The 144,179-nt window shown below is 48.4% G+C and overlaps 1 pseudogene; it reads right to left on the bottom strand.

The window, feature by feature from the left end:
• Window positions 1-44,593: 44,593 nt before the first annotated feature.
• LOC138473381 (zinc finger protein 271-like) lies at window positions 44,594-101,395 on the bottom strand (annotated as a pseudogene).
• Window positions 101,396-144,179: the final 42,784 nt, after the last annotated feature.

Genomic DNA, 144,179 nt, shown 5'->3' with positions numbered 1-144,179 from the left:
CGAAAGCACACTCTGAGCGAGGGAAAAGTGCACGAGGAAGTAGCAGTTTGAAGTAATGGGGTACTCAGGCTCACACACTATGCTGGAGTCAGGAGGTAAGTTATATGTTTATGCCTAACTGTGAGCACAGGTAAGTTATCTAATAGAAATACTGGGACATCCACCCCAGCCAGCACAGCAACTCCAACTGTCACTGTAGGAACCCATAGAACCCAGCCACACCAACACTGCCGGTTCTATGTGACATCACAATCCTGCATCCACACACAGATGCCCATTACAACACAGTTCCAAGATGGCGATTTAACACAATGAGAAGGATTGTGAGACCGGAGAGGGTTACAAGGAGGAAGTGCCCTTGACCTCGAGAAACCGTTACTTTCATGAGCCTTGGAGATGGGGAAGACTAAGACTGGGAACTGATACTGATCTTTCCTACACTGTGTTTCAAAGGTATCAGGGGCACTCCCGTCTGGATAACCCAGGCCAGGAGGAGCGAATGCCATGGTGGTACTGTCCTTGGCTGCTGCAAGAAAGCTACATGAGTAAAAGCAGCACAGCACAGCACTGTCGGAGAAACTGATACAAAATCAACGTGTACTTTAACCAAGGTTGCAAGCGGCAACATTGTATGAAGAATTACACAAAGAACGTGTTTCAAGTGCATGTGATGAGAGGCGTGAACAAGTGGAAACTAAAGGAGTGAATGTACTTTGAAGATACTGGGCCTCATTACACGGATGGCGGAGAACCATGGCGCTATTAGCGCCATTGTTCATGCCGGTAAAATACCAGCACCGCCTTGGCGGAAAGGGGAATTACCGCCCCATTCCAAGGTTGGCGGGGCGGTAATTCCCCCTTCCACCATTGCCCTTCCCATTCCCATTTTTGGCCGATAGGGCTCAATGGGAATGGGGAAGGCACTAATTACGGTACCGCAAATTGTGGTACCGTAATTAGCTCCCTGGGTCCCTTTGCGGGTTGGTTTTTAACGCCTGCAAAAAGCAGGCGTTAAATCCCCCAACCCACAAAGAGACCTCGTAGTAAGGCGGTAAGGATTTACCGGTACCGGTATTTTACCGGTACCGGTAAATCCTTACCGCCATCCGTGTAATGAGGCCCACTGTCTACAGATATTAGAATTGTAAGAAGGAAATAACTTTCTAGTTTTTTTGTTTTTTACATCAGGCCTTCTGAATCAAGAGACTTTGATGAGGAATGAGATTAGGGCACGGAAGCCCCTGATGCTGGAATTGGAACGGTATCCATGTGTCGAGTAAGCCAGAGTGTGTGCTTGGCTTGAGTGAACCGCTGAAATGCTGAAAACATGGGGAAGGGAGGCCAACGGGTCAAACATCCCGACTTATCATTTTGTGAACACTTCTTTCTTACTCATGAATGAAGAGAGGGTCTCAGCAATGCCCCTCCTATCCCCCATGAACATGAAAGGACAGAGGGCCAGGAATGCTCGAAGACACCCATCTTATTTTGGACAAACCCCAAGTGTACCACTGGCAGACTCATACACAGAGGGGTACCCCCTCGGTCAGACATTCAGACCGAATCCAGGGCATATCTTTACAGGTATAGGGGACGCAACGGAGATCGTGGATGGGCTGAAGTCATTAGTGACACCACAACATAGCAGCGTTAGTCATGAAGCACACTCGCAGCCCTGCACCGTATTACACAAACACACATTTGCATACATGAAGAACATGCTTACACAGTTCTATAGCTAGAGGACGGATACATATACATTCTGTCAAAGCTTTCATTATTTTTCTCATTAGCCAAATGCAGTAACCCTGAAATGCAACACTATTTGTAATTTAGTGGTAAGGATTGGCATTATTTTCTAAATTGTTTTAGTATAAGCTCTTTTATTTTGACGAGACTTCACTAGGGCTGCATTATTTTAATTTTGGTGGTCGTAACTTGCTCCCATCTTAGATTTAGCTTTAGATAGGCATTTTTCACCCCCATGTGAAAGTTCAATAAACGCCATTGACCTGTGGTCACTTGTGTCTGTCTTACCTCGATACCATGCCTTCCTCACATATGGTGTCAGGGTGGGATATGACTAAATTGAAACAAATTGGGGAAACCTCCATTTCAGAAGCTTAGTCATAGAGCCTCCACGAAAAGAATCAATAGGCTTTGATATCTGTAGCAGTAGAGTGGCTACTATCCCTCCTGGGAAAAGAGGAATGATTCCCACAGACTTGGTTATAAAAACCCCTCCTGGGTGTTACATAATATTGGCCCCAAAATATGGCCTGGCTTGGAAGTTTGGTATAGACGTAATAGCAGACGTCATCGATCCTGACTTCTGGGGAGACATAGGGCCTCATTAGAAGTTTGCCGATCCAGAAACAAGGTTGCTGGTAAGCGCACCGGCACTCTTCTTTCCGGACAGGCAAACTATGACTTTACCTGCTGGGGCCGCTGCGTCCATCAGGTCTGACCCTGCCGGGTGCAGCGGCCACGGTAGTCAGACTCTTCATGGAAGTGCTGCCGTCATTAGCAACGGTGCCAGCGCTTCCAAGTCCTCACCCCCATAGAGTCCTATGGGACTCTATGGGAATGGGGACTAACATTTTACCAGTGCCTGACTTCCCAGGCCGCTAGGCGTGTAATGTTCCAGTAGCACCGGGAAGTCAGGCACCAGTAAAATGTTACGAGTCCGGCGGCAACCCGCCGGTAGCAACGGCAGGGTTATCACAGGACTCGTAATGAGGCCCATAAAGGTTCTCTTACAGTATCATGGTGAAATCCCATTTGAAGTACATCATGGAGACCAAATTGCCCAAGGAATTCTGGAAAAGGCTCTATTTACTCATTTTAAGAAAGTGAACCAGCCAAAACAGAAATAGGTAGCTTAGGCTTTGGGGAAGCTGATGCACCTCCTAACATCAAAGGGAGAAGAGCCTACAATCTATCCCGACCTAGCCTTCACCCAGCAAAATGATCCAGCCCTTGCTGAAGCTTTTTTACAAGCTATTTCAGAAGAAGAAGGTATAGAAAAGGGGAGCCCTTTTTTCCTCTTAAAGCAGGGGTTGCTGTTTAGAAAAGAAACATCTATAGAAGGCTTAAGTAAAACACAACTAGTAATCCCCAAAACCCACTGACAAATTGTGCTAGAGATTGCACATTCTAATCTGACGGGGGGGCACTTAGAACATTCTAAAACACAGGCACATATCAGTGTGAAGTTCTACTGACCAGTTATCCATGCTGATATAAAAGCCTTTATTCAGACGTGTGAAATATGTCAGAAAACCAGCACTCACATCAGATTGCCTGCCCCTCTGAATCCTCTACCAATCATAGAAGTTCCTTTTTCAAGAATAGGGATGGACATCATTGGACCTCTAGAAACATCTAGACTGGGCAACAAATAAGTTGTCGTGATTGTTGGCTATGCAACCAGATACCCTAAGGCACTGCCTATGCAGAACAATACAATACAGCAAATTCTAAAGCACCACCCTCCGTATTTTTCTAGGGTTTGCATTCCAGGGAAATCCGGATGGATCAAGGTTCAAATTTTATGAGCAAGCTCATGGCTGAAGTCATAGAGCTACTCCATACCACCTTACAAACATATTTGTACCATCTCCAAACAGATGGTTTGGTAGAGAGATTCAATAAAACGCATAAAATGATCCAGGATTGGGAATTAATGCTTCCCTGGGAACTATTTGCAGTTAGGGAAAACCCTAAGGCATCTACTGGAGTCTCTCCTTTTGAACTACTCAGTGGTAGAGAACATAGAGATGTCCTGGACATGCTCCGGAAGACCTGGGAAGAATGAAAAGTGGCACCCATTCCCCTATTGCAAACCGCTATCAGATTGCGAGAGCATATGAGACTTGTTCGAGATCTAGTCTGTAACCATATGGAAAAAGCCCAAATCCAACAAAAATCCACTTACGACAAAAAGGTGAGCTTAAGATCGTTTTCCATAGGTCAAAAAGTACTAATCGTCTTACCCACCTCAGAAAACAAACTTGTCTCTAAGTGGCATGGGCCATATGAAATACTGGAATGAACAGGAACCTATACTTATAAGGTATCTACCTGACAGGAAACAGAAGATCCATCTAAATTATGTAAATCTCTTAAAAGAGTGGAAGGAATACCCATCGGCCACACATGCCATGACACAATCGTGTTTGGTGCCAGAAGAAATAGACAACTCTGAATTCCTCCAGAGCTATCTATTCAACAACAAGAAGATTTAAAAGATGTGGTCACCTTGTTTCCCGATGTATTCTCGGAGAAACCAGGAAGAGTAAAAGGCACTTACACCTAAGGAAAAAGTGGTTAATCTAAAGCCTTATAGACTCCCAGAATCCCGTAAACAGATAGTGGTTGAGGAAGTGAATAAGATGTTAAGAGTAGGGTGTACCGAACTTAGGCTTCAAGTAAGTATTCGGCCGAATTCCAGCTGAAACAAAGCTATTCAGCTCTGGCCGAATAGTTACTTGCTATTCGGCTCTTGCCGAATACTTTGACATTCTCATTTGAATACAATGCAACATGAACTCAGAAATGCAAATATAGACTTCAGTTTGCAAAACTGATTAGAATTAGACCAGACACTTAGGGCCTCATCACGACGTGGGCGGTAACAGTAACGCTATTAGCGCAGGCGGTATTAGCCCTACCGCCGAACTCCCCGGCGCTAATAGCGCGGATCACGAGTCCCCATTACCCACTGAGCCCATACGGGAATGCCCCATTCCCCATTGGGCTCAATGGGGAATCTTCACGCTAATACCGCCGCCGGATTTCCCGCCGGTGGTAATAGCGCAAATTTTCGGCGGATTTCCCCCCCAGCTCAGAGCTGGGGCGAAATCCATCGAAGCCCTGATTCGGCGGACCCTTAAATCCGGTGGTAATAGCGCTACCGCCGGATTTAAGGGTTACCGCCGAAGTCGTGATGAGGCCCCTAGTCACAAGACCAGACAAATAGCTATCACACAGCTGAAAAATATCTTATATTGTAATCTGCTCTTTAGGGCATGTTTTGTTACAGATTCTCAAACATAACAGGTGCTCATCTTTTATACTTAGCCTGCAACAATACAGGAACATCTTTTCTTTTGGCAAATGTTTATATGCAATGTGCACTTTTTTCAGTTGGAAAAGACAAACTGAAAGAAATGTGCATAGATCCTTTCAGTTCCTGTCATGTCACTTCCCATTGCGTCATAGCCCCCCCCCTATTCTTTTTTTAAGGACTTGAGTCCTGAGTTTAATATTATCTGATATTTTATCAGGAATGATAAATTGCATATGTTTGTGTATTGGCGATGAGTGGCTAGGATAAGTGAAAAGTGAGCAGCATTTGTTTGGGTGGGGTGAATAGTTGTGAGATGGAGTTTGCGCATATCAGATTTCCTCTTTACTTGTGTCCTGCATGAGCCGACATGAACCATCATATACATTTCTATGTGAGCTGCAAACAAGTTTAGAAACTCGACCGCATCGACTTTGCAGCTGGATAGAGAATGCAATACATCTGATTCATAAAGGCAGTCCTTTTGCATTTGTGAAGCCTCCTACTTTAACTGGCACTGAATATGCAACAATCTTCTGTACATTTGGTCCCATCATTTTGGTTAAATCTGTTTATTTGTAGCTTTTATGCTTTAAATAAAGATGCTACATTAAGTACAATGAAGAGAAATAAAAGTACACAATGCATTTAAAATGGTGCTTTATTTGTTTTTTTAATAAGTGTGTTTTTTTAAAAGTTTGGAACATGATTTCTTAAATAAAGCAACTATTCGGCTTCATATTCGGCTGAATAGTTGAAAAACTATTCGGTATTCGGTCGAATACTAAATATGCTATTCAGTACAGCCCTAGTTAAGAGAAAATATCATCAAACCCTCCTCAAGCCCATGGTCCTTCCCTATCATACTGGTCACCAAACCAGACCATTCCTGGAGGTTATGCATAGATTTCCGCCAAGTTAACACCATTTCTGCATCGATGACCTATTTGGAAACTGCACTTTTCTAGCCACCCTAGATGTACGGAAAGGGTACTGGCAGGTCCCAGCATATGGGCCTGATAAAGAAAAGACAACGTTCTCAATGCCCCTAGAACTATTTCAGTTAAAAGTCCTCCCTTTTGGGTAACACAGTGCTCCAGCCACTTTCCAACGACTTATGGTCTAAACATAACAGCCCTACTGCGATTTCTGTTGAGCTTATGTTGACGATATCATTTATAGTAAAACTTGGGAGGACCACCTTTCCCACCTTTTTACTATTATGAGAGCCCATGGAGTGGCCAGCCTAACTGCCAATCCATCCAAATGCAGACTGGCCCAGTGAGCCGTGAAATACCTCGGCTTCTTTGTAGGGAATGGTAGTGTGCAACCTCAACGCGAGAAAGTGAAAGCAGTCTTAGATAACCCTTCACTTAAAACTAAAAGAGATCTCAGAGCATTTCTAGGGTTAATCTGTTATTAACGTAGTTTTAACCCAAACGTCTCGGACACAACAGCTAGGCTGACAGACAAACTAAAGAACGCCGAACCCTAGGAAATTCATTGGACTGATGAGGATGATATATGTCACAACAACGAAAAATAAATCCTGTGCCAGAACCCGAACCAAAGGGTAGTAGATTTCTCAACAGACACCTCTCTTAGGAGACGTTTTATCACAAGTCTGCGATGGATTAGAACATCCTATCTTGTTTACGAGTCATAAAATTTCCCCACGTGAAAAAAATTACTCTGTGCTGGAATTAGAGGCCCTTGCCATCAAGTGGGCCATTATCCACTTTAGATACTACCCCCTAGGAAAAAGTTCACACTCGTCATGGACCATTCCCCACTAGTTTGGATTAGCCAACAAAAGGACTCCAACCCTCGAGTCATACGATGGTTCTTAAGCCTGCATCCCTTCTGTTTCACTATGGAGCACCAAAAAGGTAAAGACGAAGGGAATGTAGATTTCCTCTCCCGGTTCCCCAGTGAAACAGATGCGTCTACATCGTATAGGAGAAGGGTATGAGAGAAACCAGAAGGTGTCTCACCCGCTGTTAGGCAGAATTATATGCAGTACACTTTGGGAACACCACACACAATTAAGACTACAAGTGACAGTACAATTTCACCTTTGATACAAGCCTGTACTACACAGTTAAAGTGGTAGCAGTGGCTGAGCAGCCAGAATTATCTCAAGAGTAAGTGAGCAGAATCAAATAGTTACACAAAGAACAGCAATTACTATGATTCAGGCAAACACTGACTCAAGGTTTTCAAGTAAAAGAATATACATTTATTTTACTCTTTAGTTGTATAACATTACACTATTATAAGCAGCCTAAAAATCACACTCTTAATACACCACACCACTTCCCTTAAATTCCAGACAAGTTAAGCTCACAAAATGAAGTGGGAGCAAAATGGCACTCCAGCAATTTAAAAGGGAGGGGAAAGACAGTAGTTAACAGAAATGAAATCACACCAACAGGTAAGTACTCAGGGCAATTGAACAAGAGAGACTACATTGATAAAATCAGATAGAAAAGGCTTAGCGCCAAAGTCAATGGTTCAAAGGTCTTTTGCTCAAGATAATACAGTTCAGTGTAGTTCGCAGTAAAGTTCATGCAACGGATTCCGGATGAGGTTGGTTGGTAGAAAAGTTAGTTCAAAGAGAAGGACAAGCCCTCGGATTGGAGAAAGATTTCACACACTTTCACCGCAACTGAACAAAACGAACAACCGGATTTGCACAGTACCTTAAAATGGAGAGGGAGCTGTAGCTCAGGCAGACGTTTCTGATAGTTCCTGCAGGCTCACGGTTCCTGAAGAGACTGTCGGACTGATCAGAAGTAGGAAGACTGGAGGGTCCTGCACTACCCAGGGAAGAAACCAGCAGCAAAGCAAAGCAACGAATAAAAGGTGCGCTCCTTAAAACCCAAGCAGGGTCCGACCTTCCTGGCTATCCGGCCCATTGTAGCTCTGTACAGCGAATTTGACCAGAGGAGGGCACCTGGCTTGGTCCCATTGCACCTGTCAAGGATGGCACTCTGTCAAGAGTGGCACAGGGCCCCTAGGTAGGGTGTGGGTGGCTGTGTTGATGTAAGGTGACAGATAAGTACTCACACAGCAGGACACTCATCAAGAAAGAAAAGTAGGCAACTGTAGTTGTGAACAGAAAGGGGCAGGAAATACAAAGATACAAACAAACTGGATTCCCTCTTGGGGTTTATGCAGATATGGAAAAAGAGTGTTCCACAGACCTTTGGAAACTCCAGCCTTCTGCACGGATTACTATTACAGAGGCCCAATCTGTCTGCTCATGGCTGGGAACAACAGCTGTGGGTGTCTGTTAAACAGAAAACGCGACAAGGGAAGGGGCAGAGGTGGCCTGCCGGAAACCAACAGTCAAGCTCTGTACAAAGGATCAACATAAGACACAAGAGAGACAAGAACAGAAATAACCAGGGACAAGGAAGTCTAAGAGAAATCTAGCAGAAGGGAATGAAGGAAGAAACAGTACAATAGAAATGGGTAAACTAAAGGGGAGGACAGAGGAGTCAAGGAAGAGAAGGACAGGGATCAAGAACAAGGGGTTGCAACAAGGAAGAGAGCAAGGGAGCAGCAGCCAGGAAAGAGGGGGGCTGCAAACAAGGAAGCAGGGCTGCAGTACCAAATGGTACAAGGTACAGAAAAACTGTAGTGGATTGCAGAGGACTGTAGTAGGCTGCTAGGCAGAGAGTCCAGAGGAGCAGGACTGAGAGCTGTAGTAGGCGGCAGACAGAGAGCCCAGAGGAGTAGGGCAGCAAGGAGCGAACCCAAAGGAACAGGGCGTAGAGGCAGAGAGACCCGAGGGTCAGGGCTGAAAGCAGAAGAGAGTAGCAGGCTGCAAGGCAGGGAGCCCAGCGGAGCAGAGCAGCAAGGAGCTAGCTCAGAGGAGCAGAGCAGGGGGCAGGGAGCCGGGAAGGCTATGGTTGTAGGCAGCGGAGTGTAGCAGGCTGCAAGGCAGGAAGCCCAGAGGAGCAGGGCTGTGAGGCAGGGAGCCCAAAAGGCTAGGGCTGTAGGCAGCAGGGTGTAGCAGGCTGCATAGCAGGAAGCCCAGCGGAGCAGGGCTGTGAGGCAGGGAGCCCAAAAGGCTAGGGCTGTAGGCAGCAGGGTGTAGCAGGCTGCAAGGCAGGAAGCCCAGCGGAGCAGGGCTGTGAGGCAGGGAGCCCAAAAGGCTAGGGCTGTAGGCAGCAGGGTGTAGCAGGCTGCAAGGCAGGAAGCCCAGCGGAGCAGGGCTGTGAGGCAGGGAGCCCAAAAGGCTAGGGCTGTAGGCAGCAGGGTGTAGCAGGCTACAAGGCAGGAAGTCCAGAAAGAGCACTGGAACAAAAGCAGGAAAATGCAGCAGCAGGAACAGCATACAAATTCGAGACAAAAGGCAAAAAGGGGCTGGGAGGACTCTGGATGCAAGAGACTGAGCTCCTGCAGGCAGCTGCTTAAATACCGCCCTGTCCTGTACTGAGGCAGGCTAACACACCTGAAAACAATCTGCCTCCTCCCTCTCTGGTCCTGAGATGGTGGAAGCAACACTGATCCCTAGAGCTTCTGGGGATTGTGGTTCCAATGCTGACGAATGGGAATGGCCAGGAATTGATAGCTGTAGCAAGGTGCATTGTGGTACATGTAGTTAGTTGAGTTATATAAGAAGGCACCAAAGTCACGCAAATGGGAATTAAGTACCAAAGTGTGAATAGGGGTTGTTCCAAGAGTATTCTGAAGATAAATGAATTACAAATAGTCCATGATGGTTGCCAATGTGTGCGCCCATGGCGCAGGCATGACAGCACCACACCGGACACAGTCACGGTATGGGAGGCAGCCATGGAGCTAATTGCTCCATGGCTACCACCATACTCGTAATGACCCCCTATGCTTCGCTTACCCGACAATCTCGCTCTCTACCCCCTACAGACGCGAACCCCCACCCCAGAGGGCAGCCACTCTCCTGCAGAGGGAAATCCAAGGAAACTAGAGGCCATCTGAGAGACACTCCAGAAGACAGCTGGGCCCCACGGCACAGCCCCGACCCCCCACTGCTCCCTGCCAGGATGGAAACAACAACTTAGCTTAAACTTGCCACTTGCTACGAGCACGGCCTCAAAGCACATTGGGACTTTAGTATGGATAAGGGTGCAGTAGTGACTAGCCGTGCATGGCCACCCAAGAATAAACTTAGCTGGTAGTCTAGAGGGCAGGTGAGAGGGTGGGCAGGCGATGAGGCGTGGATGCAGGCAGACGGACGGACCTCTCCGAAACTTGAGCTGCGGCTGGCGTGGCAAATCTGAAATGCCTTTCCGGCAGCAAGCCACGCCAGCCTCAGTGCTGGCTCTCTATTTGTGGAGTACACGCACTAGGTGACTCGTCGTAAGAGGCACGTAGTGAATGCCCTGCACCAATACAGGGTCCGTATTTGTCCTGACCTGGCAAGTCAAACAAAGACTTTCCTAATCGAGGGCGGCCGTTGCAGCTTGCGGGGCTCCTTTCATTAGGAAAGTCTGTGATCCTGGTGGGCCACGAAAAACAACATGGCGGGCTGCACTTGGCCCGCGGGCCATATGTTGTGCACCCGTGCTCTAGGTCCTCCAGTCCAAAAAAGACCCCGGATGCCTAAAGAGATTGTGAGTATGTATGAACCTAAGTTGGATGTTTTAGATTGGCTTGCTATGTTTGAATACAATCATGTGCTCCAGGATATCACAGGGAATCAGCTGATCCTCTGGTTATTCTCTAGGCTCCCCCCTGTTGCATCTGATGTGGTAATGGAGTTGAGGGAGGTGGATAGAATGGATTATGAATGTGTGAAACTAGCTTTAATAGCTACATTTGGGTAGACCCCTTCCCAGTACCTTAAGAAGTTTAGGACCTTCAAAAAGCATGATAGTACCCCTTGGGCTACTTGGGTGAATGAGTGTTTGAAAAACTTAGAGGGATGGATTAAGGGTTACAGAGTGAACACTTATGAAGGAATGAGAAATCTTGTAATGCTGGAGTCTATCTATGATGCCTGCTCTCCTGAGCTCAGACAGCACTTAGCTGATTCAAAAGAACTAGATTCTAAGAAGCTAGCTAAGGCTGCTGACTTGTGGGTTGCCAACAATACTACTCACAATGATTCAGGGGTCACTCAGGAAAAGGATGAGGGAAAGCAGCCTTAGAAAGACAACAAAGACAATTCACATAATTCCAATTCCAAAGAGGGCCACAAACAAAATTCTAAGGGTAAGCCACAAGGGAAACCAAATCAGGCTAGTGTACCTTCTGGTCCCAGACCAGAAGGAGGTCAGAGCAAGCCACCATTCATAAAGACATTTGGAAAATGTTATGTTTGTGGCTCAACTGACCATGTGAAAGGGGATCCCAGGTGTAAGGGTAAACCTTCAGGGATCCACACGATCCTTAGCCTTCACTCCAGATGAGGAAGTACCAATGACCAGTGGAAACTTTCAACTACTTGCTGAAGACCCCATCCGCGTCTCAGCTAGTCTATCTTTAGTATCCTTGGGGTTGTGGGAACAACAGAATTTAGATGTGTATAATTCTATCCCAAATAATACTTAAGAGTACTATAAGGAACATGCCCCAGTGAATGGTCAGGAGACCCCTGCCATTAGAGACACTGGGTCCAGCATAACTGAGGTGGATGAATCTTTTTTCAAGGTAGAGGATGTTGCTAAGGCACCCAAATGCCTCACCAAGTTAGCTGGAGGGCCTGTGCAGATCCTTCCCCAGTTACCAGCTCTTATCCAATGCAATGACATGACTGGCAGAATACCTGTTAGTATCCAATCTGAAGTACCTGGAAGGGTGTTGTTCGGCAATGATCTCAAAGATCTTGGACTAGTGTCAAGTACTCCCAGACCCCCGAGTAAGAGATTACAGGAGCTTACCAGACCTGCAAGGGAGAGAACATTGAGAGGCTCTCCTGAGGAGATGATAGAAAAAGAAATCACTCCTACTCCACTGGCGTTACAAACTGCAATTTCAAAGCACACAGAAGCAAAGGGGAAACCCAAGACCTCCAAAAATAAACCAGCTGAAGCACATCAGTGCTTCCAACCAGGAGATCTCCTATGTTGTCAAACATCACTCCTGTGATTCCTCCTCCAGCTGAGGCTGAGAGGGAGGTACCACCCTGTGTGGTTGAACTAGAGCCTTAGGATTCAGATCTAGTAGAAGGCCAGGATCTTATTGGAGATCTGGACCCTTTGGACCATCCTGAGCTGCAGTCTTTACTGGCAGACGGTGGCCACAACAGGGCAGACTTCAGTAGGGGACAAAGAGAATGTCTAACTCTGGAAGGTCTTCGCCATCAGGCGGCTTCTCAGCTTGAATGGCAAGAGCATGGGAAGTATAGGTTATACTGGGAAGATGGCCTCTTCTATAGTGAACCGACTGAGTCCACCCCTGGAGACTACAAAAGACTTGTAGTGCCCCAAAAGAACAGAATCCAATTCTTGCAACTAGCCCATGAGATACCTTTGGCTGGTCACTTGAGTTTCAAGAAGACCAAGGAAAGGCTCTCTCTCTACTTTTATTGGTCTAAAATGGGGGCTGAGATAGCTAAGTATTGCAAGAATTGCCATACCTGCCAAACTTCTGGTAAGAGTGGTTCCAAGAACGTGGCACTTTTAGTGCCTCTCCCTGTGGTGGGAGTACCATTTGAGAGGGTGGGAATCGACATTGTCCATTGTCGCTCGCCTTTTTTGCCGTTTTAATCCATACGCAGCATTTGTGATTAGGTGCATGCAAGTTCCCTCCCAGACTGTTCCAGTCCTGTGACACCTACGGCAAGTTGGTAAAGTACTACTCATTCTACCGTATTTTGTTTCTCATAAACTGTTTATCAAATTATGAAATACACCAGCTTGGAGGAACCTAACACTGTCCTGATGAATGTGGTTTTATCAAAGTTATGCCACTGAAACCGGTTGACGGTGTTTGCTACACTTAAAAAAGGTGCCAATTAGCCTATTGTTGAGAGTTTGAGCAAACCTTTTTACATTGTCCTACTTCCCCCCCCAGTTAACAACAGCTCTAGATGGGAAGTAGTGATTGTTTTGTCTTTGTGTTCTAGGAATAGGAACATTCCTTGCTCCTTGTATATGTGTCTTTTTAACCTGAGCAATCCAGGGTCAGTGTGACAATCTATGGGTCATTAAATGTTTGTTATCCCAGTAGATGCCCCACGAGTGTTTAGAAAGGAAAAATATCCTTTCTATCTTCCCTGGTGCACTTTTTCTTTCACTTTAGTCTCCTCCTTTTTATATATTTTTGGAAGAGAGTGGTATGAGACTTACAAGGCTGAATGTGTTACATACTAGAGAAGTTGGTAATTTCACTCTTATTCTGTCACTATTAGACAGGCGTTGTAACACCGCAACCTAGTTGAGAGTGCACTTTAGGCAGGGATAGTATATTTTTTGCTCTATCCTTCTGTCTTCTTTCACAGCCTTGACTCTACTTTGGCCATAACCATCTTCCATTTGTAGTCCATACCACAGGTTTTTTGGCTTTGCCAACTGGACCAATCCTGGGTTCCACTTGGCTGCTAACAGTTTTCAATACAGATGTGTTTTGCCAATCTATTGTGTGAATGTGGTCCTCTTGACCCTCCAACTTCTTCAGTCAACAGGTTTATCCTTGTTGTAGAAGACCATGCTACTAGTTACCCTGAAGCAATTCCTATGAGGACTGTTACAGCTCAGGCTGTGGCTAAGGCCCTCCTTGGGATTTTTACCAGGGTTGGGTTTCCTAAGGAGGTAATATCCGACAGGGGGTCTCATTTTATGTCCCACTACATGAAGGCCATGTGGAAAAACTGTGGAGTTACCTACAAGTTCTCAACAGCATACCACCCTCAGACAAATGGGTTGGTAGAAAGGTTTAACAGAACCGTGAAGAGCATGATAGGAGCTTTAGAGGACCCCCTTAGGAAAAAGTGGGATCTTCTACTGCCATGCCTTCTATTTGCATATAGAGAAGTCCCTCAGGAGGGAGTGGTTTACAGTCCCTTCGAACCTCTCTATGGCCACCCGGTCAGAGGTCCATTAGCCCTGATCAAGGAGGGGTTGGAGAGTTCTCCTTCCCCCAAGCCAGTCAGAGTGACTGACTATGTGATAGGACTCCGGAGTAGAATGTCACACATGATGGCTGAGGCAAGTGATAACCTGAAAGCAGGTCAAGCTCTGGTTAAGCATTGGCACGACCAGAAGACCAACTTGGTTGAGTTCGCTCAAGACCAGCTAGTCCTTGTTATGGTGCCAACAAGGCAGAGGGCCTTGCAGGACAAATGGATAGGACCCTTCAAGATAGTGGGAAAACCTGGAGAGGTGAACTATCTGGTGGACTTAGGCAATCCTAAGGAGGCTCCCAGAGTCTTTCACACCAACCGTCTAAAAGCTTATGTCTCGTTACCAGAACTGGGAGCTTTGCTTCTAGCTTCAGCTCAAGAGGAAGAGGAGAGTGAACCTCTGCCTGACCTTCTCAGAAGCAAACCTTTAGATGAGCAAATAGAAGGAGTCAATCTCTCTTCTAACCTGACTTCTGAACAACAGGAGGAGTGCAAAGTTTTGTTAAATCTATTTGCCCCCTTGTTTTCACTTTCACCAGGCTTGACCCATTGTGGCCAGCATGACATAAACACTGGTGACTGTTTACCTATCAAAAGCAGGGGTTACAGAATGTCAGTACATGTCAGAACCCACATCAATGGAGAGGTCAACAAGATGTTTGATCTCGGGGTAATAGAACCCTTTACTAGTCCATGGTCTAGCCCAGTTGTGTTAGTACCAAAGGCAGGATCCAAGGAGTTGAGATTCTGCGTGGACTATAGAGCTCTAAATGCAGTCACTAAGACTGATGCCCATCCTTTACCTAGGACAGATGAGCTGGTGGATAGACTTGGTTCAGCTAAGTTTCTCAGCACATTTGATCTCACGTCAGGCTATTGGCAAATAGCCCTGACAGACCATGCCAAGGAGAAAACTGCATTCTCCACCCGAGATGGCTTATACCAGTTTAAGGTTATGCCTTTTGGCTTAAAGAATGCACCAGCAACATTCCAAAGGATGGTTAACCAGGTTCTGAATGGGATGGAGGACTTCTGCATGGCATACTTGGATGACATTGCAGTGTTCAGCCCTACTTGGAAAGAACATGTTGACCACTTAGGATATGTATAGCAGGTTCTTGAGCAGGCCCAGCTGACCATAAAGGCAAGCAAATGTCAAATTGGTCAGAGCAAAGTGGTCTACCTTGGTCATGAGGTAGGAGGTGGTGAAATCAGGCCTTTCCTCAGTAAGGCAAGCTAGAAGCTGTGCAAAATTGGACAACACCTACTACTCAAACCCAGGTGAGAGCCTTCTTAGGTCTCACTGGGTATTACAGGAATTTCATTGAGAACTATGGGACCCTAGCTTGTCCACTGAGTGTAATCTCTTCTCCTAAATTCCCTAGAAAGGTCAAATGGAATGAGGAGTGCAATCAGGCCTTTGGAAGCCTAATACGAGCACTTTGTCAAACTCCAGTCCTAAGAGCTCCTGGCTACCACCAACGTTTCATTGTGCAAACAGATGCTTCCAATACAGGTATAGATACAGTCCTTAGTCAACTGGATGAGAAAGGTAGGGAACACCCCATTTGCTTCATCAGTAGGAAACTGAAGGAACCTGAGGCAAGGTGGGCAACTATTGAGAGAGAATGTTTTGCCATTGTGTGGTCTCTGAAGAAGTTTAGGCTAAACTTGTATGGTTCTACTTTCACCATTCAGACTGACCACTAACCCTTGAGATGGTTGATGCAAATGAAAGGGGAAAACCCAAAACTATTAAGATGTTCAATCTGCCTCCAAGGGTTTGATTTTACCATTGAGCACAGGTCAGGATGTCGCTACCAAAATGCTGATGGTCTCTCTAGGATGTTTTTAACCAACTAGATGTAAGAGACTCATCCAGGAGTGGATTAGATCCTCCTGTCCCTTAGTCTGGGGGACGGGCGATTGTTAGGGAGATTTCTATTCTAAGGCTAATTTCCCTTACCTATAGAGTCCCCCAGCAGCTTTGCTGGATTTGAAGTGTTTATTTTTTCCTCCTGCTAAGAGTGAGACCCTTCTTTCCCACTCTTAGACAGATTGCTAGTGTGTGTTTTAGGCTATCTTGTGTGCTTCTGGTCTATGTGTTTTCTCGCCCTCATAGGAATCATCCTTTTAACATGTGTGGTACACAGCACCCTCTGATCCGTACCACAGGGGTGTCGTAGCGACCCCCAGACATAGACTCCATACCCTTGGACTGACTACTGTCTCCCAGGGCATGTAAAGTCCCATTGACTTTACTAGTCAATTCTTATGAACTAAAACAATACAACCCATCTTACTATGAAAGTACTGGGAAGGGTTAATTATTTCATTTTCGAGGGGGTACCGTACAGTCCCTCTCTCAAAAGTTTCTGGATGGTGTTAGTGGTTACTACCAGAAATATTTGACCGCAAATATTTCTCTATGGGATTTTCCCATTCTTCGAGGCTACCACTTTTACTGACAGCCTCTAACATACTGCCGGTTTATTTAGATATTAACTTTACCCCGGTAGGTTTTTATTGCCAGAACTTTGATAATATTTCTTTCTCGTGTCTTTCTCTATAATCCTAACCCAGGTCAGGGATCCTTTGTTCGTCATTTTGGTGGGCTTCTGCACAGAAGCCCTCCTCTCGGCGCCACTGAGTCTGGGGTAGACAGGATGTGTGGGAGGGGGAATAGGCACCCTGGACAGGGTTGCCTATGCAATCCAACTCGCACTCTGCCCTGATAGGCTGGGGGGGTCTTGCTGCATAAAAGCAGGGTCCTGAGGAAAGGAGGGCAAGACGTCACCACTGGAACTAAGAAACCGAAGAGGAGAGAAGCTGAAGACATCTGCAACGACTGAACCACTGGTGAAGCCCTGCTGCAGATCCTCACCACTTTTCTCCAACGACTTGAGAAGATTTTCCTCGGAAAGAGTCTTCTTCCCTTAAGCTGGTGGGGCCAACCAGTTCGCCAATCGCCTTCCCGGACCTGCCTTGGTCGAATCGCCAGTGCCAAGCACTAGGAGACCGGATAGCCAGGTACCCGTCCACCCGGACCGTGATTTAAAGGAGCGTACCTTTTATTTGTTTGGCAGCACCGCAGCTGGTTTCATCCCTGGGCAGTGCAGTAACTTGAACCTTCCTCCATGATGAGAGCCTCTCCTCCTCTGCTGGATCTCCCAAACTGCAGGAACTGCAAGGAACTACCGCCACCGCAGGAGCCTCTTCTACTTTAAAGGTGCATTGTTCCGCCAGGCCTCCCTTTTCGTTGGGTTTCGCTAAAGGTGTTTTAAATCCTTTATTTACCTACTGGGTTGGCCACCCCTCTTGTCTAACATTGTCTTTCACCCTCTGCAACCACCTTTTCAAATCGTTAAACAAAGACTTGACTGCAGCTACTAGAACATTTTGATCCTGGGCACATTGCCTTGTACCATTGACACTGGCACAGGCCTATTGACTCTGGATAAATCTGTTACAACTGCCTTCCCTAGACTGATTCTCACCTAGAAATGTGTTGGTGCACCTAACTCTTTTAACCACCTTTTCCTTGCCTCTTTTTAAACTTGTGAAGTGCCATTTTGCTCGGTTTTCACCTCAGTATTGCATATGCTAAAGTACTGCCTTGCCTAACTTGTTCACAATCTACTTGGGAAGATGTGTTAAAGAGTCTAAACCTGTATAACTTGTCCTTTCCCTTCCTTTTGAGAAATTGTTAGAGTGCCAATTCTGCTTGGTTTTCACTGTGCCGCTTTGCTCAGTTTTCACCCTTGCTCATACCTGTCTACAATTTAAATAGGGAGTTGTGTATACTTTTCTTGACTGATTTAACTTGCTTTAATAATAGTGATTTGTGTGTGAACATCAGAGTGTGTAAAATAAATGTGTATATTATTTTTGATATCAAGCTTTGGTCAGTGTTAACTTGTACCATAGTTCTGTAGTCCTATTGTGTAAACCCTGAATACTGCTCATCTCCCTCTTGAGATAAGTCTGACTGCTTAGCAACAGCTACCAACTAAATCTTTGTGGTACAGGCTGATACCAAAGGGGATTTTATTGCATATACCTGTAGTCTTAATCTTCTGTAGTGCTCCCTAAGGGAACTGCACAGGATTCTGCCTAACATAGTTTTTCTCACTCCATAGGTATCATCCTTTTACATGTGTGCTACACAGCACCCTCAGTGCAGTAATACAGGGGTGTCATAGTGACCTCCAAACAAAGACTCCATACCCTGGGACTGACTACTGTCTCCCCGGGCATGCAAAGGTACCATTAACTTTGCTAGTCAATAGTTATGAACAAAACCAGTGCAAACCATCTTACTATGGAAGTACTGGGAAGGGTTAATAGTTTTTCCCTGGTGTTCATTTTCGAGAGGGTACTGTCCAGTCCCTTTCTCCAAAGTTTCTGGCTGGTGGCAGTGGTTACTACCATTAATATTCTACCACAAATATTTTCCTATGGGATTTTCCCATTGTTCAAGACTACCACTTTTTAGGATAGCCTTTTACATACCTCCGGGTCACATTAATAATAACTTTACTCCAGTGTTTTTTTTTTAGCAGATCTTTGATAATATTTCTTTCTCGTGTCGCTCTCTGTAATCCAAACCAAGGTTGGGGCCCTTTGTTCGTCCTTTTGGCGGGTTTCTGGACAGAAACCCTCCTTCAGGCGCCCGTGAGTCTGGGGTACACAGGATGTGTGGGAGGGGGAGTAGGCACCCTGGACAGGGTTGCCTAAACGAAACCCAAGTCGCACTCTGCCCTGATAGGCTGGGGGGGTTCTCCCGCCACGACAACCACCCCGCTCCGTGAGTGACAGCTAGGCTGTTTGAATGGGGGGTTTTCTGCATAAAAGCAGGGACCTGCGGACTGGAAGATAAGACGCCACCACTGGACCTGAGAAATCCGATGAGGAGAGAAGCCAAAGCCATCTGCAACAAGTACACCGCCGGTGAAGCCCTGCTGCAGACCTTCACCACTTCTTCCCAATGACGAGAGAAGATCTTCACTACAAGAGCCTTCTTCCTTTGAACTGGTGGGGACAACCAGTTCGCAAATCGCCTTCCAGGACTTGCCGTGGTCGAATCACCAGTGGCAAGCACTAGGAGACCGGATAGCCAGGCACCCATACACCACGTCCGCGATTTAAAGGAGAGTACCTTTTATTTCATTTAGGCATCACTGCGGCCGGCTTCATCCCTTGGCAGTGCAGTAACTCGAACCTTCCCCCACGACTAGAGCCTCTCTTCCTCTGCTGGATCTCCCGAACTGCAGGAACTGCCAGGAACTACCGCCACCACCGGAGCCTCTTCCACTTTTAAGGTACATTGTTCCGCCAGGCCTCCCGTTTCGTTGGGTACAGCTAAAGGTGTTTTAAATCCTTTACTTACCTGCTGGGCTGGCCGTCCCTATCGTCTAACATTGTCTTTTTACCTTCGGAACCCTCCTTTTCAACCGTTAAACAAAGACTTGACTGCAGCTACTAGAACCGTTTGAACCTAGGCACTTTTCCTCGTGTCACTGACTCTGGCACAGGCCTGTTGACTCTGGCTAATTCTCTTACAACTGCCTTCTCTAGATTGCTTTTCATCAAGAAATGTGTTGGTGCACCTAAACTCTTATAACCACCTTTCATTCCCCTTTATATATTGTTGAAGTGCCATTTTACTCGGTTATCACCTAAGTATTGCTTGTGCTAAAGTGCTGCCTTGCCTAACTTGTTCACAATCCAATTGGGAAGTGTTGCTGGTGTGTTTAGGAGTCGAACCCTGTATAACCTGACCTTTCCCTCCCACTGAAGAAATTGTTAGAGTGCCATTTCTGCTAGGTTTACACTGGACCATTTAGCTCAGTTTTCACTCTTGCTCAATCTTGTCTACAATTTAAATAGGGAGTTGTGTATACTTTTCTTGGCTGTTTTAACATGCTTTAGTAATAGTGATTTGTGTGTAGAGTTAAGAGTGTGTAAAATAAATGTATATTCTTTTTGATACAAAGCTTTGATCAGTGTTTCCTTGTCCCACAGTACTGCGGTCCTATTGTGTAAACCCAGAATATTGCTCATCTCCCTCTTGAGATAAGTCTGACTGCTCAGGTACAGCTACCAACTAAATCTGTGTTGTACAGACTGATACCAAAGGGGATTTATTGCATATACCTGTAGTCCTAATCTTCTGTAGTGCTCCCTAAGGGAACTGCATAGGATTCTGCCTAACAGTGATCTGGACTGTGGAGGGTGATCCCTGCAGCCTGTGCTCTGCGTGATCACAGCATTGGAGGCCTAGTCGGGTGATCCCGACTGCTGTTGTGGGCCGCCCTGGTGACCGGAAGCAGGCCACTACATTGGCGACAAAGGTGCAGGGCTGCTAGTGTGTGTGCCGCATCGGCTGCTGGGGACTGCACAGGGCCCGTGCCGTGGACTGGCACAGGCTGCCATGGTGCCCAAGTGGCCAAGGACGGAGGAAACATCAACGGCGGCTGAGGCCGTGAAGAAATCAGCAGCGGTGCCAGCCGCATGTGTGGAGGCAGCACGGGATCACAGAGGGAGCATGGACAAATAGCGAGGCCCGGGGCAGCGACGGTGAAGGCTGCAGCATTGGCCGCGTGGTGAGGGAGCCGCTGCGGTTGCCAAACAAAGAAAGTGGGCGGGCCTGCAGTGGAAAAGGCGCAGAGGACTTCAGCTGTTCCTCGCATGCCGCAACTTCATCAAAGGACACCGGTGAGGGGTCCACAGAGGAGGCGAGCCCATAGTCACACGGGTCCGTGGTGAAAAAAACAAAAAATGGGCCTGGACTGTGAGATGGCTTGTAGCGCCCGAAAGGAGGGAGCGTGGCCTCCAGATCACTGAGGCCCCGCGGCTGCCCCAACTGATAATGGACAAAGGAGGGGCCATGGCATATACCACCGGGGCGCAGCGGTGAATGGAAGGGACCAGCTCAGTCCGCACGAAGCAGCGTGGGTGTGGCACAGCCCGTGGCAGAAAAAAAAGAAAGAAAGATCTACGTTCTAAAGTGGCTCTGGAACAACAACAGTGAGCCTGCAACGAAGCAAAACAAGGAAGGGAGGTCCATAGACAGTCGGGCAACCCCTGGAGGAGGATGCACTCCACAGGTTAGCCAGCATACTTATTCAGAGGTGCTGAGGGACCCTGAACCTTGGCAAGGTGATGGCAAGAAGAAAGAAAAGGCACAATGACTCTTCGTGCAAGTTTTACCACCAACACGGGTAGCGGCTCCTCATGGAGTGCTTGTGCACCCTTGAGGGAGGGTTTCAACTCGTTTGAGACATTCCCATCAACGACCGGACCCCTTGAAGGGTAGCAGCCCCCCACTGAGTGCTTGAGCACCCTTCGTAACGTCCAACAGTGCGCAGCTCACTCAGGAGCCCATTACCTGTGAGTACAAGTGGCGCCACATCCAGTGACCATCATGGGAGATGAGGAGAATGAGGTGGTGTGTAGACAAGGTGGGCATCTGGCGCCCCTATATCGACATGGTGGGTGCACCTGCCAGTCTAGGACCCTAGTGGATGGTGTGGGTAGAAAACCTGGAATTATACTCTCAGGCAGTGGAAGTCAAGGGAAGGGCGAGATGTCCAACCCTCTTGTAGTCAGCCGGCCCGGCTGTCCAGAGGTCGTTTAGGACCCTTCGGCCCAGAGACCAGTCATATGGCACAGCCATTGCAGCACGGACAGAGTACTTCAGGCCCGTGGTCAACAGGGACTATGAGCAGTTCAGGATGAGGTGCGCGAGGCAAGAGGAAGGGGAGAGCCTCGATGCATTTCATGGAAAGCTGTGCAGCATTTCATTATCCTGTGCGCTTGGTAACTTTGAGGAGGACGAGAGCAGGGTGCAGATCATCTATAGCTGTAGCTCATCTAAGCTGCGTAAACAAGTCCTGAGGGACCCAGCGCTAACCCTCGAACGTATACTAGAACTCGGTCTCGCCCAAGAGTTGGTGGAGATGCGTGCCTCGGCCATGGATTTATCCAGGCAACAACTCAAGCTGGAAGTCCCCATGCAACGGGTCAAGTTGGAGGAAGTGCCGGCCATCGGAAAGTAGCAAGGAGGTAGGACAACGAGGACAGGGGATTGGCCACAAAGAGACCCCGGTGCCAGCATATGCCGTCAGTGTGGGTGGGATCTCCCGCCTTCGCAGGATTGCCTGGCCAAAGGACACATCTGGTGCAAGTGCAGAAATGTGGATCACTTTGCACGGGTGTGCCTCTCCCCAATGCCGGCCAGCATCATGGGGCCACCGGCAGGGAGTGGGTCAAAGGAGAACGCGGGGAAGAAACCCCCCAGAGTGGCAGCGGCCCAGGTGGATGAAGAGCAGAGGAGGGGACTGTATGACTTCACCAAGGAAGAAGATGAGGAAAATGTGTTCTTCTTGTCCTGCAGCAGCACAAGCGGACAGTTTGATCTGGGCATCTTCTGATTCCTAGCGCCCCCCATCGGGCCCCATGGGGTGTGAGGCCTGGAACACACCCGTCTGTTTGCAGTGTTTGACCAGTTTGTCAGTCAGTGCTCGGACTGGAATGCACCCCTGTTTGCAGTGATTGTGTAGTATAGTTTGGGTGCGCTGACTAGAATGCACCATATGTTGGCTGTGTGTTGTGATTTTTCTTTTGTTACAATAAAGGAGGGATGTTGTTTGTGGCCCAGTTATGTGTGGGTTTGGTGAAAGCATCATGCCGTCGTCATGACGATCCTCCAATAAAAGGGGTACTGCTGGCATGCAAAGATCAGTGCAACAGAGCCCCAGGAAGCGCAAACTCATGTCTGTGTATTATTTCGTGAGACTGTCACGCCGTGTGATCACGGCCTTGGGTATCCGCCTCCACTGGGTGCCCCCAGCGTGAAAGCGGCCACGTGTTGGGTGCCCACAGCAGCTGTCTTCCTGTCCAATGATCCGGACTGTGCAGGGTGATCCCTGTGCCTGTGCGCTGATTGATCGCAGCACCGGAGGCCTAGTCGGGTGACCCCGACACCTGGTGTGGCCCACCCTGGTGAACAGAGGTGGCCCACTACATAAGTGACCTCCTGTGTCCCACCCATGTTCCCGCTTTGCACTTAACACATCATGCACAAGTGCATTTGATGTGTGTTCACGGCACGGATGGGATTTTTGAACTTGGTTGGTGTACTGTTTCCCAGCGCTCCAAAAAAGGCTTTTAAGCGACAGTATTTTACTCCCTATTGTTTTAGGTTGAGGGTAAACTGATTTTTCAAGGGAATAATAAAGTAATTCCCAATTCCAATGGGAGTATTTGTTTAGTTTGATACAAATATATTACTATATTGTGAGTGTAGAAAAGATATCTTTGTGTAATCCATACCTCTTTGCACCGAGTGATTCATGACAATTAAAATATGCCTCTTTACGTGAAAGCCCCTCTACAGATCAGCAAGTCATGATATGAGTGCTTCTTCCTGTGGCACTGGTCTGCTGGTACCACTGATCGGAACATGTGCCTCGAGCCCTGGGAGGGGGGGCGGGGGACGGGTTCAGGAAACTATGTGCCCACGCTTTCCTGTTGTTGCTTTATTTTTAGTCCCTTTTTTGTTTGGGGTATTTGCCTGTGTTTAGGGATGAAAAATGGCTTGGACTCCACTTATCTGTAAAACTGACTGTTGCTCTTAGTCAGCGCAAAGTATTACTAGAAGCAACAGAATTCAAACTTCTCTGCTAAATTTAATGTAAACATACTTTCCTCTCAATGGATTTTTCCGGGGAGAATCTTTTTGTTTTTAATTCAGAAAGAGGCTACCATCGTGAATGTCTAATGATCAGTTAATTCCCTGTATCTTTACCTGTGCCTGTAAGTGCTAATGTTTGTGTGCTATAAACAGTATTATAACGATATTCTGTATTTTTATGGGGTACAAAATAATTTGATTATTGTTCTGCATAGACCTAATGATTTCTCAAGTCATTAACAGACCTTGAACCGTCACCTGGTGGTGGCGCATTCTTTCTTTATCAAGGATGGACCTATCTATCTGGCTTTCATGGATCTGAGCACGGTTCTATGTTCATTCATCATCAGTCATTTTTGCGACTGCCTTGTAAACGAGTGGAAAATTACGAAAAAGGTCATCCAATTCCTTTTTTTGGTGGGTAGGGTTCCCCCTCAACCCCCCCCCCCACATATTTTGAACAATTATTCACTTCCAACCCCTTATCTGCCCTTTCCCACCCCCCTAAATCATTTCAATAATCTTTTTCATAATTTTATACTCGTTTGGAAGGCAGCCGTAAATATGACTGCAATGAAACAACGTTATACCCCGAGCACTGCGTTTGACAAGGTCTATAGTGGCAGGCGATGGAGCATGCTGAGATCCATGAATTGCCCCGGTGCCATGGTGGATCTTTTAGAAGGATTACATCACACGATGGTGGCCTGAGTGAGGAGTGGACATGCTCGACATTGCACCCTTTTGTTTTAAGTCGAATGAGGAGTACATCAAGGCTGTGTTTTGGCCCATTTGCTTTTTTGTCTTCATATAAATGGCCTCTATGACCATTTACTTAAATCTAATTGTGGCATTCTCGGCCTGGGCTAAAAGTATCCGCCCTTACTTGCCTATGCAGACGACACAGTTTTATTCGCTCGCACCCCTAGGTCTCTTCAGTGCCTCGTTGATGATTATGCCCAATTCACGGATACCCTTGGTCTAAAGATAAATGCCCAGAAGTCAGCTGTGATGGATTCCCACAGGAGGAAACACCCTCCGAGGTTTTCAGATATTTTTTGTAAAAGAGAGCTAGTCCCAAGAGTGGCTCACTTTGATTAGCTGGGGGTGAGGTTCTCATCGAATTGCGGGGCAGAGGCACATGTGGCGAAGCAGACCCTGAGATTTAAGCAGGCAATTGGGGTAACCAGAGCTTTAGGGTCACTTAAAATAAAACTGATTGAGCTAGTACTCAAAGTATTTCAGGGCCAAGCATCTTCGGTGGCAAGATATGGCACGGAACTCTGGAGATTTGGCAACAATGATCCTATCCAGGAGGTTGAGAACACGTTTTTCAAGAGCACTTTGGGCTACCTGAGTTTGACCCCAATTTCGCAGTTCATTAAGAACTGGGCTGCTGCTTTCTTACTGATCTGATTGCATCTATGCCTGCCCGTCATTGGCTAAGAATTTGGGGCAACGCCAAAGCTACCTTGACCCAGGAACTGGTTAGTCACCCTGTGTGCATGCATCCCCTTTTGAGGACCACATGGTTGAGATATGTGAAAACCGTGCTGTTTGAGGCGGGTGTGGTTCACTACTTTTCCACTGCAGCCCTTTTTTCTAAACTCTACAAAAACAGTGTACTCTGGTCTCTTCAGACCAAGGGAGAGTCTTTGGAGATCATGAGACCTGCCAATAGAAACTATTGCATTATTTCGTCTACTGGCATGCACAAGTATTTGAGCTGCGCACAGCACCCGTTTCAATGGATCCTTATTTCTAGGGCGTGTTTTAACTGTATTAATTTAAGAGCTGTGGTGCCAGCTAGGCTCAAGCAGACTGCGGACCAATCGTGTTTGCTTTGTGGGGCGCCTAAGGAGGACTTGGCACACTTTCTCATGTTTGGCCTAGCTTTTTCAGTTATTAGAGAGCATACTCTGAAACCTGTATTGGTGGGTTTGGGCTTTCGTTGTTACGAGCCTTCATTCTACTACTTGCTGCGGGTGGATTCTGTACAAGCGGGTTGGGCTGCGTTGACTTTTTTTAAATGTGCTCTATTTTGGAGAGAATTTCTGTTCAGATCAGTTACATCTTGAGTGTTGTAGTTTTATTTTTTTAAGTCTTTTTATGGTTGTTGGGCCTAATGTAGGTATTTTAATTTAGTGTAATATTGTTAATTGTTAATCTTTCTGTCATGTTGTTATGCTGTTGTAGAGGAGGTCCCAGACATGACCTGCACCCCTGCCCCCCATTTCGAGGTACCAGAAACATACTCGCCAAGGTATGTGACGTATGAGGAGCATATGAACTCTGCCCAGTGTACATCAGAAGAGCCATACCTGTTGAAGAACCCATAACCAGACAACCATAGGCTGCACGGTACCCTCTTAGACAACCATACCAGCAGCTGACACGAAATGAAGAATACCTACAGACTGTCCACGAAGAGACCCAAAGAGCCCTAATGATGGCAAGTGGTAATGACACACGGGCCCGGACAGACTCACGGATGAATGAAAACGACAACCAAAGATAACACGCCAGTGCGAGTAGCTATGAAAACGGATGTAATGGACGCAGAAGAGGAGACGATGTTGAAACGAAAGGGAACATCGCTGTAAAACAAAATGGAAGTATCCAACCAGCTAACACATGTAAATAGGCTTGGAACACAAGAAGCTAAGAAAACGGTACTGCTTTCAATGCTTAGTAGAAGAATAGAGCGGCAAGCGCCAACCATATATCAACCTCAATAAAGCACGCTATACAAGTGTGACTCCATTTTGTAAGCAGAAGTAGGCCCAGGCGGCCAGAGGCCTACCAGGCCAGGTTTCATATTCCTGCTAAAGCCAGAAGGAAGAGCGAAATCGAAACTCAGCAAAGAAGCAGCTCACGCCTGAGAATTCGAGGTCAACCTAAGGAAGGGAGAAGAGCAGCAACTCTGAAGAATCGAAACTTCAGAGCATACCAGCCTGCCCCGTGAAGGTCAAGATAAGGGGGGCCCAGGCAGGTGGCGAGACCGAAGGAGAATCAAATACTCGAAAAGAAGGGAATTGAAGCAGATTCACAGTGAACTGACACCTGACTCGCAAAGCGCGAAGAGTTACCAGCGTCTGATGTCACCCAGGACCAAGGATGCCATAACTTCTCCAGATAAGAGGCTACAGTTTCGAGGCCATACCCAGCCAACTAATTGACACATAGCCCTAAAGCACTGATTGATGGAAAGGAGGCAGAGTGAATCTTGGGGCAGTAGGCACCTGGGTGTCCATTCTGCATGCTGCTAATTAAAATGGAGATTTATGTCTAGGGGTGTAACCTACCCAATCGCAATGGACCAAGTAATCTAGGGTCCTATAGATAGTAGAACCAATAGGACGTTGTACTTGTAGTGACGTCTATCACGTGTGATGTAGAGGGATGGGCGTAGACGCCCACCCGATAAGAGTTATCCAATCTGCATGCTCTGTTACCATATACAGATATAGCACCTATACTTAAGTTACCTTTTCCAACCAATTATATTGCATTACGAACTTTTAGAGTTAGACGTCAATGGTGACGAGTTTTGAGTATAAATGTTACTGTTTGCATGAAGTTCGAGGAAGTTGAAGCGAGACTGGCGATCGCAACACTGCTTATTCATATTTGTTTCCCCGTTTTTTGTACTTGTCATTAAACTGACTTCCCTTTGCCAAACTATTGAGTTGTCCTTATTGAATTGTGTCGGATTAAGTGAATTCTGCACCCCTATGTCTCACTTGGTGCAGCTATCTTGTCTTACAGGTACTAGAGGGTGAGTTCTGATCTATGGGCCCGTCAGAGGACGCTCCGCCTCTCTTGTTCACTGTGCTTTGTTTTACCGAAATAAACAATGGAAATGAGGTTCTTCTGTCTATTCATTTGAAAGGTGTCTCTTTGTGTTACGGGTAATTAATGAAGACATATTGGTCTGAGCTACATTAAGCAATCTTCTGACAGCCATCAAAGACGGTGCCAAGGACGTCTTATTCTAATGTGACATGGGTGTAGTTGCAGAGCTGGGTTGCGACGGGCAAGTGGCCCTCAGTCCAACCGCGCTTGCACATCCCAGTGAGTGTGTCACAACCAACAATCTTAGGCATTTGTACCCTTAAGTAACAAGGATGGAGAGCTGTGTCTATATACTCCTTATTTCAGTCAGTGAAATGTAAAAAAATAGAAATGCTCATGCTGTGCATAAGAGATTCCATTATGGACACTGCTGCACAAGCAGCGATTGAAAAATACCCCATTCTGCTCTGCTCATACCCTCGGGGCCTGGATTCTGCAGAAGGAGTGTATCTCGGAGCTCCTGCTTTTGTCAATCGGAGATGTGCTCCACTGTGTGCTGGTAACAACATCAGCTAGGCTTATAAAAGCACATGTTATGCTCGCCCTGAACGGCATGCGCAAATTCATTTCCACATGCAGAGATTAACGCTTGTAATTCAGGATGGACATAAGATGCATTTATTTCTTGGCTTACGCAAACTAAGCAAAAATGTCTTTGGGCCTCATTACGACCCTGGCGGTACGGAGTGAACGGTGCCGTAAAATGTTCTGGCGCCGTTCACTCCCTACCGCCGCATCAAGAGTTCCCCTCGCGGGACATGGTAAGCACGCCTGGGAAAACCAGGCGTGCTTACCGGGTCCCGCGAGGGGAAGAGGGAGCAAACAACAGGCCATCTCGGAATGGCCCGTTGTTTGCTCTCTCTCCCATTCCCATTCAGCCCTCTGGGGGCTGAAATGGGACTGGGGAAGGACCGTGTCCGGGTCCTTGGAGGGAGGAATTACTGGGCCTTCCGGACTCGGAATGGCCCGGTAAGTCCTCATTCCGAGGACCCGGACTCCGACGCGATTTCGGCGGCAGCCATGCCACCAATAGCAGCATGGTTACCACCGAACTCGTAATGAGGGCCATTGAATCAGGCCTCATGTACATTCTTTTCAAAATCAACTTAGTTGTGTATTTTGGTGTCAGGGCCCGTTTTCAGAGGTTTCCTTCTCAATTTGCCTAATTATTGTCATTTAAATGTTGTTGTTTTTTTTAAAATCAGCTGACAACAGAAAAATAAAGGTAAGTTTTACGGGACTAGACCTGAGAAGGTTAATTTTACTGAAAGACGAATGGATGGTTTTGAGATTACTGGGACTGGCCCTTGTGTGTGTAGATGTTGTGTATGTTTGGATGCTTCAGGAATAGGAAACACTGTGCTCGGGAGGGTAGCTCAGGGGCAACGCGCAAGTCTTGGAAGCAAAACAACACGGAGCAGCACAGGTTCAATCCCCGTCCTGCACGTATTAAACTCTGGGTATTAAGCGTGTTAGAAATAACCAATTATAAAATATAAGAAAGCGCTCCTGGAAAAGACCAAATAGGGAAAATATGGAACTAGCAGCTAATCTTCAGCCTGCCACTGCAGTGTGCCACTGCACACGTATCGACCATGGACAGGCTGGTGAAGTAGATGGGGTGCAAGTACTGCTGCCCCTTATTTTAAGTTAACTGATGCACCGGTGTGTTCTCTGAAGGCGCCCTTCGAACATCAGAGAGGTGGACCTAGTAGTACAATTCCTTGACTTTAACAGCGAGGGGAGTACAAAACACCTCCTCGTAAGTTCCTTCGAACCAAGGGTTATTCCACCTGCATATAAAATTGCGGCTATAAATGGTGTCCCCAGGCAGCAGTGGTTGTGTGGTCATATGCTCCGGATCTGTCACCGTAGTAGTCTCAGCATCATCACAATCTAGTGTCTCTGTCGCTACAATCCTGGGAGGAGCAATCAGTCGGGAGACTTATTTAATAGCCTTAGTGTAGTGAAATACTCCTTGAACTCATCGCCTAGCACCGCTGCCGCACCATGTACGTCTGAAGCCCTTCTTACAGGGGATATGGGAGTATGCATATGCCGGCCAGTGACCACTTCAGGAGGTGACAAATGGTGGTCTTTACTTGGCTGCGTGGGTAAACTGAAGAGAGCCAGGGGCAAACAGTGCACCCAGTTTCCTTTCAACGTGGTACACAGTTTGGATGACTTACTTTTAAGGAGCCTATTTATCCTCTCCACAATGCTATTGGCCTGTGGGTGGTAAATCAAACACATCTGGTGCTTGATGCCAAGTAGTGCTGTAACGTGCTGAAATAATTCATTGATAAAATGTGTGCCATTGTCTGACCTTAAAACTTCACACACACCCCATATCTGGAAGACTTCCCGTGCTAAACACCTAGAAGCACACTTGACATCCAGGTGTGCACACTACAATGAGGTACCTAGACCCATTACAACGCTCACCCATATCAGCGTAGTCTATGTGTAATTCGGAGAACGGCCCAGTAGGGCGGTGCAGGGTGCCCCGTAACATCTGTAGTGTCATCCCTGTACTAAAACGTTGACATGGGTTGCAATGTATGACCATTTTTGTGATACTTTCCTTAATATTTGGAATAAACCAGTACTCCTGTATATCTGCTGCTATGTGCTGTTTCAAACTGTGAGATGGGTAGTGTAATTGTTCAAAGGCTCCAGCTTGCAGCTCCTGGTGCATTACAGTCTTCCCAGAGCTCTCCTGCCTCCATAACGGATCTGTCGGAGATTGCTCACAACCTCTCTATAACCACAACCATTTCTCCATTTTAGGTGCCCTTCCTTGTAGTTCGATAATCTTGGAGATGGGCAATGCTTTGTAAGGTAATGGATGCTCGCTTGCCGGTGGGGCAGTCACAACATACTCAGTGGGTATTTAATTTGGCAGATACACAGCCATTTTGGTTGCCGCACCTGCGGCTCCTTTCCCCATTGATATTTCATCAGTCCTGTTAGTGTGGGTGGTGCACTTGACGACCGCCACAACAGATGGCTGTGATAACGCTTCTATCCGTATTTCCAACAGTGGCGCATTCTGCACTGGGGATCCATACGCCCTCCGAAATCCCCTCCTCTTCCAGTGAGATAAACTGGCATGCACCGTTGTTGTTACGTATGCCAAGTCAAAATATATTGTGACATGGCACCCTTGAGACGCTCTCAGTGCTTCGATGAGCGCCACGAGTTCTGGCCCATAGTGATTTTCTTCGTCAACACTGCTGTCATAAGCGGACCATCCAAATGTGAAAACAAATCAAATTCCTGCGTTTAATCTGGGGTGGCCAGAACTGGCGCCAAACAAATGACTTTTTTCAGTCACCATATCGTCCACTATTACCTATGGTCCTTTGTCTTTTGTGCTTCCCCAAGGGCCTGTAAAAGTGGCCTTGTGGATGCCTCGTAATCTAGAATCCAGGCCTTACAGTAATACACAGACCCAAGAATGTCTGCATTTCCTTAACTGAGGCGGGTCTGGGGGTGGTGCGTACTTGAGCTGCCCTGTCTGGTAGTATTCTTTTACCATTCCCGGACATGAACTGCCCCAAATAGAGCACTTCCTGTTGGCAATATTGCAATTTGCCCTGTCAACCTTGTACCCATTACAGGCCAGTAACTGTTGGAGTCCAATGGATTCCCTTCGGCAGTGCTGTTCATCGTCACTACACACTAGCAGATTGTCCACATACTGATTAACTGTGCTAGGCACCTGAATATTTCAAAGATCAGCATGCAGTATTCTGTTAAAAATGCTCGGGCTCTTGCAATACCCCTGAGGTAACCTAATGTGTTTGAACCACACCTGGCCCTTTGTTAATGCCATAAGGTACCTCGATGAAGGATGGAGTGGAATTGAGACAAATGCATTTTTTAAATCCACTACAGTAAAATACGTGGTTTCTTTGCGGATGCTACTTGAACCTGTTGCAGGATTTAGAACAACTGGAAATTCTTTCTGTACCACATCATTCAGGGGTAAAAGACCTGAATCATTCTCCAATCGCCCCCTGTTGATTATTTGACAGGGTATATCGTCGTGTTACACGGGGACATAGATGGTACAATAATCCCCTGGTCCAGTAAGGCCTGCATTGTCTTTCTAATACCCTCCTCTGCTTCCCTCTATAATGGATATTGTCTTACCCTGGGCAGCACCGTACCTGGCTTTAGAGTTATACGCACAGGGTTCACCCTAAGTCATGTGGATTTGTAGTCCACAACTGTGAGGGGACAATGTAAAATAAGAGAGGAGTTAACACTGGCATCAGGGGGCACTGCACTCTCCGGTACTGTATCATCGCATCACAGGGGATACTTATCTCTAGGATTATTTCCCCATTTTTGTCATCATCTTCAAACAATTTGTCATTTGTCACTTCCTTTAGTTGTACCGTTGGATCTACACAGAGCACTCACATCCGTCCCTGTCAACTCCTAACAGGACAACCCTCTTGTCTGAAGCCAACAACCCTTGCAGATCCACCAACAATATCGTTCCCGCCACCACCTCAGGTGACATGCTGGACGAAAGATAAAACCAGTGGACACTCGGCAACACTGTTTGGCAATCTGGGGCACCGCCTACACGAGCACAGTAATATCATAAATAAACATGTCCGGGTCTACGGGAATCCCGCGAACCACAACCTCCCTTGTCATTGCATGTATTATCATCCTTGCCCCTACAGCGCACATCCCAGGAGTGGCATAGACTACTCCATGATCCGTAAAGGATATAGTCATATTTAACCTGGTGAGCAGGTTCCTGCCCAGTAAATTAACAGGGGAACTTTTGGAATTGTGAAAAACCAAAGGATAGCTCACTGCTCACTCCCTTTGGAACTGTCATCCAGGTGGCCAGGGCACGGCCATAACCTTTGAATCTAGTTCTTGGGGGTGGGCCAGTGCGGGAGGATCACCTGGATGAGGGGCACCCGGAGGAGAGACCCGGTATCCCCTTTCCCATTTCCCTATAAACCCTCCAGTTTCCATGTACTATCTAGGAACTTTACCCCCCCCCTTCCTACACACACTCTGCTGCATGTTCAAAGCCCTTCAGGGAAAGACAGACTCACACACAGCCAGTCAGTTGACATGTCCCAAAATTAGGGTCAGGCAGAGTCAGGCACTTGATCCTGACAACTCACACCTGAATCATGTTACCTTTCCCCACTGGGATAAAAGGCAGAGCATGAGAGCACCCAGAGAGCAAGGTGAGAAGGGCAGTCGAAGCAAGCAAGTCCAGCAGAAGGGAAGAGCAGGAAATCCCAGGAAGGGGATGCGACCATGGCATGGAAGCAGAACAGATGGGACCAGGAACCGAATGAAAGACAGTGGTCCTGCCAGCTGTGGGGTGACGGTCGCTGCAGAATCCCAAAGGGGCAACTCCCTGCTACTGCAGTAGGTCACGGTGGTACCTCCTGCATGTGTAGTGTGAGGACTTTAAAGGAGGCGAGCCGCGCTGGGCCAAAAGCCTGGACTAAACGGAAGATCTTGATAAACTGTATCAGCTGCAGCATGAAATGGGAGACCGACTTGTGTTGATAAATGAAAAGGACATTAACATTTGAAGTGTTTGTTGGGTTGTCGGGTAACCATGAGCAGAAGCACAACAGGTAAGCAGTGTGGGCAGTGCAGGGGTCGATAGCGACAATGCGTAAAAGAAGTCCTCATGAGAGGTGGCCGGTATAAACCTTTGAACTGTATCCAGTATTGTGGGCTGCGCATAGGCTGGCAGCCGTGAGAAAGAGAAGCCTGAAAGTAAACACACTTGCTACAATATAACTGAGTGATCCAGAGAGATGCTTTTGCCTATCATAAGTCTCTGTATTGAACTGACAAGTACTTTGAAGTGAAAGTGCGAAAGATTGCAAAGTAACAGTTGTGATGCTAGTGGTTTGAAAGCTTGCACCCGATCGACCTTGCAGTTAACAATCACTAGAGCACCAAAAGCGGGAGTGTTCACAGCCTATTGCCCACCAATCTTCCGAAGTATAAAGCTAACCTAAGGATTTATTAGCCCTGTGATGCTAACTAAGAACTGCAGATACCAGAAGGTGTCAAGGATTTGGTCGCTCAGGCTTTGCTTATCGGTTCCTGGGTGCAAGGTTCCCTTCCCTTTCTTCTTGGAGGCACCGGCCTGCAGAGTTTCCAGGATGGATCGAGGTCTGTGCAGGCTGGAGACCCAGCCTCTTCCAGTCCAGACGGATAAGGACCTGGACAAGGTCAAAGAGCAGTTCCCCAATACCACAGGCTGAGCTACTCCCTGGTTTCATGTGGTGCGAAGGTAGCAAGACCGCAGAGGCCCCACTGGGCCGGGGAGCGCAGCAGGTCATACAATCCGATAGAGGAGCCACCCTCTGACGGGTCAATGAGGAAAGAGATGAAAGATGAAAACCAGGGCAGAGAAATAGTAAAGGCAGGACTGGTGATGCAGATGCAGGGGAGAGACCAAGGTACTGCAAAGGAGGCACGGCAGAAGCATAGGACCATGGAGAGGCAAGAGAAGAGAACCTAATGCATGGGAGCATTAATACGCACTGAGGGGAGGAAACGCAAGCCTTTTATCTGGAACGCAGCGTTCCTTCTGTGTCAGTGGTTTCCATGGAACCTGGACACCACTGCCCAGAACGTAACTATGTGAACCGAGCCAAGCAATACATGCCATAATGAAGGCATGGCTCAATCCTGAAACCATAATCATCCCGCGCACCACGGGCCATCCCGGACTCTGCTGCCAGTGCCTTCCAGCACCCACACACTCCCCAGGGCTCGCATATGATGATGTGACCAGTCGCATCAATGGGAATATAGGCACCAGGAACCAACAGGTAAGTGGTGGGGGCGGGACAGGGGTTGATAGTGACAATGCGTAACAGAGAACTCGGGACAGGAGGCCGGTATAAACCGTTGATTTGTATCCAGTATTTTGGGTTGCAAATAGGATGGCAGCCGAGAGAAAGAGAATCCTGATTGTTGAAAATAAACGCACTTGCTAAAATATAATAGCGTGACCCGGCAAGACGCAATCACCTATCAGAAGTCTCTGTATTGAACTGAATGCGTGAAAGATTGCAAAGTAACAAGTGTGATGCTAGTGGTTTGAAAGCTTGCACCCGATCGACCTTGCAGTTAACAATCACTAGAGCACCAAAAGCGGGAGTGTTCACAGCCTATTGCCCACCAATCTTCCGAAGTATAAAGCTAACCTAAGGATTTATTAGCCCTGTGATGCTAACTAAGAACTGCAGATACCAGAAGGTGTCAAGGATTTGGTCGCTCAGGCTTTGCTTATCGGTTCCTGGGTGCAAGGTTCCCTTCCCTTTCTTCTTGGAGGCACCGGCCTGCAGAGTTTCCAGGATGGATCGAGGTCTGTGCAGGCTGGAGACCCAGCCTCTTCCAGTCCAGACGGATAAGGACCTGGACAAGGTCAAAGAGCAGTTCCCCAATACCACAGGCTGAGCTACTCCCTGGTTTCATGTGGTGCGAAGGTAGCAAGACCGCAGAGGCCCCACTGGGCCGGGGAGCGCAGCAGGTCATACAATCCGATAGAGGAGCCACCCTCTGACGGGTCAATGAGGAAAGAGATGAAAGATGAAAACCAGGGCAGAGAAATAGTAAAGGCAGGACTGGTGATGCAGATGCAGGGGAGAGACCAAGGTACTGCAAAGGAGGCACGGCAGAAGCATAGGACCATGGAGAGGCAAGAGAAGAGAACCTAATGCATGGGAGCATTAATACGCACTGAGGGGAGGAAACGCAAGCCTTTTATCTGGAACGCAGCGTTCCTTCTGTGTCAGTGGTTTCCATGGAACCTGGACACCACTGCCCAGAACGTAACTATGTGAACCGAGCCAAGCAATACATGCCATAATGAAGGCATGGCTCAATCCTGAAACCATAATCATCCCGCGCACCACGGGCCATCCCGGACTCTGCTGCCAGTGCCTTCCAGCACCCACACACTCCCCAGGGCTCGCATATGATGATGTGACCAGTCGCATCAATGGGAATATAGGCACCAGGAACCAACAGGTAAGTGGTGGGGGCGGGACAGGGGTTGATAGTGACAATGCGTAACAGAGAACTCGGGACAGGAGGCCGGTATAAACCGTTGATTTGTATCCAGTATTTTGGGTTGCAAATAGGATGGCAGCAGAGAGAAAGAGAATCCTGATTGTTGAAAATAAACGCACTTGCTAAAATATAATAGCGTGACCCGGCAAGACGCAATCACCTATCAGAAGTCTCTGTATTGAACTGAATGCGTGAAAGATTGCAAAGTAACAAGTGTGATGCTAGCGGTTAGAAGGCGTGCGCCCGATCGAGGGAAGCCAGAACTGCCTACAGAGGAAGGTCTGAACCCTGAGGGGAGGGGGACCTGAGTGAATTTGTGAAAGTGTACCAAATATTTGTTTAAAAATACATTAAGAGCTTCTGAGTGTTATAAGCTATGAGAACTGGTTAAGTTAACTGAACTGTGATTTGAAGGCAACAGTTAACCCGGTGGAGGGATGCCAAGTGAAAGCAAGGGAAAGTGAATCCCGCATTTTGATAGAGTGACTGAACAGTGGTGTAAAGATGAAGGTAAACCAAACGAATGGGTATAACGAGAAAGTCGGGGAAGAGGGGAATACTGCATGGTGAGAGCTTGGGAAAGTCTTGTGATGCCAAGCAAAAGACATTGATTCGAGGGAGCCTGTCTTTCTGAGGAAACTGCTTCCTGATGCCTGTAGACTCAAGGGCTGCTCACAGTCATGCCACTGCTCCGTCTTGTCCCGTGATGTAACGTGGGGAAGGGAGTGCACTAGTTCAGCAGTCCTGAACTACCGAAACACTTTTGGACATTTCAGTTTGCACTACACTCTTTTGTTATACATATCATTGCCCTACACACTTTTGTTATATAGAGTAAGGATTTGGCAATAGGTTTATTAGTATAGGCCATTTCTTTCTGACACGACACCACTAGGACAACATTTTCTTTAATTTGATGGTCGTAGCTTGCTCCCATCTTAAATTTAGATGGTTTGTATTCCTCGTCTGTATTGTACTTCTGATAACAATGCCTTCCTTACAGAATATAGTAAGGGTGCCCGTACTACCTTCCCTCCCACCTTTACATCCAGCTCCTCAGTGTATGAAAACTTGGAAATAGCCCCAGAGAATCCCTGCACGTCAAGATATTTTCCTGATAAGGGAACATTTCCTTCCATGATACATGATTTAGTTGCACCTTAGTCCACCATGAATATGAACTGCCCGTTTCCTATCTCCTACCCACCAAAGGTTCCTCTTCAGGGTGGATGAACGTCGACAAGACCGGACACGCAAGTGTTCTCGGTGGGCTGTCCTAATCAGGGTATGTGTTCGTTCCAGGAAATGAGAAGGAGTTGCCTCCTAATACTGCTGCGTCTCCAAAGGGAGCGTTAGGCCCACTCGATACCCTACTCACCGGGGCAGCACAGCCCTGCTGCTGCTGTGACGGATGCTGCACTTGCATGTCAGATGCTCGAGGCTGTTGGTTATATGTTTGGTGTTGCCCCTGGGAATACCCTTGACTCTGATATCCTTGACCCTGTTGCAAATACGCTAATCCTTGGGGTCCTTGGCCCTGGTGTTGCAGCCCATAATGATGCCCCACTACAGACCTGCTCCTGCATTCCCTTGCAAAATTCTCCCACCTCAAACAATTCCAACATTGGGATGGTCCTAGCCCACCACCCCGCAGGTCCAAAACCTCCTCCTCTTGCCCCTCGAAATCCCACTCTTCCTCGCTGCAGCCCTCCTTGTTGCCACTATGGGTGGGATACTGTTGACCCCCCACCCCACTGTCCTTGTCCTCCTTGAGCCCAGAGCGCATCAAAAGTGGTGCTCACAACTTGTTGGGTACTTGTTAGGCAGAAACCTGTGCAGTTCCCTTAGGGAACACTGCAAATGATTTAAGACTACAGGTATAGCAGTAAACCCACTTGGTAGCAGTCTGTACCACCCAGATTTACTGGTAGCTGTGGCTGAGCAGTCAGACTTCCCTCAAGAAGAGTTAGGCAGTATGCAAAGTATACACAATAGGTACTCAAACACAATAGTACAAGCAAACACTGACCAGAGCTTGGTTTCAAAAGTATATAGTTATTTATTTTTAAGAACACATAAGTTGAAAACACTCTAGCAATATATAGTAAAACACTTCAAACACAGTTATATGGAAAGCAGTCCCAACCCTTATTCCTAACTAGACAACTCTTGGTTAACACCACATAATTCAAACAGAGGTGAGTGCTTAACTGTAGATGACACTCTAGTAGGTTTAAAGAAGGGAGGGAAAAAAGAGCAGAATCAGGATAAACACACCACTCTAAGGTTAAGAACACTCAGTAAGTTCAAAGAAGCACAAAGTCACAGGTGAGCAAAAGTCACTAGGCAGGGCCCACTCTTAGAGCAGACAGAGCGAAAATGTGCCCAAGATCACACAGTTATTAGGGATTCCGAGTCTTGCGAAAGAGTTCAGAAAGAGTTTAGATAGGCATAGAAAGTTTAGCCAGGGTGTCCCAGGCAATCCCAGGTTCGAAAGCCGGGGGCTAAAACTACCCCATACAGTCAGTGGCAAGGGAAGCCAGGCGGAACACGGTACCTTAAACGGGAAGGATCCTCCCGCGGTGGCAGTTGTTCCAGGCAGTGGCAGCAAGGCTCGACGTCGGTCAAGGGAGAAGAAGATCTCGCTGAAGAGCAGAAGAAGAAGGTTGTTGCACTGCCCGGGAAGAAACAAGCCGCGGAGTCCTCCGGTTAAAGGGTTGTACCGACTTTCGCGGTAGTGGTAAAAGTGTGGTATTCCGGTTGCCGGGGTGCTTGGCACTGGCAAGGCGGCCACGAGATACCTCGAAGAAGCGGAAAGAAGGTGAAAACTGGTTGTCCCCACCAGTCAAGGGAAGGAGACACTCCATTAAGAGCTCTCCTCGGTCGTTGGGAAAAGTGGTGAGACGGTTCAGCAGGGCTCCACCGGTGGTGTCGTCGTAGCAGGCCGGCTCAGCTCTTCCCTCGTCGGATTCTTAGGTCATGTGGCGACTTCTAAAGTTCCAGTCCCCAAAGCCCTGCTTTTATGCAGCAAACCCCCATTCACCCAGCCTAGCTGTCACTCAAACATGCTAAGTGGTGAGCCGGCCGGCTCACCACTTGGGCCAATCAGGTCGGAGTGCGACTTGAGTTACCAAGGTAACTCAGTCCAGGGTGCCTAAATCCCCCTCCAGCCCTCCTAAGTACCCCAGACAGAGTGGCACCACTTTGGAGGGCTTCTGTGGAGAAGCCCGCCAAAAGTGGAACAAAGGGCTCCACTTTGGGTCAGAGTTACAGAGGCGAACGCCAACGCCATTTTAGCATCAAGTTTTGGCAAAAAATCCCAACCGGAGTTATAATAATAAATATATAAACCGGCGGTATGTTTGAGGCTACCGTAAATAAATAATTAAATGTGTTAGCCTAAAACAATGGGAAATCCCATAGGAAAATATTCGCGGTTGAATATAAAGAGTAGTTTCCACTGCCACCAGCCAAAACTCGATCAGGGGGGACGGAGACGTGCCCCCTCGACTAACAGACCCTGGGGCAATCGAATTGCCCCAGCCAGTACGTCCACAATATGATGGTTTGTACTGGTTCTGTTCAGGATTTAAGACTAGTAAAGTCTTTGGTGACTTTACATGCCCTGGGAGACAGTAGTCAGTCCCAGGGTATGGAGTCTATGTTGGGGAGTCCCTAGGACACCCCTGGGTTACTACACAGAGGGTGCTGTGTAACCCACATCACAAAAATACATGAGGCCCTATGGAGTAAAAGACCCCATAGCCCATTCAACACAAGGTTAACCCAAGAAACACACTTCAAACATGCCCAAGAGTGAGGGTAAAAGAGTCTCACTCTTGGCAGGAGAAAAAAAAGAAACCCCAGAAATCCAGCAAAGCTGCTGGGGGACTCACTAGGTAGGGAAATTCAGCCTAAACAGAGAATTCTCCCTAACACTCGCCCCCCCCCAGACTAAGGGACAGGAGGATTTAATCCACTCCTGGATGAACCTTATACCTCTAGCCGATGATATACATCCTAGAGAGTCCATCAGCATTTTGATGGTGGCACCCTGACCTGTGCTCAATGGTGAAATCAAACCCTTGCAGGCAGATTGACCATCTCAATAGTTTTGGATTTTCCCCTTTCATTTGCATTAACCATCTCAAGGGTTGGTGGTCAGTCTGAATCACAAAAGTAGAACCATACAAGTATGGTCTAAACTTCTTCAGTGCCCACACAATAGCAAAGCATTCTCTTTCGATTGTTGCCCACCTTGTCTCAGGATCCTTCAGTTTTCTACTGATGAAGCAAATGGGGTGCTCCCTACCCTTCTCATCCAGTTGGCTTAGAACTGCACCTATACCTACATTGGAAGCATCAGTTTGTACAATGAAAGTTTGGTGGTAGTCAGGAGCTCTTAATACTGGAGCTTGGCAAAGAGCTCTCTTCAGTTTTTCAAAGGCCTGATTGCACTCCTCATTCCATTTTACCTTTTTAGGGAACTTAGGAGAGGAGATTACATTCAGTGGAGAAGCTATGGTCCCATAGTTCTCAATGAAATTCCTGTAATACCCTGTGAGGCCTAAGAAGGCTCTCACTTGGGTTTGAGTAGTTGGTGTTGTCAAATTTTGCACAGCTTCAATCTTGCTGAGCAAAGGCCTTATTTCTCCACCTCCTACCTCATGCCCAAGGTAGACCACCTTACTTTGACCAATCTGGCACTTACTGGCTTTGATTGTCAAATGGGCCTGTTCAAGAGCCTGCAACACATGTCCTAGGTGGTTCACATGTTCCTCCCAGGAGTGGCTGAAGACTGCAATGTCATCCAAGTATGCCATGCAGAAATCTTCCATCCATACACCCATTAGGACACATAAGATGGAGCCCAGGCAATACTCAGCGTAACCGTGTCACAAGCCGTAGACTTCATGACGTAGATTCAGTTGAGTCCCTCTACGCTTTCCGTGACTGACACTCAGAATATGGGGGACAGAAACACACACCGTTTACTGGCGTCCAGAGGGGTTTCCGTGACTACATAGAAAACCCACCAGGGAGCGTGCGAGAGTCGCGGCTCCCTATCATTAGAGCACGCACATCACTGCCACAGCGCGATCGTAGGAAACGGTGAACTCCGGACGCTGCATCATCCAGCAAAGGCATCCAGCTGCATAGGTAAGAACAGGGGAGATGTGGACATAGACTCAGAAAATGAGATTGTTCATTAAACAGTATGAGATTTAGTGACCATGCACTGGTAAAACATTTCTTTTTAGACTGCACCTGTACACATGGGCTGTGCCAGCACTCAAGACGGGAAAACAACATAAAGACTAGTAATAAGAAGGGCGTTTTAGCGCAGTGGAATTTTTTTCAACTCTCCCAATTGAAACAGAGGTGAGCCCATGTTCTATAATTATCACTAAATTGCCTGAAGGTCTTGACGCACCTCATAGTGCATCTCGATGAATTATATGCGTAAGGAGACATGGTAAGCTACATCATTATTATTTCCAACAGATCACGGACGCACTGCATCTGTTGCCACTAGGGAGACCTAGGAACTGAGATGAAGGCCATAGCCATAAGCAGCCTTGAAGAAAGGCATTCCTGGAAATAGAACATTGCACATTTTTGGAACCGGTGAGACCTTTTTCGTTAATCCCAGATGCAGGAAGGATCACTATATACAATAGCTTCCTTTTTTACATACTCAATGTTGTTTCACCCATAGGGTGTTCCGTCTTCCAAGACAGGATAGTTGTCCAGTCTGACGAGCATAGCACCTAGAATACAAGATTTAAATACTCCCACCAGAGGTTTGTTAGGGAGAATTTCATTCTATCGCTAATTTCCCTTACCTATAGAGTCCCCCACCAGCTTTACTTGATTTGAGGGGTTTATTTTTTTTCTCCTGCTAAGGGTGAGACTCTTTTTCCCACTCTTAGACATATTGCTGATGTGTGTTCTAGGCTATTTTTGGGTTTAATGTCTATGGGGTTTTTCTCACACTCATAGTAACCATCTTTATCCATGTGTGCTACACAGCACCCTCAGTGCAGTAGCACAGGGGTTGTCATAGTGACCTCCAAACATAGACTCCAACCCTGGAACTGACTACTGTCTCCCAAGGCATGTAAAGTCCCCATTGACTTTACTAGTCAATAGTTATGAACTAAACTAGTACAAACCATCCTACTACGGAAGTACTGGGAAGGGTTAATAATTTTTCCCTTATGTTCATTTTCGAGAGGGTACCGTACAGTCCCTCTCTCAAATGTTTCTGGCTGGTGGCAGTGGTTACTACTGTAAATATTCGACCGCAGATATTTTCCTATGGGATTTTCCCATTGTTCGAGGCTACCACTTTTAATGACAGCTTCTAACGAACTGCCGGTTTATCTTTTTATTAACTTTAATCCGGTACGTTTTTTTTGCCAGAATTTTAATAATATTTCTTTCTCGTGTCTTTCTTTGAAATCCTAACCCAGGTCGGAGATCCTTTGTTCGTCCTTCTGCCGGGCTTCCACATGGAAGCCCTCCTCTCAGCGCCACTGAATCTGGGGTTGACACATTGTGGGGGAGGAGGAGTAGGCACCCTGGACAGGGTTGCCTAAGCAACCCAAGTCGCACTTTGCCCTGATAGGCTGGAGGGTCTCCCACCAGGATGACCACTCCACTGTGTGAGTGACAGCTAGGCTGTATGAATGGGGGATTTTCTGCATAAAAGCAGGGACCTGTGGACTGGAAGAGCAAGATGTCACCACTGGAACTAAGAAGCCGAAGAGGAGATAAGCTGAAGACATCTGCAACGACTGAACCACTGGTGAAGCCCTGCAGCAGATCCTCACCACTTTTCTCCAACGACTGGAGAAGATCTTCACCTGCAAGAGTCTTCTTCCCTTGAGCTGGTGGGGCCAACCAGTTCGCCAATCGCCCACGAGGACCTGCCTTGGTCGAATCGCCAGTGCCATGCACTCGGAGACCAGATAGCCAGGCACCCGTCCACCACGACCGCGATTTAAAGGAGCGTAACTTTTAATCCGTTTTGGCATCATCGTGGCTGGCTTCTTCCCTGGGCAGTGTAGTAACTCGAACCTTCCTTCCTCTGCTGGACAACATGAACTGCAGGAACTGCCAGGAACAACCGCCACCGCAGGAGCCGCTTCCACTTTTTCAGGTACATTGTTCCGCCAGGCCTCCTGTTTCGAGGGGTACTGCTAAAGGTGTTTGAAATCCTTTACCTACCTACTGGGTTGGCCGCCCCTATCGACTAACATTATGTTTTATCATTCTGCACCCTCCTTTTGAATCGTTAACCAAAGACTTGACTGCAGCTACTAGAACAGTTTGACCCTGGGAAAATTGCCCTGTACCACTAACGCTGGCACAGGCCTATTGACTTTGGCTAAATCTGTTACAACTGCCTTCACTAGATTGCTTTTCATCCCCAACTGTGTTGGTGCACCAAAGAACTCTTATAACCACCCTTCCTTCCCTCTTAAGTATTGTTGAAGTGCCGTTCTGCTCGGTTTTCACCTATGTATTGCTATTACTAAAGTGCTACCTTGCCTAACTTGTTCACAATCCACTTGGGAAGTGTTGCTAGTGTGTTTAAGAGGTTAGTTCTGTATAACTTGTCCTTTCCATCCCTTTTAAGGAATTACTAGAGTGCCATTTTTGCCTGGTTGACTCTGTGCCATTTTGCTCAGTTTTCACTCTGGCTCAAACTTGTCTATAATTTAAATAGGGAGCTGTGTATACTTTTATTGACTGTTTTAACTTGCTATTGTGATGTGATGTGATGAACTAGAAGTGTATAAAATAAATATATATATTCTTTTTGATACAAAGCTTTGGTCAGTGTTTCCTTGTGCCATAGGAATGTAGTCCTAATGTGCAAAGCCTGAATACTGCTCATCTCCCTCTTGAGATAAGTCTGACTGCTTAGCCACAGCTACCACCTGATCTGTGTGGTACAGACTGATAGCAAAGGGTATGTCTTGCTCATACCTGTAGTCTTAATCTGCTGTAGTGCTCCCCAAAGGAAATGCAGTGGATTCTGCCTAACAAGGTTTCACAGGCACTCACATTAAGGTATGCCTTAATCATAATGAAATGTTTTAGCATGGCTGTTTAGACATAGGGTAACAGCATAACACTGAGACAAGTGGAATTAGAATCTGAGTACTGAGATAACAGTACCTCCAAGGGGAGTACACTTACCCACATTAGATGTACATAGACTAGACAGATGGTCTCCCGCATAATCAAGCATTCTTGATGCTATAATAATCACGATGCTACATAATACTTAAAACCATTGCACCCCTCCCATCGATCCCATGTAATATTTGTGTCAAATATGCTACACTTCCTTGAATGTATTTCACCTGTATCGCCAGAGACTTGATTGTGCCTCTGAAGGAAATAGTTGATTATTTACTGATGGTTAGGCAAAATGCGTATAGACTTTTTCTCTATATTGTCACCTTACAGTTCAACTTTGGCTCAAGAAGAAGAGTTGATAAACTCGAAACGCGTCAGCCGTATAACTTGAACTTTACACATACAATGTTGGAATTGCTCACACAAGCCGTTTATTTGGGACTTTGTATCTGCACTACAAAGGAGAACAGGACACGGGAGGGAAAGCCCAGAATAGGAACAGGACTACGGGCTGGTCAAGACTATAAACAAGAAAGGGGGTCCTGCCTATGTAATTTCAAATCTATTGCTCTTTATTCTAATGCAGTTATTTCTTGTAAGGCTTCCTGTCAGCATATCATTAGTTGATAAGCAATGCCTCAATGTGTGCAGAAAATACACTGGAAAACTCAAAAAAGAATAATGGTGTTCAGTTTATTACTGATGTCCGACCCATTTTTTAAAAAATATATTCAGGTTTTAAAATATATGCACTTAATAACATATGTGAAAAGCGCACAACCTAAAAATCACAGAGTGCAGTACATATCATCTCCTGGATTTAAACATTTTACAAATGATATATAAAGTAGGGCTAATGAACATCAGACATTTACGTCATGCTAATCTTCAGAGCAAGACTCAACATAGGCGAGGCATTGCTTCATGCCTTTGCAACTTCTCATGAAATTTGAAAACCATACAGATGTCAATTGCAGTTACAGCAGCGTTTGTTATTTACACAGGTGAACATGGAGTTCCTAACCAAAACCAAAAGCATTACTTTGTGTGGCTTTGACATGTGGAAGTTCCAAATAGAGAAATGTTCTAGTGTCTTTTCATAGATGAAAATCTATTCAATGTATTTCATCTAGGTGGTGTAACCTTCACGAGGTATACTTTGCACCAAAAGTAAATTTTAATTTTTCAGCCAGGCTAGAGGGTGACCTTAAAAAGTCAGTTACAAAGGAGAACACCTTTTGTTTACATTAAACTATCACCCTTTATGAAATGAATCATAAATGTTGTGTTTGACATTGACAATTGTTGAAATTTGAAATAGATACCATTGTTTGAAGTATAAAAGTATTGATAACCATCTGATGACGTTATAACAATAGTGTGCAGGGGACGGGAGGGTTCCCATTTGGATCCTCTTTTCTTGTTTGCTTATATGTACTAGTGGGCTTGTGCCAGGTCCACTTTTCCTCCCCTGCACCTTAAACTGGTAATCAAAGATAGAAGCGAAGACTGAAAACGTTTACACATAAACCTTGGAGTGCTCGAGCAATCTCTTTTCACAACTCCACAGTCAGTGTCCCATGGAGCGGATTTGACTGGTTTTATCCAGACCGTTTCCCTTCTATTTGCTAGGAATGATTTAATCCGGAGTAAGGCTAAGTCTGTTATTCTTATTTCTTCTATTCTCTTGATGAGGATGTCATGGTTGACTGTGTCAAAAGCTGGGAAGAGGTCTTGTAGAATAAGGGCGGAGTGTGTGCCAGTGTCTGCATTTGTCTTTAGGTCATCCCAGATGGATAGGAGCGCTGGTCTTGCTCCCTTCGTGGGTCTAAAGCCAACTTGCGGCTGGTTCAGCAGCTGGTGTTTTTCTGTGTTCTTGTGTTAGTTTCTAGACGTAGGTGTCTAGTCGTTTTGCTGGGTAGGAAATGTTTGAAATCGGTCTGTAGTTGGAGAGGTATTCCACGTTTCCTCCCGTGTCCTTGAGTAGTGGTTTGATGGGCACCAATTTGAATCATTGCGGTACTTTCCCTGTTGCGAGTGATGGGTTAAAAAGTATTTAATAGTAATAGTATTTTGCACAATGTAATATATCCCCCCCCCCCGCCCCGAGTATACCCGTGAAGTGTGAAACCTATGCACATGTAGGCTTGCTTCTGTTTTAGTCTTTCATCAATCATGAATGGTTTGTAATAACTGACAGTTTCATCTTACAGTGAGATAATATGCTCTGCTTAAAACACATTTTGAGAAATCACTTCATTTCGCGGGTCATCAAGTATTCATGAATCCAAATAACAAGACACTTTCCTTTAATTCTATGCATGAATCATACTTCACAAACTGCCTGTCTGATAATATGGTATAGTAACTTTACTTTCCAAAAACAGCAGGGCTCAGGAGACTTTGTAAGTAGTGGATGTTTTGGGCATCCGAGTAGTCCATGTCAACACCTTTTATGAATTTCCAATGTCGCCACAGGTCACGGATTTCCTTGAACATCTTCATGTAGAACATGTATGTGCCCCGTGTGATTTCTTGTGATGTAGGAATAGGTCAGGCTTTGCTACAAACCCATAGTGTAATTTCTCTGATGTATCAAAGGTTTCTCATTACGCTTGTAAGCTTCATCACAGTGAGAACATGTAAGCGTGATTTCTCTGGTGCAGCCCTAGTTTCCCTTATTGCTTGAAAGACATTGCATTCAGAACATGTTTATGGTTTGTCATCAGTGTGATTTCTATGATGTATCACAAAGTGATTATTTTGCTTGAAAGCCTTATCACATTCAGAACATGTATGGTTTCACCCCAGTGTGAATTCTCCGATGACTCAATAGTTCACTCTTTTGCTTGAAAGACTTATCACATTCAGGGCACGCATATGGTTTCACCCCTGTGTGAATTCTTTGATGTGTCAATAGATGACCCCTTTGCCTGAAAGCCTTATTACATTCAGAGCATGTGTATGGTTTTTCCCCAGTGTGATTTCTCTGGTGAATCAATAGTTCACTCTTTTGCTTGAAAGACTTATCACATTCAGAGCACGCATATGGTTTAACCCCTGTGTGATTTCTCTGGTGTTTCAATAGGGCACTCTTTCTCTTGAAAGCCTTATCACATTCAGAACATGTATATGGTTTCTCCCCAGTGTGATTTCTCTGATGAATCAATAGTTCACTCTTTTGCTTGAAAGCCTTAGCACATTCAGAGCATGTGTATGGTTTTACCCCAGTGTGATTTCTCTGATGAATCAATAGTTCACTCTTTTGCTTGAAAGACTTATCACATTCAGAACATGCATATGGTTTCTCCCCAGTGTGATTTCTCTGATGAATCAATAGTTCACTCTTTTGCTTGAAAGACTTATCACATTCAGAACACGCATATGGTTTCACCCCTGTGTGATTTCTCTGATGTGTCAATAGATGACTCCTTTGCTTGAAAGCCTTATCACATTCAGGACATGCATATGGTTTCACCCCTGTGTGATTTCTCTGGTGTCTCAATAGACTACTCTTGCCTGTGAAAGCCTTATCACATTCAGGACATGCATATGGTTTCTCCCCAGTGTGAATTCTCTGGTGTGACAATAGATTACCTCTTTGCCTGAAAGCCTTATCACATTCAGAGCATGTGTATGGTTTTTCCCCAGTGTGATTTCTGTGGTGAATCAATAGTTCACTCTTTCGCTTGAAAGACTTATCACATTCAGAGCACGCATATGGTTTCCCCGCAGTGTGAATTCTCTGGTGTGACAATAGATGACCCCTTTGCCTGAAAGCCTTATTACATTCAGAGCATGTGTATGGTTTTTCCCCAGTGTGATTTCTCTGATGAATCAATAGTTCACTCTTTTGCTTGAAAGCCTTAGCACATTCAGAGCATGTGTATGGTTTTACCCCAGTGTGATTTCTCTGATGAATCAATAGTTCACTCTTTTGCCTGAAAGACTTATCACATTCAGAACATGTATATGGTTTCATCCCAGTGTGATTTCTCTGGTGTCTCAATAGGTCACTCCTTTGCTTGAAAGCCTTACCACATTCAGAGCACGCATATGGTTTCACCCCTGTGTGATTTCTCTGATGTGTCAATAGATGACCCCTTTGCCTGAAAGCCTTATTACATTCAGAACATGCATATGGTTTCATCCCAGTGTGAATTCTCTGGTGATTCAATAGATTATTTGTTTCTGTAAAAGCCTTGCAGCTTTCAAAACATGTATGTTCTTTCGCTTCAGTGAGAAATCTCTGATGTTGCCATAAATAACCAGTTTCATTGAAAGTTGCTTCACATTCAGAAAATTCAAAGGGTAACTCCATTGTGAGGGTGTTCATTTTTAAATAGTGATTTCTGTGTAAGGAGTTCCTTGTCCAATTCAAAATAGTTTAACAATGATCTTAATCTCTCGGGTGGTCTCACCAAGTCAGGTGCATTTTTGTACGCATGAATGTCAAGAAAGAACCTCAATCTTCAGCCAGAACAGGCAAGTCTGGAAATAGAAAGTGTGTGCTTGCAACCTTTCCATGTCCAGAGCAGTTTGTAGACTTGTGGTTTTCATGCTTTTGGGCTTTGATCCTAGCAGCTGCCACTGGACCACCAGCACCACAGCAGCATCAAGTCCAAAGCAGGTGTTGAGCACTTTTTTTATGACTGAATGGGGTTCAATGCATGAACATGCCCAGCCATTCTTATTAGCCTCTCATCAGTGTAGTGGACACAGACGACCTCGCTATTGATTGACTGACTGGACATAGGAACTAGATAATTCCTCCAAAATCATTAATAATTGCATCTTTTTCTTGTTGCAAAATCTCTTCTCTCTGTAAAATATTTTTCCCACATTAAGAGACTCGAGGATGGTAGTGACTGTCGTGAGCAAGAATAGGTTTCCAAGACCCAGCTATCAGAGGAAACCTTTTTTAACAAACACTTTTAAAATCATTTCACCGATTTTCATGCTTCCTGCTGTGTTGCCCTGTTTGAAAGAAAAAGAAAATCAGGATTAGTGTTGCATAAGAGATAAATACATATTTATGGTTTTAAATAGAAAATGTGAACAAGCAAAAAGGCACTTTTCAGCTCATGAAATCCTGCACTTCTACTGAATGTCTTATGGACACTGAGTTAAATGAATAGAGTAAGGTGCCCTCAACATCATGGAAAGGGTTAACACAGAAATCAAGAACCAAGAGACACATTGACCATTCCCACATCACATGGCACATAAATTAATAACGATGTGCACCACTAGCCCACAGGCAGGATGAACACAATGTGGTGACGTGTGGTCACTGAAGCGACATGTCAGTCGGTCATGGCTGGTTTTGTCATGTCTAAAGAAGATAGGAACACTGCGCTACCCAATTTATTCATTAAATCGTCGATCCATGGCATGGGGTAGGCGTCAAAAGCAGACATTGTGTTAACCTGTCAGAAGTCGATACAAAACCGCCAGGAGTGGTTGGGTTTTGGTACCAAAACGATCAGTGAGGGCCAGGGACTAGAAGAAGGCTCTATAATGTTGGCTCATTTACATAGTTTCCATTTCAATTACTATCTTTTTCCTAGATTCTGGGAGTCAATAGGGTTTTAGATGGGACTACCTTTCCCTTTGGGGTGGCATGAGCCTTGAACTCTACCTGGCTTTTTTGCAAAATACATCTGGGAAAGAACTAACAAGATCGTCCGTGTCTCGCTGTTTCCCCTTTAGGAGATTCTGTGGAATAAGGTCTGTGTTACTTCCTCCGGAACCAAACAGGCTAGTATGGGGGATGTTGGATTTTCCTTCCATTCCTTTAGCAGGATAATGTGATAGAGATGAGTCTTTTGTCTGGTTGGGCTACTCTATAAGTACATGCACCTGTGCGTGCTATTATCTCATAGGGTCCGTGCCACTGAGACTAGTTTATTCTCAGAGTTGGGTAAGAGGACAAACACTGTCTGACCCATGGAGAAAGCGCGGAGATTCACCTTTTTATCATAGTCTTGTTCGGTCGGGGCTTTCTCCATATGTGCTTGTGCCAAGGTTCTAACTAGGGCCATATGATCTCTTAGTCAGGTGGCAGCCTGGGACAGAGGTATTAGTGCTTCTTCTCTTTCTTCCCAGGATTCTATGAGCATATCTAATACATCTCAGGCTCCCTACAGTAGAGTAATTCAAACTGAGAGAATCCGGTAGATGCTTGAGGCGTTTCTTACTGCAAATAGGGCCCAGGGTATCATGTGACCTCAGTCCTTCCCATCAATTCCTTAGGATTGTCTTAAGTGTTTTATTAAATCTCTCCACTTATCGGTCTGTCTGGGGGTGGTAAATTGAGGTTCTCAGAGTGGCGATATGTAATATTTATTTTATCTCTGTGATCAGTTTGCTCATAAAGTTCTTTCCCTAGTTTGTTTGAATATCCCTGGGAAAGCCTACTCGAGACAAGAACGGCACAGATGTTTTAAAATCTTTTGGGTAGTGCTGTTTCTCATGGGGACGGCTCCGGGGTATCTGGCGGATTAATGTATTCCGCAATTATGAGGTGTCTAAGGGACCTACGATGTCCATGACTATTTGGGAAAAGGGGACTTCGTTTATGGGTAGTGGGTTCAAGACTGCCATTTAAGTAATATGTGAGCTGGTTTCTGACATATTACACTTTTGGATAATGTTCTTTATATCCACAGGTAAACAGGGCCAACACAACTTGCCACTAATGTGGGCTTGAGTCTTAGACTGCCCCAAGTGTGTCCTCCCCCCCCTCCGGTCAAATGGGAGTGTGCAATTTCCAGCACTATCTTCCTGTGTGTCTTGGGTATCACCAGCTGAGTTTCAGTCAAACCTTCCAGTTTCTCTCCAATTAAGGAGACCTTGTTTCAAAAAGAAAAAAGGGGCTGCCTTGTCTTAGGCCTTCACCCTCACCCTCAGTTGTTACCTGTAAGAAGGCCTCAGCCAGTATGGGATTTAGTTTTCGCTGGGAAAATGCTAAATCAGGGAGGATAGTTGCCTCATCATTCAGGGGGGACTGATGTCTGTTTCCTTATCGGCCTCTCCAACACGCTGATCACCTCTCTCCGTTTCCTTAACTTTCCTCTCCTCTTCAAAGTGGGGAAACAAAGCCATTTCAAGAATTCACTGGGATATTGCATCTCCGGGTCTTATTTTTTCCATGGTTTAAAAAAAAAACGTTTATATCTCCTCCAAAGTCCAGGTCTATGACTCCTGCACAAATGTCTAAGGAACAAGTTACTTTCCTGTAAGTGTTGTTCTCCAGCATGAGTCTGGCATGGATTCACATGCTCATGAATATTCACCGTCGTCAGGCTGGGAATCCTCAGTAAAGAAATAAAAAGGTTTCAGTTTCATTTCTGAACTGCCTTTCTCCTAACAACCAATCACTAAGCTCTGGGTCATACTGCCCTAGCCAAAGCCTGCCCTCTACCTACGCCCCTCCTCTGGCAGCCATCTTCAGATTTGGTAGCACGTAAAGTGGCAGTAGGACCAAGAGAAGAGCCGAAGAGGGGTAGGCGGGAGGGTTCGCATGTGAATCCATGCCAGACCCATGCTGGAGAACAACATTGTGAAGACTTCCGGAAACACTTTGTGCGGCCCACATAAAACTTCAGCGATCTAGCCACATCCAGCGAGTGCAAAGTCCTTTCAGCCAGTGACAAAGGCGTCGGAAAAAAACACAGGTAACACCAACGGTTTGTTTAGATGAAATTCTGACAGAACATTGGGCATGAAGGAGTGGTGCTTCCGCAGCACCACGCTTGTGTCGTGAAAAGTCAGGTAAGGCCGCTTGCATTACAGAGCCTGGATCTCACCTACACGTCTTGCAGAGGTAATGGGCATGAGGAAAGCAGTCTTCCACGACAGAAACTTGAGTGGAGCTGAATGCATAGGTTCGAATGGAGGCATCATGAGCCTAGACAACACCACATTGAGATCCCACGCTGGGCTGGGGCCGGAGCCTTCCCCGGTGGGAATGAGCGCAACAGTCCTTTGATGAACTCCTTAACAAGACGGTGTGAACACAGAGAAGACTGTCCCAGAGATCTGGTATAGCAGGAGATAGCCGCTAGATGTACCTTAATGAAGGTCTGAGCCAGTCCCGATTCAGCCAACAACAGTAAATACAGGAGTACTTGAGGGGCTGTACCCAGCAGAGTGTTGATCTTCTGTGAAAGGCACCAAATTGCAAAGCGCTTCCACTTTTGTCTGTAGCATTTTAAAGTAGATGACGGCCTGGCCTTGACGAGAATTTCTTTGCAATCCGCAGGAAGATTGTAGCCACCGAATTCTAACGCTGCAGGAGCCAGGCCTTCAGGTTCAGCGATCCGGGGTCGTGGTGATGAATGGCGCTGCCTTCCCTGGCGAGAAGATCTGCGACCACTGGCAGCTTGACTGGTGGGGAAGCGGACATGCTGAGAAGGTCTGGGTACCAGATCTGCTTCAGCCACGCTGGCGCGACAAGGATTAATCATCTTACAATCGTACCATCTGAGTTGATTGATGACTCGAAGAAGCAACGGAAGGAATGCATACAGAAACAGGCCTTCCCAAGGGAATGAGAATGCAACCCCCATGCTCCCCTGCTATCTGCTGGCGAACCTCCGGCACTTGGTGTTCATTGCCGTCGCAAACAGGTCGATCTAGGGACAGCCCCATCTGAGGAAAAGGTTCTCCACTAGGTCCTGCCAAAGTTCCCACTCATGGCATGATCGAAGCTCCCTGCTGAGGGAGTCGGCGACCCTGTTCTTTACTCCTGCCAGATGAAACGGAATGAGGAACAACCCTTGGGTGACAGCCCAGCACCACAAGTCCTGTGCCTCTTTGGAGATCTGGTTCCCCCCTGCTTCAAGATGTAAAACATTGTGGTGGTATTGTCTGTGAAGACCCTCACCACCTTGCCCCTGAGGGACGGCAGGAACGACTTGATGGCCCAAAACTCTGCCCGTAGCTCTAGGACGTTGATGTGTAACATCTCTTCCTCCGATAGCCATAGGCCTCTGGTGTGAAGACATCCTGTGTGGGCTCCCCATCCTTCCAAGGAAGCAATCCTTTGTAACAGTCGCGTGGTACGGAGGCTCTGGAAATATGTGCCTCCGGCCAGATTGGAGCACACACCCCAACACCTCGTCAAGCGCGATCCTGTCCTGGAAGCCTCTGGACACCGGGACCCAACAGATGTCAAGGAACTCCTGTAGAGGGTGCATCCACAACCTGCTGAGTCGAATCAGATATATGCATGATGACATCATCCCGAGAAGAGACTTGATGGCCCTTACCATAGCGATCTTCAGTGCCAAAAGCCATTGCACCTTGCCCAAGATGGCAGCTATCCTCTCCTCCGACGGAGACACCAGGCATGACACTGTGTCGAGTCTGGATCCCAGGAACAGCACGCTCTGCAATGGAGTCAAGCCGGACTTTGCATAATTCACAGAAAACCCCAGATCCATCAGGAGACAGACAGGCCTCGCTGTGTGGTCAACAGCAACCTCCCTTGACTTGGCTCGGATGAGCCAGTCATCCAGGTAAGGGTAAACGTGGGTCCCTTGTAGTCGTAGGTGGGCTTGAATTAGAGTACAAACGTTTTATTGCTCAATCTGAACGAAACCAAGAGCTAGAGTTGAGAAGAATTAATGCCCAAGCTGAGCAGAAGCAAGCAGAGTTGAAACTCAGAGAAATAGAGCTTAATCATGCACTAGAAATGAAAAAAAGTTAAAAATTTGTCTGTGGAAAATGCTTTTCTCTCCTCTGGTTCCTCTAGGAGTTCCAGTCCCAAAAGACCCCGGATGCCTAAGCAATTAGTGGGTATATATGAACCTAAGTTGGATGTGTTGGATTAGTTGAAATTGTTTGAGTATAATCATGGGCTCCAGGACATCACAGGGAATGAGTTACTTCCTTGGTTGTTCTCTAGGCTCCCCCCTGTTGCAACTGATGTGGTAATGGAGTTGGGGGAGGTGGATAAGAAGGATTATGAATGTGCGAAACTAGCTTTAATAGCTAGATTCGGGAAGACCCCTTCCCAGTACCTTAAGAGGTTTAGGACCCTCAAAAAGCATGATGGTACCCCTTGGGCTACCTGGGTGAGTGAAAGTTTGAAAAACTTAGAGGGATGGATTAAGGGTTACAGGGTTAACACTTATGAGGGAATGAAGAATGTTGTAATGTTGGAGTCAATTTATGACGCCTGCTCTTCTGAGCTCAGACAGCACTTGGCTGATTCAAAGGAATTGGATTCCAGGAAGTTAGCTAAGGCTGCTGACTTGTGGGTTGCCAACAGGGCCACTCACAAGGATTCTGGGGCTACTCAGAAAAAGGATGAGGGAAAACAGCCTAAAAAGGACTCCAAAGAGAATTCTAATAATTCCAATTCCAAAGAGTGCCCCAAACAAAACCATAAGGGTAAGCCACAAGGGAAACCGAATCAGGCTAGTGTACTTTTAGGGATAATTCTCTCTTTAGGCTGAATTTCCTAACCTAGTGAGTCACCCAGCAGCTTTGCTGGATTTCTGTGGTTTGTTTTTTCTCCTGCCAAGAGTGAGACTCTTTTTCTCCCACTCTTGGACATGATTTATGGTATTCCTTAGACTGGTAATGTGTTTTATGGGCTATGGGGTCCTTTACTGCATAGGGTCTCGTGTGTTTTTCCTATGTGTGTTACACAGCACCCTCCGTGCGACACCCCACCATAGACTCCATACCCTGGGACTGACTACATGCCCTGGGAGACAGTAAAGTCACCATTGGCTTTACTAGTCCAAAATTATTAACAGAAACCAGTACAAACCATCATATTGTGGACGTACTGGTCGGGGCAATTCGATTGCCCCAGGGTCTGTTAGTGGAGGGGGCACGTCTCCGTCACCCCTGATCGAGTTTTGGCTGGTGGCAGTGGAAACTACTTTTTATATTCGACCGCAAATATTTTCCTATGGGATTTTCCCATTGTTCGAGGCTACCAACTTTAATTATTTAATTCTCATAGCCTCGAACATACTGCCGGTTTATTTAAATAATATTAATTCTCCAGTTGGTATTTTTTGCCAAGACTCGATTCTAAAATGGCGTTTGTGTTCTCTTCTGTGACTCCAACCCAAGTCGAGCCCTTTGTTCCACTTTTTGGCAGGCTTCTCCACAGAAGCCTCCAAAAGTGGTGCCACTCTGTCTGGATACCACAGGGGGTGTGGGAGGGGGTTTAGGCACCCTGGACCGAGTTACCTTAGTAACTCAGGTCACACTCTTGTGCGATTGGCCCAAGTGGTGAGCCTAGCATGTTTGAGTGACAGCTAGGCTGAGTGAATGGGGGTTTTCTGCATAAAAGCAGGGGTTTGGGGACTGGAACTTCAGAGGTCGCCACAGGACCTGAGAATCCGACGAGGGAGAGGTTGAGCCGACCTACCACGACGACACCACCGGTGGAGCCCTGCAGAACTGACTCACCACTTCCCGACGACAGAGAAGATCTCCCAGCTGGAGAGGCTTCTTCCCCTGACTGGTGGGCACAACCAGTTTACCTTTCTTTCTTCGCACCCCAGCCCAGTTTGTGGTCGAACTGCCCGTGCCAAGCACCCCGGCAGCCGGATAGCCACTCACCACTGAACCGCGAATCACCGGACCGCTCCTTGTACCCGAGTTACTCCGCGGCTGGTTTCTTCCCTGGCAGTGCAACGGACTCCTGTCTTACTCCACGACGAGATCCTCTCTTCCCCCGGACAAAGCACCGACTTGCACCCGCCGCCAGGAACAACTGCCCCTGCTGGAGCGTTCTCACCATTTTAAGGTACTGTGTCCGCCTGGCCGCCCTTTCTATAGATTGCTACAAGGTGGCAGTAAATCCTTAACCTTCTGGATTGGGCTGGCCTCTTGACCATCTAACTGGTCCCTTTCTTTTGGGACAACTCTTTCTGAACCTTTTTTGAGACTTTTGTGCACTTTTCAACCGTGTGACCTTGGACACATTTCGCGCTGATCCTCTTAAAGTGGATGCGGGGTACTGAACTTTAACTTCACAGTTTTATCCTGCCTTCTTCTCTTACTGTGTTCTTCTGAACGTGTTGGGATCTGTTTCTATCGATGCTTTGCCTTTCTCTCCCTTTTTAACCGAATTATTAGAGTGCCATCTGCGTTAAGCGCTCACTGCTGTCTGAAAATAAGTGGTGCTTTACTTTAGACTTGTCTAATATTCTTTTAAGGGAGTGTATATACTTTAGGGACCGTGTTTTTGAACTGCTTGATATTAGTGCCAGTGTGTTTAACTAGATGGGTTTTTAAATAAATAATTGTATCTCTTTTACACCAAACTCTGGTCAGTGTTTGCTTGTTCTACTGTACTCTTTGCCCTATTGTGTATGCTCTGTATACTGCCTAACTCTTCTTGAGAGAAGTCTGACTGCTCAGCCACAGCTACCAGGTAAATCTGGGTGGTACAGACTGCTACCAATTGGGTTTACTGCCAAACACCTGTAGTCTTAAATCTTTTGCAGTGGTCCCTAAGGGAACTGCACAGGTTTCTGCCTAACAGTGACCATTCTGAATTTCTGGGACTTTATGTATTTGTTCTGTCGTCGGAGGTCGAGAATGGGCCTCCATCCACTAGGTCTTCTTTCGTCCGAGGAAGTACCTTGAGTAAACGCCAGAGCCGCTTCATAACTAGCTCTATCGCCACTTTTTTTTAACATGGGACAAACCTCCAGCAGCAGCTGAGGGATGTGGTTTTCCTGCCGGGCCACCGGTGGTATACCGAGACACCATTGTTGCAACTCGAGTGTGTCCGTGGGTGAGAGTGTCCAAGCACCCAACGGTCGGTGGAGATGGTTGTCTACCCGCTGATGAAGTTCGCCAGCTGGCCTCTCACCGGGGTGCACGGGAGGGGGCCCAACGTCCTGGCTGATTCAATCTTGCTTGGAGGTCGAAGGACAGCCTTGCGGTCCCTGACAACGTCCGCCTCCAAAGGCCTTGGAGAAGCCCCTGTTGGTTTCTTGGGCCGAGGAGCCAAAGGGTTAGCGGTAAGAGGAAGAGCCTCCACCAAAGCCCCTCGAAGACAGGTTAGACTTCCCTCCTGAAGAACAAAAGGACAGCTGTCATTGCTGTAGCGTTCCCAGGGCACGTGTCATCTCTGTGTCCGTTTCGATGGCCTGGAGGGATTCATCCACAGCCTTACCAAACAGGTTGTCTCCGTCAAAGGGCATATCCAAAACCCTTGTCTGGACCTCCTGTCTAAAGTTGGTAGCCTTGAGCCAGCCACGGCGGCAAAGGCAGACGCTGTTTCCCATCTGGCAGAATCCCGCCTCCTCAATGTCCATGGCTACCATGATGGCGTGGTCCGACGCCATCTCGCCTTCTTGAAGGATCTCCAAAGCATCTGCCCACTTATCGGGGAGGACGTCCAGGATTGGAGTTAGCTTGAAGCACGGCGCCTGGTCGTATCTGGCCACGATAGTGAGGGCATTGGCAGCCTTGACTGTCGTAGCCACCAAGTAGATAACCTTTATACCCATCAAATCCAATTTCTTCCCCTTGCTGTCCGAAGGGGTAGCCGACACAGATGACGTTGAACTCAACGATTTCTTCTTGGCAGCCGCCAAGACCACCGAGTCTGGTGATGGTTGGGACCGCAAGCACTTGGGCGCATTGTCTGGATCCCTGTACTTCTTTTCCAGCCAGTCTCTCTTTGCTGGGACTGTAGAGGGGTGCTTCATCAGAGCCAGCCCTTCATCCAAAACATCGTCCAGGAGCGGGACCGAAAGGATCGTCTTCCTTTTCGCTTCCCGGCGCTGGTATAAGAAGCCCTCTTTTCCTCTGGCATGAGCTGGAAAAGCTCTGATGCACAAGCGATCATTGCATCGAACGATCCTATCTTGTCCGGAGGCGGGCTCTGCAGGGAGGGAGGTCCCCCACCCTGCAGTCGTCACCCATGCTTGTTGTCGCCGTGTTCGTTTCCATGTCCCTTGGGGGGGGGGGAGGGAGATGAGGAGAAGGTGGTGAAGGGTGGCATGGTGGCAACGGGTGCCTTTTCCTCTTCTTGGCCGGAGGTTTCCCGCGTCGACGGGGCGACCAGCACTGGCGTCGCGGGAGGAGCGGGCGGCAGGGTTGCCGGGATCCTCCTCTGTATCTCAGACACCAGCGTGTGGAGGGTCAACAGGATGTTCAACTAAATGTCTCTAGGCGGCAGCTGGGGCAGAGGGGTAGGGCCTGGACCCTCATCCCTAGGGCTCGTCGTCCTGGGGGGGCCCCCCCAATCATCGCCTTCCCCAACGGTATCACCGTCATCGTGGGGCGAGTCTCCCTAGTAGTCATAGCCTTCATGGACGGTGTGGATGGAAACAAGCTCATCGTCATCCTCCGAAGAGATGTCCGCTCCCTGAAGGACTTACGTCCCCCCCACCCACTTCTTCAGGTCCAGGGGGTTCGGCCTCAGGGAGAGGGCCAGCATCCCCTTTTCTGGGATCTTCTCTCAACTGACTTGTTCAAAGCCTCCCTCCTGGGAGGGAGGGTCACTCTTGCTGTCCCTGGGGCACCATGCAGGTCCGGCCCTACGGCCTTTAAAAGCCAAGCCAACACCACCTCGAGGAAGGGTGTAGGCTTCGGCTGGTGCACCTGGGCCTTCACAGCAAGGCTGGGCCCCTTGTCTAGCCTAGCCTAGCCTAGCCTAGCCTAGCCTAGCCTAGCCTAGCCTAGCCTAGCCTAGCCTAGCCTAGCCTAGCCTAGCCTAGCCTACTCCTTCTCCTTCTGGGCCAAATCTCCCTTGGCCTTCTCCGACACATGTAGGCCGGACACCGTATCCTGCTTGGTCTACACCGGCCTGGTCTTCTCCGGGTTCTCCTTCAGTTTACCCGGATGATCCAACTTTCTCTTGGATGAAGAACCAGAGCGTTGACTGGAGATCGATGCAGATGGAGGATGACCAATGCGCCCTGTCTGTTGCGGGAGCCGCAGCAGCGACCCCAACGGACGAGGACTCGCAGTGCTTTGCTTTCTGTTGGAACCCCACCAGTGTGGCGCCCTCAAAGGACTTAGAAGCCCGCTCAGGTTTCCCGGATCCGGGAGAGCCATGCCCCTGGGTCCCTCCCCGTGCAGATGCCTTGGCCTGCAGCCAAAATTCCAGCCGTTGGTGCCGATCGTTCAACGTGCGCTTCGAGAAGTCACGGCAAAACACACAATCTTCCTCCTTATGTGTCGGGTGTAGGCAGTACAGACACTGGGAATGCTTGTCGTCCATATACACATTCCGCAGACCGCAGTTGGAACAAAGCTTGAAGAGAGGAGGGCGGGGTAGGCCTGAAGAATTTTCTGGAAGCCTCCAAGAAGAACACTCAACGAAAATAGCCCTTGAGGGGTGCTGAAAAATCCAAAAAACGGGTCCCCGTTAGTCGGAAGGATAATCGATAGAGCACACAAGCTTGATTTACCGAAAAATAGAGTTTGGCCCCCATTACGAGTTTGGAGGTAGCCATGGTGCTATTATTAAGGGCATGGCTACCTCCAAAGTCGTAATGAGGCCCAGTGTGTGCTGGGTCTATGAATTTAAAAAGACTAGCAAAGTCAATTTAACTTTACATGTTCTGGGAGACAGTAGTCAGTCCCAGAGAAGGTATTTAAACCTTGGGAAGTCTGAAAGACATCCCTGTACAACTGCACTGAAGGTGCTGTGTGACACACAAGAAAAAGATGATGCCTATGGAGTTGTCTAAAACTCCATATACAAAAAACACAAGTAAAACACACATCAACGTACAAGAAAGAGTGGGGAAAAAAAAGGCTCCCACTTTCCAGGTGAAAATTAAAATTCTAGAAATCCAGCAAAGTTACTGGGGGTCTCAAAAGGTAAGGGAAATTAGCACATTTATGAGAATTCTCCCCAACAGTAATACAATGCTATGTGAATGGAAGTGGGTTAGGGTGCCAAACACTGTGGATTATGGTAACTGGAACATGTTTGCATGCATCGCTGTATTATGGTGCAGCGGTTGGGTAGAAGTTCCGCAGCCTATGTTGCGTTAGTGGATTCTGGTACCCGGCTACATGTTCGCCTGCATGGCTTTGTTATGTTGTGGTGGGTGCATGTACAAAGGCCATAGGCCATAGGCAATGCACCCAACAGTCTAGGCCTTCACCACAGCCACCACAACACAATGCAGCCATGAGGTTTTAACTCTGCAGGTCTTCGAAGGTGATGACCTTCACACATTGGTTGTGGAGGACATTTTAGACTTTGTAGAACAGCAGAAGTGAGCTGCTATGCGTACATTAGCCTATGGTGTAGGCCATTGCATGTGTTGCACATGTACCATCTGACAGCGAGAGAGTACACGTCCCTATACAAGAAAAGGGAGCCATGCAATGTAACATCTGAGAGTATACAAGTCCCTTTAAAAGAAAAAAAAGGAAAGGGAGCGGCTAAACCCTGAAAACTACCATCTGATGTCGAGAGAGTATACAAGTTCCTATACAAGAAAAGGGAGAGCGGCTGAACCATGCAATGTACCATCTGATAGCGAGAGAGCATACAAGCCCCTATACAAGAAAAGGGAGAGAGGCTGAACCATGCAATGTACCATCTGATAGCAAGAGAGCATACAAGCCCCTGTACAAGAAAAGGGAGAGCGGCTGAACCATACAATGTACCATCTGATAGCGAGGAAAAATACAAGTCCCTATTTATTTATTTATGTATTACATTTGTTTTACGGCCAGACCCGGAGGTATCACAGCGTAGTTACAGACAGTGGCTGAATACACCTTTAAGATAAAACATAGTGCCTCATTACGACCATGGCGGAACGGGGTTAACGGCACCGTAAAGGGTGCCGGAGCCGTTAACCCTGTTCCGCCCGATTACGAGTTCCCCTCGCGGGACCCGTTCTGAACGTCTGGTTTTACCAGACGTGCAGAGCGGGTCCCGCGAGGGGAAGAGGGTGCAAACAACGGGTCATCTCGTAATGGCCCGTTGTTTGCACCCTCTCCCATTTCCATTCAGCCCTATGGGGGCTGAAATGGGAATGGGGAAGGACCGGGTCCGGGTTCTCAGAGGGAGGAATTACCGGGCCTTCCGAACTCGGAATGGCCCGGTAAGACCTCATTCTGAGGACCCGGACCCGATTTCGGCAGCAGCCAGGCCGCTACCGCCGAACTCGTAATGAGGCCTATAGGCATAAAAAACAGTGGTATAAGTAATCGCAGAGTGTACACAGGTGGATTCCATGACTTATGTTGGTCTAGTCGATGCAGGTGGGGGTCTAGGATGGCCTAATATTGGTTGAATAAGTGATTTTTTTTGAATTGTGGAAAGGAGGATTCAGTCATTACGAGGTTGGAGGTAGCCACCTCCATGACGCTATTAGCGCCATGGCTACCCCATTACCGCTTACTGAGTCCGGGTTCCCTGAATGGGGAATTACGGGGCCATTCCAACCTTGGAGGACCTGGTATTTCCCCATACGGCTCAATGGGAATGGGGACCATGCTAACAACGGGCCCGTTGTTAGCATGCTTGTCCCCATGTGGCTCCCACTAAGTGCGCCTGGTAAAACCAGCCACCCTTAGCGGGACCCGCTAAAGGACCTCGTAATGCGGCGGTAAGGGGTTAACGGCACCGGCACCTTTACTGGCACCATTAACCCCTTACCTCCAACCTCGTAATGACCCCCTTGATGATGGTGAGTAGTGAGTTCCAGTGTCTAGGCGCAAGGACTTTGAAGCTGCTGCCTCCCGCTTTCTCTCTTTTGTACCGTGGGATATCGAGGTAAGTGTTATTGTTGGATCTGAGGAGTCTGGTTTGGGCTTTCTTATTGACTGTGTTAATGAGGTATTTGGGCGCTTTGTTGGCAATGCATTTATGCGTAATGCTTAAGGTTTTGAATAGTATCCTAGCTTGTATTGGGAGCCAGTGATTATCTCTCCTGATATTGGAAATGTGTTCGGATTTTTTTTATGCCTAGGGCAGCTCGGGGGGCTTTGTTCTGCAATAGCTGAAGTTTGGCTATGTTAGTTTTGGAAGTGCCAAGGAGGAGGATGTTACAGTAGTTGAGCTTAGATAGTATAAGTGCTCTGGCTAATAGGTGAGAGAAATGTGTGGCTTAGGGAGAGGAGTTTGGATGTATAGGCGGTGGAGGAAGATGGGGGGGGGGGGGGGTCATTCCGAGTTGGGCGGTAAGGTTTTACCGGCACCGTTAAGGATGGCAGTGCCGGTAAAGCCTTACCACCCTATTCAAGAGGTTCTCTAGCGGGACCCGCTGAAAACGTCTGGTCAGACCAGACATCCTTAGTGGGTCCCGTTAGGGGACCAGGGCGCAAATAACAGGGCCGATATTTGCGGGCCCGTTATTAGGCTTCCTCATTCCCATTGAGCCCTATGGTGGCTCAAATGGGAATGGGGAATGGTATTCGGGATGGGGAATTACCGGGTCGTCCAAGGTCGGAATGACCCGGTAAGTCCCCATTCCGCCTACCCGGACCCGGGTTTGCAGGCAGCCATGGTGCTAATTGCACCTTGGCTACCTCCAAACTCGGAATTACCCCCAGTGTGTTTACTTGATTTGACATAGGGCCTCATTCCGAGTCGGGCAGTAGGGGATACCGGTCACCGGTAAGGAGACCGGTGCCGGTAATCCCCTACCACCCGATTCCGAGGTCCCCTAACGGGACCCGTTAGGGGACCAGGGCGCAAATAAAAAGGTTTGCCATTCGCGAGCCCGTTATTTGCGCCCTCCCCATTGCCATATGGGGGCTCAAATGGGAATGGGGAATGGTTTGGTCAATGGGGACTTACCGGTCCCTCCAGGGTCGGAATGGACCGGTAAGTCCCCATTGAACCAAACCGGAGTCAGTACCGGTATGGGAGGCAGCCATGGAGCGAATTGCTCCATGGCTACCACCATACTCAGAATGAGGGCCATAGTTAAGGAGGTGTATAGATAGACACCCAGGGCCTCATTACACGGAAGGCGGTGAGCCATGGCGCTATTAGCGCCATGGCTCATGCCGGTAAAATACCGGCACCGCCTTGGTGGAAAGGGGATTTACCGCCCCATTCCAAGGTTGGAGGGGCGGTAAATCCCCCTTCCACCATTGCCCTTCCCCATTCCCATTTCTGCCCCATAGGGCTCTATGGGAATGGGGAAGGCGCTAATTACGGCACCACAATTTTGCGGTGCCGTAATTAGCTCCGAGGTCCCTTTGCGGGTTGGATTTTAACGCCTGCAAAAAGCAGGCGTTAAATCCCCCAACCCGCAAAGGGACCTCGTAGTAAGACGGTAAGGATTTACCGGTACCGGTATTTTACCGGTACCGGTAAATCCTTACCGCCATCCGTGTAATGAGGCCCCCAGTGCCTTGACTTGTTTGAGAACTGGGATTGGGGTGCCATAGACGCTGAATGATTTGTAGCTAGGTTTTAGTGAGTCCATTTTAGAGAGTGAGCCTAATATGAGTAGCTCCTTGAGGCAAAGGTTATTATTCGCCATCCAGTTTTGTATGAGTGAATAGATTTGATTGATAAGACGAGATTCTTGCTTGTGATTGCCTGTTAGTGGAATAAGGATCTGGGTGTCATCTGCGAAGTTGGTGTAGATGACACCCATGGAGTCCAGAGCTGCAAAAAGAATCCAAGGGTAGAGCGGTGGAACAATGCAAACTACCATCTGATAGCGAGAGAGTATACAAGTCTGTAAACAAGAAAAGGGAGAGCGTCAGAACCCTGCAATGTACCATCTGATAGCGAGAGAGTATACAAGGCCCTATACAAAAAAAAGGGAGAGTGGCTGAACCCTGCAAACTACCATTTGATAGCAAGAGAGTATACAAGTCCCTATACAAGAAAAGGGAGAGTGGCTCAACCCTGCAAACTACCATCTCATAGCAAGAGAGTATACAAGTCTGTAAACAAGAAAAGGGAGAGCGTCAGAACCCTGCAATGTACCATCTGATAGCGAGAGAGTATACAAGGCCCTATACAAAAAAAAAGGGAGAGTGGCTGAACCCTGCAAACTACCATTTGATAGCAAGAGAGTATACAAGTCCCTATACAAGAAAAGGGAGAGTGGCTCAACCCTGCAAACTACCATCTCATAGCAAGAGAGTATACAAGTCTGTAAACAAGAAAAGGGAGAGCGTCAGAACCCTGCAATGTACCATCTGATAGCGAGAGAGTATACAAGGCCCTATACAAAAAAAAGGGAGAGTGGCTGAACCCTGCAAACTACCATTTGATAGCAAGAGAGTATACAAGTCCCTATACAAGAAAAGGGAGAGTGGCTCAACCCTGCAAACTACCACCATCTGATAGCATGATAGTATACAAGCCTCTACACTTTTTAAAAAAAAATTAGTAATCTGGTTTATTACAAACCTTTTACTATAACAATTCAATTAATAGATTATCCAATACATCAAATATATAATGTTCCAGAATCAAAGATTCTTCACAGTGGTTACGTTCAAACAACATTGGAGTAGCCTTGGAAATGGAGGGCCTCTTGCTCATCCCCTGACAAACTGGCCTGTCGCCTGCTCCAAATGCAATATCGCTTCTCTGTACGAACCAAGAAGCGAGTCCACATTCAAGCCCGTGTCTCTGCAGCCTCTAACAACTCGGCTGAACTCTTTAAAATCTGCAAGGAGCTGGCCAACCCTGCCGCAGTATCCACCTCTCCTCTCGCCTCTCAGGCCCTTTGCAATGACCTTGCCTCACACTTCATCTGTAAAACCAAGGACATCCTGTCCACACTCTCCTCCTCTCCTACCCCCCTCCCATTCCCTCCTCTGCCTGCTGATCCTCCCTCTGATTCCCCTCCCCCTCTTTCTCCTCCTTTCCTCTTTTCTCCCCAGATGAGGTTGCCAGACAAGTCTGATCAATGAAAGCCTCACCAAAACAGGCTCATCCCTGTTCCTCTAAAACCATTTAGGACCATATTGACACCCTTGCACCTGCCCTTGCAGACTTCTGCAACCTCTCCTTTGCCTCTGGCTCTTTCCCCATCTCTCTGAAACACTCCACTGTGCATCCTCTACTCAAGAAACCCTCAGCTAATCCCTCCCGTCCAGCTAACTATCACCCCATTTCCATCACCCCCTTTCTGGGTAAGCTCCTGGAAAAGCGTGCAATCCCTCATCTCAACCTTCTTTCTGACTTGTCGGTTCACTCCATGACCACCAATCTGGCTTCAGAGCTTCCAGGAGCACGGAAACTGCTCTCCTGAACATCCGTGAAGATCTGCCATCCAACCTAGACTCTAACACTCCCTCTGTCCTTATCTTACTTGATCTCTCCTCCGCCTTCGATTCGGTCAACCACACTATCCTGTTCAACCGTCTCCGTGACAACCTTGGCATCACTGATCGTGCTGTGGCTTGGCTTACCTCCTTTCTCTCTGATCGACCCTCCCAGGTACAACTTGGATCCTTCCTCTCCTCCATCTCCCTCTCTACCTGTGGTGTTCCCCAGGGGTCTAACCTCTCGCCCTGGCTCTTCAACCAATACTTGGCAACCCTTGCCTACTGCATCTCCATCTTCTGCTCCAACTTCCAATGCTATGCTGACGACACACAACTCATTTTCAGGCTTCCCTCTGCCACTTCCTCTCCCTCCCTCATCTCTGACTGTCTAACCGCCATTCAAAACTGGTGTGCTGCCAACGATCTCTGTTTAAATGCAAATAACACTGAGATCCTCCTCATCGGCACGCCCTCTCCTTCCTTCCCCCTTACTCTCTGGCCGGCCTCCCTCGGCCCTCCTCCCGCACCTACCTGCGAAGCAAAGAACCTCGTGGTCATCTTTGATTCCACACTATCCTTCTCTTCACACATCTCTGAAATCTCAAAAAAATATAACTTCTTACTACACCTGCTCAGAGGTACCTTTCCCTTCCTCTCCTTCCCACAGAAACTCACTGTCTCCCAAGCTCTTATTCTCCCTAAACTGGACTACTGCAACAGCCTCTTTCTGAAGCTACCTGCCTCCACCCTCCGACCACTACAGCTAATCCAGAACAGAACTGCGAGACTTGTCCTTGGCCTCAAGCCCCGGGATCGTATCTCTCCAGCACTGAAATCCCTCCATTGGCTCCCAGTGGATGCAAGGATTAAATTTAAAACCCTTTGCATTGTCCACAAGGCTTTCTGGGGCCTGGATCCAAAATACCTTCAACTTTCCCTCCGTAAATACCTCCCTTCTGGAGCCCTTCGCTCCTCTACTTCTAACTCCCTCAGGGTCAGCCGCTTCTCTAAGAAACGCGCAGGTGGCAGATCTCGGTCCTCGGCCGGAGCCTCTCTTTGGAACGGCCTCCCTGCCACCCTGAAACTGGAGGAAAACCATCTAAGATTCCAGAAGCTCCTTAAAACCTTCCTCTTCGCATCTGCCTTTGCCACTCTCCTCCCCTGTTGATCTGCCTTCTCTTCTCAGCACTGCCTCACCTGCCAACGGGGCCCCCCTGACTCAGCTACCTGCCCTCCCGGGCATCCTCTGGCACTGCCTCTTGGCCACCCTTGCACTGGGACCTGTTATCTGTACCCTTACAGGTCCCCCCACTCCTCTATCAGATGTTATCCTATCTGACTTGCCCTGCACTTCTCCCCTCACTGGCTGCACCTATCACTGCTCTTATCACCTTATTTATTCACTTATCTTATCCACTAACTTATAATTTTCCTATGCCTTGCATTTCCTTGCCCCCCCTCCCTTTTTCCTTTGCACTTTCCCCCTTTCCCTTCCCATGCACTTGCGCAGTCTCAATGTCACTGGGCCTAATAAGATCGTTTCTGGTTTTGTTTTGCTCCCCTGCTCCCCCTCCCTTTGCCTGGTCGCGCTCTGAAACACCTGTGTATAGGCGCCATATAAATAAAATATCATATCATACCCTGAATATAAGCAATGTGTGCTTGTCTAGTAGCAAAGAGGACCAGCGATCGTCTTTGGACATCGGTGTCACTTCTGTTTGCAATATGTTCCGATATTGCTTTCTCGTTTCAGCCAGCGCATCACAGTTCATAAGAATATGTTGCATGGTCTCTGCTTGGTTAAGACAGAAATGACAGTAATTCAGATCTGCTTTTAGTTGTTTTTGGTGTTAATACTTCTCTTGTCGGAAGAAGGTTCAGCCTCAAATGCAAGAACACGTCTCCAAATTTTGGGCATGGAAATTTGAGTAGATATGGAGGCAGCTGGTTTATTGCACAACAGTCAATAGCACCGTTTATGGAGAGTTTGTATGTTGCTTTGCTTTCTTGCGTCTCCATCCAGTCCATCCATTGAATATTTTTTGTGATCCTGCAAGGATTCATTTTTAGGACTTCTGATGAGTAGAATGCACTTAGCCATTTAGAGCAACTGGCTTTCCATTGGTTCAGTATTTCAGTTTGCTGTGTACTTTTACTTGATCTCACGATCTCGATAGAAAGAATGGCATCATCGACCAGAGTTTTTTGATAGAGATCAAGTGACTTGCAGCGCACTATCGAATGAATTGATTGTGTCGCAATTTCAAACCTTAACCGTACAATCGGAAAGGACTTTGGGAGTGACAGAAACTTTCTCCAGAAAGTACCTTCTAGCTGGTCCCAAATTTTCCACAATAAATTGAGAGCAGCGTCTGCACCGAAGGATAGACTTGCAATCACCTTCTGACTGTAAAATGTTAATACCGGACTTGCAGAGAATTTCCCATATTTTCGATGTCGTACGTAGGCTTGACGCGCCAGAGAGCGCACTTCAGTGCAAAGGGCATTTCCCCAATCATGTTCATTTAAAGCAGCATTGATCCATACCCCTAGATATTTGATCTTTTGTACTTGTGTCAACTTGGTTAGGCCCAAGTAGAGGGAACAATTCTCTTTACGCTGCCCTTACCGGTTAGAGAAAGACATTGGGGGTCATTACGAGTTTGGAGGCAGCCATGGTGCCTCCAAACTCGGTTCCGGGTCCGGGTTCTTTGAATGGGGACTTACCGGGTGTTAGGGTGTTAGGGAGAATTCTCACTTATGGCTAATTTCCCTTACCTATAGAGTCCCCCAGCAGCTTTGCTGGATCTGAAGGGTTTATTTCTTTTTTACCTGCTAAGAGTGAGACTCTTTTTCCCACTCTTAGGCATCTTTGCTATGTGTGTTCTAGGCTATTTTTGTGTTTAATGCCTATGGGATCTTGTCTCTCACCCATAGGAACCATCTTTATGCACATGTGTTACACAGCACCCTCCGTGCAGTGACACAGGGGTGTCCTTAGTGACCCCCAAACATAGACTCCATACCCTGGGACTGACTACGGTCTCCCAGGGCATGTAAAGTCCCCATTGACTTTACTAGTCAATCTCTATGAACTAAACCAGTACAACCCATATTAATATGGAAGTACTGGAAGGGGTTAATAGTTTTTCCCCTATGTTAATTTTCGAGAGGGTACCTTAAAGTCCCCCTCTACAAAGTTTCTGGCTGGTGGCAGTGGTTACTACCTTTTATATTCGACCGCGAATATTCCCCTATGGGATTTTCCCATTGTTCGAGGCTACCACTTTTACTGACAGCCTCTAACATACTGCCGGTTTATTTGATTATTAACTTTACTCCGGTAGGTTTTATTGCCAGAACTTTGATATAAATTCTTTCTTGTGTCTTACTCTAAAGTCCTAACCCAGGTCGGGGATCCTTTGTTTACTCTTTTGGCGGGCTTCGGCCAAGAAGCCCTCCTTTCGGAGCCTCTGAGTCTGGGGCGGGTCTGTTGTTTGGGAGGGGGAGTAGAACACCTGGACAGAGTTGCCGCAGCAACTCAGGTCGCACTCTAACCCGATAGGCTGGAGGGTCTCCCGCCAAGAAGACCACTCCACTGTGTGAGTGACAGCTAGGCTGTATGAATGGTCTCTTTCTGCATAAAAGCAGGGTCCTGAGGACTGGAAAAGCAAGACGTTGTCACTGGAACTACGGAACCAAAGGGGAGAGAAGCCACAGACATCTTCAGCATCTACACCACTGGTGAAGCCCTGCCGGATCGACTCACCACTTTTGTTCCACACGACGAGAGGAGATCTTCAGCGAAAGAGCCTCCTTCCCTTGAACTCGTGGGGTCAACCAATTCACCCATCGCTTCCTCGGACCTGCCTTGGTCGAATCGACAGTGCCCGGCGCTTGGAGACCGGATAGCCAGGCAGCTATCGACCCGGACCGTGATTAAAAGGAACGTACCTTTTAAACTCCGTTTGGCAGCACCGCGGCTGGTTTCATCCCTGGGAAGTGCAGCGACTCGAACCTTCCCCCACGACGAGTGCCTCATTTCCTCTGTGGGACCCCTCGACCTGCAAGAACTACCAGGAACAACCGCCACCGCAGGAGCCACTTCTTCACATTTAAGGTACATTGTTCCGCCAGGCCGCCCTTTCTCCGTGGTAGCCCTAAAGGTGTTTTAAATCCTTTATCTACCTGTTGGGTTGGCCACCCTCTCTTAATATTGTCTTTCGTCTCGCATCTACCTCTTCAATATTTTTCTACTAAAGACTTGACTGCAGCTACAAGAACATTTTTGCTCCAAAGCTCTTGGTCCTGTACCACTGACTCTGGCTCAGGCCTATTGACTCTGCTCTCAGTAGATTGGTTTACAAAGAGAAATGTGTTGATGCACCTAAATCTTCTAAACCCCTCTGCCTTCCTACTGTTTTAACTTGTGGAGTGCCATTTTGGTCAGTTTTCATTCACTTATCTTTTGGCTAAAGTGTTACTGCGCATTACTTGTTCACAAAACTTCAGGGAAGTGTTGCTAGGGGGTGTCTGAAGATATTTCGGTTTAACTTGTGCTTTCTCTCCCTTTCGAAATTGTTAGAGTGCCATTTGTAGTTGATTTTCGCTGTGCCGTTTTGCTCAGTTTTCACTCTACCGCAAACTTGTCTACAATTGAATAGGGAGTTGTATTTACTTTTCCTTGACTGAATTTTTACTTACTTTACCAATTGTGATTATGGGCCTCATCACGAGTTGGGCGGTAACGCCGGTGATTAGCCCTACCGCCAAACCCCCCCGGTGCTATTAGCGCCAGATCACGGGTTTGGCGGAACGGTTAGTGCCCATTCCCCATTGGGCCCATTCGGGAATTCCTCATTCCCCATTGGGCCCAATGGGGAAAATTTGCGCTATTATAATAGCGCTGAAAATCAGCAAATTTGCTGCAGATTTCCCCCCAGCTCAGAGCTGGGGGGAAATCCGCCAAGGCCATGATCTGGCAGACCCTTAAATGCGGCGGTAATAGCACTACCACCGCATTTAAGGGTTACCACCAGACTCGTGATGAGGCCCCATGTGTTGACTTAGAAGTGTATAAAATAAATATATATTCTCTTTTTGATACAAAGCTTTGGTCAGTGTTTCCTTGCTCCATAGTGCTGTACTACCTAATGTGTAAACCCTGAATACTGCTCATCTCCCTCTTGAGATAAGTCTGACTGCTCAGCCACAGCTACCAACTAAATCTTTGTGGTACAGGCTGACACCAAAGGGGATTTATTGCTCTCACCTGTAGTCCTAATCCGGTGTAGTGCTCCCTAAGGGAACTGCACTGGATTCTGCCTAACACCGGGTCATTCCAACCTTGGAGGACCCGGTAGGTCCCCATTCAAAATACCCATCCCCATTCGAGCCCCCATAGGGCTCAATGGGAATGGATCTAATAACGGGCCCATTATTAGCTCCCTCGTCCCTTAGCGGCTCCCGCTAAGGACGGCTGGTTTTACCAGCCGGCCTTAGTGGGACCCGCTAAGGGACCTCGTAATGTGGCGGTAAGGGGTTAACGGCACCGGCATCCTTACCGGTGCCATTAACCCCTTACCGCCAGCCTCATAATGAGGCTCCTTGTTTTGGTTTTTGTGGAGTTGATGGTTAGCCCATTGATGCCCAGGTAGTTGACAAGTGCATTTAGACTATGTTGAAGGCCAATCAGTGTTTTGTCTAACAACACAAGGTCATCTGCATATATCATCCAGGGTATAGCGGTACCATTTAGGATTGATGGAAACATTCATACTTCATGTTGGGATGTATTCAGATCAGAGATATGCAAGTTGAACAGAAATGCAGCAAGTGGGCACCCTGTTTTAGTTCGTTCCATGGGTCGATTTTCTTGGATAATACACCTTGGTTAGATAGCCTGACCTGAATTGACGTGGCAGAGTACAGCTCTTGAATGGCAGATATCAGGTCCGGTGGACAAGTCCACATCCGTAGCTTCAGCCACAATCTCTGACGCTCGACACTGTCGAACGCTTGTTTTAAATCTATGAAAACAGCATTTTCGTTCCCATCATTTCCAAATGTTAGGAGATTTATTAGCAGACGATTGATGATAGTTCCTGCGCCTTTAACAAATCCAAGCTGCCTGGGATCCGTTCTATTGGCTTGCTTTGCCCATTGTGTTAATTGCCTGTAAGGAACCCGGTCTGCCTAGAATCCATTCTATTGGCTTGCTTTGCCCAGTGTGTTAATTGCCTGTAAGGAACCCGGTCTGCCTAGGATCCATTCTATTGGCTTGCTTTGCCCATTGTTAATTGCCTGTAAGGAACCCGGTCTGCCTGGGATCCATTCTATTGGCTTGCTTTGCCCATTATGTTAATTGCCTGTAAGGAACCCGGTCTGCCCAGGATCCATTCTATTGGCTTGCTTTGCCCATTGTGTTAATTGCCTGTAAGGAACCCGGTCTGCCTGGGATCCATTCTATTGGCTTGCTTTGCCCATTGTTAATTGCCTGTAAGGAACCCGGTCTGCCTGGGATCCATTCTATTGGCTTGTTTGGCCCATTGTGATAATTGAATATAGGAATCAACATTGCAGTTTTCCATGAAGATGGAATCGCGTTTGTGTTCATTATCGTGGAGAACAAGGAAGCACAGAAATCGGCCCATGCTTCTGTTAGGCAGAAACCTGTGCAGTTCCCTTGGGGAACACTGCAAAAGATTTAAGACTACAGGTATAGCAGTAAACCCACTTGGTAGCAGTCTGTACCACCCAGATTTACCTGGTAGCTGTGCCTGAGCAGTCAGACTTCCCTCAAGAAGAGTTAGGCAGTATGTAAAGTATACACAATAGGTACTCAAATACAATAGCACAAGCAAACACTGACCAGAGCTTGGTTTCAAAAGTATATAGTTATTTATTTTAAAAACACATAAGTTGAAAAACACTCTAGCAGAATATAGTAAAAACACTTCAAACACAGTTATAAGGCAAGCAGTCCCAACCCTTATTCCTATCTAGACAACTCTAGGTTAACACCACATAATTCAAACAGCGGTGAGTGCTTAACGTTAGATGACACTCTAGTAGGTTCAAGGAAGGAATAGAAAAAGCAGAAATAGGTTAAACACACCACTCTAAGGTCCAGAACACTTGCAATAGGCTCAAAGAAGTACAAAGTCACAGGTGAGCAAAAGTCACTAGGCAGGGCCCACTCTTAGAGCAGACGGAGCGAAAATGTGCCCAAGATCACACAGTTATTAGGGATTCAGAATCTTGCAAAGAGTTCAGAAAGAGTTTTAGAGGGCTTAGAAAGTTTAGCCAGAGTGTCCCAGGCACTCCCAGGTTCGAAAGCCGGGGGCTAAAACTACCCCGTACAGTCGGTGGCAAGGGAAGCCAGGCGGAACACGGTACCTTAAGCGGAAAGGATCATCCAGCGGTGGCAGTTGTTCCAGGCAGTGGCAGCAAGGCTCGACGTCGGTCAGGGGAGAAGAAAATCTCGCTGAAGAGCAGAAGAGGATGGTCGTTGCACTGCCCGGGAAGAAACCAACCGCGGAGTCCTCCGGTTAAAGGGTTGTACCGACTTTCGCGGTTTGGGGTAAAAGTGTGGTATTCCGGTTGCCGGGGTGCTTGGCACGGGCAAGGCGGCCACGAGATACCTCGAAGAAGCGGAAAGAAGGTGAAAACTGGTTGTCCCCACCAGTCAAGGGAAGGAGCCACTCCGTTAAGAGTTCTCCTCGGTCGTTGGGAAAAGTGGTGAGACGGTTCAGCAGGGCTCCACCGGGTGGTGTCGTCGAAGCAGGTCGGCTCAGCTCTTCCCTCGTCGGATTCTTGGTCCTGTGGCGACTTCTAAAGTTCCAGTCCCCAAAGCTCTGCTTTTATGCAGCAAACCCCCATTCACCCAGCCTAGCTGTCACTCAAACATGCTAAGTGGTGAGCCGGCCGGCTCACCACTTGGGCCAATCAGGACGGAGTGCGACTTGAGTTACCAAGGTAACTCAGTCCAGGGTGCCTAAATCCCCCTCCACCCCTCCTAAGTACCCCAGACAGAGTGGCACCACTTTGGAGGGCTTCTGTGGAGAAGCCCGCCAAAAGTGGAACAAAGGGCTCCACTTTGGGTCAGAGTTACAGAGGCGAACGCCAACGCCATTTTAGGATCAAGTTTTGGCAAAAAATCCCAACCGGAGTTATAATAATAAATATATAAACCGGCGGTATGTTTAAGGCTACCGTAAATAAATAATTAAATGCGTTAGCCTAAAACAATGGGAAATCCCATAGGAAAATATTCGCGGTTGAATATAAAAAGTAGTTTCCACTGCCACCAGCCAAAACTCGATCAGGGGGGACGGAGACGTGCCCCCTCGACTAACAGACCCTGGGGCAATCGAATTGCCCCAGCCAGTACGTCCACAATATGATGGTTTGTACTGGTTCTGTTCAGGATTTAAGACTAGTAAAGTCTTTGGTGACTTTACATGCCCTGGGAGACAGTAGTCCGTCCCAGGGAGACAGTAGTCCGTCCCAGGGTATGGAGTCTATGTGGGGGAGTCCCTAGGACACCCCTGGGTTACTGCACAGAGGGTGCTGTGTAACCCACATCACAAAAATACACGAGGCCCTAGGGGGTAAAAGACCCCATAGCCCATTCAACACAAGGTTTGACCAAGAGAACACATTTCAACATGTCCAAGAGTGAGGGTAAAAGAGTCTCACTCTTGGCAGGAGAAAAAAAGAAAACCCCAGAAATCCAGCAAAGCTGCTGGGGGACTCACTAGGTAGGGAAATTCAGCCTAAACAGAGAATTCTCCCTAACACTCGCCCCCCCCCAGACTAAGGGACAGGAGGATTTAATCCACTCCTGGATGAACCTCATACCTCTAGTCGATGATATACATCCTAGAGAGTCCATCAGCATTTTGATGGTGACACCCTGACCTGTGCTCAATGGTGAAATCAAACCCTTGCAGGCAGATTGACCATCTCAATAGTTTTGGATTTTCCCCTTTCATTTGCATTAACCATTTCAAGGGTTGGTGGTCAGTCTGAATAACAAAAGTAGAACCATACAAGTATGGCCTAAACTTCTTCAGTGCCCACACAATAGCAAAGCATTCTCTTTCAATTGTTGCCCACCTTGTCTCAGGATCCTTCAGTTTTCTACTGATGAAGCAAATGGGGTGCTCCCTACCCTTCTCATCCAGTTGGCTTAGAACTGCACCTATACCTACATTGGAAGCATCAGTTTGTACAATGAAAGTTTGGTGGTAATCAGGAGCTCTCAATACTGGAGCTTGGCAAAGAGCTCTCTTCAGTTTTTCAAAGGCCTGATTGCACTCCTCATTCCATTTTACCTTTTTAGGGAATTTAGGAGAGGAGATTACATTCAGTGGAGAAGCTATGGTCCCATAGTTCTCAATGAAATTCCTGTAATACCCAGTGAGGCCCAGGAAGGCTCTCACTTGGGTTTGAGTAGTTGGTGTTGTCCAATTTTGCACAGCTTCAATCTTGCTGAGCAAAGGCCTTATTTCTCCACCTCCTACCTCATGTCCAAGGTAGACCACTTTACTTTGACCAATCTGGCACTTACTGGCTTTGATTGTCAAATGGGCCTGTTCAAGGGCCTTCAACACATGTCCTAGGTGGTTCACATGTTCCTCCCAGGAGTGGCTGAAGACTGCAATGTCATCCAAGTATGCCATGCAGAAATCTTCCATCCCAGCTAGAACTTGGTTCACCATCCTTTGGAATGTGGCAGGTGCATTTTTTAATCCAAAAGGCATGACCTTAAACTGGTACAAGCCAACTGGGGTTGAAAATGCAGTTTTCTCCTTGGCATGGTCTGTCAGGGCTATTTGCCAATAGCCCGACGTAAGGTCAAATGTGCTGAGGTACTTGGCTGCACCAAGTTTATCCACCAACTCATCTGTCCTGGGCAAAGGGTGGGCATCAGTCTTGGTGACTGCATTTAGAGCTCTATAGTCCACACAGAATCTCAAGTCTTTGGATCCTGCCTTTGGTACTAACACAACTGGGCTAGACCATGGACTAGTAGAGGGCTCTATTACCCCGAGATCAAGCATCTTCTTGACCTCTCCTTTGATGTGGGTTCTGATGTGTTCTGACATTCTGTACCCTCTGCTTTTGACTGGCAGACAGTCACCAATGAGTATATCATGCTGGCCCCAAGGGGTCAAGCCTGGTGATAGTGAGAACAGGGAGGCAAACTGATTTAACATAGATTTTCACTCCTCTTGTTGCTCAGGTGTCAGGTCTGAAGAGAGATTGACTCCTTCGACTTTTTCATCTAAAGGCACACCTCTGAGGAGATCAGGGAGAGATTCACTCTCTTCTTCCTCTGCAGCTGAAGCTAGAAGCAAGGCTCCTACGTCAGGTCTGGAGATGTATGCTTTTAGTCTGTTGGTGTGGAAGACTCTAGGAGCTTCCCTGGGTCTGCCCAGATCCACCAGATAGTTGACCTCTCCAAGTTTTCCCACAATCTTGAAGGGTCCCATCCACTTGTCTTGCAAGGCCCTCTGCCTTGTTGGGAGCATAACTAGAACTAGCTGGTCTTGAGTAAACTCAACCATGTTAGCCTTCTGGTCATGCCAATGTTTGACCAGAGCTTGACCAGCTTTCAAGTTGTCACTTGCTTCTGCCATCATGTGTGACATTCTCCTCCGGAGACCTATCACATAGTCAGTCACTCTGACTGGCTTGAGGGGAGGAGCACCTTCCAATCCCTCTTTAATCAGGGCCAATGGACCTCTGACCGGATGGCCATAGAGAAGCTCAAAGGGAGAATAACCTACTCCCTCCTGAGGGACTTCTCTATAAGCAAAGAGAAGGCATGGCAGTAGAAGGTCCCACTTCTTTTTAAGGGGTTCCTCTAAAGCACCTATCATGCTCTTCATGGTTCTGTTAAACCTTTCAACCAACCCGTTTGTCTGAGGGTGGTATGCTGTTGAGAACTTGTAAGTAACTCCACAGGTTTTCCACATGGCTTTCATGTAGTGGGACATAAAGTTTGACCCCCTGTCAGAGATTACTTCCTTAGGAAACCCAACCCTGGTAAAAATACCAAGGAGGGCCTTAGCCACAGCCGGAGCTGTAACAGTCCTCATAGGAATTGCCTCAGGGTACCTAGTAGCATGGTCTACTACAACAAGTATAAACCTGTTGCCTGAGGAGGTTGGAGGATCAAGGGGACCAACAATGTCAATCCCTACCCTCTCAAATGGGACTCCCACAACTGGGAGAGGCACTAAAGGTGCCACATTCTTGGAACCAACCTTACCAGAAGTCTGGCAGGTATGGCAGCTCTTACAATGTCTATCTACTTCAGCCCCCATCTTTGGCCAATAAAAGTAGAGTGAGAGCCTTTCCTTGGTCTTCTTGAAACTCAAGTGACCAGCCAAAGGTATCTCATGGGCTAGTTGTAAGAACTGTTGTCTGTTTTCTTGGGGGACTACAAGGCGCTTGTAGTCTCCAGGTTCAGACTCCGTTGGTTCACTATAGAAGAGGCCATCTTCCCAGTGTAACCTATACTTCCCAGGCTCTTGCCCATCAGCCTGAGAAGCTGCCTGGTGGCGGAGGTCTTCCAGAGTTGGACATTCTCTTTGTCCCTTACGAAAAGCTGCCCTGCTAGGCCCACCTTCTGCCAGTAACGACTGCAGCTCAGGATGGTCCTCAGGGTCCAAATCTCCAATAAGGTTTGGGCCTCCCTCTAACTCTTCCTCAGAGTCTAGCTCAACCACACAGGGTTGTACCTCCCTCTCAGGCTCAGCTGGAGGTGGAGTTACAGGTGTAACTTTGGACAACCTAGGGGAAGTCCTTGTTGGAAGCCCTGGAGTGCTTGCTGCTGGCTTTTTCCTAGGAGTCTTGGGTTGCCCCTTTGCTCCTGATCTGGTTGTTACTGCACTAAGTTGCTCCAGTGGGAGAGGAGTGATTTCTGTCATCATCTCCTGAGATAACCCTCTCAGGGTTTTCTCTCTTGCAGGTTTTGTGAGCTCCTGTAACCTTTTGCTAGGGGGTCTGGGGGTATGAGATACAACTCCAAGAGCTTTGAGGTCAATACCCAACAGAACCCTACCTGGCACTTCACATTGTACACTGACAGGTATTTTTACAGCCATATCATTACATTGGATGCGAACTGGTAACTGGGGACACATCTGCACAGGCCCACCAGCTAACTTGGTGAGGCATTTGGGTGCCTTAGCAACATCCTCTGCCTTGAAAAATGATTCATCCACCACAGTTATGCTGGCTCCAGTGTCCCTAATGGCAGGAGTCTCCTGACCATTCACCTGGACACTGTCCTTATAATACTCTTTAGTATTATCTGGGATAGAGTTATAGACATCTAAATTTTGTTGTTCCCACAACCCCAGAGAGACTAAAGAAACACTAGCTGAGACTCCAGTGGGTTCATCAGCCAGTAATAGAAAGTTTCCACTTGCCATATGTACTTCCTCTTCTGGAGCGAAGGCTAAGGAGGCAAGCTGGACCCCTGAAGGTTTACCCTTACATCTGGGATCTCCTTTCACATGGTCAGTAGCCTTACAAACAAAGCATGAGCCAAAGGCTCGCTGGAATGGAGGCTTGTTCTGACCTCCTTCTGGTCTGGGACCAGAAGGTACACTAGCCTGATTCGGTTTCCCTTGTGGCTTACCCTTATAGTTTTGTTTGGGGCCCTCTTTGGAATTTGTAGTATTAGAATTCTCTTTGGAGTCCTTTTTAGGCTGTTTCTCCCCATCCTTTTTCTGAGTTACCCCAGAATCCTTGTGAGTGGCCCTGTTGGCAACCCACAAGTCAGCAGCCTTAGCTAGTTTCCGGGAATCTAATTCCTTGGAATCAGCCAAGTGTTGTCTGAGCTCAGGAGAGCAGGCATCATAAATAGTCTCCAACATAAACAAATTCTTCATACCTGCATAAGTGTTCACCTTGTAACCCTTAATCCATCCCTCTAAGTTTTTCAACCCTTCACTCACCCAGGTAGCCCAAGGGGTACCATCATGCTTTTTGAGGCTCCTAAACCTCTTAAGATACTGGGAAGGGGTCTTCCCAAACCTAGCTATCAAAGCTAGTTTCACACATTCATAGTCCTTCTTATCCTCCTCCCCCATCTCCATTACCACATCAGTTGCAACAGGGGGAAGCCTAGAGAACAACCAGGTGAGTAAGTCATTTCCTGTGATGTTCTGGAGCCCATGATTATATTCAAACAGAGACAACCAATCCAACACATCCAACTTAGGCTCATACATACCAACCAATTCTTTAGGCATCCGGGGTCTTTTAGGACTGGAACTTCTAGAGGAGCCAGAGAGAGAAGCATTCTCAACAGATAATTTCTTCATTTCTAGCTCATACTTGAGCTCCATTTCCCTTAGCCTTAGTTCTTTGTCAGTTTGAGCATTAAGTTTCTTATACTCCAATTCTAGTTTCATTTTCTCCAGTTCAAAGTACTGAGGGCTAAATGTGGGACCTGGTAAAGGCCCAGTAGGTACAGCAGGTAGAGCAGGCAGAGGCCTAGGGGGGACAGTCACAACAGCCTCACCCTCCTCTTCTGACTCTTCCTCAGAATCATCAACATTTTGCTCCATGTTAATTTCTATACTGTTATCTACAGTTGCTGGAGTGGTAGGTTCCTCTGAACCATCACCCAGACTTTGGTTAGCTAACAATCTTTCAATCAGCTCCATTTTCTTGCCCTTAGTCATGAGATCCTTATGTTTACAGAGCACTCTTAAACAATCAGCAGTTTTTGCTGCCAGGGACTCTTGACTATAGCTTTCTATAACTGACATGTTAGAGGTTTACTTTTATAGTGCTAAGCTTTGTGGTTAGTTGCACTAAGGTATCTAAAGCACACCAAAATGTATACTTAATACAAATCCCACCGCTGTACACCAGTGTTAGGCAGAAACCTGTGCAGTTCCCTTGGGGAACACTGCAAAAGATTTAAGACTACAGGTATAGCAGTAAACCCACTTGGTAGCAGTCTGTACCACCCAGATTTACCTGGTAGCTGTGGCTGAGCAGTCAGACTTCCCTCAAGAAGAGTTAGGCAGTATGTAAAGTATACACAATAGGTACTCAAATACAATAGCACAAGCAAACACTGACCAGAGCTTGGTTTCAAAAGTATATAGTTATTTATTTTAAAAACACATAAGTTGAAAAACACTCTAGCAGAATATAGTAAAAACACTTCAAACACAGTTATAAGGCAAGCAGTCCCAACCCTTATTCCTATCTAGACAACTCTAGGTTAACACCACATAATTCAAACAGCGGTGAGTGCTTAACGTTAGATGACACTCTAGTAGGTTCAAGGAAGGGATAGAAAAAGCAGAAATAGGTTAAACACACCACTCTAAGGTCCAGAACACTTGCAATAGGCTCAAAGAAGTACAAAGTCACAGGTGAGCAAAAGTCACTAGGCAGGGCCCACTCTTAGAGCAGACGGAGCGAAAATGTGCCCAAGATCACACCGTTATTAGGGATTCAGAGTCTTGCAAAGAGTTCAGAAAGAGTTTTAGAGGGCTTAGAAAGTTTAGCCAGAGTGTCCCAGGCACTCCCAGGTTCGAAAGCCGGGGGCTAAAACTACCCCGTACAGTCGGTGGCAAGGGAAGCCAGGCGGAACACGGTACCTTAAGCGGAAAGGATCCTCCAGCGGTGGCAGTTGTTCCAGGCAGTGGCAGCAAGGCTCGACGTCGGTCAGGGGAGAAGAAAATCTCGCTGAAGAGCAGAAGAGGATGGTCGTTGCACTGCCCGGGAAGAAACCAACCGCGGAGTCCTCCGGTTAAAGGGTTGTACCGACTTTCGCGGTTTGGGGTAAAAGTGTGGTATTCCGGTTGCCGGGGTGCTTGGCACGGGCAAGGCGGCCACGAGATACCTCGAAGAAGCGGAAAGAAGGTGAAAACTGGTTGTCCCCACCAGTCAAGGGAAGGAGCCACTCCGTTAAGAGTTCTCCTCGGTCGTTGGGAAAAGTGGTGAGACGGTTCAGCAGGGCTCCACCGGGTGGTGTCGTCGAAGCAGGTCGGCTCAGCTCTTCCCTCGTCGGATTCTTGGTCCTGTGGCGACTTCTAAAGTTCCAGTCCCCAAAGCCCTGCTTTTATGCAGCAAACCCCCATTCACCCAGCCTAGCTGTCACTCAAACATGCTAAGTGGTGAGCCGGCCGGCTCACCACTTGGGCCAATCAGGACGGAGTGCGACTTGAGTTACCAAGGTAACTCAGTCCAGGGTGTCTAAATCCCCCTCCACCCCTCCTAAGTACCCCAGACAGAGTGGCACCACTTTGGAGGGCTTCTGTGGAGAAGCCAGCCAAAAGTGGAACAAAGGGCTCCACTTTGGGTCAGAGTTACAGAGGCGAACGCCAACGCCATTTTAGGATCAAGTTTTGGCAAAAAATCCCAACCGGAGTTATAATAATAAATATATAAACCGGCGGTATGTTTAAGGCTACCGTAAATAAATAATTAAATGTGTTAGCCTAAAACAATGGGAAATCCCATAGGAAAATATTCGCGGTTGAATATAAAAAGTAGTTTCCACTGCCACCAGCCAAAACTCGATTAGGGGGGACGGAGACGTGCCCCCTCGACTAACAGACCCTGGGGCAATCGAATTGCCCCAGCCAGTACGTCCACAATATGATGGTTTGTACTGGTTCTGTTCAGGATTTAAGACTAGTAAAGTCTTTGGTGACTTTACATGCCCTGGGAGACAGTAGTCCGTCCCAGGGTATGGAGTCTATGTGGGGGAGTCCCTAGGACACCCCTGGGTTACTGCACAGAGGGTGCTGTGTAACCCACATCACAAAAATACACGAGGCCCTATGGGGTAAAAGACCCCATAGCCCATTCAACACAAGGTTTGACCAAGAGAACACATTTCAACATGTCCAAGAGTGAGGGTAAAAGAGTCTCACTCTTGGCAGGAGAAAAAAAAAAGAAAACCCCAGAAATCCAGCAAAGCTGCTGGGGGACTCACTAGGTAGGGAAATCAGCCTAAACAGAGAATTCTCCCTAACAGCTTCCGGATTTAGCTTCAAGGTATTTGTATTTATTTGGCTTATATAGTGCTTTATACTTTATATATTGTTTGACAGCCCATCTGGCCCAGGTGCTCGTGAGGAATTAAGTTGTTTGATTTGCATCAGGATATCATCCTTATCCCATTCGATGTTCCATTTTGAAATTGTATTATTTTTCTGTAAGGGTTCCCAGTATGGGTGCTTGGAAAACAGGGTGACAAAAAGTCCCTAAACAAGAAAAGGGAGAGCGGCTGAACAAAGCAACCTACCATCTGATAGCGAGAGAGTATACAAACCCCTATACAAGAAAAGGAAGAAGTTACTTTCCTGTAACTGTTGATCTCCAGCATGGGTCTGGCATGGATTCACATGCTCATGAATATTCCCCGTCGTCAGGCTGGGAATCCTCGGTAAAAGAAAAAACAGTTTCACTTTCATTTATAAACTGTCTTTCTCTGATAAACCAATCACTGAGCTCTGGGTCATACGACCCCCAGCCAATAACTGTCCTCTCCCCAAACCCCTCCTCTGGCAGCCATATTCAGATTTGGTAGCATGTAAAGTGGCAGTATGACCAAGAAGAGCCGCAGAGGGGCAGGAGGGAGGGTTTGAATGCTGGAGAACAACAGTTACAGTTCAGTAACTTGTTCCTTCTCCAGCATGGGGTCTGGCATGGATTCACATGCTCATGAATAAAGAATACATAGCAGTACACACATGCACAACCACGGGAGGCGGCAAGGCTCAACAGAAGCAATCACACTTTTCTCCTCACCAGCTCACCTTCAAGCAAATAGGTTGCAAAGCACTGCTTGGCTGACGCTGGACTCCGCCCTGGAATGCCTGTCAACGCAGTAGAATTTCACGAAGGTGTGTAGACCTCCATGTAGCAGCCCTGCAGATGTCCAGCAGAGCAACACCAGACAGGAAGGCTGTCATTGCAGCGATCGCTCTGGTAGAATGGGCTCTTGGACGGCCAGACAACGGTCGGTTTGCCAACCGGTGACAACGAGTGATGCAGCCGGAGAGCCACCTGGAGATGGAAGCCTTGGACAAGGCCATCCCATGGTTCATAGGACCAAAGTTCACAAAAAGCCGAGAAGTCTTCCGGAAACTCTTTGGGCCTCATTACGACCCTGCGGTAAGGAATTACCAGCACCGGTAACAGCACTGGTGCCGGTAATCCCTTACCTCCTAATTACGAGGTCCCTTTGCGTGACCCGACCTTAACGGCTGGTAAAACCAGCCGTTAAGTACGAGACCCGCAAAGGGACCTTGGCAATAATTACGGTACCGCTAATAGCGGTACCGTAATTATCGCCTTCCCCATTCCCATTGAGCCCTATGGGGCAAAAATGGGAATGGGCCAATGGTGAATGGGGAATGGGGAATTACCGCCCCGCCAACCTTGGAATGGGGCGGTAATTCCGCCATTCACCATGGCGGAATCCGGCATGGACCATGGTGCTAATGGCACCATGGTCCTCCACCTGGGTCGTAATGAGGCCCTTTGTGCGGCCCACATAAAACTTCGGCACTCGAGCCACATCCAGCGAGTGCGAAGTCCTTTCAGCCAGTGACAAAGTTGTCAGAAAAAACACAGACAACACCAAGGGATTGTTGAGCTAAAATTCCGACTGAACCTAGGGCATGAGGGAGGGGTGCGGCCGATGCACCACTCTCGTCTCGTGGAAAGTCAAGTAAGGTTGCTTGCAGGACAGGGCTTGGATCTCACCTACTCTCCTGGCAGAGGTGTCTTTCAAGACAGGAACTTAAGCGGTGCTTGCTGCAATTGGCTCGAATGGGGCCCCCATCAGCCTAGTCAGCACCACTTTGAGTTCCCACGCCGGGACAGGAGCCTTCACCGGCAGGAACAAACAAAACAGTCCTTTGATGTACTCCTTCACTAGACGGTGTGACCAAAGAGAAGTCCTTCCCGGAGACCTGGTGTAGCAGGAGAAAGCTGCCAGATTTACCTTGATGGAGGCATGAGCCAGCCCCGACTTAGCCAACGACAACAAGTACGGAAAGACTTGTGGGGCTGTGACCCTCAGAGGGTTAATTTTCTGCTACCGGCACCAAGTCGTGAAACGCTTCCATTTGTGCCCGTGACACTTCAGAGTTGACTAGGCCCTGGCCTTGGCGAGGACCTCCCTGCAGTCTGCAGGCAGCTCGTAACTACCAAACTAACGCTGCAGGAGCCAGGCCTTCAGGTTCAGTGAACCTGGGTTGTGGTGCAGGATTGCACCTCGATCCCTGGCGAGAAAATCCCCAACCACTGGTAGTTTGACTGGAGGGTACGCAGACATGCTGAGAAGGTCCGGGTACCATATTTGCCTCGGCAACGCTGGCACGACGAGAATCACCCTGCACCAGCACCGTCTGAGTTGACTGATGACTCATAGTAGCAGCGGCAACAGATGGAACACGTACAGGAACAGGCCTTCCCAAGGGAAGGAGAATGCGTCCCCCATGCTCCCCGACTGGGGGAATCTGCTGGCAAACCTCTGGCACTTGGTGTTCGTTGCCGTCACAAACAGATCAATCTGGGGACTGCCCCATCTGAGGAAGAGATTGTCCACTTGATCCTGCCGAAGTTCCCTGTCCTGGCAAGAGTGCAGCTCCCTGCTGAGGGAGTCGGCAACTGTGCTTTGGATTCCCACCAGGTAAAAAGGAATGAGGAACATCCCTGGGCGATGGCCCAGTGCCACAATGCATGCGCCACTCTGGAGAGTGCAGGGAAGCGGGGGGAATCTGGTGCCCCCTTGCTTCTGGCTGTAAAACATTGTGGTGGTATGGTCCATGAAGATCCTCACCACTTTGCCCACGAGTGACAGAAGGAAAGACTTGAGGGCTCAAAACACAGCCTGTAGTTCCAGGACACTGATGTGCAGCGCCTTCTCCGGCAGCCACAGGGCTCTGGCATGGAGACGACCGGTGGGTGCTCCCCAACCCTCCAGGGAAGCATCCGTCATGACAGTCTCCTGGTATAGGGGACTGGGAAGTGTGTGTGCCCCCGGCGAAGTTAGAGCGCACCCCCACCACCTCATCGCTCGACAGAACTCCTCGTCGAGCATGATCCTGTCCTGGAAGCTTCCGGACACCTGGATCTAACAGGAGTCCAAGAATTCCTGGAGCGGTCACATCCGCAACTTGCAGATGTGAATCAGGAAGATACATGATGACATTGATGGTCTTGATGGTCCTCACCTTGGCGATCTTCAATGCTAACAGCTGTTGCACCTTTGCAAAAATGGCCGCTAGCCTCTCCTCCGAGGGAGACGCGAGGCAGGATACCGTGTTGAGCCTAGACCCCAGGAACAGCACGTTCTGCGATGGAGTCAAGTATGATTTTGCATAGTTCACCGAGAACCCCAGATTCGTCAGCAGCCGGACGGTCCTCTCCGTGTCATCGACAGTGGTATCCCTTTACTTGGCCCAGATGAGCCAGTTGTTGAGGTATGGGTACACATCAATACCCTGTAGTCGAAGATGGGTCGCCACCGTAGTCAGGCACTTCGTAATAGACTCTGGGAGCCGATCAGTCCGAAGAGGAGAGCCTTGAACTGGTAGTGCTGCCCTTGTACGATGAAGCGCAGGAACTTGCAAGGTTTTTCGAGAATGGGGACGTGGAAGTACGCATCCTCTAGATCCAACGACGACAGAAAGTCTCCCTCCTCCAGGTGGCCGAGCACATGCTGCAACGTGACCTTCCTGAATTTCTGGGACTTGATGTACTTGTTGAGTCGTTGTGTATCGAGAATGGTGCTCCAGCCCCCGGTCTTCTTTCTTACCAGAAAGTATCTTGAGTAAACTCTGAAGCCCCAGAGTCGCTTCGGAACAAGCTCTAGCGCCCCTTTTCTTAACATGGCCTGAACTGCCAGCAGCAGCTGTGGGATGTGTTGTTTCTGCCGGGCCACCGGTGGTATTTGCAGACACTCTTGCTGAAACTCCAAAGTGTGTCCGTGGATGAGAGCCTCCAGCACCCATCGATCAGTGGAGAGGTTCTCCCACACGCTGATGAAGGTCGCCAGCAGGCCCCACACCAGGGTGCAGAGGTGGGATCCCGACGTCCTGGCCGGTTCAGTCTTGCTTGGAGGCCGGTGCAACGCCTTGGGAGCCTTGATGATGATGGCGGCCACCTCCGAAGGCCTTGGAATGACCCCTGTAGGCTTCCTGGGTCGTGGAACGAGAGGGTTGGTGGTAAGAGGATGATCCACCACCGAAACTCTTGGAAGATCTACCCGACTTCCCTCCCGTGGTTAGCAAAAGGACGGTGCTGTTGCAGAGTGCCAAGGGCACGGGCCGTCTCTGTGTCGGTCTTGATGGCCTTTAGAGATTAATCGACGGCCTTGCCGAAAAGGTCCTCGTCAGGACCTCTTGTCTGAAGTTGCTGGCCATCAGCCAGCCACGACGACAGAGGCAAACCCTTTTTCCCATCTCGCGGAACCCTGTGTCCGCAAAGTCCAGGGCCACAGTGATGGAGTGGTCGGACACCACCTCGCCTTCCTGAAGTATCTCCATTGCCTCAACCCGCTTGTCCTCGGGGAGGAAACCAGGATCAGAGCCATCTTGTACCATAGCTCCCGGTCGTATCTGGCCAGGATCGCTAAGGCGTTGACCGTCTTGACTGCTGTTGCCACTGAGTAAATGACCTTCCGACCCACTGCGTCCAATTCTTCCCCTCGCCGTCCGGGGAGGCAGAGGTGGATGATGACTGGTTGGACGACTTATTCGTAGCCACAGCCGAGACCACAGAGTCCGGCGATGGTTGTGACCGCAGACATTTGGGTGCAGATTCCGGCACCCGGTATTTCTTTTCTAGCCAGTCCCTCTTCACCAGGGAGGAGGCAGGGTTCTTCAGCAGCGCCAGCCCCTCATCCCAGACGGTGTCCAGGAGTGGTACCAACAGAATGGTCTTCCTTTTTGCCTCCCAGTGCTGATACAGGAAGCTCTCCTTCATCTCTTCCGGGGTGAACTAGAAGAGTTCCGAAGCCCCGGCGTTCATGGAGTGGCAGGATATGACTTCGTCCGGCGGAGAAGCCCTCGGAGATGGAGAGATTCTGTTGTTGCCCTGTCCATCCCTGTATCCCTGTGGGGGGCTGGGAGGGCAGTGACAGTTGGCGTGGAGGCATAGGTGGTCTCCTTTTCTTCGGCTGTGGTGGTCCCAGTGTCAATGGGGTCGTCACTGGTGGTGTCGTCAGCACCCTCTTCTGAATCTCCAATACCAGTGTGTGGAGGGTCAAGAGAATATCACGTGACAGACCTCTGGGTGGTGCCTGGGGGAACAGGGTCGCTGGGCCCAGCACCTATGGTGTCGCCTCCGGCAGGCATCTCCTCCACGTTCTCGTCGTTATCACCACCCTCCTCCGGAATGGTGTGGACGGAAACTATGTCTTCCTCGTCGGACGAATAAATGCCCTGGAGCTCTTCTACACACCCAACCCCTCCTTTGGGTGCTGAGGGGCCGGCGTCGGGCTAAGGTCCAGCACCCTCTTCTCCAGAGTCTTCTCCACTGGTTTGGCTGAAGCCTCCCGCCTGGGAGGAAGAGCCACTCTGACCACCAGCGGGGTACCCTGGACCAGGCCAGCCCCTTCCGCCTTTTGAGAGGGCGGCAGCAACCATCTTGATAGAGGAGGAGGATTTGGCCTGGATCACCTGGGCCTGAACTGGCAGGTCGGACACCTTGTCCTGCTTGGTCTTCTCTGGTTTCTCACGCAGCTTCCCCGGGGTAGATGACTTTCTCTTCGACGAAGAGCTGGAGCGATGCCTGGAGATGGAGGCTGAAGCCAAACATCGCGGGACCCAATTGCGCGGCGACCCCGACAGAAGTGATCTTGCAGCGCTTGGCCTTGTCCTGGGCCCCGATGGATGGAACACCCTCAAAGGACTAAGGGCCTCATTACACGGATGGCGGTAAGGATTTACCGGTAAAATACCAGTAAATCCTTACCACCTTACTACGAGGTCCCTTTGCGGGTTGGGGGATTTAACACCTGCTTTTTGCAGGCGTTAAAAACCAACCCGCAAAGGGACCCAGGGTGCTAATTACGGTACCGCAATTTGCGGTACCGTAATTAGCGCCTTCACCATTCCCATTGAGCCCTATGGGGCAAAAATGGGAATGGGGAAGGGCAATGGAAGGGGGAATTACCGCCCCGCCAACCTTGGAATGGGGCGGTAATTCCCTTTTCCGCCAAGGCGGTGCCGGTATTTTACTGGCATGAACCATGGCGCTAATAGCGCCATGGTTCTCCGCCATCCGTGTAATGAGGCCCTAAGAAACCCACTCTGGCCAGCTGGATACGGAGGAGGCATGCCCCTGTGGACCACACGGTGTAGAGGCCCTGGCTTTGAGCCACGCCGCCAGTCGGTCATGCCGATCCTTCATCGTGCACTGGAAAAGCCAACGCATATCTCGCAATCTTCCTCCTTGTGCGTCGGGTGACGACAATAAAGTCACTGGGAATGCTTGTCGTCTGAGAAAACATTCTGCAAACCGCACCTGGTGCAGAGCTTCAAAAGGGAAGCCCCATCCTTTTCCTCCAACATAATCTGGCGCGGTGAAGGCCTGATGGCCTTTTGGAAACTTCCAAGAAGAAAACTCGATGATTTTGAGGGGCGATGAGAGATGCCAAAAAAAAAAAAAAAAAAAAACGGGTCATCGTTAATCGGATGAACACACGATGGAGGACACATGCTTGATTGAACAAAAATAGGGTTTTTTCCTAACAAAAAGCGCAAAAAAGCAGAAAGCTCTAAGAGCGAAACAAGACGACTCCCAACACTTGAACGTGCAGTAAAAATCTGAAGATGCCTGCAGAGGAGGGGCTTGGGGAGGCAGTATGAATCCAGAGCTCAGTGATTGGTTTATAGGAGAAAGACAGTTTATAAACAAAAGTGAAACCCTTTTCTTTTACGGAGTATTCCCAGCCTGACGACGGGGAATATTCAAGAGCATGTGAATCCATGCCAGACCCCATGCTGGAGAAGGGAAGAGCGGTTCAACCCTGCAAACTACCATCTCATAGCAAGAGAGTATACAAGTCTGTAAACAAGAAAAGGGAGAGCGGCTCAACCCTGCAAACTACCATCTCATAGCAAGAGAGTATACAAGTCTGTAAACAAGAAAACGGAGAGCAGCTGAACCCTGCAAACTACCATCTCATAGCAAGAGAGTATACAAGTCCCTATACAAAAAAAGGGAGAGCGGCTGAACCCTGCAATGTACCATCTCATAGCAAGAGAGTATACAAGTCCCTATACAAGAAAAGGGAGAGCGGCTCAACCCTGCAAACAACCATCTCATAGCAAGAGAGTATACAAGTCTGTAAACAAGAAAAGGGAGAGCAGCTGAACCCTGCAAACTACCATTTGATAGCGAGAGAGTACACAAGACCCCATACAGGAAAAGGGAGAGCAGCTGAATCCTGCAAACTACCATCTGATAGTGAGAGAGTATACAAGTCCCTATACAAGACAAGGGAGAGCAGCTGAACCATGCAATGTACAATTTGATTGATAGAGGGGATACAAGTTCCTATACAAGAAAAGGGAGAGCGGCTGATCCCTGCAAACTACCATCTCATAGCGAGAGATTATACAAGTCCCTATACAAGAAAAGGGAGAGCGGCTGAACCCTGCAAACTACCATCTCATAGCAAGAGAGTATACAAGTCTGTAAACAAGAAAAGGGAGAGCAACTGAACCCTGCAAATTATCATGCGATAGTGAGAGCGTATACAAGTCCCTATACAAGAAAAGGGGGAACAGCTGAACCCTGCAATCTGCCATCTGACATTGAGAGAGTATACAAATTGTTAGGGAGAAATATAATTTCTGTGCTAATTCCTTTCAACCTTAGAGACACCACCAGCTCTTTTGCTGGACTTTAGGACTTTTTATCCTGAGTGAGTGAGACCTTTTTCTCACCCTCTAATCTATTTTGATCTGATTTGCATTCTGTATTTCCTTTGTTTTTGGAGTCTGACAAACTCCATGGGCATGTACTTTTTGTATGGTGACAGCACCTTCAGTGAAGTGTCAGAGTTTTAAATACCTTCCCTTGGGTGAACTACTGTTCCCAAGAGTAGTAAAGTGAAATTGACTTTACTTACCTTTTTCTCTCTGTTAATGCAGCACACCCCATCTTATGTAGAGTGTTGGGGGGTTACTTAGTAGCCCCTTTTTCTACTTACTCATGTAACATTTGTTATGTTACCCTGGCTACTTTTAATGGCTGGTGGCAGTGGTTTAATTTTCCTACTATTGTGTTTTTCTCCCGCAGGCTGAATCCTCAGCTGCATTATAGCACCCATGGGTGACCATTGTATCAAAAAGGCCACAGTCTTCTTTTTTCACCATTTCTTGTTAGTGAGGTCTTTCTTGGGTTTTACTCTGCACGCCAAACCAGGTTTAACCCTTTTGTTAGTTTTGCCTTTGGCGGGCTTCAGTGCTGAAACCCGCCTCTGGCTCCAGTGTATCTGGCAGGTCAGGAAGCAAGGGGGGTGCCCGAAACTCCCTTTCCTTAGTTTCCTGAATGCACCCAGTGCTGATTGGGTGACTGGCCTTGCAGGACAGCCACCCTGCTGTGTGAGTGACAGCTAGGCTGTGCATGAATGGGAGAAACCTGCATAAAAGGCAAGGCTTCTTGAACCGAAGACAGAGTTGACCACTGGACGAAACATCCGACAAAGGAATCGTAAAGAGAAGTTTGCTGCATCCTCCTGGACCGCTGAACTGTCCGGTGAAGCCCTGCGGCTGTGCTGAAGCCGATTTTCTAAATCGGCTAGAGAAGCTCCAGAGAGGATGACTTCTTCTCTTGGGTTGGTGGGACCAACTAACCCAAAGACTAGCTTTGCTGGAAGACCTTCCCCAACTGTGTGTACTTCTTTGCTGCTGCTGGAACCGAGTGCCAGGGGTCGGGAAATCCGTAGTCGAGTGCAACGTATTTAAGCCAGACCGAAGCTCGAGGAAGATCCTGAGGACCCTCCCGAAGCAGGATGACCCAAGCCCAAGTCACCTCACCAGAGTGCTGGACTCAAGGAGCGAAGAAAGTCCATCTAGTGTCCAAGATCCACGGTGGTGCTATTTGCCAGTAGCTGAAATTGCGAAGGGCTGCTGAACTGAAAAGACCCTGTAGCAGCTGCCGACCTTCGAACTACAGTGCAGGCGTCCTCCAGACATCCTCCCTTGTATCCACGATTGAGGCCTAGGAACCCAGGATCTGCAACCAGAACAGAAGCCAGCTGGAGCCTCTTCTAACCTACGGTATGTGCTAAGCGGCTTCTGTCTGTAGCTTGCATTACATGGCTTGAGACTTGCAGTAGCTGCTTTTTGAAGAGTTGATCTCGGCTCTGACTTTCACCAGCTTAACAGCTTGGCCCAACAGTGATTTTCTACAAACTCTCTAAACTTTGTGCAAGACTTCTGTGGTATCCAAGAAGTGTCTGCGTTCCATAGACATTGTTGAAATTGACTTTGGCTGTCCTACCTCCCTGCAGACTCTTCTGACCCATGGGGCCTCATTACGAGGTTGGAGGTAACCATGGAGCTAATAGCTCCATGGATGCCTCCAAACCCATACCCACTCCGCCTTGGTGAATGGAGCAATTACCGTCCCATTCCAAGGTTGGCAGAGGCGGTAATTCCCCATTCACCAATGCCCTTCCCCATTTGAGCCCCCATAGGGCTCAATGGGAATGGGGAAGGCGGTAATTATGGTACCGCAAATTGTGGTATCGTTATTACCTCCGAAGTCCCTTTGCGGGCCCTGTCCTTAACGCCTGGTAAAACGAGGCATTAAGGGAGGACCTGCAAAGGATCTCGGAATAGGGCGTAAGGGATTACCGGCACCGGTGCCCTTATGGTACCGGTAATCCCTTACCGCCCACCTTGTAATGAGGCCCATTGACTTTGATTCTAACTGTCTCCCATAGGTGGTACATTGGTTTAACTAAGTATTGCTGTGAAAGGTTCTATCTAGACTTCATTGGGAGATTGAAACATGCTCTGAGAACCTGGTAACCGTTATTCCTTCCCTAACCTTTCCTTTTCCACCTCAGAATTTTACCAACTGCAAAAAGTGATATATAAATTCCAATACCGTCCTAGTAATTGAAGTTACCTCAGGGTGGAGGAAGTGTGTAAGACGCATCTCTGACGAGTATCTACTTGCTCATCTTGATTCTGAGAAAGTGTTATGAAGTGTATTTGCATTGTTGCACGTTGCCCTTTTTAAAGAATGCTTATTTAAAACTGACTAGAAAAGCTTGAGTGTGTTATTTGGATACGTGTATGTGTGGATTTCGATGCTACAGCTCACATTGACCCCTCTTGAGATAAGTGTGGCTGCTCAGTCACTCTACCAACTTGTGTAGTACAGACCTATACCAACAGGTGGTTTACCCAATACCAAGAAGACAACACTGGTGTAGTCTCCCACAGGGTTACTGCATACAATCCTGCCTAACACAAGTCCCTATACAAGAAAAGGGAGAGCGGCTAAACAAAGCAAACTACCATCTAATAGCGAGAGAGTATACAAGTCCCTATACAGGAAAAGGGAGAGCGGCTGAACCATGCAATGTACCATCTGATAGCGAGAGAGTATACAAGTACCTATACAAGAAAAGGGAGAGCGGCTGAACCATGCAATGTACCATCTGATAGCGAGAGAGTATACAAGTACCTATACAAGAAAAGGGAGAGCGGCTGAACCATGCAATGTACCATCTGATAGCAAGAGAGTATACAAGTCCCTATACAAGAAAAGGGAGAGCGGCTGAACCATGCAATGTACCATCTGATAGCGAGAGAGTATACAAGCCCCTATACAAGAAAAGGGAGAGCGGCTCAACCCTGCAAACTACCATCTGATGTCGAGAGAGTATACAAGTCCCTATACAAGAAAAGGGAGAGCAGCTGGACCATGCAATGCACCATCTAATAGCGAGAGAGCATACAAGCCCCTATACAAGAAAAGGGAGAGCAGCTGGACCATGCAATGCACCATCTGATAGCGAGAGAGTATACATGTCCCTATACAAGAAAAGGGAGAGTGGCTGAACCATGTAATGTAACATCTGATAGCGAGAGAGTATACAAGTCCCCATACAAGAAAAGGGAGAGCGGCAGACCCGTGCAATTTAACACCTGAAAGCACTTTTGGACATTACCAGCAAGATTATTGCATATATTTTAATTGCTAAATTAAATCAGGAGGAAAGAGAATAAGTACTGCTCCAGTGTCAGATTGAAGTAAAAAATAAAAATAAAAAAAAATAAAAAAAAGGACCATCAATGGGCCTATTGGCAGCCTTAAAAATAGACTCTCCCGGTAAACTATCGACATGGAACTCTTCCTGTGCTGGATTACAGTTGCTAAAATATGGCTGGACACAATCTTCCAATTCGATGGCTATCATCAATGTCTATTGTAATTCAAAAGACATAATAGACAGATTTGATGACTAAAATTAGGGATCTTTTTGAAGAAATAGACTCAGATCCTTCAATTACCCAAATATTGCTTGTTGGGGATCTTAATATGCAGTGCATACAGGTGGGCTCAAAAAAAGCTATCTGCTAGAGCGAGGGGCTTGGATAAAATACATGAAACATCGTAACAGGACGATGTTAAATGGTTGCATCAAAGGTGATGTCCCACCTCATTACACCTGGAAGAGAGAATCAATGCAAAGCATTATTGATTACACCTTCATATCTAGCAAATCTCTTGACATAACAAATGTTACGGTTGTCCTACTAACCTAAGTGACCATAACATATTAGTTATAACAGTAAAAATGTGTAAGCAACCTTCTAGTACTTACAATAGACAGTAGTCCAGGTCTAAATCGCATTAAATGGAAGGAGAATAAACGTAATAAGTAGTTAACTGAGTTGCAACATAACCCTAATAAACATTACGTTGAAGTATTGCACTGTTTTAAATCAACAAACAAAAATAATGGACGATTAAGAGAGAAAATGACTTATAGCTATGATAAGATTATCCTAGATGAAAAAATGCCTAAAGCCACAAATAATATTCAGGTTTGCCAAACCTGCTGATTATACAGCTGCTGTACGAAGGATAAAAAAAAAACAAACACACACATTTTGTTACACAACATATACGGCACAAAAACAAGAACAAAATGAAAATATGATACGATCCTTAGCGACCAAATCCAGTGCTCGTATTTGGGATTTGTTGCACGAGTGTGAAGGGATGACGACATCGTCTCATTCGATTAACCCTACTGACGAGCAGACATGGACAAAATACTTTTCCGATTTTCTCTATAATGAGCTAGAATCATATGGCCAATCAATTGTGCCTATAAAAGATCAATCTTATTTTGTATTAAAGATGAATTCGAAGACATCATTAAGAAATTGAGCAATTCCAGAGCCCCAGGCCCTGATGGCATTGCTAATGGCACCATCAAAAGGAATGTGGGCAAGTGGTCTGGAATTCTACAACACATACTACAGAATAGGGAAGACTGGCATGATACCCGACTCTTGGAAAGAGTCAATTATTCTGCCAGTTTTCAAAAAAGGCAATCGTCTCAATCCTCAAAACGATCGTCCACTGACCTTGATGGACTCAGCCGGGAAGATCTATGCTAGAATATTACTCTCATAATTGAATAAATGGCACAGAATGAACAACGTATTAGATACTAAACAAGCAGGTTTTATAGCAGCTATAGGCACACTACCGAGGCTTCACATCCTACAAGCCTTAAAGCATCAAGCGCTAGCTCATAAAAAAAACCTTATATATGCTATTTGTGGACTATAAGCAAGCATTTGATTGGTTTGCCTTGTGGGATAAGTTAAGAACAGTGATGTCCAGCTTTATTACTAAACAGAATTCAACAGTTTTATACAGGAACATCTTTAAGAGTCAAATTGAACAGGGAGGGCCTGCTAACAGCTCCAATAAAAACGAATGTAGGCCTTAGACAGGGATGTTTGCTGGCTTCAACACTTTTTAATGTTTATATTCGGGACATACCAGACTATTTTGAAAAGGTCAGGGATTTCCCACCGCGATTAAATCAAATAGTGGTTCAATATTTACTCTATGCTAATGACTTACTAATAATAGACCAGACGCCCATAGGTCTGGCGAGATTATTAGATGGTCTAAAATGTCATGCTAAGTATAACAACATGGGGGGAAGAAGAGCAGGTGCGGCCAGAGGAGGGGGGGGGAGAGCAGGAGCAGCCAGAGGGCGGGGGGGGGGGGGGGGGAGAGCAGGAGCAGCCAGAGGGCGGGGGGAGCAGGAGCAGCCAGTGGGGGGAAAGAGAGCAGGAGTAGCCAGAAGGCGGGGGGCGGGGGGGAGCAGGAGCAGCCAGAGGGCGGGGGGGGGGGGGGGAGAGCAGCCAGAGGGCGGGGGGAGCAGGTACGGCCAGAGGGCGGGGGGGAGCAGGAGCGGCCAGAGGGCGGGGGGGGGGAGCAGGAGCGGCCAGAGGGCGGGGGGGGGGGAGCAGGAGCGGTCTGCAGGAGGGGGGGGAGCAGGAGTAGCCAGAAGGTGGGGGAAAGAAGAGCAGGTGCGGCCAGAGGGTGTGGGGAGGGGGGGGAGAAGAGCAGGTGTGGCCAGGTGGTGGGCAGGCGGGGGGGAGGGGGGGGAAGAGCAGGAGGGGGTAGAGAGCAGGAGGGTCTGCAGGAGGGGGGGAGCAGGAGTAGCCAGAGGGCAGGGGAGAGAGCAGGAGTGGTCTGCAGGGGAGGGGGGGCAGGAGCAGCCAGTGGGGGGGAGCAGGAGTAGCCAGAGGGCAGGGGAGAGAGCAGGAGCGGTCTGCAGGAGGGGGGGAGCAGGAGTAGCCAGAGGGCGGGAGAGAGAGCAGGAGCGGTCTGCAGGAGGGGAGAGCAGGAGTGGCCAGAGGGCAGGAGAGAGAGCAGGAGCGGTCTGCAGGAGGGGGGAGCAGGTGCAGGCAGTGGGGGGGGGAGAGAGCAGGAGTACCCAGAGGGCGGGGGAGAGAGCAGGAGCAGTCTGCAAGAGGGGGGAGCAGGAGCAGCCAGAGGGGGGGGGGAAGAGAGCAGGAGCAGCCAGAGGGGTGGGGGGGAGAGAGCAGGAGTAGCCAGAGGGCAGGCAGGGGGGAGGGGGGAGAAAGAGCAGGTGTCCCGCCAGAGGGTGGGCGGGCAGGGGCAGAGAAGGAGCGGCCAGAGGGTGGGCAAGCAGAGCAGGAGCGGCCAGGTGGTGGGGTGGGGGGAAGAGAGAAGGAGCAGCCTGCAAGGAGTGGCCTGCAAGGAGAGGTGGGCCAAGAGAGCATGAGCGGCCAGAGGGGGGAAAGAGAGCAGGAGCGGTCAGAGCGGGGGAGCAGGAGCGGTTAGTGGGGGAGCAGGAGTAAACAGAGGAAAGGGGGAGCGGCCAGGGGAAAGCTGGAGCGGCCAGGGGGGGGGGCAGAAGTGGGTGGGGGAGAGCAGGAGTGGCTGGGGTTCAGGAGCGGCTAGGGAAGGTCAGGAGTGGCTAGGGGGAAGAGTGGCTGGGGTGGTCAGGAGTGGCTAGGAAAGAGCAGAAGTGGCTGGGGTGATCAGGAGTGGCTAGGGAAGGGCAGGAGTGGCTGGGGAAGGGCAGGAGTGGCTGGGGAAGGGCAGGAGTGGCTAGGGGGGGCATTCTTCTTCTTAATTATCGGAAACATGGGCGGACCCACGCAGGCGCTTCCCCATCCTATAGGATGATGTGCACCGTACCCACTAATTGTTTGACTCTATTTAAGCTCACAACTCCTACCACCTCCCCGTCTGCCTCACAAAATCCAACATCACACTACTCCTCCTCCTGCCTCCCTCCCCATCACCTCCCAGTATAATCTTCTCACTCAGCTCAGCCACTCCCAGTGCATTCAATCGAACCCTCATCAATTCTCTCTCCATAACATGTCTTTCACACCTAATCAAAAAATGTCCCACTGTTTCAGGTACCCCACACACTGCACAGTCCCTTGATTCACGCTTCCCTATTCGAAATAGACAGTCATTCAGCCCCACATGACCTATCTTCAACCGATTCAGCATCACCTCCTCCCCCGCCTCCATTCTGAACTCCCTGCATCCACCTTCACCGACACTTTCCCACAAACACCGAACATCCACCTGCCCTTCACCCCACTCACCCACCTCTCCTGCCACTCATCCAGGACCCGTCTCTTCATCACAGCCTTCACCTCATCCACACTCAAAGGCAACCTCACCTCAATCGCTTCCCTCCTCATACCCTCACCCGCCGCCAGATCCACCAACTCATTTCCCAAAATGCCACTGTGACAGGGAACCCACGCCAACTCCAACTCCATACCTCCGCGCACACACCGATCAATCTTCATCCTAATGTCCAAAATCACATCCTTCCTATCACCATCCCCTGCCACAATCGCCTGTAACCCACTCAATGAATCTGAGAACACCACCACTTTCTCATACCCCAACTCATACACCCTGTCAATCACCAAAGCAATCGCCACCAACTCAGCCGTACAAATAGACACATCATTCGTCAATCGTCCTATTTTATACTCCCCAATGCTTTCTAGATAATACGCCATTCCCACTCTCCCAGACGTAGGATCCTTTGAACCATCCGTAAACACCTTATATCCTTCCTTTCCTGCCACATACTCCTGACCCAAAGCTTTAATCTCACCGCGCATACCTCTCTTCTTCGATACCACATTCGCCAACTCCAAACACACCTTTGGAGCTCTCAACATCCATCTCGGCCTTCTCTCCAAATCCGTATCTGTCACAATCATCAAATCACCCACACCCCACTGCACTCCCTTCTCCCACATGTGAAACCCAAAAGTGCCCCCCTTCCTCCTCCACCGATCTCTGTAATAGTCAAACCTCCAGTTATACTTCAAACATTCACGCACCGGATGAGCCACACTCTTCGCACTACACTTCACCCACCATCTCATATTTAACACATCCCTCCTCAACCCCAATGGCATCTCTCCCACAAGCACCTGTACCGCATTCACTGGAGAGGACCTCATCACACCCGAACACACTCTCAATGCTCTCGCCTGTACTCTGTCTAACCGCAACTTCTGACTCGACGTATAACCCACTGACACCTGACACCCAAAATCCATCACACTCAAAATCAATCCTTTATACAACATTCTTAAACACTTCAGTTGCGCACCCCATTCTTTCCCAGTCACCGCCCTCAACAAATTCAGCCTGCGTTTACATTTATCCACCACACCATCCACTTGCACATTCCAATTCAACTTTCTATCCAGAATCACCCCCAAGTACCGAAACTCTTCCACACTCTTCACCCTCACACCTTTCAAAACCAAATTCAACTCCTGCTGTACTCTTTTCCTTGAGAACACCATACTCACACTCTTTTCCACAGATACCGAGAAACCCCATTTCCCACACCATTCCTCCATGCGTACAATTGCAGCTTGTAACCGTCTCTGTACCAACAACAAACACCGCCCTCTGACCCAGACCACACCATCATCCGCGAAGAAATCCACCTGGCACCCAATTCCTGCCAAAGCTCGAATCAACCCATCCACCATCGCATTAAACAGCATCGCACTAATCACACTCCCCTGAGGTGTCCCATTCTCCATCTTCCAAACTTCAGACAACACCCCCCTCACTCTCACCTGAAATGTTCTATCTGCCAAAAATGCCTTGATCCACCGAAACATTCTTCCCTTCACACCCATCTCCAACAGTCTCACTAACAACCCTCCCTTCCATACCATATCATACGCCTTCTCCAAATCCAAAAAGAACGCTCCCACTAACTCTCCATCACATAATGCCTCCTCCACCCCAGTCACTAATCTCACCAATGGATCAGCCACCGACCGATTCCTCCTGAACCCACTCTGAAAGTCACTCAAACATCCATTCGATTCTAGATAAAACCCCAATCGCTCAACCACCATCCGTTCCATAATCTTACACAACACAACAGTCAATGCAATCGGTCTATATGACTTACACTCTGTAGGAACCTTACCACCCTTCAAAATCGCCACTACAATCGCTCTTTTCCACATCTTCGGCAAAACTCCATTCTTCCAGATCTCATTGAACAACGCTAATACCTCCAACTTACATTCCTCAGGCAACTTCTCCAAAAATACATACATAATTCCATCCACCCCAGGGCTAGACCACTTCCCCTTCCGAATCACTCCATTCAACTCTACCATTGAAAATGAAACCTCATATTGCTCCTCCCAAGACCCAACATTCGCCACCACCTCTCGCATTTCCTCCTCTACCGCACTCATTCGTATCCTCACCTCTTCAGGGAAGTTCCTTGAACTGTGAACCCCCGCAAAGTATTCCCCCAACAAATTCGCCTTATCCCCATCCTCACTAATCACCTCTTCTCCTTTCAACAATACAGACATACCACCCTGCGACCTCATTAATCCAGACATCCGCTTGAACTGTTTCCAAACCTTACTCACACCAGATTCACTCCCCAGGGTCCCACAATAACCTCTCCAATATCCTCTCTTTCTTTCCCTAATCACCCTCTGCACCACCGCCTTAGCCTTCTTATATGCCACCAAATCCAGTAACATTCCCGTTCTCACCGCTCTTGCCCTAGCCTTCTTTTGTGCCGCCACTGCTCTTGAACATTCCACTGACCACCAAGGAACCTCTATCTTCCCACCCTTCCCCTTCTCAACCTCTGGAATTGCTGCCACAGACGCTGCTTTCATTCCTTGCACCAAATGCTCATTCCATTCATCCAATCCCCCCTCTCTTCCCCTTGGACCAATCAAATCTCGACACACTCCTTTGTACACCTCCCAATCAGCCTTCTTAAAATTTAACCGACTTCCAGTCATACGTGACCTGATCCCTACCTCACCCCTCACAGTTACCAAAATAGCAGAATGATCACTCCCCATGTCTCCATCCTCACGCACCTTCCAATCACATTCTCCTGCAATTGCAGCAGTCACCCAGGTCAAATCCAAGCACGACAGCTTCCCAGTCCTCACATCCAACCTCGTACCCGACCCATCATTCAGCAATACCAGACTCAATTCATCCGCCATGTCTTCCAACAATTCTTCATTCGTATCTGTCCTATCACTACCCCACAACGTGTTGGCACTGTTAAAATCACCACATAAAACACACGGTCCCACATGTCCTCTTATCACTCCAGTCAACACACCCACTTCCACTACCTCACACGGATTATAATAATTCAACACCAATACTTCCGATCCTCCTACCCGAATCCCTACCCCAATCGCGTCTACTGCTCCATCCACCACAATTTCACTTGCAATCAACCCCTTTCGAACTGCTAAAGCCACACCTCCCCCTCTCCCCTCCAACTTATCCTTACGAAACAGCTCGAAACCTGGTATCACAAATCTCAAATCACCCCTCAACCACGCCTCCTGAATACAAACTACATCAACATTCAACTCCTCACACAATACGGCTTTCAACTCCTGTCCATTCCTCAACAAACTCCTCGCATTCCACTGCAAAATCCTCATGCCGGCACCCCACTCAGCTTCCGCACTTTAGCAACCTTCTTAAACACATCTTCTTCTGATACATCTACAACATTTAAAAACCTTCTTGCGGCTTCCACTACTCCTTTCGTAGGATCTGATGAACTGATGGACGCACTCCCCTGAACCAGATCCAGTACATTCACTATAAAACACAAAAATTCTGTTTTCGGAGCAACCACCATTTCTACACCTTTCACTTCACCCAGCACTTTCTTTTTTCCCACAACCTCATCTACCACCAACTCTTTCTCACTCACCTCACTCACTACACGTACTGGTTTCACCTTTGCAACAGCTTGCGCATAAGACAGACCTTCCGCCGCCCTCACCTGAACCACTTCTCTCGCTACCCTGTAACTCTCACATCCCCTAAATGCGGAAGAATGCTCCCCCCCCACAATTCACACATTTCTCCGGAGTCCCCTCCTTACATTCCTTTATATCATGCTCTCCACCACACCTCCCACAATGTCTCTCATTCCTGCATGCTCTCGCCACATGTCCAAATCGTTGACATTTATAACACCTTAATGGCATTGCCACATATGCTTTCACACGATACCTCTGATAAGCCATCTCCACCACCTCCGGACACTCCGTTCTCTCAAATCTCACTGCCACAGTTGTAGACACCACATCCCCATGCGCATCCCTCCTCCCCAACCTCCATGCCTCCACCACCCCCACTCCCGATAGTTGCTCCTCTACCTCAGACATACTCATAACCACTGGCACTCCATACAACACTCCCTTACAAGACACTCCACTTTGATCAAACACTCTTACCGCATGCCTACCCAGACAATGTATCTCCAGGATCTTTGCTTTGCTAACAGCATCCAACCCCTCCACCAACAATCGACCCCCTGCCACCACTTGAACCCGGGAAACATCTCCCACTGCTGCCTTCAACCATCTAGCAATCTCTGTTGGATTTACCCCCAGAAACGTCTTATCACGATTTTCAGGTTTTAACACTACCTTCCACACTCTATCAGTCTGCATATTTTCTTCAGATATACTGTTCACTGAGGCTTCCAGCCCCTCCAAAACGCATTTTTCTGAAGCCCCCAACCCTGAAATGTCCCGGACCAGCCCCCCTTCATCATCCCTCTGAGGGGATCTGCTGCGATGCCGTCCCTCATTTCCCCCCTTCCCCCCCTCCACAGGTGTACATTTCACAGAAGATGCCTTCCCCCTCTTTATCTCCTCCTCCTCCTCCACCCCCCCTTTCCCTTACACATTCTTACCGCCTCCTCTGAGCACTCTCACTCCTTGCATCCAACTCCAGAGACCGCTCCTCCTCCTGGAACCCAGCACCCTCCACCCAGTCACCACTCGCCCTGCCTGGGTCCGCCTTCTCCAAAAGTCTCCTCTTTTCTGTAACGGAGCCACCGTCTCTAGTCTCTGCTAGAGGAGCGGATCACTCGCTCGTGGAAGCCCTGCTGTGCAGTACAGGAGTGTGTCCTCCAGGGAGGGCTGCCGAACCGGCCGGGCGACTCAGGGCCCTCCACCCGCAGCCGTTTCCCGCCGCGGAATCTCGCCCTTTCTGACGCCAGCCTGAGCCGCGTGGAGCTTCGGTCTAGGGCGGCTGCGCAGTACTGCCTCCAGAGTCTCGCGAGATCGAGGGGGAGCAGGAGTGTGAACATATGTGTAAGAGGCTTGCGGGACAGGCACCCTCTGTCCTAAACCTCGGGGACCAGGAAGGGGATATATGAGCCCAGAACTCAGAATAAAGGCTAGAATGGGGGGGGGGGATAATAAACCTCTCACCTCCGACTCCCGCAGAAGGAGAATCCGGGCTTCCTACCCCGCAGTTCAAGGACGTGTCTCCATAGTGCGCATGCCCAGAAGATGCATAGCTATTACCGCGCATGCTCTCAGACCGGGAGATGTGGCCGCCCCATCCTGCGCATGCTCCTAGCCATTAAAGACATCTAATTATGCGCATGCTCCTAGCCACTCACTTGTCGACCGTCCACTCTGCGCATGCTCCTAGGTACGAGTTGGCGGATATCCACTCTGCGCATGCTCCTAATTCAGGAGACCCGTTCCTCCACTCTGCGCATGCGTCTACTTTCTTGCGCGAGCCCGTCCCTCCGTAATGACCAATCAGGACGTGTCATACACAGGGATGCACTCGTGTGCACATTAAATGACGTCAAATTTATTGACATTTCACCCCCCCCTCCTCCCACCTCCCACCCCTCAGCATCTCAGGCGGTGGGAGCACATGCTGCGAGGTTCCCTGGGGACAACTTTACACATTAGTTGCCAGGAGGCGCATCCCAAGCACTCAGCACTTTGCCTGGTTCTGCGCATCGTCCTTTGTGCACGCGGGTTTCCCCCCCATTTCCACCTTTATTATAACATTAGTCCTAGAGGCATTGTGCACACACACACGTACCTGCTTGCCACACATAACTAAACTTCACTAAACTTCCCAGCCTGCAGGACTGTTCTGCACGCACACGCACGCACACACACACGTGCATGCTTGCCACACGTAACTAAACCTCCCAGCCTGCAGGACTGTTCTGCACGCACACACACGTGCATGCTTGCCACACGTAACTAAACTTCCCAGCCTGCAGGACTGTTCTGCACGCACACACACGTGCATGCTTGCCACACGTAACTAAACCTCCCAGCCTGCAGGACTGTTCTGCACGCACACACACGTGCATGCTTGCCACACGTAACTAAACTTCCCAGCCTGCAGGACTGTTCTGCACGCACACGCACGCACACACACACGTGCATGCTTGCCACACGTAACTAAACCTCCCAGCCTGCAGGACTGTTCTGCACGCACACGCACGCACACACGTGTGCATGCTTGCCACATCTAACTAAACTTCCCAGCCTGCAGGACTGTTCTGCACGCACACACGTGTGCATGCTTGCCACATCTAACTAAACTTCCCAGCCTGCAGGACTGTTCTGCACGCACACGCACGCGCACACGTGTGCATGCTTGCCACATGTAACTAAACTTCCCAGCCTGCAGGACTGTTCTGCACGCACACACACACACGTGCATGCTTGCCACACGTAACTAAACTTCCCAGCCTGCAGGACTGTTTTGCACGCAGGGAACTGAAGTGTTAGATTAGAAGCATCAAGGCTCTGTGCAGCAGGAGCCCTGCACCCCATATTCTGCATCTGTATTTACATCATCACATGACTTAAGACGCTAACCATAGGTTGTCATAAAAACATGCGAGAGCAAAAGAGTGTGATTATAGCTGTGATTGTCTTCCTCCTAAATGGCAAGTTCCAGTAGCAGCCTGGACACATACGTGAATCTAAACAACATCATTGGGATTTTAAACCTGTATCCAGAGTGCAATAAAAGGCACTGCAGTGTGAGGGCGTCATGTGGGGGGGGGGGTCATTATTACACACAGCGTGCAGTCTTATGTGGTCCTCCTATCATCAGCCAGCATTTGCACATCCTAGGGGGCAACAGTCCTTCCCCAGGCACAGGGTGCCTGGACCAGCAACCTTTACCAGCTCTTCCTGTCATGCTTTAATAACACAAAGCAAACCTCAGAGGGAGCGGCTGTGCCTCCCACAGGGGTGAACTATCACAAGAAACAGTGTGAAGTTCAGCTGAGAAGGATTAAGAGAATGCATCCTTCTGCAGATGAGGTGTTACCCGGGGTTGAAAGAGTTAATACTCTCGCGCCCCCGCCGTTGGGGAGGCGGAGCCTGAGGGGGAGAAAGGGGTTCTGTGGAATGTGCGCGGGAAGCACCAGTTACTACGTTGGTGAGAATAGAATAAAGACGTTCCTCCAAACCCTCCGTGTGTGCGTCCTTCTTAAGGCCTAGATCCCTAGGCAACATTTGGCGACAAGGATTTCTCCTGCACACCGGAGCCCTCCTCCAGCGGCAATCCGCCGCATCCACGTTCGTGCTGCGTGAGACCCAGCAAGCCTCCTCCTCCTACTCATCCTCCTGCAGCGCGCAACACAGCGACCCGCCGGATTCGCTCAGGCGGTTGCCGACCCGCTGAGCCTCCTCCTCTACACCTACACAGGCACGCCCGCGCCTGCCCCCGGCCGACGTCAACCTGCTGCGACGACAACACAGGGAGCGTGCAGCAGGCCCCGTAAGGCCGCAGGGCCCCAGCGAAGACACGCGTGCCGGCGATCCCGCCCACGCCCTCCCTCCTGGACCGCAGGCCTTCGCCACGGAAGCCGCCTCACTGGAGAGGAGGCCTCACAAGTTCACCCCTACCATCGGACACCCTGGTGAGCATGTGGGTGCACGTGGTCACGCTCGAGGCCTAGTACCCTCGCCCCACGTGCTGGCTACGCACCCGCAGGCCCCTCCTTTCGGGCACCATGAGCAACCCGCACTCCAACCCTGGTTCCAACCAGGGATCTCCTCAACCGCCGCGGGCGGCGAAGTCCATACAATTGCGGTTGCCCCCACCATTCACCATGACACCCCAAGCCACCAAAGGCCCCAGGTGGACCGACTGGATGGATGATTTTCATCACTTCGTGAGGGGATCCGGTGACGGTGATTCCCCCAACATAAGAGACATCTTCCTTAACCTCGTAGGGGGGGAAATCAAGACCGTAGTAAAAACGATCCTGGCAGCAGAACAAAACACCTTCCCCAACCTGATTGCTGCTTTAGACAAACTGCTGATCATTGAGGTCAGTCGGGACTACTAAAGATATTTGTTCAACCAATGCACCCATTTGCCACAAGAGACTGTCGACGAGTTCATAACACGTCTAAGAGTGAAAGGAGCAAACTGCCAGTTCGACGCGTTCTCGCTAGAGGAAGCCATAAGACTGAGGGTGATCGAAGGTTGCCTCTCCCCAGCACTCAAGAAGCAGCTACTAAAAAAACCACTCACCATACCTGAAGTGAGTGAACTTGCTCGCATTCATGAGAGGGTGGATGCGCAAGCCTCATCCATGGGACACTCCGGCAACCCTAAACAAGACACAAGCAAGCTCATAGCTGCCATACAACCGCCCCGCCAAGGCGACAGGGGACCACAGCAGTACAGAGCACCGGCGACTCCCGTGACTCCCGCCCCACGCTAACAAAGACAATGCTACCGCTGTGGAATGTCTTTCCCCCGCTCGGGGTCATGCCCGGCCCTATCCCAACGGTGCACAAATTGTGGGAGAGAGGGACACTTTCACTCCGTCTGTAGAGAGGGCGTACCATTTCCCCCGATGCGACCCCAAGTGGCCGCCAGGATGCCTTTCCGGCCACTGCCTCAGCAGTACAATCAACCAAGACCGTACCAACAAGGGCTGGGGCAGAGGCGCTACGTCAGGGCAATCGATGAATACCAATCATCAGGATATACACCACAGTACGACCAGGCAGAACAATCCAGATACCTCACAGATGAATATGATAACCCTCCAGCGGACTACAGGCCTGAGACACTTTACCAGGATGATCAGGCGACGGCCTACTACGCACCGTACGATCAATATGACCAGGACGAGTTTGTCAACCTCATACTTGACAACAAAGAAGCCAGGGAGGCCCCGAAAATCCCGATCAAGATGGGGAATTGCCAATTTCAGTTTATGATCGACTCAGGTGCTACAGTGAACATCATGGGTGAGCAGGACTATGACAGGATGCCACATACGCCGCCGCTTGACCCATCCCGATCGAGGATTTTTCAATGGGGGGCTGCCACCCCATTACAGACAGTGGGACAATTTGCTCAATGCTTCCTCCTAAATGGGTGGCAAGTGAACACAACCATCCACGTCATCAGGTCACTCGCCAGGAGCAGATGCCTGCTCAGCTACCACACGGCTTCGCGCCTGGGATTGATTGAGATTCACATCAACGCTGGTGACATGATCACCACAACCTCGAACAACATGGACCCGAGGAACACGACAGGGTCGATAGCATTCCACCAGCCCCAGACGCTCGTCTCACAGGACGACATCGCAAGAAGATTCCCCAAGCTGTGCACAGGACTAGGGAAACTTCACGGCCCCCCCCATTAAGCTGCACATCGACCCTCAGGTGCGTCCGGTGCCGCAACACCCCAGAAGAGTCGGGTTCCACCCTCAGGAGGCAGTGTCAGAGGCACTCCAACAACTGCTATGCGACGGCATCATAGAACCGGCGACGGGGCCGACTCCATGGGTTTCCCCCCTTGTGGTGGTACCCAAAGAAGGGGGAAAGATCCGGTTATGTGTGGACATGAGGGTGGCCAACACAGCGATACAACGGGAGAGACACCCGGGACCATGTATTGAAGACATGATCGTGCAGTTAAACAGCGCCCAGATGTTCTCCAAGTTAGACCTGATCCAAGGATACCATCAGCTGGAGCTCCATCCCAACTCCAGAGCCATCACGACGTTCGCAACGCACGACGGTCTTTTCAGGTACCGGAGACTAAACTTCGGAATTTCGTCCGCCGCAGAGATCTTCCAGGAAGCGATACGTCAGATAATCAGGCCTATAAAGGGAGCTCTGAATTATAGCGACGATATACTCATCTTTGGATCGTCCAAGGAGGCCCACGATACGGCACTGCACAACACCTGTGAAGCCCTTCAAAAGGCAGGCCTCACACTCAATATCTCCAAATGCCGTTTCAGTAAAACGAAGCTCAACTTCTTCAGACATATCTTCTCCAGGGAAGGCATGATGCCGGATCCTGATAAGGTCGACATGATCACCAACCTCAGCGAACCCCTACAGGTCGCAGACGTTCGTTCCTTTCTCGGCATGGCAGGCTACTGTGCGAGGTATATACCCCACTACAGCTCCCTTACAGACCCTCTGAGAAAGTTGCTGCAGAAGGAGTCATCCTTCGAATGGACCCCGGCATGCCAAGAAGCCTTCACAAACATCAAGCAGGCCCTCACGGAAGCCCACCGCCTCGCATACTTCAACCCATCGTGGCACACCGAGGTGGTGGTGGATGCCAGCCCGGTCGGCCTTGGAGCCATCTTAGCACAAACCAGTGGCGCGGACGTCAACCCCAGGCACGTGGTCGCCTATGCAAGCAGGGCGCTGTCAACACCAGAGCTAGCCTATTCCCAAGCAGAGAAGGAGAGCTTGGCGGCGGTCTGGGCGTGTGAACATTTCCACAACTTTATCATCGGGAAGAGGTTCACTTTGATCACCGACCACCAGGCGCTGCTATCCCTATTTGGCAACCCACACACCAAGATGCCACCGAGAATCGAACGGTGGGGTATCCGCCTCCAAGAATACGATTATGACATTGTACACCGACCTGGAGGTGACCTCAATCCGGCCGACTACCTGTCACAACACCCTGTTGGAGCCCTGCTCGCCCGGAAGGGTGATGTTGCCTATGTACAATATGTGGCATCCCACTCATTGCCACCGGCACTATCCCTCGAAAGAGTCGCCGCCGCGTCGGCAGCTGACCCAACAACAGCCCTGGCTATCAGCCTAACGACGACCAGCAAATGGAAGGATCATCACAGAGCCATGTTAGCCCATCCAGGAGTGAACAAACAGGAGATTGAGCGGCTGGCCAGGGTGCAGAGTGAACTGGCCGTGAAAGACAACAACATCCTGCTAAGGGGGTGCAGGATCGTCATTCCCGCCACGCTCAGGAGCGAGGTGGTCAGCACCGCCCATGAAGGCCACAGAGGGGCTGAAAACAGGAAGAAGCAGCTCAGGTGCCACGTGTGGTTCCCCTTCCTGGATGCCGCCGTCGATGAGTGGGTAAGGAACTGCCATGCCTGTCAGTGCACAGCCCCTGCCGAACGTCCGCCCCCACTACAACACACGCAGATACCTGATCGCCCCTGGGAACGAATAGCCATGGATTTCTATGGGCCTACAGAAGTAGGTGATTACCTCTTACTCTTTATAGATGAACATTCGAGATTTCCTATAGTCAAAGTAGTCACCACCACAGCGTTTCCCCAGGTAGCAACGGCGATAGAGGAAGTATTCATCGAGTGGGGGATCCCCAAATATGTCAAGTCTGATAACGGACCACCGTTCTGTGGGCATGAGTTCGGGACACTGGCAGAGCACCTGGGTTTCAGACACATGAAGATAACTCCTCGTTACCCCCAAAAAAACGGAATGGCTGAGCGCTTCATGGCGTCGATTAAGAAGGCAATACAGAGAGCACGGCTTGAAGCAGTCAACACGCATCAGGCATTATGTCGCCTCTTAAGAGACTACAGGAACACTCCTCATGAGGCCACAAACAAGACACCTGCTGAGCTCATGTTCCGCTATGAGGTGCGAACCCGCATTCCGCGGAACCCGTCAAGTGCAGAGCCGATTGACAAGGACCTGCTCCAAAGGGATGCAGAGGCAAAAGAGAATGCGAGGCGCAGTACTGATTCGCGTCGCAGAGCGGTGACACAAGAATTCCACAAAGGAGACGAAGTCCTAGTACAACAGCCAACAACCAGGAAGACAGATCCGCGATTTGCCCCAATCATGAGGGTCGTCGCAGTGAAAGGCATGATGGTGATAGCTGAAGATCAAAATAGAGCTGTCACCAGGAACTGTCAACAGTTCAGACATTACGTTAAAAGAGAAGGCACAGAAATACCACAGAGGTCCGTCTCTCCAGAACCGCGGATGCAGCGGGACGACCTGTGGCTTCCTCCAGAGGGAGATCCTGGAGGGACGAGCCTGGGAAGGGAAACTCAAGAGGTTCCAGAGCCCGGAACTCAAGTTGAGAGGCCGCAACGAGTCATCAGGAAACCGACGAGACTTGTTGAAGAGTGTTAAGTTGCTGTTTGGACACAGAGTGTTAAGTTGATGTTTGGACATATTGTTCGGGGGTAGTGTTACCCGGGGTTGAAAGAGTTAATACTCTCGCGCCCCCGCCGTTGGGGAGGCGGAGCCTGAGGGGGAGAAAGGGGTTCTGGGGAATGTGCGCGGGAAGCACCAGTTACTACGTTGGTGAGAATAGAATAAAAACGTTCCTCCAAACCCTCCGTGTGTGCGTCCTTCTTAAGGCCTAGATCCCTAGGCAACAGTAAGTGGGGACCTTTAACAGCCCCGGGCAGGCTCTGTGCGAAACGCAGGACTCAACCCACTAAATTAGTACAGTCCCGCAAAATACGGGATGGTCGGCCACCCTAAATGAGAATCGGTGAAAAGAGACGCTTTCTCTGCAATGTCATGTAATACTTGTATTTATCCATCGTAAACGTAATGAAATATCACCATTGAAAATAATTCGCCAATTATCCAGTGTGTATAACAGTGCAGAATGGGACAGCTCTGGTGTGACCATCTCTTGTGCGCCCTCTCCTAAAAAAGTCAACTGCTGACCCTTCTTGCCTGGCTAACTATCGCCCTATCGCACACCTTTTTTGGGCAAACTCATAGAGAATCTGGTTATCCCCCAACAGACCCTCCACACAAAAATGGCTGGCTGCCTCCATGACCTCCAATCCAGTTCCAGAGGTACGGAAACTGCTCTCCTGAACACCTGTGATGACCTACTTTCTAACTTGGACTCCAACACTCCCTCTGTTCTTATCCTGCTCGATCTTCCTTCTGCCTTTGACACAGTCAGCAACTGCATCCTCATAAATCATCTCCCTGATACCTTACTCATCACGGACAGGACACTGGCATGGCTGCCCTCCTTCCTTTCAGACAGACCATCCCAAGTGCAAATGGCTCTTTTTCTCTCCTCCACGCCACTCTCTACCTGTGGCGTCCCTTAGGGCTCCCTCCTATCGCCATGGCTCTTCAACCTCTACCTAGCCCCTCTGGCCCACTTGATCCCGACCTTCTCCCCCCATTTCCAGTGTTATGCAGACGGCACATAGCTCTCCTTTAATCTCCACCCTCTGCCTCCTCTCTCTTCTCTCTCATACCTGACTTCCTTCCTGCTATTCAGGCATGGTTCTCTATCATTGATCTCTGCCTTAATGCCAGTAAGACAGAGATCCTTCTAATTGGGATGCATGCTCCTTGTCCCCCCCCCACTCTTGGGCAAACCTCCTTTGGTCCCCTCACCCACATGTGAGGCAAAAAATTCTGGGATCATCTTTGACTCCTCTCTCTCTTTCTCTCCACACGTCACGGATAAGAAGTCCAACTTTTAGCTTCACCATCTCAGAGGCATTCTATCTTTCCTCACCTTCCCCCAGAAGTTCAACGTCTCCAGAGACCTGATTCTCTCTAGGCTGGACTACTGCAACAGCCTCTTCCTCAATCTGCCCCTTTCCTCCCTTCGTCCCCTTCAAATAATCCAGAATAAGACTGCAAGACTTATCCTTGGCCTCAAGCCCAGGGACTGCATCTCTCCAGCCTTAAAATCTCCCCACTGGCTCCTGGTGACGACAGGGATCCAATTCAAGACCCTTTGCATCATCCACAAGGCTGTCTGGGGCCTGGGACCTCGCTACATCGGGCCTTTCTCCCTAAATACCTCCCAGCTAGAGTACTTCGGTCCTCTAGCTCCAACTCTCTGCAGGTCAAACGTTTCACCAAGCAGAGATTGAAAGGTAGATCCCTTTCCTCAGCTGGTTCGTCTCTCTGGAACGACCTCCCTGCCCCTCTCAGACTTGAGCCGGATCTACTTAAGTTCTGGAAACATTTCAAGACTTTCCTTTTTTCTGCTTCCTTCCCTCTCCCCTTCCTGTGCTAATGTCCCTCTGCGACTGTGGCCTGGTCCCTTCAAAGTCATACAGGGGCCAGACCACCCACCTACCATTCCTCCCAGCAATCTTTGCCAGCACTTGCCTTCGGGCACCCTTCCCCAGACTAGCCCTAACCTGGTCCACCTTGTCCACTGCACTCATCCTCCATTCCCCACTATCTCCCCTTGAACTTGTGGTCTTGGCCCCCCAGCACTTGCTCACTCCCTCCCTTTGAGCACCCCACTCCTGCACTTCTTCCTCTCCACCTCCTGCACTTATTTATTTATTTATTTGATTTAATTTATCATTTTTGTAACACGCTAAATCGCCTGTGAGCCTCAAAGCGCACATAGTTACGTACAAGACTTAAGACATAAAGAGCAGGATCGGCATGGAGGAAAGGCCAACCTAAGATTTAATAAGGAGCTAAATTAAAGACAAAGGTCTTTACACCCTTTTTATGGAGGTGAGTGAATTTACCTTCCCGCAATGAAGGGTTAACTTGTTTCAGGCTGCTGGTGCTTGTACATCAAATGTTGTACCACCAAATCTCGTAAGCTTGAATCTTGGCTGTGTACGTGTTGTAGTATCAAATGAGCGTAGGGGATGGCTGGACATAAGAGGAGACTGCCGATCGCATAGATGTTGTGCAGAGTCCTTGTCAGAACATTTATAGGTCAATTTTTGTTTGTTTGTTTATTAATTTGATAATGCGCACCAAGCCCTTGGGCAGCTGGGCCCAACAGTACAAGAAGTCTCTAAGCTTAGTTACAGTGCCTGTCACAGGCTGGTGCATACATGTGAATACAATGTGTAGTACAGTAAATGAAACGGTACAGACATTTGCCATTCGTGGATACAGGTGAATACAATGTGAGTACAGTAAATGAAACAGTATAGACAATTGCCATTCGTGGAACATGGAAGGTATAACTGATCAGATACATGACCGGTAAGTCGCAGTAGTAATGTTAGGTGCAGTGGTTGTCAGGGTAGAGTGGCAGTGGGAGGGAGCGGTTGTTATGGGTCATTAGAGCAAAGCCATTTGAGAGCATTGATTCTAAATCTGGCGTAGGGTAGGGGACGTCTAAGGTCTATTGGGAGTGTATTCCATAATTGTGCAGCTTTGACTGGGAAGCTAGTTCCTCCAGCCGTGGTTAGTTTAAATCTAGGGATTTTGAACAGGAATGTGTTGGCAGATCTCGGTTTGTAGATTTCCTGGAAATTTTTTCCGATAAGTAGGAAGGTGCTAGATTGTTTAGACATTTGGAAGTAATAGATATGGTTTTGAGGAGGATTCTATCCTTTATTTTTAGCCAATGGGCCTCTTTCCGTAATTTAGAGATGTGCTCTCTATATGGGATGTTCAACGCTGCTCTGAGGGCGTTGTTTTGCAATCTTTGGAGTTTGTCAGTGACATACTTGTTGGCTCCTGAGTACAGGGCGTTGCAGTAGTCTAGTCTAGATATGATAAGAGCATTAGCCAAGGTGATGCAGCTGGCACTGGAGTGGAATGGTCTGGCAGCTCGGATTAGTTTACAAGTGTAAGCTGTTGTGGAGGAGAGGGAATTGACTTGCTTCTTCAGGGTGAGAGAAGAGTCCAGATAGAATCCTAGGGTTTTTACCTCGGGCATAACCTTAATGATATTGTTGTCAATGTTGAAGGATGCGTAGTTTGGGGTTAGTTTTTTTAGGTTAGAGTCAGATCCGAGGAGCAGAATCTCAGAGTTATCGTCGTTCAGGCAGAGGCTGTGGGTCGCCTTCCATGCCTGAATGAGGATGTATATCTTATGCACCAAGGCCAGGTCCACTTCATAGTTGCCCGAAAGGGGTGTGAGGATCTGGGTGTCATCTGCATAATCAGTGTAGGTGACGCCCAGTCTTTCCAACTTGTCAAATGGTGGCTTGGTGAAAATGTTATACATGGTGGGTGAGACACAGGATCCCTGTGGGACTCCACATGTTATTTGGATAGGATCAGTGCAGGTCGAGGTAGAGAAAACTCTCATAGTCTCGTTGGCTAGAAAGGATTGGACCCAGGCTATAGGTTCTCATGTGAAGTTAGCAGCGAGCCTGAGGTGGCTGCATAAAACTGCATGGTCCACCAAGTCAAAGGCTGCTGACAAGTCCAGTAGCAGTAGCAGAGCAGTTTTTTCATTATCCTTTAACTCTAACAATGATAGAATCTTGTTGTTTATGTTTGTTTGTTTATTAACTTGTAGTGTGCACCAGACCCGAAGTTATCAGGGCGCATTGCATAAGACAGCTTGCTTGGTTACAGAAAGTACAATTGCATAGTTAAATTTACAAGGTACAGAGGGCCTCATTACGAGGTTGGCGGTCTGGTAATAATGGAGCCGGTAAGGCAATACCCACCACCAATACCGGTCTGTAGTATTACGACCCTAGACGCCGGTTCCACCGGCATCGACAAGGACCCACTGTGGCCGTGCACCACCGTACTGGCATGCGGGCACGTGCGCGGGTGGCATGCCCGTAATACCAGCATCCCGCAACGAAGAGGACATCCCGAGTCGCACAGACATGTACATACCGGCATCGAGATGCCGGTAAGAAGGGCCACCATGATGCCGGCAATACCGGCATCGCGGACCACCCATTAACAGCAATCCGCTGTGTAACCAAGTGCCACAGGTGCACACAATCAGCACAGATGGAGGCAATGGAGTCATGGCCAGCGCAAAAGGAGCACACTCACACACCACACCCCTTTCCAAACCAAAATGCTACCACTTGCACTTGCCATATTGGGGCTGGAGGACATGCCTGCACTGCTACTCCTTGAGCAGGCAGTACATCAGGCAACACAGAGGAGATGCAGGAGGAGAAGGAGGGTGAGACTGGCCCAGCAAATCCCACAAGTGCAGGTAGTTGTTCCCCGCAGACAGCCATCAATCCCACGTATAAGGGCCAATCCATTTGACTTAACCCCAGCACAGATCCACACCCTGTACCGGCTGGACAGGGACACCATCACCAACATAGTGTAATTAATACAGGAAGACTTGGTCATCCTGATCAACATCCGCACAGCCATCCCCCCTCTGCTGAAGGTGGCATCTGTGCTCCACTTTCTGGCCACAGGCACTTACCAACACACAGTGGGCCAAATGCATGGCATGTGTGATGCTGGAAATGCATTGGAGGGACAGGGCCTCCCTGTCCTTGTCCTGTAGTCCTTTTTCATATTGTGTTCTGTGTTGTTTTCTGCTCAGGAGTCCATGTGGGACTCCTGGCAGGCAGTGCAGCTCTTCCTATTTTTGGTTTGGTGTACAGACCATGGGATACCCTTAGGGCACCCATGGGTGGGGGGTACAACCCTGTGCCCCTAGTGTATGTTTTTGGGCACCTGTGTGTGACCCACAGAGCAGGGTATAGGCTGGTGGCAGCACCATGCTGAATTTGACAGGTGCTCTGAGTGTCCTCCATTTTGGGACACCCAGGCCCTGCCATTGAAATCAGTTGATTCCTGATAGGAAACAAGATGGCCCCTGTGGCCTCTTGCTTTCTATTGCCTGTTAACTTGTTTTCCCAAAGTCCTGGGAAGCCCTGACTCTGTCCCTTCCCCCTGACTAGCTGTTGGGTGGAGGTTCCATATATGGAGTTGTGGTGAAGGCCAGGCCAGACTAGCTGGAGCCTTCCCAGTGACTGTATGTTGTGGGTACCCCTGTGGGGGGGACCTGGGTGAATGGAGTGGTGTGACCAATATGCACTCCTTGTTGTGGTTGTCTGGTTTCTGGCATGAGAGACAAAGACTGAGACAGCCCTGCCCGAAACTGGCCTGAATGCAGTGTGTAGTGTTGAATGGCAGGGTACTTGTCCCAATCCACATTCCTTGTTGTGAGTGTCTGAGCGGGAGGAGGATGGCCTGAATGCACTGCGTGCTTGATTGGCTGACTGACTGCATGAATGCCCTTCTGTATGATTGGCTGCTGAGTGTGACCCAGCAGTGTGGATGAGAGACAGAATAGTATATCTGGGGACCTCTCACCACTGGAAATTGTTCAGAAGCTGTGTGTACACTTGAAGAGTAACTGGAACTGCTGATCCTCGACGCCCAGCTGGAAGAAGAAGACTTGCTGCTGCATTTGCTTCGACCGATCTGAAAGCTGCCGAATCCGTCGAAGACTGATCCAAGAGAGGACCTGGTAAGGCGCCCTCTTCCCGTGCTCCGAGGGACCATCGAGCACCGCTAAACCTTCGCCGAAGCTCCCTGGAAGACAGACCCTCGAAAGGCTGCCGACCGGAAACGGGGACCGCTGAGGAGATCGAAGTGAAGCACCCGGACTTCGCTGCCGTCGAAGTCCATTGCCGTCGACCAGGGTTCGCAGGTTTGTGTAACCGCTGGAGGCACGTCGAAGTTGTGTTGCCCAGACGCGGGGACCACTTGATGCCGAGCCTCCGACGACCGGAGCTGCGAGCTCCTTTGCCTAAGAACATTTGAATCGAAGGACTCCCTCGTCCTCACCGTCGACCACTTTATCCTGCCGGAGAAAGTCGAGGATGACCAACGCGCCGAGGAGAATCCGCCGGTGGGTTTGCTGCCACCTCACGACCACAAAGACTCAAACGACTCGACGCCCTTGCTGGGCCACCGCCCTTCACCCTCTTTGCGGTCCAGAACTAGTGTCACGAGGTGCCCCGCATGTCTCTTCCTTGCAGGACGCCAACGCTCCGTCGTCGACGAGCACCGCTCGGATCGAAGCTGCCGCCTCATCGACGCCGTTCTACCCTGTTCACTGTCGGACGTTCGACGACCCGTGACTCCTGCTTTAAAGGGAGGGCACTCAAGAAGGGCCGTTGATTCCCCGACGCCGAACGCCGAGTTCCTCGACGCTTCTCAACGCCTCTCGACGATCCGTGACTCCTGCTTTAAAGGGGATCACTCCAGAAGGATCTGTCGACGCCTCTTCGACGAACTCGACTCCACCAGGTACATTGGGGGGTAAAAACATTATAGGAGAGAATAAGACTATTGAACAATATATGGACTGGGCTTGTGTTATATATGTTTATTTTACAGGTTGCCCAGGTGGGGGGATCTCCACACAGAACTGTGCTTAACGGTAGAGGCCAGTAATCTGCCTATTGTTTCAACCATCTGCTTTCCCTCCTCTCTCTATTGCTGGTTTCCTTCTTATTGATCTGTGTGACATTTTTACATTATAGTTGATGCACTTTAATGAGATCTAATATTAGTGGTACCACTTTAGAATTGTAGATATTTACCATTGTTGATTTTCCTGAGCACAAAGTGTGTTATTGTGATAAGTGTACATAACCTTTGAATATTAATTATATAAAGATTGTGTTTTCAGTAATACAGTGTGTGGACATTCCTTTGTGGGGGCTTGGGGACTACACTGTACTTAAGAACCAGCCTGCATCACCTCCTGAGAAGCTAGGCCTTGATTGCTCGACCACGTACCAATAATAGAGAATCTTGGCTGGGGTCCTCTGTGCCTCTCCTCTACCATATAGAGAGCAGAAGTACAGACCACCCCCTACCAGTCTTTACAGCATGTACTACTGAAGCACGCAAGTGCCTACATATCTCTACCACGGACACCACAGGAGGCAAATGCCACCAAAATAGCATTCCATGCACAGGCAGGCATGCCCAATGTAATTGGTGCTCTTGACTGCACCCACGTAGAGTTGGTAGTCCCACATGCCGTGGAGGTGGTGTACCGCAATCGGAAGCTATACCACTCCATCAATGTGCAGATGGTGTGTGACGCCAGCCAGATAAGAACACATTGCTGTGCCAGATACCCAGGATCCACGCATGATGCCATGGTGCTGCGGAACTCCTCACTACCCCGCTAGATGGAAGGAGACGTCGTACGAAGTGGCTGGCTGTTGGGTGAGTCTGCCCCCTGGGCCATGGGAGGAGAGGGATTGGGGGGGGCTACATGCATATGCAAGGGGAATGCCCCCTGGGCCATGGGAGGAGAGGGATGGGGGGCTACATGCATATGCAAGGGGAATGCCCCCTGGCCATGGGAGGAGAGGGATGGGGGCTACATGCATATGCAAGGGGAATGCCCCCTGGGCCATGGGAGGAGAGGGATGGGGGGGCTACATGCATATGGACGGGGAATGCCCCCTGGGCCATGGGAGGAGAGGAATGGGGGGCTACATGCATATGCAAGGGGAATGCCCCCTAGACCAAGGGAGGAGAGGGATGGAAGTATCTTGAGTTATCCCCAGCCACACAGCCCTCACATGTGCGTACATAATGGACCTAGCCAAAATGCATGGGGGGCCTGCTGGTTGACCCTAAGTCATGTATGTCACCCAAGGCTCGCACCATGGATTGGCATGCACTGTACAGGGCTGATAGTCATGTGGATGTGGCTGCCATTGACTGGACTGTGCATATGAACTTGAAAGATGTACAGGCTGAGCACACATGGCAACTGAGCATTATCCTTACACATGCCTCCTTCTGCTCCCATGTAGGTGATGCTGGCTATCCTCTGAAGGCGCAGCTACTCACCCCTGTCAGGAATCCGCAGAACAGGCACGAGGAGGACTTCAATCGTGCACATACACGCACTCGTGTGGTCATTGAGCAGACGTTTGGCCTTTTGAAGGCACGGTTTTGCTGTATCTGCAGGTCGGGAGGGGCACTCATATTCGGGCCTGAGAAGGTGGGCAAGATCATCATGGTATGTGCGATGCTGCATAACATGTGCATCCGGCGGAACGTACCCCTGCCACTTGACATGGAGCTGCCACCACCTGGTGAAGTAGAAGGAGAGGAAGGAGTAGATGTTAGACATAGGCCAGGACGCGATACACCTGAGGGTCGCGCAGTGCGGCAATTGGTCATAGACCAATCATTCTGATGTACTGGGATGAAGAGGGTGCCACGTATTGAGAACTGTGGGCACTGGGTGTGTGGGTATATGGGCCCAGTGCACTATGAAGCAATAAATTGACAAACAACAAAGAAGCAATGTCCACTCATGTGATGTTTTGTATACAACAAGTGTATTAAAGTGATGTTTTGTACAACATGATTTAACAATCCACACCCCCAACACCCCTCCTCCTCCCCCCAGACACCCCACGCTAACCCCACACCCCCCAACAGCCCCAGTACTACACCCACCACCACCCTCCACCCTCCCCCTAACACCCAAAGTCAAAAATGGCACAACATGTGTCTGGATGTATTCCTAAAGAGATTCTGCAGGGTGGCCCTGCTACTGTGGAGCCCCCTTCGGAGGTGGGGGTTGGATATCTGAGTGCCGTGCACTTCGCAGGGACCTGCGCACAGGGCTGGTCTGCCTGGAATTCGCTGGCGTGGTCGATGTGGATGAGCCAGATGGTTTTGACCCCAAAGCCGGAGTTTGCCACTGCTCCATGCCGTCAGCAATCCTGGTGAGGATCTGTCCGAAGGCATTGAAGCCATTGCGCACTTGCTGTGCACTTGAGTTGATGGCCTGGATTACGGCCGCAGTGCTGTCATGGATGACACAGCGTGTTGTCTCCCCTTTAGCAAGGTACTGCTTGACATAGCCTTACATCTCCTCCTGCCGGCCCTCCATCCTGGACAGACGTCTCTCAAGGTCCCGTATGGCAGTGTGGGTGGTGGTTGGTGGGTTATGTGGTGGTTCTGCATGCAATATGGGGCTGTGCAATGTCGGAGACCACTCTCCATGGCTGCCCTGTTCGGATGATTCCCGGCGAGGGGTGTCCTGTGGGGTGACCTGTGGGCTTGGTGTTCGACCTACAGGCTCTGAGTGGATGAGTCCTGCATTGTCGAAATCGGCAGGATCAGTTTTCCTCGTCGACACTATGCTGTGCCGAGCAGCCATCGCCCCAATTGTGCTTGCAGCAGCAGACTGTGTGCCATCATTGTCCATGCCAGATGTGTCCTTGGCCTGTGTTGATTTTGTGTCCAGGGGTGCAGGGGCAGGTGTCTGCTGGTCCTGTGTGGGTTGCGGTGTGGCTGGTAGGGCACTGGTTGCTGTCCTGTTTGCCGCTTGGCCCATCCTTGGTCCACTCGAAGTAGATGGTCTGGTACCATCAGCTTGGCTCCTTGCCCTTTTGGCTGATGTTGCGCATTGTGCACTTCCCTGTGCTTCTTCGGTGTCTGCATCCGTATCTGTGGGGGACAGAGAGTGGCAGGGCATCAGTGATGGTGGTGCTTGCATCATGCATGTGTTTGTCTTTGTGCAGTTGGCGCCATGTGATCAGTTGCATGCCTGCCTATGCAGCGGACTGGGTACATGCAAGGTTGGGGGGTGCTGTTTGGAATCGTGCAGGTGTTCACATGTACACAATGGTGGCTGCTGTTGGGCCTTGATGTGTGTTGTGAGTGACGTGCTGTGTGACACGTGCAGGTCATCTGTGTGTCGGGTGTGTGTTCATGTATGGGCACTGCATGCAGCATGCATTGGGATGTGATAGTGGTGGGCCCAGCATGTGTATATGGATATGTGTAGGTGTGCATGTTGGGCCATGTATTGGCTGGCGTTGCTGTCACATTTGGAGGTCAATGGTGATGATTAGTTGTCGTGTGTTTGTAGGGACACTCACCTTCATCTGCCGATGTTGGCATGCCAAACTCAGCTCCACCGACTCCTTCAATTGACTCCACATCTATGACTGAGCTGCAAGTCTCCTCCCATCTGGCCAATTTCACTGGTGAGTGAGGTCCTCCACCTGTTGCCAGCCCCTGGCTCCGATTGGCCGACAAGATGTTCCGTACTCTCAGCCTGAGGTCATCCCATCGCTTTTTGCAATCGTGCACTGCACTTACTTTCTGGGCTACTTCTTCCCAGATGGCCTTCTTCTTCAGCTGGGCTGGATGCCTGAGGTTGCTGCAGAACACCTGTTAGGAAGGATTTCATATTTGAATGTAATTTTCCCTCCATGTGTCAACCCCCAAACTTTTTACTGCTGTTCTACACCCTGATCTAACCTTTGCCAGAGTAGCGCAGCCCTCAGCTGCACTCCTCTGGGCTTTCGCTCAATTCTTATGGGGAAACTGACATGTCCTTAAGACAGTCAGTACTGGGAGACTTTGTTTCTCTTAGTCCTTTCCTCATGTTGCAGCTTTTGTGCAGCATGTAACAAGAGTGCAATGTAACTTACTTTACAGCACCCTTGGGTCTCTAGTCATTCCAAAGGCCCTAGAAACTCTCGCTGGACTTGAACCCTTTTCTGCCATGTTATCTGCACTTACCGCGTTTGGCACGAATAGGTGGCCTGGCTCCAAAATGTCCATGCCACGCAGATCTCCCATTGGGTCCTCTCCGTTTTGGCGCGAAGGGAACTTTGGATAAGAGGAGGCCGAAAACACCACTACCATGTCGATCTCCTGAGTTCACACGAACAAAGGATAAGGAGTCAAGCATCCTGCAACAAGAAGCCGAGTCGAGGAACAGCTGGTGACCCGCTGGAAGGGTTGGCACCCTGAGCCCGCTGTCGTCCTGCGAGACCCCTCTGCATCTGATCGTCCTAGAAGGTCTGCGAAGGCGCTTTGACCCATTGGAATAGTGGGAACAACTATTCTCGGCACCTTCATCAAACCCTGCAAGTAAGCCTCTTCGGAAGTGTCCCTGGGCCAACACGTGGGCTGACCAGTTTACACGGGACGTTTCCTCTGTCACCGCCGCCGTTTCGAGGAAGCCCTCGAAACTTGGTATCCTGCTTGCTCTGTGTCACCGGCACCCTCACACCGAATTTCATACACTTGGCATTCCCAGGTTGAAGTGAGACGAGTGCACCCGGACCGGAGTAAAGGCGGTTACCGTGTTGCCCTACTGCGGCAACGACCTATGCAAGTTCGCTGCACTTGTGACCCCGTTGACCCTGAAACCTGCTACCGTGGAAACTACACAGTGTCGAGACGTCCTGCTTGTCGCATCCAAACCTGCCAGCAAAGTGAACTGAACTGGCAAAGTCTGGGTCTGCCTGCTTTGGGGACTGGTGAGTATTCCATACCCCAACCGGTGGCCCCTAGCGCAGGAATCCATTTCTTTTCTACCGCTGTTGCGAAATAGCAGCTCCATCCCGCACTCTCACCCTGCCTCTGCCCGAAAGTGGATGTCTTGCTTGAGTAGTGGGGACTTGTTCTTCATCGCCTCATCCACCTTCCTGAACTGTCAGAGACCCTCGAAGAGACCCTCTTTTGTCCATTGGCACAAGCGCGTGCATGTACTATTGAGCATAAGGCTCCTCTCTTCGTAGGGCTTGGACTACCTCTTAGGTGAATTCCTGATGTCGAACTGGGTCTAATGATTACGTGCACTGCCGGTTTTCCTCCCCATCTAGGCGGTCTACATATTTCGTGCTCTTAACTCCTTAGACACCTCGGTCTTGTATATATATTGTATTGATTGTGATGTGTTGGTTTACTTCAGTATTATTGTGATTCTTTGCTATGGTCGATGTTACGAAAGCCTTGTAATAAATGTGTCTATATTTTTAATATAACACCTGTCTGGAATAATTTGTAAGTGTCCTTGCTTTGTGTGCTCATTGAGGTCTTTCAGTCACCCTCACCCCTCTTGAGACTTAGGGCCTCATCATGAGTTGGGCGGGCGCTAATAGCCCTACCGCCAAAACCGTGATCACGCGCTAATAGTTTTTGCCCATTTCCCATTGGGCCCATTCGGGAATTCCTCATTCCCCACTGGGCCCAATGGGATTTACCGCCGGCAGTAATCGCGCCGAAAATCGGCAATTTTGCCCCAGATTTCCCCCCAGCTCAGAGCTGGGGGGAAATCCGCCAAAGCCATGATCTGGCGGACCCTTAAATGCGGCGGTAATAGCACTACTGCCGCATTTAAGGGTTACCGCCAGACTCGTGATGAGGCCCTTAGTCTTGACCGCCGCCATCGCTACCCTGATTGGTCTGGCTTGTCCAGAGGTTACCCTGTTCCAAGAAACTAGGCTGGCCTTCGGAACCTCTGCCGCTCCAGGTCAGAGTTCAGAAATCCCTCTTAACAAATTGGTGTACAGCGGTGGGATAGGACTGAAGGTATCCAGTGTTGCGCACGAGCGAAGGCATTTCGAGTTATTCCTACCAGGACACATAGTGAATTGTCGTAGTATAACTTTTAAAAGGCCATAGTCCTATCTAACAGTATGGAAACAAGTACCTTGTTAACTTTAAATGCTTCTAGATCCGACACATTAAGAAAGATGTGTTCTGAGAAAGGTGTCTCCTCGCAAGGCACAAAAGTAGAAATGATCCAGAGAATCATGGACTGGCAAGAAGCTCAGCTTAGAGCTATAGCTTCCGAGGACAGTGCAGAAGGAGGTGGGGCTGCTCTCACTGGTAGGACTGATGGTTCTACCGCTGCACTGATCCACAGCGACCATGAGGACATGGAGGATGTAATGTCGAGTGTTTCCTCTGCCATTGCTGATGGGGAGGTCATACTTGAATTCAAGAAACAAGAGCTGCTGTTTAGGCAGAAGGAGCTTGAGTTCAATATGGCCAAACTAAAGATAGAGCAGGCAGAAAACAAAAAGACAGGGATCACCAGTTGGAACCGGCCAAGCTTCAAGTTGCCAATGGATCCAAGGGTCCTGGACATGGGTCTGGGGCCTCTTCTCATCCAAGGTTTCCAAAAGATCTGCTCAGTGTGTATGAGGAATGAATGACATTATGGACCTGCTGAATACATTTAAGTATGCATGTGAAGTTCAACAAGTTGACAATGCTGATAAGATTCCCTGGTTACTTAGCAGACTGCCCCATTCTGGCTGCAGTGCCATTATGGAAATGGCAAAGGCTGAGAGAGCAGATTTTGCAATGTTGAAGCAAACTCTCATCTTAAAGTTTGGAAAGACTCCTGCCCAATACTTAAAAAGATTCAGAGAGTATAAGAAAAAAGAAGGTGGTGCTTGGGTATCTTATGTAACTGAATCCTTAAAAATCTTGAATGGCTGGGTCGAAGGTTATAAGGTTTCTACCTTTGAAGCTATGATAAGTCTTGTTATACTGGAACATATTTTTGCATCTTCTTCCCCTGAGCTTAAGCAGCATTTGGCAGATTCCAAGGAGATAGATCCTAAGAAGCTAGTCATTGAAGCAGATTTATGGGTGTCACATTGAGTGTCCCATAAGGACAAGACTCATCCTGGCAAGCAGGAGGAAGGGAAAAAGTCCAAAGATAAGGAGGGTGGGAAAACTGATAAATCCTCTTCCCAAAAAGAAAAATAAGGGTAAGACACAAGAGAACTCACAGGGTAGTGGAGGTCAGCCTCCGAAACCGAACTCTGGTTATAATAAGCCTCCCTATGTGAACAGACCCAATGGATCTTGTTTTGCTTGTGGAGCAACTGACCACGTGAAGGGGGATCCCAGATGTAAGGTTAAACCCTTGGGAGTCTACTCTGCTAATCTGGCCTTCTCCTCCTATGAGGAAGAAGAGATTACAGGAGCATCCTTCTCCTCAGACTCCTTCCCCAGTGGGATAGAAGCTGTGGTAGTTTTAGTTTCCCTGGGTTCCCTGAGCCTAAAGTCTCAGAGGCTTATGCTAGGATTCCAGATAACACCAAGCACTACTTTAAAGACAGTGGGCTATACCATTCCATCAATGTGCAGATGGTGTGTGATGCCAGCCAGATAATAACACACTGCTGTGCCAGATACCCAGGATCCACGCATGATGCCATGGTGCTGCGGAACTCCCCACTACCCCGCTACATGGAAGGAGACGTTGTACGAAGTGGCTGGCTGTTGGGTGAGTCCGCCCTCTGGGCCATGGGGGCAGATGGATTGGGGGGGAGGTACATGCATATGCTAGGGGAATGCCCTCTGGGCCATGGGGGCAGATGGATTGGTGGGGAGGTACATGCATATGCTAGGGGAATGCCCTCTGGGACATGGGGGCAGATGGATTGGGGGGAATGGTAGTTTCTTAAGTCATCCGCCAACACACAGCCCTCACATTTGCATGCAAAATGCCCCTAGCCAAGACATACATTGCCTGGTGCTTTAAAATCCTAGGACCCTAGGTAGTGTATGTCAAACAAGGCTCCCTCTATGGATTGGCATGCACTGTACAGCGCTGACAGTCATGTGGATGTGGCTGCCAATGACGAGAGTGCATATGAACTTGAATGATGTACAGGCTGAGCACACCTGTCAACTGAGCCTCATCCTCACACATACCTCCTTCTGCTCCCATGTAGGTGATGCTGGATATCCCCTGAAGCCGTGGCTACTCACCCCTGTCAGGAACCCACAGAACGGGCACGAGGAGTACTTCAATCGTGCACATACACGTACACATGTGGTCATTGAGCAGACGTTTGGCCTTTTGAAGGCACGGTTTCGCTGCATCAGCAGGTCGGCAGGGGCACTCATATACGGGCCTGAGAAGGTGGGCAAGATCATCACGGCATGTGCAATGCTGCATAACATGTGCATCCGGTGGAACATACCCCTGCCACCTGACGTGGAGCTGCCACCACCTGGTGAAGTTAAAGGAGAGGAAGGAGTAGAAGTAGGACATAGGCCAGGACGCGAAACTCGTGAGGGTCGCGCAGTGCGCAAAATGGTCATAGACCAATCATTCTGATGTACTTTAATGCAGAGGGTGCCATGTGTTGTGTACTGTGGACACTGGGTGTGTGGGCACATGTGCGCGAATCACCATGAAGCAATAAATTGACATACACATAATCAGCAATGTCCACTCATGTGATGTTTGTTACACAACTGGTGTATTCGTGAGAAATTAAGTACAACATGATTCAACAATCCACGCCCCCACCACCCCTCCAACTCCCCCAACCTACTCCCATGCCCCCAAACACCCCAGTACTACACACTACACCCACCACCACCCTCCACCTCCCCCAACCTATTCCCATGCCCCCAAACACCCCAGTACTACACACTACACCCACCACCACCCTCCACCCACCCCCTAACACCCAAAGTCAACTATGCCACGACATGTGTTTGCATGTATGCCTAAATGGATTATGCAGGGTGGACCTGCTCCTGTTGAGCCCCCTTAGGAGGTGGGGGTTGGATCTCTGAGCAGCGGGAACTCCGCAGGGACATGCGCACGGGGCTGGTCTGCCTCGAGCTCCCTGGCGTGGATGATGCGGATGACCCAGATGGTTGTGATCCCAGGGGCAGGGTTTGCCGTTGGTCCATGCGGTCATCAATCCTGGTGAGGATCTGACCCAAGGCATTGAAGCCATCACGCACTTGCTGTGCACTTGAGTTAATGTCCTGGATAACGGACGTGGTGCTGTCCTGGATAATACGGCGTGTTGTCTCTCCTTCAGCAAGGTACTGCTGCACATAGCCTTGCATCACCTCCTGCCGGGCCTCCATCCTGGAGAGACGTCCCTCAAGGTCCCGTATGGCAGTGTGGGTTGTGATTGGTGGGTGATGTGGTGGCACAGCATGGATCATGGGGCTGTGCATGGCCGGAGACCACTGTCCATGGCTGCCCTGGTCGGATGAGTCCCGCTGAGGTGTGTCCTGTGGGGTGGCCTGCGGGCTTGGTGTGTGCACTACAGGCTCTGAGTGGACAAGTCCTGCATCGCCCTCATTGTCCGGCCCAGCAACCTCATCAACACTATGATCTGCTGATGCAGCCATCTCCCCAATTGTGCTGGCAGCAGCAGAACGTGTGCCTTCCTCCAGGCCTACTGTGTCCTCAGCCAGTGTGGATGGTGTGACCACGGATGCAGGTGCAGGTGTCAGCTCGTCCTGTGTACTTGTCTGTGCTGCTTTTTTTGCACCGGTTCTTGGCCCGCTTCCCGCATGGTCCATCCTTGGTCCACTTGAGGTTGATGGACCTGTGCCATCAGATTGCCTCCTAGGCCTTTTGGCTGGTGTTGTGCATTGTGCACTCCCTTGCGCTTCATCACTGTCAGCATCCGTACCTGTGGGGGACAGAGAGTGGCAGGATATCAGTGATTGTTCCGCTTGCATTGTGCATGCATTAGTCATTGGACATGTGGCGCCATCTGATCAGTTGCATTCGTGGCTTTGTAGGGGACTGTGTACATGCAATGTTGAAGAGTGGATTTTGATAGCGTAGTCGTGTCCACATGTACACATTGTTGGGTGCAGTTGGACATTGATGTGTTTTGGGAGGGTCGTCCTGGGTGGCACATGCCCATGATATGTGTCTTGTGGGTGTATTTGTGTATGACCGCAACATGCATTGGGATGGGATGGTGGTAGACTCAGAATGTGTACATGGATATGTGTAGGTGTGCATGATGGCCCATTTGTTGGCTGGTGTAGCAGCCACATTTGGGGGAGGGTGATTATGATTATTTTTACTGTTTCAGTAGGGACACTCACCTTCATCTGCCGATGTTGGCACGCCAAACTCTGCTTCACCGACTCTTTCGATGGACTCCACGTCTATGATGGAGCTGCAGGTCTCCTCCCATCTGGCCAATTTCAGTAGGGAGTGTGGTCCTCCTCCTGTTGTCAGCCCCTGGCTCCGATTAGCTGACAATATGTGCCGGACTCTCAGAGGTCATCCCAATGTTTTTTGCAATCACGCACTGTGCGTGCGGTGGTGCCGACTGCACTTACTTTCTGGGCAACTTCTTCCCAGATGGCCTTTTTCTTGAGCTGGGCTGGACACCTGAGGTCGTTGCAGAACACCTCTTCTGCATTTGCCACAAGGGTGTCGGCCAACATGTTCAGCTCATCGTCTGTAAAATGTGGTTTGCGTAGACGGGCCGTGCCTCTCCGGGTGGTCTTCGACATGTTGTCAGTGGTGGCCTGGGAGTTGGGGTGTAGAGGGTCATGTAGGTGGAGGATGGCAATGGATTGTGTTTTTAAAGATGGCCGCCATGGCATTTCCCGTTCCGGCGCGATGACGTTACTTCCGGGTCCGGTATTGACGCACCCGTTATTTGCAGTATGTTAATAACGGTAACGGTATTTAGGGGTTGCCGAGGGCGGAGCCGTTCTGTGTGTATTGGTCGATGCCGCTGTGTGGGGATTTGGGAGTCGTAACCGGCATGCAGGGATGCGCACTCTTGATCGTCCGCTATTTGCAGGTTGGTGCCAAGCCGGACAAGTTATTACCGCCATGCAGGAGGTAGTTGGTCAATCACCCGGACCGGATGAGGGGGTGGTGATGCCTGAAGTATTTGACCCCAATGACCATCCTGAACTAAACGATTTGTTAGTAGAAGGTGGTCCTGACAGGGAAGAATTCAGTAAAGGCCAACGTGAGTGCCCATTTCTGGAAGGCCTACGGAGACAGGCCTGCTCCCAGCTTGAGGGGGAACCTCCTGGGAAGCACCGGATTATTGGGATAGGTGGGCTCCTGTATAGTGAGCCTACAGAGTCTACAGAAGGAGACCATAGGAGGTTGGTGGTTCCCCTTGCTGTAAGACCCTTCCTCCTGCAGCTGGCGCATGAAGTGCCCCTTGCTGGTCACCTTGGAATTAAGAGGACCAAGCAAAGGTTATCCATGCACTTCTACTGGCCCAAGATGGGGGTGCAAGTAGAAAGTCACTGCAGGAGTTGTGCCTCCTGCCAGTTATCTGGTAAGAGTGGTTCAACAATCCAAGCTCCATTGGTACCACTCCCAGTTGTGGGGGTACCAGTTGAGAGGGTAGGGATCAACATTGTTGGTCCCCTTGACCCCCAAACATCCTCAGGCAATAGGTTTATCCTGGTGCTGGTTGTCCATGTCACCAGGTATCCTGAGGCCATCCCATTGAAAACTGTGACTGCCAAGTCAGTTGCAAAAGCTTTACTTGGCATCTTTACTAGGTTTGGCTTCCCTAAAGATGTTGTGTCCGACAGAGGCAGCAACTTTATGTCAAAGTATATGCAGGCTATGTGGAAGGAATATGGGGTCACCTATAAGTTTTCTTCCGCATAACACCCCCAGACCAATGGTCTGGTGGAATGATTTAACAGGACCTTGAAAAGTATGATTGGGGCTCTGCAAGAACCTCAAAGAAGAAAATGGGATCTTCTTTTACCATGCTTACTGTTTGCCTACAGGGAGGTACCACAAGAGGGTGTTGGCTTCATCCCCTTTGAACTTCTGTTTGGTCACCCTGTGCGGGGAACCTTAGCCATAGTCAAGGAGGGATGGGAGATGCCCACTCCCCCCATTACTACCAATGTAGTAGACTATGTGTTAGGGCTCAGAAAAAGGATGGTACATCTGATGGGTCTGGCTAGTGACAAGTTGAAGACAGGACAAGCGCTGGTGAAACATTGGTATGACCAGAAAGCTTCCCTCATTAACTTTACACCTGGTCAGCAAGTCCTGATCATGAATCCCATAAGGCCTCGAGCTTTACAGGACAAATGGTCAGGCCCTTACACAGTGGTGGAGTCACTGGGTGAGGTCAACTATTTAGTGGACCTTGGAAGGCCTGGACAGGCTCCAAAAGTGTTCCATGTAAATAGACTGAAGGCTTTCATCCCAAGAGTTGAAATCGCAGCACTGCTATTGGCTTCAGACGTTGAGGAAGAGGAGTCTGAACCTCTTCCTGACCTATTCCAAAGCAGTCCTTCAGATAACTCCATTGAGGGTGTCCGAGTGGCCCCTCACCTGACTTCTGATCAGCAGGCCGAGGTGAGAAGTTTGCTGAGGCAATTGTCCCCCCTATTTTCGCAGTCCCCTGTTTTGACACCTTGGTGCAAACATGACATAGACACAGGCGACAGCGTACCTACCAAAAGTAGGGGATACAGAATGTCAGACAAAGTACGGTCTTACATTAAGGCAGAGGTCAACAAAATGTTGGATCTAGGGGTGATTGAACCCTCTAGTAGTCCTTGGTCCAGCCCTGTGGTTTTGGTTCCAAAAGCAGGTACTTCTGAATTGAGGTTCTGTGTGGATTACAGGGCTCTGAATGCTGTCACCAAGACAGATGCACACCCCTTGTCTAGAACAGATGAGCTGGTGGATACCTTGGGTGCCTCCAAGTACCTCAGCATGTTTGACCTCACTGCAGGCTATTGGCAAATAGCCCTTGCAGAACACGCCAAGGAGAAGACAGCTTTCTCAATGCCAGAGGGCCTTTACCAGTTCAGGGTAATGCCTTTTGGGTTGAAGAATGCACCTGCTGCATTCCAGAGGCTTGTGAATCATGTGTTGAATGGGTTGGATGAATTCTGTCTTGCATATCTGGATGATATAGCAGTTTTCAGTGCCACCTGGGAAGACCAAGTGAACCACCTTGGGATTGTGTTACAGGCTCTTCAGAAAGCCCACTTGACCATAAAGGCCAGTAAATGCCAGATTGGACAAGGCTCATTGGTTTACCTTGGACATGAAGTAGGTGGAGGGAGGATACAGCCTCTACCCAGTAAAGAACAAGCAGTGCAAGACTGGCCTACCCCCACTACACAGACCCAAGTGAGAGCCTTCTTAGGACTCACTGGGTACTACAGAAATTTCATGGCAGACTATGGCACCATAGCTGCCCCTCTGACTGCCCTCACTACTCCAAAGAAACCCAAGAAGGTAACTTGGACTGAAGAGTTTAAGAAGGCCATCCGTGGCTTCAAAGACTCCTTGTGCCAGGCCCCTGTGCTCAGGGCCCCTGATTACCAAAGACCTTTTATTGTGCAGACAGATGCCTCTGACACTGGGATAGGAGCTGTACTATCGCAAGTAGATGAGAAGGGTAAGGAACACCCTACTGGCATCATTAGTCGCCAGTTTAAGGACAGGGAGCTCAGATGGTCCACAGTAGAGAAAGAGTGTTTCTCTGTTGTATTGGCCCTAAGGAAACTGAGGCCCTACCTCTATTGAACCCACTTCACTGTGCAAACTGACCATAAGCCCTTAAAGTGGCTAATGAACATGAAGGGAGAGAATCCAAAGTTGCTTAGGTGGTCCATAAGTCTGCAAGGCTTTGACTTCACTATTGAGCCTAGGCCAGGTGTCCAACATGGAAATGCTGATGGGTTGTCCAGAATGTTTAACCGACCTGAACAAGAAACTCATCCAGGGGTGGATTAGTTCCCCCTGTCCTTAGTCTGGGGAGGGCGAGTGTTAGGAAAGATTTCATATTTGAATGTAATTTTCCCTCCATGTGTCAACCCCCAAACTTGTTGCTGCTGTTCTACACCCTGATCTAACCTTTGCCAGAGTAGCGCAGCCCTCAGCCGCACTCCTCTGGGCTTTCGCTCAATTCTTATGGGGAAACTGACATGCCCTTAAGACAGTCAGTACTGGGAGACTTTGTTTCCCTTAGTCCTTTCCTCATGTTGCAGCTTTTGTGCAACATGTAACAAGAGTGCAATGTAACTTATTTACCGCACCATTGGGTCTCTAGTCATTCCAAAGGCCCTAGAAACTCTCGCTAGACTTATTATGAACTGTGCAGGTGTGTCACGGACAGGACTGGTGGCAGCTATCATTTATCTTATGTTTTGAACCCTTTTTGCCATGTTATCCGCACTTACCGCGTTTGGCACGAATAGGTGGCCTAGCTCCAAAATGGCGATGCCACGCGGTTCTTTGTCCTGTCCTTTGGCCACCGTGCCCCTTCACCTTCCCCAGGTCGAGCCGACCCGGGTCAGTCCTTATTTGGTCATGCACTTTCCCGCGAAACCCAAAGCTTTCGCAGGCTTCTGCATGCCTTGTGTGTGTGCCTCCAGGATGTGGGCTGGGATGTCTGTTCCCAATACACATCCTGGGTGCCAGAGAGTCTGGAGTGTCCTGAATGCCTGGGACCACCGTGGTCCATGATTGGTCCACGTATGGAGTGAGTGTTTGTGAGCAGATCTCCCATTGGGTCCTCTCCGTTTTGGCGCGAAGGGAACTTTGGATAAGAGGAGGCCGAAAACACCACTACCATGTCGATCTCCTGAGTTCACACGAACAAAGGATAAGGAGCCAAGTATCCTGCAACAAGAAGCTGAGTCGAGGAACCGCTGGTGACCTCCTGGAAGGTTTGGCACCCTGAGCCCGCTGTCGTCCTGCGAGGCCCGTCTGCATCTGATCATCCTAGAAGGTCTGTGAAGGCGCTTCGACCCATTGGAATAGTGGGACCAACTATTCTTGGCACCTTCATCAAACCCTGCAAGTAAGCCTCTTCGGAAGTGTCCCTGGGCCAACCAGTGGGCTGACCAGCTTACACGGGACGTTTGCTCTGTCACCGCCGCTGTTTCGAGGAAGCCCTTGAAACTTGGTATCCTGCTTGCTCTGTGTCCCCGGCACCCTCACACTGAATTTCGTACACTTGGCATTTCCAGGTCTGAAGTGAGATGAGTGCACCCGGAACGGAGTAAAGGCGGTTACCGTGTTGCCCTGCTGCGGCAACGACCTGTGCAAGGTCTTGCTTGAGTAGTGGGGACTTGTTCTTCATCGCCTCATCCACCTTCCTGAACTGTCAGAGACCCTTGAAGAGACCCTCTTTAGTCCATTGGCACAGGCGTGTGCATGTACTATTGAGCATAAGGCTCCTCTCTTCGTAGGGCTTGGACTACCTCTTAGTTAGGTGAATTCCTGATGTCTAACCGGGTCTAATGATTACTTGCACTGCCTGTTTTCCTCCCTATCTAGGTGGTCTACATATTTCGTGCTCTTTACTCGTTAGACCCCTCGGGCTTGTATATATATTGGGCCACATTACGACCCAGGCGGAAAACCATGGTGCTAATAGCACCATGGTCCATGCCGGTAACTTACCACTCCGCCATGGAGAAAGGGGGAATTACCAGCCCATTACAAGGTTGGCAGGGCGGTAATTTCCCCTTCCTCCATGGCCCTTCCCCATTCCCATTTTTGCCCCATAGGGCTCAATGGGAATGGGGAAGCACTAAGTACAGTACCTCAAATTGCAAATGAATATGCTCACGTCTTTCACTAAAGCCAATACACCCGTCATTGTCCTGGGTGACTTTATTATATACCTCCCTCCTTTAGACATGTTATACTATGAATATGCTCACGTCTTTCACTAAAGCCAATACACCTGTCATTGTCCTGGGTGACTTTATTATATAGTGCCCTCCTTTAGACATGTTATACTATGAATATGCTCACGTCTTTCACTAAAGCCAATACACCTGTCATTGTCCTGGGTGACTTTATTATATAGTGCCCTCCTTTAGACATGTTATACTATTAATATGCTCACATCTTTCACTAAAGCCAATACACCCGTCATTGTCCTGGGTGACTTTATTATATAGTGCCCTCCTTTAGACACGTTATACTATGAATATGCTCAGGTCTTTCACTAAAGCCAATACACCTGTCATTGTCCTGGGTGACTTTATTATATAGTGCCCTCCTTTAGACACGTTATACTATTAATATGCTCACATCTTTCACTAAAGCCAATACACCTGTCATTGTCCTGGGTGACTTTATTATATAGCACCCTCCTTTAGACATGTTATACTATGAATATGCTCACGTCTTTCACTAAAGCCAATACACCTGTCATTGTCCTGGGTGACTTTATCATATAGTGCCCTCCTTTAGACATGTTATACTATGAATATGCTCACGTCTTTCACTTAAGCCAATACACCTGTCATTGTCCTGGGTGACTTTATTATATAGGGCTCTCCTTTAGACATGTTATACTATGAATATGCTCACGTCTTTCACTAAAGCCAATACACCGGTCATTGTCCTGGGTGACTTTATTATATAGCGCCCTCCTTTAGACATGTTATACTATGAATATGCTCACGTCTTTCACTTAAGCCAATACACCGGTCATTGTCCTGGGTGACTTTATTATATAGGGCTCTCCTTTAGACATGTTATACTATGAATATGCTCACGTCTTTCACTAAAGCCAATACACCTGTCATTGTCCTGGGTGACTTTATTATATAGCGCCCTCCTTTAGACATGTTATACTATGAATATGCTCACGTCTTTCACTAAAGCCAATACACCTGTCATTGTCCTGGGTGACTTTATTATATAGGGCCCTCCTTTAGACACGTTATACTATGAATATGCTCACGTCTTTCACTAAAGCCAATACACCCGTCATTGTCCTGGGTGACTTTATTATATAGTGCCCTCCTTTAGACACGTTATACTATGAATATGCTCACGTCTTTCACTAAAGCCAATACACCTGTCATTGTCCTGGGTGACTTTATTATATAGTGCCCTCCTTTAGACACGTTATTCTATGAATATGCTCACGTCTTTCACTAAAGCCAATACACCTGTCATTGTCCTGGGTGACTTTATCATATAGTGCCCTCCTTTAGACACGTTATACTATGAATATGCTCACGTCTTTCACTAAAGCCAATACACCTGTCATTGTCCTGGGTGACTTTATTATATAGCGCCCTCCTTTAGACATGTTATACTATGAATATGCTCACGTCTTTCACTAAAGCCAATACACCCGTCATTGTCCTTGGTGACTTGAATCTTTGGGCTAATGATCCCATGGATAAAAAAGCGACCTCCCTTCTGCTAGCACTGCGCTCTATTGGATTCAGTCAGGTGCTCTCTGCCCGCACCCATAAGGCAGGACACATTTTAGACTGGGTTTTGACACATGGGGCCTCATTCTGAGTCTGGCAGTACCCTGCCTGTGCTACCGATGTGCTGCCACCGGACTCTGAATAAATTACTGGCGTCTGACCCCCCCCCCCCCCGTGCCACCGGCTCATTTCGAGTCATGTGGCCCAAGTTCAAGCAGCTTGTGGATACACCATTAAACTGGTCAACAATATTCATCCATACATTTCTCCAAAAAACAGTGCCCTTCCGGCTACAGCTCTGATTTACTCCCGTCTTGATCATGGTAATAGTCTTCTGGCAGGAACCTCCAAAGCTAACCTCAATTTGCTTCAAGTTGGTCAGAATCGAGCCGTAAGAGCCGTTTTCGGTCTCTTCAACAAGATCAGGTAACTGGGGCCAGACGGGAACTCCATTGGCTGCCAGTTAAACATCTGGTCACGCACTTTGCCCCAGTGTGCCTGCAAACCATGAGGGATTCCTCCTTTCAAAATGGCCGCCCGTAATTTTGGAGTTGCCTCACCTCACTTGCAGAGGTTCAGCCCCAGTGAAGTTGCGTGGGGATTGGCTGGAGCCTTCCTCAAAATCGCGAGCCGATTCGCCGGCAGGTGAGAAGCCGGCCGCCTCCAAAGGCCCGGCTACCAAAGCATCCTGTTCTGAGCCTGTCCAGTGCCTTCCAGTGACCAGTGCCACTTCCCCCTGCCCAAACGCTTACCCCCTTGAGGTCTACACTTCCATGGCCCTTTGGACTTTAAGGTGCGGTAAGACCTGCACCGACCTGTTTGAGTATCACCAACTGACATTATCTGCGTGTGCATAATTAACTTTAGCGGTTCCTGTTCCGGGTGCCCCCTATCTGCATTACTCGTACTCCATTTATCAACACTGTCTACATGTATAAACTTGATCTGCACCCTACAACTGCATGTTATTCTTACAGATGTCAAAATATCATTTTGTCTAATTCTCAAACGCTTTCGCATATGTTTGCTAGCTTTCTGTGTTCATACCAATCTGTTGCACATATGCTGCGTCTTTCTCATACAGCCACAATCATTCTAGGGCTGTATGACCGCTGTTTACTGTGTACGCGACCCTGACACATTGAAATGCACAACATGTCAGGATAGTTGCAGTTGCGCCCACTACCGCACGCAAGCGTCACTGTTTATATCTAGCGTGACACCGTGCAAAGCCCTCCCCGATTCCAAAACGCTAGCACAGCCCCACTACTGTATAGACCGATGCAACACTGTTAACACTACTATACAATACGGGACACCATAGTTAGGCCAAATCACCCCGTTTGCCTGAGACTCAGCCCACGTACGTTATGCCCAGACTTGCTCACCTGCTGTAAAATGTAGTCGCATATTAGCTTCTGAACTGTCTATACCTTATCTGTACCAGTATTCTATCGATTTTGGCATTGCTTATTCCCATTTTATGCATTTTCTTTTTATTGACTTCTTTGCACGGCCTATGCCCGTCTCAGGCTTTCGGACTTTATTGATGTTTGTATGGCATATGCCCATTTTATACACTTGAATGTTATTGACTCTCTGCATGGCCTATGCTCACTATATGCATCAGAATGTATGTCTGCTCGCCTGCTACGCGCTGCCGTTGCCTCTTCAGCTGTTGACACCACCTATGCCCTTATCTGCTCTAGTAGCCAACTGGCTTTTTGCATTGCCTGCGGTCTCTAACTGCACTAGAACATTTTGGTACTGCTTGTGTCTAATCATCTCAGTCAAACATTCCTATGCCTTGCCATTGTTACCTAGCCCACGTAGCTAACTTACCAGCGCTACTACAATAGCTTGTCTAGCTATAGGCCACCCGTTTCCGCATGCTACCCACTGGTCAGCACACTTGCGACTTTGGTCGCCTACTTATAGTGATCAGCTTCTTGAGTCTCGTATGGTTCTGCCCATGTCTAAAGGAGGGCGGTATATAATGAAGTCACCCAGGACAATGACGGGTGTATTGGCTTTAGTGAAAGACGTGAGCATATTCATAGTATAACATGTCTAAAGGAGAGCCCTATATGATAAAGTCACCCAGGACAATGACGGGTGTATTGGCTTTAGTGAAAGACGTGAGCATATTCATAGTATAACGTGTCTAAAGGAGGGCCCTATATAATAAAGTCACCCAGGACAATGACAGGTGTATTGGCTTAAGTGAAAGACGTGAGCATATTCATAGTATAACATGTCTAAAGGAGGGCACTATATGATAAAGTCACCCAGGACAATGACGGGTGTATTGGCTTTAGTGAAAGACGTGAGCATATTCATAGTATAACGTGTCTAAAGGAGGGCGCTATATAATAAAGTCACCCAGGACAATGACGGGTGTATTGGCTTTAGTGAAAGACGTGAGCATATTCATAGTATAACGTGTCTAAAGGAGGGCACTATATAATAAAGTCACCCAGGACAATGACGGGTGTATTGGCTTTAGTGAAAGACGTGAGCATATTCATAGTATAATGTGTCTAAAGGAGGGCATTATATAATAAAGTCACCAGGACAATGACAGGTGTATTGGCTTTATTGAAAGACGTGAGCATATTCATAGTATAACATGTCTAATGGAGGGCCCTATATAATAAAGTCACCCAGGACAATGACAGGTGTATTGGCTTAAGTGAAAGACGTGAGCATATTCATAGTATAACATGTCTAATGGAGGGCCCTATATAATAAAGTCACCCAGGACAATGACAGGTGTATTGGCTTAAGTGAAAGACGTGAGCATATTCATAGTATAACATGTCTAAAGGAGGGCCCTATATAATAAAGTCACCCAGGACAATGACAGGTGTATTGGCTTAAGTGAAAGACGTGAGCATATTCATAGTATAACATGTCTAATGGAGGGCCCTATATAATAAAGTCACCCAGGACAATGACAGGTGTATTGGCTTTAGTGAATGACGTGAGCATATTCATAGTATAACATGTCTAATGGAGGGCCCTATATAATAAAGTCACCCAGGACAATGACAGGTGTATTGGCTTAAGTGAAAGACGTGAGCATATTCATAGTATAACATGTCTAAAGGAGGGCCCTATATAATAAAGTCACCCAGGACAATGACAGGTGTATTGGCTTAAGTGAAAGACGTGAGCATATTCATAGTATAACATGTCTAAAGGAGGGCACTATATGATAAAGTCACCCAGGACAATGACGGGTGTATTGGCTTTAGTGAAAGACGTGAGCATATTCATAGTATAACATGTCTAAAGGAGGGCCCTATATAATAAAGTCACCCAGGACAATGACAGGTGTATTGGCTTAAGTGAAAGACGTGAGCATATTCATAGTATAACATGTCTAAAGGAGGGCACTATATGATAAAGTCACCCAGGACAATGACGGGTGTATTGGCTTTAGTGAAAGACGTGAGCATATTCATAGTATAACGTGTCTAAAGGAGGGCACTATATGATAAAGTCACCCAGGGCAATGACAGGTGTATTGGCTTTAGTGAAAGACGTGAGCATATTCATAGTATAACATGTCTAAAGGAGGGCCCTATATAATAAAGTCACCCAGGACAATGACGGGTGTATTGGCTTTAGTGAAAGACGTGAGCATATTCATAGTATAACGTGTCTAAAGGAGGGCACTATATAATAAAGTCACCCAGGACAATGACAGGTGTATTGGCTTTAGTGAAAGACGTGAGCATATTCATAGTATAACATGTCTAAAGGAGGGCACTATATGATAAAGTCACCCAGGACAATGACAGGTGTATTGGATTTAGTGGAAGACGTGAGCATATTCATAGTATAACGTGTCTAAAGGAGGGGGGTATATAATAAAGTCACCCAGGACAATGACAGGTGTATTGGCTTTAGTGAAAGACGTGAGCATATTCATAGTATAACATGTCTAAAGGAGGGCCCTATATAATAAAGTCACCCAGGACAATGACAGGTGTATTGGCTTTAGTGAAAGACGTGAGCATATTCACAGTATAACATGTCTAAAGGAGGGCGGTATATAATGAAGTCACCCAGGACAATGACGGGTGTATTGGCTTTAGTGAAAGACGTGAGCATATTCATAGTATAACGTGTCTAAAGGAGGGCCCTATATAATAAAGTCACCCAGGACAATGACGGGTGTATTGGCTTTAGTGAAAGATGTGAGCATATTCATAGTATAACATGCCTAAAGGAGGGCCCTATATAATAATAAAGTCACCCAGGACAATGACGGGTGTATTGGCTTTAGTGAAAGATGTGAGCATATTAATAGTATAACATGTCTAAAGGAGGGCGCTATATAATAAAGTCACCCAGGACAATGACAGGTGTATTGGCTTTAGTGAAAGACCTGAGCATATTCATAGTATAACGTGTCTAAAGGAGGGCACTATATAATAAAGTCACCCAGGACAATGACGGGTGTATTGGCTTTAGTGAAAGATGTGAGCATATTAATAGTATAACATGTCTAAAGGAGGGCACTATATAATAAAGTCACCCAGGACAATGACAGGTGTATTGGCTTTAGTGAAAGACGTGAGCATATTCATAGTATAACGTGTCTAAAGGAGGGCCCTATATAATAAAGTCACCCAGGACAATGACAGGTGTATTGGCTTTAGTGAAAGACGTGAGCATATTCATAGTATAACATGTCTAAAGGAGGGCACTATATGATAAAGTCACCCAGGACAATGACAGGTGTATTGGCTTTAGTGAAAGACGTGAGCATATTCATAGTATAACGTGTCTAAAGGAGGGCACTATATGATAAAGTCACCCAGGACAATGACAGGTGTATTGGCTTTAGTGAAAGACGTGAGCATATTCATAGTATAACATGTCTAAAGGAGGGCACTATATGATAAAGTCACCCAGGACAATGACAGGTGTATTGGCTTTAGTGAAAGACGTGAGCATATTCATAGTATAACGTGTCTAAAGGAGGGAGGTATATGATAAAGTTATAATAATAATAATGCATATTCCACCTACTCTTTGAAAGTGAACTAGCAACCCTATGTTACGGAGTTGCACACATTTGGAAATCTGGAACCCACTTTCAAAATATGTCAGCTACGCAATTAATCCAAAAAGTACAAGAAAAAGATGAGGGTTTACAGTCAAGTATAACAAATTTATTTGCAAATATGCGTGGTACAAAAGAATACTGGGTCTGATAGCACAGAGACGTACGTTGCATGATCAGAAACCTTGGACCACCAACTTGGTTTGTTACACTAAGTTGTGCAGAATATGCATGGGAAGATTTACATGAGTTCCTACGCATATCAAACAACAACAAAACCAACATACATTTATTAACACCTGGAGAGCCTTGTGTTACACCTTTGCACCGATGGTCGCTCTGGCGACAACGACGAGTGTGTAATGTGCTGCAATCTTACTCATCTAAGATGGCTGACTGCTCTGGAACCGTCTGTGCAGACAACGGTACAGAGGTCGTACGTTTCTTGCATTCGTACCGCAACGATCATGTGACTCCATATAGTTCAACCAGGAAGTCAAGCAAGTGCGTCGCTACTCTCCAGCACGGCGCTTCGTAGATTTGTTCCTAGGAACTAGTGCTTTATTCCTCACTCTACTGTCCCTTGATTCTGGTTCCATTCATAATCCTCGATCCCTCTGTCGTTCATACCTTAGAACCCTCTCCTCATCAGACCACCAATTGATCTTCTCTACAATTCGCCGTGTCCCTTTGTTGCACTCTGTATCATCACCGGGAAGCGAGTTTCCTGGGATGTCTCATTAATCTCTTCCTGTACTCTCCCAAACCCCCACAGCCTATACTAATCTCAGGTTTCTGTTTCCAGAAATGGTCTTTCTATTTCCTTAGGTCTAGTGAACCGCTCCTTTTCGGAATACACCACTAAGCATACTGAATGCGATTATCTCTGTCTCAGGAGTAAGTTTAGTCTTCTATTTCAAATCTGAACTTCTAACTATATTCTGTGTACGTATACTTACCTCTCCTGCTCAGGACAAGTCACGCCTGCAGCCGGTTTCCTGAATACAGCAAGGCAGACCCCCGGAAGTCGACTGCAGAACTGATCCACCTTCGTGTTCACGCAGGGTTTTTCTTCCCTGGAGGGTTTTCCCTGGGGGTTGTGTTTCCTCCACTGCCGAGATTGCTCGTCGGCAGGGAGGGAACAGGGTTTCCCGGGAGACCTTTCAATTCTACAGTGTTGCTGTTCTCGGAACCTGCCGGCTGTCCAGGTTAGTGAATCCCACTGATTGTGCTGTCTATTGTAATACTGAAGTATAGTAGCTCTGAGCCGTAACAGTTAGCGACGCCACTAAAGAAAAGACAAGGGGTAAATTAGGTTACATACCTTCTTTGCCAACTGGGCAGACGGCAGAATTTCGATGGAGCAACAGATGCAGCAATTAATGGCTGCAATGCAGTCAATGTCTTTGGAGATGCAATCTCTGAAGCAAGACAATGCTAAATTGCGACAACAAGTCGCTCGAGCTTTTTCAGAGACTCCCCCCTCAACATTATAGCCACTCATTGAAAGTTGAATTTAGAAGTGTGACTTGTAACACCTCTGTGGAAAGTTGAATCTAGAAGTGTGCCCAATAGCCTCTCTGTGAAAGCTGAATCTAGAAGTGTGCCCAATAGCCGCTCATTGAAAGTTGAATCTAGAAGTCTGCCCAATAGCCTCTCTGTGAAAGGTGAATCTAGAAATGTGCCCAATAGCCTCTCCGTGAAAGCTGAACCTAGAAGTCTGCCCAATAGCCACGCATTGAAAGTTGAATTTAGAAGTGTGCCTTGTAACACCTCTGTAGAAAGTTGAATCTAGAAGTGTGCCCAATAGCCTCTCTCTGAAAGCTGAATCTAGAAGTGTGCCCAATAGCCTCTCTGTGAAAGCTGAATCTAGAAGTGTGCCCAATAGCCGCTCATTGAAAGTTGAATTTAGAAGTGTGCCCTGTAACACCTCTCTGCAAAGTTGCATTTAGGAGTGTGCCCAATAGCCGCTCATTGAAAACTGTATTTAGAAGTGCATTTAGAAGTTGAATCTAGAAGTGTGCCCAATAGCCCCATGTGAATTTAGAAGTGTGCCTCTGTGCAAAGTTGAATCTAGAAGTCTTCCCAATAGCCCTCCTGTGAATTTAGAAGTGTACCTGCGTGTAAAGTTGAATCTAGAAGTGTGCCCAATAGCCCCCCTGTGAATTTTGAAGTGTACCTCTGTGCAAAGTTGAATTTAGAAGTGTGCCCAATAGCCACTCATAGAAAGTTGAATTCAGAAGTGTGCCTTGTAACACCTCTGTGGAAAGTTGAATCTAGAAGTGTGCCCAATAGCCTCTCTGTGAAAGCTGAATATTGAAGTGTGCCCGACAGCCGCTCATTGAAAGTTGAATTTAGAAGTGTGCCCAATAGCCGCTCATTGAAGGTTGAATTTAGAAGTGTGCCCAATAGCCCCCTGTGAATTTAGAAGTGTGCCGTGTAACACCTCTGTGCAAAGTTACATTTTAAGTGTGCCTAATAACCGCTCATTGAAAGTTGAATTTAGAAGTGTGCCCTGTAACACCTCTGTGCAAAGTTGCATTTAGAAGTCTGCCCAATAACCGCTCATTGAAAGCTGTATTTAGAAGTGCATTTAGAAGCTGAATCTAGAAGTGTGCCCAATAGCCCCCTGTGAATTTTGAAGTGTGCCTCCGTGCAACACCTGTAACACCTCTGTGCAAAGTTGCATTTAGAAGTCTGCCCAATAACCGCTCATTGAAAGCTGTATTTAGAAGTGCATTTAGAAGCTGAATCTAGAAGTGGGCCCAATAGCCCCCTGTGAATTTAGAAGTGTGCCTCCGTGCAAAGTTGAATCTAGAAGTGTGCCCAATAGCCCCCCTGTGAATTTAGAAGTGTACCTCCGTGCAAAGTTGAATCTAGAAGTGTGCCCAGTAGCCCCCATGTGAATTTAGAAGTGTACCTCCGAGCAAAGTTGAATTTAGAAGTGAGGCCAATATCCACTCATTGAAAGCTGAATTTTGAAGTGTTCCTCCGTGCAACACCTGTAACACCTCTGTGCAAAGTTCAATTTAGAAGTGTGCCCAATAGCCGCCCATTGAAAGCAGTATTTAGAAGTGCATTTAGAAGCTGAATCTAGAAGTGTGCCCAATAACCCCCTGTGAATTTAGAAGTGTACCTCCATGCAAAGCTGAATCTAGACGTGTGCCCAATAACCCCCTGTGAAGTTAGAAGTGTACCTCGGTGCAAAGTTGAATCTAGATCTGCACCCAATAGCCGCTCATTGAGAGTTGAATTTAGAAGTGTGCCCAATATCCTAATATTCTAATACCGTGCCTGGTTGAACCGACTATTCTCCCTAATAACCTCTCTAATATCCCCTCTACACAACAATTGAATCTAGAGGTAGACCTAATATCATCTCTATACAAAATTGAATCTAGAGGTAGACCTAATATCATCTCTCTATACAAAATTGAATCTAGAGGTAGACCTAATATCATCTCTATACAAAATTGAATCTAGAGGTAGACCTAATATCATCTCTATACAAAATTGAATCTAGAGGTAGACCTAATATCATCTCTATACAAAATTGAATCTAGAGGTAGACCTAATATCATCTCTATACAAAATTGAATCTAGAGGTAGACCTAATATCATCTCTCTATACAAAATTGAATCTAGAGGTAGACCTAATATCATCTCTATACAAAATTGAATCTAGAGGTAGACCTAATATCATCTCTATACAAAATTGAATCTAGAGGTAGACCTAATATCATCTCTATACAAAATTGAATCTAGAGGTAGACCTAATATCATCTCTCTATACAAAATTGAATCTAGAGGTAGACCTAATATCATCTCTATACAAAATTGAATCTAGAGGTAGACCTAATATCATCTCTATACAAAATTGAATCTAGAGGTAGACCTAATATCATCACTGTGTGTAGTTTAATTCAGAAGTGCGCCTAAACCGTCTAATATCATCTCTGTGCAAATTGAACTTGGAAGTGTCCCTAAAAGCGTGCCCCCGCTGAATTCAGGACTACAATTAGAAAATCCTCCTAAACTCCACGTAAAAGCTCGTACCAAGCATGAGTATACCCACTGCACCAGAGTTTGCCGGAAACAATCACCCTGCTCCGCCCCCACTCCACGATCTCCCTTCCCTCCCATCCCCCCTGGCCAAATCATCCCACCCTCCTCCACATTCCATACCATTCCCCTCTCCAAACACCAAGCCAGAGGGGCACGATGGCGAGCCAACCACCCTAAGGCCACTCCTCCCCTGAACCCCACCACCGACCAGCCAATGTTAACCATGCCTGCTCCCCTCACTATCATGCCAGGCACACCCCGCCCGGCAACCATCCATCCCCCGCCTTGCCCACAAACCCCCGGCACCTTCCCCCACCGACAGCAGCCTTTCCCCGCCCTAAAAACTGCACGCCTAGCCCTAGCAAGAACCGAAGCCGCATCCCTCTCCCCCTCTGACCCCCCTACCCTCTCTCACACTCCAATCGCAACAAAGAAACTAAAGAGGAAACGTACCTGGTCCCCCTCAATCTCTCAGCACTCTTCGCCTCCCCTGTCCCGACCCACCACCTCATTCCCCCACTCACCTCCTTCCCCCATGGCTTCACCCTTCCTGAAACCCCTCTCCCTCGATTTCTCATCAACTGCAACTGAAACTCCTAACTGCCCACACCCCATCTTCAAATCCCCCAAGCCAGACCAGATCATCCTATCACACGCAGCCACCAAATCCTGCCCAAAGCCCGCCAATACTTCTGCTCGCCCACTATTCCCATCAATCATCACCCACCCTACCCCTCTCCCTCTCGAGCTTCCACTCTCTCTGCCACCACCCCCTTCCTCTCCAGCTCCGAGACCAACCTCGCCTGCCGATGTGAACTGCATCCTATTCAATGCCCGATCCGTAGCAAAAAACAGACACTACATCTTTGACCTCCTCGCCTCTGACAAACCAGACCTGGCTTTCATCACCGAAACTTGGTTCTCTGACGACTTCGCACCAATCGCTAATGAAACCTTCCCCCCTGACTACTCCCTCATCCCACTGAACCGTCCCTCCAGAGGAGGGGGTGTAGCATTCGTCTTCAAGTCCCTCTTCCACGCCTCAATCATCGACAACCAACCTTCCATTCCTTCCTGCAAATCTCTCCTCATTAAACTATCCCTCTCCCCGTCGCTCGCACACAGCTTCCTAATAATCTACAGGCCCCCTGGCTACGATAAACAATTCTCAAACAACCTCTGCGACTCTATTGCCACCCTTCAACTAAACCATCCCAACCTCACCCTTCTTGGAGACTTCAACATATGGCTTGACATCCCCACCAACCCTATGACACATTGGGCCTCATTACGACCTCGGCGGTAGCCATGCCGCTATTGGCGGCATGGCTGCTGCTGAAATCGCGTTCGGGTCCGGGTCCTCAGAATGAGGAATAACCGGGCCATTCCAAGTTCGGAAGGCCCGGTAATTCCTCCCTCCAAGGACCCGGAACCCGGTCCTTCCCCATTCCCATTTCAGCCCCCATAGGGCTGAATGGGAATGGGAGAGGGAGCAAACAATGGGCCATTACGAGTTGGCCCGTTGTTTACTCCCTCTTCCCCTCGCAGGACCCGGTAAGCATGCCTGGTTTGACCAGGCGTTGCTTCCTGGGTCCCGCGAGGGGACCTCGTAATAAGGCGGTACGGGGTAAACGGCGCCGGCACCTTTTACGGCGCCGTTTACCCCGTACCACCAGGGTCGTAATGAGGCCCCTTCTCTGGTTGACAGTTTAGACGCAATTAACCTCCAACCCCACATAAATGGCCCGACTCACTATAAAGGAAACACTCTTGATGCCATCTTTAGCTCCGACATCTCGATCCATTTAAAGCCCCTCACCCCTATCATCTGGTCCGATCACTTCATTGTCTCATTCACCAGACCTACTGTCTGCACTGCCGCCTTGTGCCGCTCCCTCATCTTACTCACCCTATCAGGGCCCAGCCTTATTAGCAGCAACACCTCACCTGCACCCTTGACGCTGACCCACATACACACGCTCTCTCTCTCTCTTGCACGCTACAACGTCCAACCATCATGCTTACTATCCCATATGCTTCTCGTCCCTGTGGCTCCCTGGGCTTCACACAGCAGCCTAACTATTCCCTGGCTACTGCCACTGCTGCCTGTCCCTGCAACCCTTACCTCAACTCACCCTCCCTCTGGCTTGAACACTTTGCATCCAAGCCAACACCCAACCAACCCTGCATCGGGCCTTTGAGGAATCTTAGACTAGGATCTAGATTACCTCATGCCGCATACCACCGCATTAATAATATCCAACAGACCAACCGACCCC

The sequence above is a fragment of the Ambystoma mexicanum genome, chromosome 8 (assembly GCF_040938575.1).
Source record: "Ambystoma mexicanum isolate Mex_15411 chromosome 8, UKY_AmexF1_1, whole genome shotgun sequence".
NCBI lineage: Eukaryota > Metazoa > Chordata > Amphibia > Caudata > Ambystomatidae > Ambystoma > Ambystoma mexicanum.
Note: the sequence above shows the minus strand (reverse complement) of the source record. Positions and strands in the feature narration are given on the sequence as shown.